Source organism: Labrus mixtus, chromosome 5 (genome assembly GCF_963584025.1).
Source record: "Labrus mixtus chromosome 5, fLabMix1.1, whole genome shotgun sequence".
Taxonomy (NCBI): domain Eukaryota; kingdom Metazoa; phylum Chordata; class Actinopteri; order Labriformes; family Labridae; genus Labrus; species Labrus mixtus.
The window spans coordinates 19,587,921-19,710,499 of NC_083616.1; the positions used below are offsets into that span (position 1 = coordinate 19,587,921).

Genomic DNA, 122,579 nt, shown 5'->3' on the forward strand with positions numbered 1-122,579 from the left:
TGTCAACAGTTTTGCAAAAGCAGCTCGACAGAAGCAGATCTGAGGACACAGCTAGCTACAGCGTTAGCAAACAACCCTCAGTATTGCTACATAACAAGCCTGGAATCAGCTGCAACCTCCTGAGAAGTCAGAAAACCCCATGCTAAAGCTGACAACAACCATTAGAACAAGGGCCAGCTCTTGAACAGTGATTTGTTTAGAAGTAGGTCGTTAACGTTTTTGTTGATTTTTTTTTTTTTTTTTTTTTACAAACACCTAATCAGTGTAAAAAGTGAAGGCCGCAGAAGTACAGGATACAAGCATCATCAATCTGTCACTGTCTCTGAACTCCTGCTCTCCTGGCACAGATTCAGGCACTGAATTAATCAAAGGACGCGTTATTGCCAAATTACTGACATGGGTTCAAAGATAAATGTCTTCTGGCTGACTCCGACTGACAGCCTCAAGAGTGATTAGTTTCACTCCTCTAGCGTGATTGGCAAGAGACTTGAACTGAGGCTGGAGCATCATCATCATCATCGTGCCATGTATCACCATCATGGGTTTTTTTTTTTTTATATCAAAATCTGGATTAAATCACAGATTCTAATACTTTGCATGCTGGGGGGGGGGGGGGGGGTGTAGAAGACATACTCTTGAGTGTTTTTGTAGCTGAAGAGCCACCGAGTGAAGCCCAAGGGTCAGTGGCACAGCCTCAATTTGAGCCGGTGACAGGATTGAGTTATGTGGGCCCTGTCCTGTCAAATGCAATAAGGAGAGCGGGGCGGAGAAAAGCCCAATGTTTTCTTCTCTACAACCGGAGCCTCATATTACACGCAAACCCGGCTGCAGGCAATAATGGAGATTTGTTTTCATGACAGAGAAAGACAGGTCTGCATCTTTTTTTTGTTGTTGTCGAAAGACATCACCTGGATGAAACAGGCCTGCAAAAGCTCCATGTAAAATGCTCACTGAATGCAGTATGGCAACTTCAAAAAATTCAGTGAGATTTCTAATACTGCTAGGAAATATTCAACTGCTGCAAATTTGTAAGACGAGCAAAAATACATTATCACCTTTTGATCTTTGCCTGTTAGCCTAAACACCTCTTTCAGTATTGATTTGAGTCCCGTGGACAGAGAGGCGAGATCAATCAAATCCATTTTCTGGCTTTTGTGTGTATTGCGCTTTAAAGTTGCAGCAAGGGGCTTGCGTTGTCATAGAAACAGCCACGGTGGAAAAAGGTTAGATTTGTTGTTGAACTTGGTAGGATGCATGGAGTAATGAGAGTCATCATTATGGGAGATATCAGCAGCACAAGCGGAGAGGGGACTGCTACTTCTTCTTTTGTGTGCTTAAAAAGAAAAGCCTCGCAAATTAATGTGCGCTGGTGACTGCAAATTATTGTCTCCCCTGAATGAAAATGCAGGAGGACATGACAAGACTCATAGACAAGATTGAGTCAAGGCAATATATGGCCACAGGTGCAGGGATTTGGCTGAATTCCTGCATAGTGATAAAACTCAATGATAGAATTTTGTTTTCAGAGCCCAAAAATTGGTCTGTACTTTCACTGCAGTGCAATCTTCTTGTCTCAGATTTTTGTTAGAAATGAATCCTGTCTGGCCCACCTGCAGTAAAGCTGAGGCACGATTTGATATCTCTTTACCTGAGGATTGCATATTAGCATTCACACCACCCGGTGAGCTTGCTGAGCACTCCCAATACTGCTTGCAATCTGTAAGACGTTAGGCTGTTTGTAACAAGTATTTGTGCTTCAATTCAATCTTACAAAGACGTTACAGTGAGTGATATCTGCGATGTGTGGAGCCATTTTCACACATGAAACCACATTATTGCCTGGTGCAACAGGGAGGATGGTTTGTATTTGATGCAGAATAAAAAATAAGCACCAGGTCGTGTCTCTACATGAGTTTCAGTTTGAGTTTTTGATTTACAGCCTCCAATTTCACTGTTCCAATTCAGTTCCACAGCTCATCACTGTCATTTTCATCCAAAGCAGGCAGCTGATCTCACGCGAACAGCTCTAAAAAAAAAAAAACAATGTACACCATCTATCAGAGCAAACAGCAGTTAGAGAAAGTAAGAGACGAGCTTAAAAGTGGAACATTTCCCTGCTGCTGGGTTTGTACTTTCACATGAGTTGGTAGAGACCAAAGCAGGGCTAAAAGCAGAGCTGGTTACACGTCTGTTAAATGTTAATTATCAGCGTTATTTCTTTTGGGCCGTGGACATCAATTTGAAAAATGATGAAGGACTTCAGCTAAATTTGGTTTTCATTAAAGTCGCTAACTAGAATTCACTTTCACCAACTCAGAATTAGAATCAGAATCAGCTTTATTGGCCATGTATGCTTACACACACAAGGGATTTTACTTTGTTGAACTGTGCTCTCTTTGTACGAGAAAGTGTAAGAGACTGACAACCCTGCTGTTATCTCTTTTCTTCAACTAACACATCTGCCATGGAGGGGAGATAAAGACTGTCCCGTTTCTACTTAGGCTCTAATTGGCTATATAGTAGCCTAGGAACAGTGAATGGAAGGTCCTGATTGGATAGATGAGGTGTCAATGGAAAAGTCAGACTGCATGAATTAGTACAGAAAATACAGTTGAAAAACCAAACATAGAAAGTTGTATTGAACGCTTCACTATTATGACCACTCCATCAGAGTTGGTGTGATTTGTCTATGGTGTATTGTGGTGTAATATGTAAACAGAGCTTAGTTGACATGTACTACACTATATATCTGTATAGAAGACATTACTTCATTTATGAGTACATTTAAAAGAAACATGTTTACTATGATACAGTTTACTATTTACATACTGTATATGATTTAACACACTTATAATGCACATAGTTTAAATATTCAAAACTATGACTATAATCTGCTGAATTTGCCTCTGAGGTTTTCCACACCTTTACTTAAACCAGAGTTTCTATCAGTGCGTTCACATATAAGGTGCGTTTGTTGGCAGCACATGACTAATTAAACACATGAACAAGTCTGCGGTCAGCAGATATTCATGTTTCACACACTCTCAGCAAATTATGATATAAAAAAATATATGAAGAACTTGAAAAATACTCGAGAATACTGAGCTCCACTATCAAACAGGTTGAGCTCTAACCCCGAACATAACCTGCTCCAAGGCATAAGTAACCATGGTGATCTACCTCGGTAAGAAGTGAACCACCTTCGCAGTTCTGAAAAGCCAGAGTTAACCCTGACGTTAACCAAAAAACCTGCTTTGTAGTGCAGTCCTCTGGTCTCTGATTGGTTAACAAAGTCACATTTGATAACAAAAAAAGGATAATTAAGGAATAGAAAGATTCTGCTTATGACAGTTAACTCTCTATCCCTGCTTTTATTCTCAGCAAATGTGATCCAACCAACACATATCGAACCCTTAAATCAAATCAGTGGTGGTTCGAGACCACTTTTACTGAGGGGGCCAAACTGGGGCCAGTTGTTTTGTCAGAGGGGAACATTAAACCCGGTTGAAAAATAGACAAAGATGGTCGCTTTAAAATATAAAGCGATAAAATGTATAAAATATAAAATAATAGCACACATCATTAAATACTACAACATAAAATACCATGATTTATATTTGTTTCAGTAACAGTATTTAATACTAGATTGTGAGTCCGGTTGTTGAGTCAAATACTGTGTATGTGTTATTAGGGGGGGCTCTTCCTTTTGGAGGGGTGGCCACAGGGGCCCATGAATCACATGATCATGAAACATTTGAATATAGTAGTTTGCACTCTGTGTTAATGGCTGGAGTACAACTCAGACTGAAAGATGCTCCAAGAAGTGTAGTGAATACTTAAGTTAGTTGGGTTCTTGCCCTAAGCCATTTGAGAGCCAACAACTGATTGGAATCTAAGAAGAAGAACCCTGTGTTTCAACACTGTGCACGGTATTCAGATAAGATGAGCCACAAACAGGTCACATCTGAACCGTTGTCAGAGTGATTGCTTTGAGATAGGCAGCGGGGAATATCTGCAGCATAGCAGAGGAGATAAGGTGAGGAGAGCAATCTCACCAGAGGCGAGTGGTGTGCACTCATCTCAGCTGAAAGTGAATGGCTGATCCATGTTTCCACATGCATACACCTTGTTTAAAAGCCCGGTTCTTCCCCATCAAAGCCTTTCTAAACTCAAGAACCACAAAGGAGCCTTTTGAAGCCATATCTCCTGGTGTTCAACAGGACAGCCGAGCACCCAGAAAAAAAAAGGGAAGAGGAAAAACTTAAAACTTTCAGATCCACCTGCGGTCTGCTGCTTCACAGATTTTTAATTAAACGGGACGCCTTTTTCTATGGGGATTACATTCTTTAGAAGTAGGGAAATGTTGAAAACATTACACCAAAATGATATATTTGTCTTAATTGGACAGTATGACTTCATATATGCAAACACCATATCATTTGTTCTTCCCTTGATGTGCAATTTCTCCAAGCTGTGCCACCTTGTAGAATTCAACGTACCAAACATTAAAGTCATTTTCTTTATTTATATAAACACTCACACACATGCAGGCACTTTAGGCTTTTGCACAGCCATAACAGCTTCATCTCTAAAAAAAAAATGTAACAAAGAAAAGTAATGATTCAAAATGGCATACTTCAAATATCCATTATCTGCAAATCCTGAATATTTCTTTCACACGACCCGAGCTGCATGATTGGTAGACGACAGCAAATGCTCTTCATTGGCGTGGTAAACCAGATAAATCCAATAACATTTGGAGGGATACATGGGAAAAGAAGTTCTAGGAAATTCAATTGGCAATGGGATTATTTGACAACTGCTTTTTGGTGGGCCGATTACCCATCCTCATAAGATAAAGGGATTTAAAGATGTAGCAGCTCTTGATTTTTTGCCTGAACAAACACATACAAGCATGTGTCGAAAAAAACACAAGCATGCACAGTCCTCCTCATATTGCTGCGGAGAGCAAAGATTCTCCCTCAAATCTCTCAGCATGGCCAATATCAAGAGCTTAGAGGAGCGGCTCGCCTGCTGCAGCAGCTAGACTCACACCTCTGGGAATCATAAACATGTAGCTGAAAGGAAAAGGGGTTATTGTTAGTGTGTTCTGATTTAACTCATAATAACATTCCATTAGGAGGAAACAAAGCAATCTGGAGAGCTTTTGAGATTTAGTTTCAATGAAACGATCCCCCTTTAAAGATAAGATGTCACCTGTAAGCGGAAACTGGAGACAACCTTTGAGAAAATGGATGAAAATGTACCCGCATGCTTAAAAAGCAAAAAGAACAGTACTATTTTTATCATCTTGTGCCGCCAGCATCTGCTTTCTGAAATGTTCATTGTGTAATATCACATTTGCAGAGACATTTCTTCTTGATCTCTTTTGAAGACTGTCAAATTCCTGTGAAGAAGACAGTCTACACAGTGTCACCAAGTTGCACGAATGAGTTCAGACTGGAGACCATGTCAAAATATAAGAAAAAAAAAAGGCAGGAGTCAAAGATTCAGAGTTGTAAAGCTACATTATTCCATGAATAGTTTAGGAGCTTTAAGATGAGGCACAAACACACAGCTTGGCCAAGAGATGAGGAAAACAACATAAACACACGGATTAAGAGTGGGATGGGAGCCTAATAGTTGTAGATTATAATGGCATTAGTACCTGATGAGACACGAGAACAAGCAGCAGGCGTGAGGTGCCTGTGGGATGATAGGACTTACACTCACAGCTGAGTCACAAAGAAGCTGAGCGGAGGGGCAAGGATCATAAAAGCTGCTGCTCGGCTGTGAGGAGGAGAGTTCAGCTTCAGTGAGTCATCCTCCACTGGTATAGACCTTTGTCAATCAGACCTTTCATTGGTTATTGTTGGCATATTCAAAGTGTATAATGAGGTCTATAATGAAGGATTTCTTCATTAGGATTCTGTCAAGAGAATTGTGATTGTGTTAAAGTGGCTCACCAACATTTCAGACTTAATGTGATTAAGGATATTATGATTAAGAAATGGGTCACAGGAACACATTAATCTTATTCTGATATTTAAGTTAAGACCATATGAAGATGATTAATACAGCAATTACAGCGTGCATTATTAGTAACGTTGTTGGAGGCTTATTCAGACCTTAATCCGGAGATGTTCTCTCGTGAAGCCAGGGAAACATGTTTTCCAGTGAAGTTCAACATTTGCCCAATACGCCTACAGTAGTTTAATTTTTCAAAGCACTGCACATGGGGCTATTCAGTCTTCAAGAATAAGTTAGGTTGCAAGGAAAAAAGACATCTGAATCACACAGGCAGGACTCTTGACAGAATGAAAACCTACACACAAGCTAAGCCTGTTTCCTGATCAAAATCCATCATAACGTGTATCGCCACACCACCACTCCCATGCAGACCCTGATCAAAACGATACAACTGAATACCTATAGTATATACGTGGATAATGCAGCTACAGCCAGCAACAGGTTAGATCAGATGAGCACAATGGCTGAAGACAAAGGGAAAAAGCCAGCTTTGTTTTCTTCTAAAATAGAAATTTTCAGCACAATCAGAGAACTGTTTTAGAATTGTTTCTAAAACATTTTTTAAATAGATAAAACTGTTTAATATATGTTCACCAAATACAGCGCTACAGCTACAGCTACATACAGCTACAGCCACAGCTAGCAGTTTGTTAGCAGGAATCAACATAATGGCTGAAAACAAGAGGACTCACATCTGTTGTGTCAAAACTCTCTTTATAATGGAAAAATTCCAGCACAAAATCAACAATAAAACTTTACAATGTTCATTTTCAACTTACATTTCTTAGCGGGTGAAACAAATGAGATGATAATCTTTTGACACAGCCAGGTTATCCAGTCTTTAGTCTTCTAAACTAAGCAAACACGCAGCTAGCTGTCACTTTATATTGAGTAAACAAATTCAGATAAAGTATTTATCTTCTTATCCTACTCTTAGCAACAAATAAAAGATTATTATTTACCGAAATATTTAACTATTGCAATTACCTAGACGTTTATATTCACTATGTGATGTAGACGTGGGGAACATTTGAGTAAGTGTTATTTTAAGTTGGAAGCAGACAATTACAAGTTAAACAAGATGACACATTCCCCTCTCAAATCTGTCTACTAAATGTAAAGATAAAGCTAGCAGCTATTAAACTTAGATTAGCATTAAGGCTAAAAACAGTAGCTGCACTCAAGTCCAGGACATAACCTGCTGTAATAATTGTTGCTTTTGTACTGTGTTTGTTTGAGCATTTTGTGTTGCCTTTGAAGTAAGCAGGTTTACAGTATATCCTGCTGCTTTAGCCTTTATGCTAAGCTAATCAAAGAGCTGCTGACTTTTAACCAAGCAGGGAAATGTAAAGAATTATCAATCCTTCATTTAACTCAAGAGCTTTTCAAAAAGATAAAATATCATTTAAAGATACTTTTAAAAAACGACTTAACTAATAAGTATACCTGGAAATTGATTTAATGGGTTATGAAGACTTGAGGGAAATATTCAAATAACTACAATAGACCATAGAATAAACTTTTACGTAGAGAAAAATTGTGTGCACACATCCAAGCAAAATGCGTACAGGTGAAGAACAAAAAAAGTATTAACTGTAGAAAAAACAAGATCAAAAACTTTTAAGTAAACACCAACAGCAGCAGAAAAATGCATTTAATGCCCCTGATGCTGACCAAAGTCATTCCAGAGGCTGAATGGTCCCATATAGGATACCTAGTTCATTTTGCCAAGGTCTCCCATCCAAGTCAATTTCACAGCCGGCTGTGGCGAGATTTTTTCCCCCCTTCGTGTCTTTCAAACTCAATTTCAAAGAGTTCTGGGAGGCAGCTGCAGTGGCCTCAGTGTTGGTCGATCACATTTTCTCATTAATTTAAAGGCCCCGTAGATGCCTTCCGATTACCACATGAATAATAAATAGGCCTGTTAGTGTCCATGTGGGGGGAGAGGCCCCGTTTAATTCACTGTCTATCCATGTGTATTAAGGAAGCTGCTTCTCCATGATAAAAAAAAAAAACCCAACACAAACAGGCTCAGACACATGACATTGTTATTCCAGACTTAATAAACAACCAGTCAGGATGTGTTAAAGTGGGATATATTCCAGTGTGGTACAGAATAACCGCAGCGAAGATAATCCCCTAATACACACAAAATGTATTAGGTTATGATGCTAGTGTTTCTCATGTGACATCTTTCATATGACATGTGATCTCATTTGTCATTTTCTGCTATCACATTATGTGATATCTCCATATTTAATGGGATAAGAAGTATATCAGTTTCTCTGATCAAACCAAATGCCTTCATGTGAGCAGAGTGTTTAATTTACTTACAGATTATAAACATTTTTTAGTGTTTAAAAATTAAATGAGGCAAATGGATGTATTTACAGTCTGGTGCCCCTATCAGTGTGCTGCAGGCATAGACATACTGGGTCAGTGTGCATCAATGTAGGAGCTAGAAATGACACAGATCACAGATCTTTGGCTCATCAAGCAATCATCATTCAGTGGGGCCTTCCTCATTTTCATAGCATAAAAGCTACATACGAAGACCACCATACATTATTCAATAGGCTGTCTAGCTCAATAAAGGATTTCCTACTGGTCTCCGATTCCAGTTTGTACAGCATGTGCCGCTCCTCTGCACCATGACTGTCAAGGTGTTATGTCTCCACCTAAAGGTAACCTGCGGAACTGAACGAGTCCCACATGACAAATGCTGAGCTGATAGGCAGGATAATCATATAAACACTCTGAGCAGCCTTTTAATCAGAGCCTATTAAAGGTCTTTGTCATATTAAATGATAAATTAGGTACAGGTGGATATGATTAGGGATGTGAGATTGGTTGAATTCAAGGGGGATAGTGTGTGCATCTAATTACAGCCTAATTAATAAACAATTTTTAATCAGAAAATACCAGATTGAGAACAAATCACTATTAATTCAGTTGTGTTTAATACATTACAAGGAAATTTTTATTGTTTCACTTGAACAATACATTAATATAATTACAAATCAAAAGTAAAATATTTTATTCTGTTGTGCAAAACATTTTAAAAGTGAATAAGTTATGAAATATTGTGACACAATAAGGACACCTATTACATGAATCCAGAAAGCTTTTCCTTTACTTTCTCTTCGATGTTTGCATAGTATTTCATTTGGGCAAGCAGTGCTTTGGCAGTTTGAAGCTCTCCTGATAAAAAAATAAAAAAATAAATCAACACAAAACAGAAAGAGAGTACAGAAAGAATTTCTATGTGGGAGGGACAGGGGATGTTTAAATGCAGTGTCTGAATAGAATACCTTTAAGGAGGACGGCATCTATCTCCCCTGTCAACTTGGCCAGCTTTCCTGCAAGTGAAGGAGAAGAGGTGAGTTCAAGTTTTGCACATGTTAACAAGACATGGCAAATATATCATATATAGAGCCTCAAATAAAGTGAAACAAACAAAGTTAAAAAAATGAAAGATACACCTTGTGTGAACATCATCCTACACTTGAATACAAAGATTTATCAGCCCTTTATATTCTAATGTGTCATGTATACATTATTCAATGGCCTGAGGTTATCAACCTTGTTCAATAGTTGGAAATGAAACCCATCTGCAAGTCAGCAGCTTTACCCCTTTATGAATTCATTAAATCATACCGCACCTGTCTTTGAAACATTATTGGCCACCAATATTGTATGCAGGGTTGAATTTGAGTCTCTTTAGTGGCCAGAAGTCATAAAAGGTTTCAAATCTGTACAGTCTTTTTTTCGCCATTTTTTAGAGTGTGTTAGATGCTGTGGTTTGCTTCTTCTTGCAAATCTGACAAAGCTGTTCAATGAGGGCTGGATTTATTAACATACTGTACATCCTGTTACCATGGTTACCACAGGTGTAACTGCACTACCCAGACTCTTAAGGAACTGTAATCCTTTAGATAAAGCATGCCTCCACCAAAGAGCATCTCAGCCATAAATGTGTGTTCTTGTTGTTGTTTTTTGTTTAACACATATTCTGGATCTGGAAAAAAAGAACTAAGCCATTGAACTTGTCATAAATCTAAAATGGCAATATATCTGATGTGTCATGATACATCAGAGTACATGTACCTGTCCTTGTGAGATTCTTTCTGACTAACGGTCAGTTTGAATCTTTAAAGGAGCCTTTATTGCGCCATTCTTCAATGACTTATATAGATATCTCTGTTTACCTTTTGTGTCTTTGCCAATCTTGTTGGCTTCTTCTGGAGTCCTCGCTTCATCAAGGGCTTCATTGATCTCCATCAGCTCCATGAGAAACTCTGAATCCGCCTCAGAGTCAGTGCCCTCCTCTATACGCATCCCCTGCAGCTCCAGCTGAAACAGAAGATGGAGTTCATCAAATGCACTGCTCCTTAAAATGCATGTCACATCTCTCGACTGTCAGAAGAGAGGATGTTTCTCTCGAACAAGCGATCAGACAGATAAGGCTTGCAGTTATAAAAAGATAAACTGTTTATCGGAAGTTAAGTCAGGGATTTCAAACTCACCATATAAAGACCACGACTCAAAGGCTTAAGCAGAGTGTTGTATGCTTTGTTCACAAGAGCTGACTGGATTTCTGAATACTCCTGTTCTTTCTGCAAAAGAGGGTCTGTTAAGTCGGATTCTATTTATGGAACATTCAGTACATATTCCCTCATTTAAAAAGGGACTGAGAACAAGCATTATTTTGATTTCAGCTTGCATGCTGTGTATTTGGAGTGACAAATATTCGCCTCACACTGTAAACTGTCACGAAGGGAAACGAGATCTGAGGTATTTTACACCGTGCCATCCTAATCTACTGTCATTTTAAAACAACAAATCCTCTGTGATACTGACAATTAGGTGCATGACATACAGCAACTGCTTTGTAGTCGAGCAGTTTGGGATCCTTCAAGGGCTCCAGGTGCAAGTTTGACACGACAGATGTGTGGAAACAAGCTGGGGAGGAAAATATCTTGGAAATGGTTGGCAGATCTGAGTACATTTTGCAGCTATCGGGTCTGTCAACTCTGGTGAAAATCAATAGTTTGAGCTCAGGCCCATAGGCCCCTCATGTGGAGCGGTTTCTGTAATAACAACCGTAGCTCTAGGTGGCTGCCTTGTAGCTTTGTATAAGTAATGGGTTTTCTATACATGGTGAAGACCCCTGAGGAGGGAAGGATGTCTAATTAAGGACAAATAGCTAGAGGTGCTGATAAATAAAACAGCGTCAGTACAATATTGTATTGGTTGTAGGTGAGGAAGTCATTTTGGCTTCCTCTCTTCTCTCATTTGCTGCTGAATGAGTTTAGCTTCATTGTTGTCACATCATGAAAACATTCTGCATTGCACTTTTCCACCTGAGTGTACAGAGTAAATTAAATTCATACCAACACACCTCCACTCCTATTTGTACTCATAATGCTGCCATTCCATTTTTTTTTTAATGATCTACGAGGGGGAACCGGGATAATGTGAACATTTTGTCAACTGCTTACCAGTTTGTAAAATAAACCATAAACACATTCCATTCATAACTGCTCAGATGCATCGGGACAGGTCTTCATTCTCCGTGTGACTTCTTTAAAGATTCACTAGCCAAGACTTGAGTGTAAAACATAGGCTGACGTACCGTAGGTCTCCTCTGTTCAAGTTTTATAAAGTCAAATCCTCGGTCTTGAATAGGAGAAAAGTCAGAAGGGAAGAGAAGACCACATATATTTCCTAGACAACGATAAGTGAATGCTGCATTCAAAGCCAAGTGGACAAACTAAAACCAAACCTCTTTCTGTCTTTTTTCATTTTGAGTCTTCAAGTTTTAACCATCACTAAAGCTTTGATAAGTGCAATATTTAGCACTCTATATTTGTTGTTAAAATCATACTTGAAACAGGAAAGGTTTATTATAGTGAAAAGCAGTGGGACGTACATCTTTCTTCTTTTTTTGAATGCACCTTGAAACCACCTTAATGTAGGCACCCTCCTTCAAGAAAACATGCATGTCTCTGTAATTCCAGTGGAAGTCTTAGAGTGTTATTATTAAGTGTTATTTTAAGGGGCATGATGCATTCATGTAAAAGAGAAGAGCAGACAAAGTGAAGAAGAGTCGAGTGTACTGATTGAATGTATATTTCTCATTGTGAGCTGAACTTGTTGGTCATTTGATTGATAAGTCAATCAACTGATAATCACTTGATAGTTGTATCAACTGTTTTTGAGTTATTTGCTGATATCAGCTTCAAGAGTATTTCATATTTTTCACCTGCTTTCACCTTTTACATGTCCTATTGCAATTTTGAACAAGTATTTGAATATGTCACTTTGAATGCTTGGAATTGCAGTGGCATTTGTTAATTATTTACAAATCCAACCGTAGATCAACAAACCTCAGCTCATAATCAGTTGGTTGATGAGGCAGAGAAATTGCCTGGTTCTGCCCTTTATTTAATCTCCTGGCAGTTTAAATGTAGAATTCCGAATATTCGCTGACTTACTCCTCCAAAAAATGCTTTTAAAGGCATTTCACTGTAACGTCAGAAAAGCGATCACCCTCCCACCAAAAGTTACCATTATTCTACTTTGCTTAATTCATTTTGCACACAAAAAGAAAAGGTTATTTAATATTGCTTCATTTTCTTTCTTTGAGATTGTTTAATTACAATACCCTATCATTTGAAACAGATGTACCACGGCAGGAAAAGATGGGGTTATTAATATGTTATCATTATGAAAGCCAGCTTTCTGGAATCCCCACCTGGGATTACTTAATGGAGCTGAGCTGTCGCTGAGCTTCTTTTCTCCAAATATTGCACTATTTTCTCTTGTCATCTTCCCCATCTTTCTTAGACATGCATCTTTTGAGTTATATAGGCTAACTTCTGATTTCTAGAAATTCCCTTGACCTTGTTGCTTGGCTAGGGAAATGTAGGTAAATGTTTTTGTTTTTTTTAAACCACATCTCTTAGCTTTGCCTTGAGTAATTCCCTTGACCAAATCACACGAGATCAAAGTCAGAAATCAAAGTCAAATGGTGTTGTGGGGACAGGGCTTAAACCTAGGCCCTTTCCGAATAGCCACAGTTCAGTGGGCAGTACGTACTTTTCAGTATGGAGTTTCAGTATACTGAACTTTCGTGGTCATTCAGTATGCATTTTTTGGGTCCACCTCAGTATACTGAACATTTCAGTATGGATACTAACTTCCGGGTTTTATGCAGTATGGATGGGATGCGTGCTTTCAGGAAATGAATTGTATTTTACCACCCACAATGCTGTGCGAAATTAAACGTAAATCGGCACGTCCGCCTCCAAATCAAAACAAACGAGCGTGGATTAATTGAATCAATTTTTAATCTAGAGTTGAAGTCCCGACTGAAATCGCTACTTTTAATTAACAACAGAAAATATAACAAATATCTGCATTATTATAAAACCTTTCTGCCTCTATTTAAATAATGATTTCACTATTTAAATGCGTCTTTATTGGTTTATTTTATATTCTGTATATTACTGTCTTTCATTTTTACTTTTCTTTATGAAGGCTACTGTATGTTATTTAGTTATTTAATCTGTCTTTTACTTGATTTACATTGTGATATTGTTTTGTTTACCTGACTGTATATGTGCATTACTCTTCTTGAATAAAGCTAAACAAAAAAACAAACAAAAACAACGGGTGGATGTGGCCGGTTCGGGAAACGCAAATGACGTCACTTCCATACTGAATGAATCAGAAGAAGCAGGAACATATATCTGCCTACTGTGTGTGCATACTGAATAGTAGGTTCTAACAATATACAGCACAGATAGTACTGCCTACTGCCTACTGAAAGATTGAGTATGTACTTGGCAATTCGGATACAGCCCTAATTTCGTTTGTGTTATAACATTCACAGCTGACTCATGAACCCTACGACTTAACTGATCTCCTGTCAGATCCCCCTTTCATACCCCTTCCTACCACAGATTTTTGGCCGAAGTTGTCTGGATGGAGAGACCGCTGGAGCTGCAAGTATCTTCTCTGCAGCTTTTGTATGTCCACTGTGAATGCGTAGTTACTGAAAAGGAGGTACCCCATGGTTACATGAGATGCTTGCTCACAGAATGACTTGATAAAAAAAAAAAAAAAAAAGGTTGATGAGTAAGACAGATAATGAGGTAACATACTCACCAATCCATGATTTTGAAGTATGATATCCCTTCTTCGGGGGGTTGGACTATTTTGCATGACATGCAGAAGAATGCAGGTGATTTATCCAGAGGTTGTTCGCAATGCCAGCAGTTCAGTTTGTCTTGAGCTGTACAGAAACTCCTGAGGGAACTAACAGGGTTAGTGTAGCAACTTAGGTGACTATCCTTTCCCCGTGCAACAAAGTTTGTGTTACTTCGCCATGTGTACTTCCTGTTGCAGCTGGTAGGCATACAATGCACTGAACATGTCATTGCATCATAAACAATCTGTCTTCTCGTCCTTAGCAAGTTCTGCTTAAGTAAAGCCCGAGATGAGCACGAAAACCTCAAAGACTTAAACGCCAACATTTCTGAACTTAAAACACACAATATGATGCTCAATCAGTTAATCTTCTAATGAGTCAAAAACAAAAAACATCTCACTTGTGGAAAGGGAAGAGGAAGAACGTTATTTTTCTTCTTCTACGTTTCCCATAAGAACCCACACGTTTTTCTTCTTCTACGTTTCCCATAAGAACCCACACTGCCTCCCGCCGGTCTGGCGGTATGAACGCACAGCTGTCCGGTGTTTTTTGGGAAACATAGTAAGCTAGCTAAGCTAATAGCGACAGTCAACGCGATGTGTTTTCAACTATTTATTTATTAAAGTGGCGTTTGGATTTGACCGAATAATACCGGACACAGTAAGTTGAATATAATAATGCATATCAGCAATGTGTCACTGTCATATTAACCTCAGCGTTTGCTGCGATGTAAACTTCCGATGACTCTGGCTAGGTTAGCTCCAAAAAGCTAGGAGTAGCCTAGCTTAGTTCGCTAACGTGTTTTTGTTTTTTACAGGGAAATAAATTGTTTTCTTATTTGGTCGGTGCTGATAAAATACCTTCCAGTCCGACTTCATTGTACTCTCTCAAATACAGCGTGTGGTATTACTCAATGGTTAACACAAATGTAAGAAACACGCTGCTTTAACTTTGTGTTGAGAAGTGTTTGTTCGGCTACATGATGACAAAGACGTCCCCATGCTAACTCTCTGAGCTTTGGCTCGATTATGTAAATAAACATTTATATCCGACGACCCCGGTGTCATATATGCGCAAAGGTAGACTGCACACACTTTTACTTTAATGTACAACCCGTTTAGACACACGTGGTTTATTAGTTTTTACAGTTTTTTCCCCACAACTAAGTAACACCTAGTTTATTATATGCAGGTAACTTTCTTGACATTGAGGTTGGTATTAACTGAGAATCCATGAACATCTTTAATGTCTCTTTTAGGTTTTCTATTCAACCCCGTGATGATGAGGGAGGCAATGGTCCATGAAGACTTTTGGATACACACAGAGTGGCGTGTCCACAGAGGACATCATCAAACACTGGAGCACAGATAACCCCTCCAAACAAGTCAGTATCTTATTTACTGTATTTACTGGTTGCTACCCAATCCAGGCATCTGCTTTGGAATAGTCGTGTTTACAAAAAGTTCCTCTGAACTACAGCCAGACTAAATATGCTTATTTGGCTGAGGATCAGACTGGGCGTCTCGTCTGCTTGCTTTTATAGTTTCCTAACAAAGTACGAGCCGTTGTGAATGCCAACTCCCGACTCTTTTTGTTGTGTATGTGAAGGTGTGTGTGTTTTTGGGAGCGGTGGGGTTGCGAAAGGTGACAGCCGAGTATTCCAGAGAGACGTTGGTCGGAGACAGCAGCCTCTGTAAGGTAAACAGGATCTCCTCCTGAAGGTCACGCGAGGTCCTTGTCAAGGACCCCACAGACAATACTCTGGGTATTATTAAAGGAAGCAGCTAAGAATAGAGAGGACACAAGCGAGGTGGGGGGGCTCTTGTGTTGTTTGGGTTAAACCAGCCAAAACGGAACATCATCCTTCAGAAGAGTGACTCCTCAAGCTTACAAGCTGGGTGTGTCACACTCACTGAAGGCGAGAGGTTGACGTTGGTGGAGGGTTTTATCAGGCTCTGATGTACAATCGAGGCGAAGGAGTAATTGTGCAACGCTATTGGTGGTTTTATGTATGGAGTTACTGAGTTTTACAGTAAGACACATTTAAATACTTTTTGATTTTTTGTTAAACTAAACTTACACTTGGAATTATGTCTGTGATTGTTATTTGCTTTTGTATTCTACTAACAAATTTGATGAATAAGGCAACTTGGACTTGATGCTGGTGGCCAAGAGTGCATGTGAGGTTTACAAAAAAAGATTTATTCCTAATTATGGTCGGTCAATACACATAAAACTCTTTATCAAAGTGTAATTTATTTCACAATCTTAATTTCACAGTCTTGCTCATTGGTTTGTAACATTATTCATCATTTTGCCTAAAGCACTAAGCAACATTGAAGGGATTGATGCTGTGGAATTGCAAAGTCTCAGTTGGTTGTCAGGTTAGTGATGTGTCTAAGTTTGCAGAAAAACCAACCTCAGTACCTGCAATTCCAATGCATCTCTGCAATATGCTGAATCAGCACCAGCATGATTTCTGCCTCTAGTGATGCATATTTTAAATAATGTCCATATTCAAGTATTGCCTTTAACTATTAAAGAGTACTCTGGTATTTATAAAAAGAGGTCCTGGATTGCCACCAAATTTATAATATTGGTGTAATCTTACACTTCTCTACTCGATGTTCCTGCCATCAAAACTGCTTGTCTGTTTCCCAGGGGTCTTAAACTCACTTTCTCTATGAAACTGCAGGTGAAAGTTACATACAACTCAAAATAAATGTCCAAAAGTCTGTATAAATTGCACTATGGTTACTTTTAACATCTTCTTTTACAATCGTAGTTTATTTCCCTCCATGATGGCTTGTACTCTGCCTCAACCAACACCAGCTCACACAAGTTCTCTCCTTCCAGTAATCCTAACAGGAGCATATGTCTAGACCCCATTTTTGCATGGAGCTATCTATACTCCTCTCCCCAACATCACTTATGTTCCTGCTAGCTGTCATTCTGCCTGTTGAGATTAAAAAGACAAACGTTTGATGGAAAACATCTAGCATTATATGTAGCTCCTTAAACTCGTCATTCTTCTCCATGAAACTGTTCACATGTTGATAGAAGTTGTTTCCCTTGGTCTGTCCAGAAGTTAAACTTTTGTTAAAAAACAGATCAATTTGTATTTAATTTTCATTAAATGTGTTTGATTTCTACAGAAAAAAAGTATTAATATTGATGTGGATTGTTCATGTGTATACATTAGGGCTGCTCAATAATGTTAAAAATCATAATCATGATTATTTTTAATTGATACTGTGATCACAATTATTCGACACGATTACTCATTGATTGAACAACATCTGGATCACATGCATTTATCAAACTTAAACACTTTTAACACATTATTAAATAACACTTAACACATTCTGAATCCGAACACTTTGAAAAACAAGCAATCAATGAAAATAACAAGTAAAACACATCAACATGTAAATAATTACAATATATTATAATACATAAGATAATAACTATTTAATTGAGGTTATAGCGATGTATTCTTGTGGCCATAATATAACAACATTCACTTTGAAACATTTACCACACATGACAAAACGAAGAAGACACGGCATGCGGCTCAGTAGTTTGTAGGAAGCCCAAATTGAATATTGAAACATGATTAATTGCAGAGTACTTCATTGTGTATTTGTTACATCAGTTTTACATACTTAAGCATCAGAAGAGAAAATGTGAAATCAGTACATGCCTGCTTATTAGGGAGCCCTCCCTCCCAATGAAAATCTGCTCATAGATTTTTCTTGATTAAGCCAATTGAAAATGATTGTTCCATTAATGTTTCCATTTATTATGTTTATAGCTTGCATAAACTTTCAAGCAGCATTAATCCTTCATGGGGACACACCATTAATCCTTCTCTACAATTTTAAAGGGACTAAATTAAAATGGCAAACAAATAATGTAGTTAATATTTTATTAGCTAGTTTGTTAATTTGCCAAAACCTTAGAAATGCTATTTCCAACATGACACCTCTCTCTGAAAGCAAGATTAATTGTGTCTGTTAAACAGCTGTTAAATCAATAACATGCTAGACCACTCACTTAAGTCAATCAGGTAGTTCTTTGTTACAACAAGCAGCGATCACTATTTCATTACTCCTGGCGGCCATCAAATTAACCATCTACAATGTTCTGATGGATGACCTTGTTAGTTAGCAATGTAGTATTGATTTGTGGTTGTGTTGTGGTTCAGGTAAAGGCGATTGAGGCCCAAAGGAGAGTGAGCTTTTCATTTTGTAGGGCTTTATAATTCAGTGTATTACTATAATCAGTTATAATTCTGTCATTATCTGTTTTTTTCCTTTTTTACTACAGATAAATCATGATCCCCATCACTGAGCTGCGGTACTTTGTGGACACACAACCAGCCTACCGCATCCTAAAACCATGGTGGGATGTGTTCACCGACTACATCTCCATTGTTATGCTTATGATTTCTGTGTTTGGAGGGACACTGCAGGTAACCCAGGACAAGATGATCTGTCTGCCCTGCAAATGGGTAGTCAATCAGACCTGCAAGAAGAACTTCAATTCTACCATCGCCACTTCATTATTCTTGGAGCCCAAAGGGATCCAGTATGACCTGGATCGCCACCAGTATAACTACGTTGATGCTGTATGTTATGAGAATAGATTGCACTGGTTTGCAAAGTACTTTCCTTACCTAGTATTACTTCACACCCTTATTTTCCTAGCTTGCAGCAACTTTTGGTTTAAGTTCCCACGGACTAGTTCCAAACTAGAGCACTTTGTATCCATCCTGCTAAAATGCTTTGACTCCCCATGGACAACTAGGGCACTGTCTGAGACAGTGGTTGAGGAGAGCGATCCCAAGCCAATGAAAATGAATGGCTCAATGGACCACAAAGAGTCAGTGATCAGTGAGGACGTTGAAGCAAGTGTCCCTATGCTCCAAAGGACAAAAACACGCTTTGAGCAGGGCATTGTAGACAGAACAGAAACAGGGGTTTTGGATAAAAAAGAGGGCGAACAGGCAAAAGCCCTATTTGAAAGAGTGAAGAAGTTCCGTATACATGTTGAAGAAGGAGACATTGTGTATAGACTCTACATCCGCCAGACTATTATCAAAGTAATCAAGTTTATTTTGATCATCTGCTATACAGGGTATTACGTGCATGACATAAAATTTAGCGTTGACTGTTCGGTAAATATAGAGAGCCTTACAGGTTACAGCGTGTATCGTTGTGCTCACCCTTTGGCTACACTTTTTAAAATATTAGCCTGTTTCTATATTAGCTTAGTAGTGGTGTATGGTTTGATCTGCATGTACACCCTTTGCTGGATGCTCCGGCGCTCTCTAAAGAAGTATTCCTTTGAGTCTATACGGGAAGAGAGCAGCTACAGCGACATTCCCGATGTGAAGAATGACTTTGCGTTCATGATGCACATGATAGATCAGTACGATCCTCTGTACTCAAAACGCTTCGCTGTGTTCCTCTCTGAAGTAAGCGAGAATAAATTGAGGCAGCTCAACCTCAACAACGAATGGACACTGGACAAGCTGAGGCAGAGGATTACCAAGAACTCTCAGGAGAAGTTGGAGTTGCACCTTTTCATGCTAAGTGGCATTCCAGACACAGTATTTGACCTTATGGAGCTAGAGGTCCTCAAACTGGAGCTAATTCCGGATGTCACCATCCCCCCGATCATTGCCCAGCTGGTCAACCTACGAGAGATGTGGCTCTACCACACACCGGCCAAAATTGAAGCTCCTGCATTGGCTTTCTTGCGTGAGAACTTGAAGTCTCTACACATAAAGTTCACAGACATTAAAGAGATTCCTTTGTGGATCTATAGTTTGAAGAATCTTAGTGAGCTTCATCTGACAGGGAACCTCAGTGCAGAGAACAACCGTTACATCGTCATAGATGGACTACGGGAGCTCAAGAGGCTCAAAGTTCTTCGTCTGAAGAGCAACCTCACCAAGCTACCTCAGGTGGTGACTGATGTGGGCATGCACCTCCAGAAGCTTTCCATCAACAATGAAGGCACCAAGCTGATGGTTCTCAACAGCCTGAAAAAGATGGTGAATCTGACCGAACTGGAGCTCATTCGCTGTGATCTAGAACGCATACCGCACTCCATCTTCAGCTTGCACAACTTGCAGGAGATTGATCTGAAGGACAACAACTTGAAGACCATCGAAGAGATCATCAGCTTCCAGCACCTTCATCGGCTTGTCTGCCTTAAGCTCTGGTATAACCAGATTGCCTATATTCCCATACAAATTGGCACACTGACCAACCTGGAGAAACTATACCTGAACAGGAACAAGATTGAAAAGATGCCCAGCCAGTTATTTTATTGCCGCAAGCTGCGCTTCCTGGACCTGAGCCATAACAACCTCACCTATATTCCTTCAGACATTGGCTTCCTGCAGAATCTTCAGTACCTGGCAGTGACAGCCAACAGGGTAAGGACTTAACTGTTTCCAGCTTTTTTTATCCATGTTAGTTGTTGTAAAATCATTTATAGTTTTTCAGCTGCTCAAATATTGATTTGTCTGTCTTATCCCAACACCTTCCCCACTTTGTAATATAGATTGAGAGTCTACCCAATGAGCTGTTCCAGTGTAAGAAGCTTCGCACTTTGAACTTGGGCAACAATTGCCTTCAGTCTCTGCCATCGCGGTTTGGAGAACTGACTGCGCTGACACAGCTGGAACTGAGAGGAAACCGCCTGGAGTGTCTGCCTGTGGAGCTGGGCGAGTGCCGACAGCTTAAGAGAACTGGTATTGTGGTGGAAGAGGACCTTTTCAACACCCTGCCCACAGAGGTCAAGGAACAGTTGTGGAAAATTGACAAAGAGCAGGCTTGAACAGGTCTGTGTCTCTGAGTGAGAACAGATACTGACAAGTCGAGTCCTGACACTGGAAAAACGCCTAAAACGTCCCAGAGGGATAGATGAAACAGCCTGTTGGCCTGCTGTAGTGTACTGCTAGTAAGGTTGGGTATCAAGATCCAAGGGCAGTTTGGCACAACCAAAATACTGATAGCTTCTTATTGTTCCAATATTCTTAACTGTGCTGTTGATTCTCTGGCCATGCCATTATGACCTTGTATTGATGCTTTTTTAGCAATAATGTAGCCATGACATTTTGATCAAGGGCATGTTTACATTGAACGCCTCTTTCTTGCGGTTGAGAAGTTTAATTATGCAAAATTTTGGGCAAACTGTGTTCTGAGAAAAAAAAAAAAAAAACCTTGAAAAAAGGTCCACTGTTCCAAAAAGCTATAACATCATGTTCTTGTTTCATGAAAATGAAATATGTCAAGTACCTTTGTGTTACATATGAGATAGAAAGGTCTTCTCTTAGACCTCTCTCTCTTATTTTATGAGCATGGATTGTCAAATTCAGCCATCATTTGCTCCCCTTATATCAAGAAGTAACAAACTTCTTATTCTATCAAAAATAATTATGACTCATGACTGTCAAATATTTACTTATATTATTTAATATACCCTCTTCTGATTGTAATCTATTACGTTTTATTCATGGGATGGCGATACCAATCACTACACATTCACGTTAGTAATCCTCTAAGTTGGATATAGATGAAATGCATATTCCTAGTTTTTTTAACTCTCCAACTGTAGTCCAGGAGCGTCCCTACATGAAAGATAACTCAGGGTAGTCATAGTTTTTCTACTGTAGACGGAGGGCATGTATGGGTTTTTAGTTCTGGGTGGAAGTGAGAGGGTCACTAAGGAGACTGTTATTAGTGCGAGTACTGTGGAGGCTGGTGATTTGTCTTTGGTTGGCTTGAGTCTTGGTAGATTACAACATGTGGAATTAGATGAGACTGCACAGTCCTTGTATGGAACACTTTTGGCAAAGTGAAGAGGTTGATGGCCTCTTTCTGGGGAAATACTTTTAGAGTGTTTGACTTGAGGAAAAGCAATTACTCTACAAAATGCTACCCAGTGGAAAAGTTAACAAAACATCACTGCACCGTGGATATATTAGGGGTCTTTCTTATTGGAACATAGATACCCAATCCTTACTGCCAGTATGCTAATCAGAGGAAACTGAGCATAATCTTTAATGGCCATGCTGCGTCTACATTGTTTGTTTGTACTAACTTGCACAAAAAAAATGAACAAGACAAGGAAATGTTTTTGAATGAGATAAGCCATGTCTGTCATATGAACTAAACTCTTTTGTTTTTCTTCCTTTTATTTTAACACAGGATCATACTTTATTCAAATTGAAAAGAAGACTCTTAACTATTGGTTTTATGTCTGAAACTGATATAACACTAGATATGTTTTCTACCCTTCTTTTGAATTTGAAGTACTGGTCTACTTATTTGCCCTGATATATGACTTTGACATGCCTTTTATGTCAAAAATGTTTCCTGGCCGAGAATTAATTTCAGTTTTATGTTTGTACTTGGATAGGTGAGTGTGAGATTACAGCCATTTTAATCTAATAATATTTAGATTATAACCTACTATATCCTTAGTTAATGGTGGAATTATTTATGTTTCTTTATGTCAAAGAACATTGCAATACGGTCCGAAATGGCTATATTCGAACTTCGAGAAACTAAAATTTTAGCTTTTAATTTGAAAGGCTAAAAATATTTGCAAAACAGGCTGCTATCCACATATAAACAAAATATTGTAATTCTTAAAAAAAAAAAAAAAAAAAAAAAAAAAATATCAATGGAAGAAGCATAAAGAAATATTTTTGAGAAGAGCCATGGCTTTCAGGTCGGTTGCCTTAACTTTGATTCACACCTGTTATGTCTGTCATTTTTATTCAGTTCAGTACGATATATTTGTGTTTTGTTGCAGATAACTGTCTTTAAAGCTGCACTACACTCCTACAGTATGTGGACTTTTCACAAGTGGCCATACATAACACTGGTAATACATTTAGGAAATGCATATGATGTGTTCAAGGTGATAAATGAGTCCATCTTTTCTGTTGTAAGCACACCTTGTGACACTGATTGTGCTAACTACACTTTTTATAAACATCCACCCTGGTGCAGTTTTAACCTTTTTAACCAGTGTTGCAAAGAACTGCTGAAACTACTGAAGAGTGTGGAAGTCAAATGGGCCATAAAAAAATAATAGTTTCATTTATCCAGTACATTTGTGAAACTGAAATTGAGCAGTTCTGTTTACTGACCGAAGCTTGTTTTGTCAAAGGAAGAGTTTTTGTTATTAAGGTTGTTGTTTTTTTTTTTCCATAGGGCTCTTTGTGCCAGATCCACTCACCTCCTAATTAAACAGGTCTTCTGATTCTTCTCCGTTATACTTTATAACTACTTAAACCAATTCTTTCAAACTTGTGGGAGCTATAAGGATCATGTGTGTTTTTGTCTTTATTACATTTTTCTTGATTTTTATTTCCTGTCCCTTAGGGGCATCCATACCTTTCTGATCAGGTCATCTAATTACTGATGTTTTTTTTCTTTGGTTCTTTTTGTTTAATACCTTTGCCTGGGAGTGATTTTTCTACACTGGTGTTTTGCCACAGTAAGCAGCACGATGCTGAAAATGTGATAGTGAAAATCAATGCACAGCTCTGATTTAGCACAACAGACAGTGGGTGTCCTTGTGTTTGTCCCATAAAGAGAAAATAAATGAATGTTTGAATAAACATAACTAGAAAACTTTGACAGTAGCAATATAAACTCCATTTCCTGGCTTGGAAAAGCACGGAGGTCATTTAAGCTATGTCCATTCATTTTAGGAACATGTTTAACTATGCCCTATTGTGCAATATTGCCTTTTATTTAAACTACGTAAAGGTTCATAGTTCTGTTTTCTAACTTGCATGGGCATTCTTTTGTCACACTGATTTGACTTAGATGATGGGGAAGTGTTAAGTCAGATAGTCTAAAGGAAGGTTTTGGTCCTATAGAATGCTTTTTGCACTTTAGCACCTCTCCAACAAGATGCATTTAAGTCAATGGAAATAATCATGTATTCAACAAGTGTTTTGTATGTTTCTGGTATGAGAAGGTTCTGCCTAATGACTGCCAGTCATGAGATTAAAATGTGTTGTTTTCTTTGGAGCTTCCCATTAAAAGATTAATTCACCTTTATGTGTTAGCTAGAATTTTAAAACAACACCCAGAACACCTCAGCAATACAGCACCGATTAAGACAATCAACTCTTCTAATTAAGAGAAAACTTGTGTCAAATGTAAAGGGTTGCAGTGAACACTGCATTGAAATGGTCAGTACATTAAAAATAGTTTGTGTAGGTTGCTAGAAAATTGGTATGAATAAGTAGATCAGCTATTTGTGTCACAGTTATTGTTTATCCTGTTTTTTTCCGTATTTACCCTGATTTTTATCATCTGACAGCTATAAGTATCAAGTCAAACTAAATTTCTCAGGAAAACCAGCTAGTAGTCATTTCTTTTATGAGTTGATTACCTATTTTTCTTATATCTGGTATTTTTTTAAAATTAATTTAAACAGTTGTTTTATACAGTTACAGTTTTATATGCATTTCTATACATTCTTTTCTAGTTTGGTGTATTTAATATTGGCTGCTGGTTTCAAACTAAATGTGTTTGTGTTTTTAAAGAAACCACTTGGTTTTTACCTTGATTTGCCATTTTTGTCAATAACCATATGTAAATGACACTGCATTTCTTCCCAAGATTCCTGTCATCGCTGTAATTGGCACAGAAGAAGTGTTTGAGTGTTAACCATGTGTATGTATGTTGGGTGGAACACTGGCTTACCCCCCCTTTTTTTCCTTCTTTTCTGAAAGTAATTTTTTAGGGTAAATATTATTTTTCAGTGTTAAACTCAGATCCGATCATGAACTATTTTGACTTCACAAAATGTTTAGTTCCCAAAAGTTTTCCACTCATAAGGAACTCGTCTGTATTGAAATAAACCATGTGACAGTATTATGTTTGAACATATGTCCTATGCTCTCCTGCACAGCATCCACTAGAAATAATAAAATTTGACTTGGTCCAGTAAAGTTGTCTTGGTCTCTGTTGTATGTTTTATTAACCCAGTTGTGTAGGATGTTGCTGGGTTGATAATGTATTTCTGCTAGGGTAGCATACATATTAGATGGCCTATTAGTTGCTGTTATGTTAAAATGTATAGATATGTATATATATATATATATATGTATATATGTTCAGAAGTGAACATATAAATAAAAATAAATAAAAGAATATCACAAGTAGAGGACGTGTAATTTGAAGAACACTTGATGAAGTAGGTGAACCCGGAGCTGACTGAATAAAAGAGTATTAATTAACACTACTAAACTAGAGATGAAAGTCTTTGGAAAGCTAGTAAGGTAAATTCAGCCATGTCTTGAAAACAAAACACTATTAATTGTCTGCATATGCTGTTATGTTCATGTTAATTTTTTTACAAAGATTTTCAAAAATGCCGAAGTCGGTCAAAAATGAGCGTGAATTCATTTTGCGGAACCTTTTCTTCTCGGCGACGGCTTTGCTGCAGCCACACGGACATGTTTCGCCGACGCACCTATTCGTAGAGGCAACGTTTGAAATGGTGACTGTATTATAAAACATTTCCACTAAGATTATTATTATTAAGAAAGAAAAAAATAGGTCTAAATGTGTGTCAACTCTTAAGTTGGTTTGATAAATATATAAATAGCCCTAAAACTTTTCTTGTGAGAACTTGTTACATATTTCAGCCGGGGCAGCATGATGCTAAGCTAACTGTGAAACAGTAATGAATGGCGCTTATCACAACAATAATATTCTCTTACTGATGATATTTCAACAGGCGGTTACTCTTCAAACAGACCTGGGAGATATAAAAATTGAATTGTTCTGTGAGAGGGCTCCGAGATCATGTGAGGTGAGTGCACTTCACAAACATTTACATCCCCTTAATATGTTATTTTAACACCTGTGACTATAACATGTGTTGTTATAACATGTGTTGTTATAACATGCTTTAATACATACTGCTTGCCTCTAAATGTCAATGTTTTTTTGCCTTTTTACAGAATTTCCTCGCCCTGTGTGCCAGTGGCTTCTACAATGGCAGCGTCTTCCATCGAAACATAAAGGGTTTTATGGTTCAAACTGGAGATCCTACAGGTACATGTGTTGTTGCACTCACGCTCATGAGATGTCAGAGTATCTCGTCTTCACACTCCTGTTTTTTGTCACCTGTAAATTGATTACACCCTTCAGGCACAGGAAAAGGAGGAACGAGTATATGGGGCCGCAAATTTGAAGACGAGTACAGTGAACACCTGAAAGTAAGCGGGCTCTCGTTTGACGACCTCCATGAAGAAGTTCAATCTCATATTTCAAATGGGTTCATTGTCACGTCGTCTTCGATTAATTCATGTTCTTTCTTTTTTTTTTTTTAACAGCATAATGTCAGAGGAGTGGTCTCGATGGCAAACAACGGCCCCAACACAAATGGCTCCCAGTTTTTCTTCACATATGCCAAACAGCCCCATCTGGACATGAAGTACACAGTGTTTGGAAAGTATGCAACATTTTTATGGTTAAAGGGTATTTTTATTAAGTAGGAATATTTTTAGTTACATAACAAAGGGATATTTTTTATACACAACCAGCTACATTTGACTGAAAGAGCCCATATTATGCCCTTTTTGGGGTTTGTATATATAATCTATGTACCTACTTTTGTACGTTCACAATAGATAAAGTTTGAAAAAAGTGTCTGTTTTCATGTACTGCTCCTCCTTGCTCCCTCTACGCTCTGAGTCCGTCAGCTACGCTCTGCTGTGCCCACACTGTTAGACCCCACGTGGGCCAAGTCTGCTCTGATTGGTCTGCCGATCCGCTCTGTCGTTATTGGTCAGTTTCTCAGCACGCTTCTCGGAAATTTCAACATGAGCTGCAGGGCTTGCCACAACGAGCCAATGGGCTTAGATCAGTGATCTCACACTGACTATGACGTCAGACTGACACATTTTTATCGAGGGGGGCTAGAACAGAGCGTTACATGCAGCTAATGCTGCAGCTAACAGGAGGACATAGGAGAAGCTGCGTTTCTGCGGACTTTGAATTTTTGCACATAGATGTGCCTAAACATGCACAGGACACTTGGAAAACACACTAAAGGGCATATAAAACCAGAAAAAGCAGAATATGGGACCTTTAACAGTTATCAATGGAATTTAATGTTAAATATATAAGTAACTGCAGCTGTGGTTGTTGCTTTTCTTTTCAATATGTAGGATTATCGATGGCCTGGAAACTTTGGATGAACTGGAGAAACTGCCGGTCAATGAAAAGACATTCCGACCACTCACTGAAACCCGGATAAAAGATGTGACGATACATGCCAACCCTTTTGCTGGATAGACAGCTTCCTGTCAGATATGCAGATGGGCCTTTGACCAATGTAACACGTATTCTCCGTACACTTCAAAGAATATAAAATGCAGCATTTTTAGAAAAGGATAACCTTATTTTTAAATATCATGTTGCCAAGTCGCTGGTGCTGATGGACCAGTGTCAGGAAGAACCATGCAGCAAAAGTTGGGGTTGTAATATTTACAGTCTATGGTTGTACTTCAGTTTCTAGCTAAATCATCTGATGATTGATTTTAGTAAATGGTTTGCATCCCCATTGACTTAAAGTTTCAACAAAGCCTTTTTTCAGGAAGAAGTAGAGTTTAGCCTTTCCTTTACACTTGATTAAAGAAAACAGGTCTGGTATTATTCTGCTGTTTGGGATAATGCTTTTCAGATTCTGATATGTAAATAAGCTGTCAGTGTTTTGTACCGAATAAAACTTTTACAATAAATATATTCCTTTTGCTTTTTGTATGCCTAATTGAAAGTGTCTCACAAATTCATAGTGACATTTTCTGGAGGTGTGTTTAAAGGTCTGGGACAGGGTTGGACAACTGGCGGCCCCCATCAACCCTCAACGTGGCCCTCAGGTCAATTTTGACATATCAATAAATTGGAAACATGAAGAGAAGATGACAAAATCTGCCATGAAATAGTGAAAACCAGAAATATGTCCATAATAATATTTGATCACTGGTATATGTTGAGATACATTTGAGACATAATCGACTGTAATCGTTTTTTGTATTCTACAATTTGGCCCCTCTGGCGGTGAGAATTAAATGAATGTGGCCCCTTTCTGTGACCAAAGTTGCCCCATCCCTGGTCTGGGACATGAGTGGTGTAGTCAAATAAACTACAAATCGTTATGTACCGCATGCGTCATATTGCGTCATCACTGGTGGACGAAACACGCCGCACTAAACTGAATCATGGCTGCAGAAGATGCATTTAAAGTACGTTGACTTACTTGCATATGTTATACCGGTGTTTAATTGTCGTTCTAAAATTGCTTAAATAATTGGCAAGTATGTTTATGGCCTATTCACATTCTGTTCATGGATATATTGGTAACTCTAGCTCGTGTGTGTATGTGTTTAGGTGTCTTCCCTAAAGGGGAAAGTGACCCTGATAACTGGAGCCAGCTCTGGTATCGGTGCAGGTACGAGCGTCCTGTTCGCTAAACTGGGAGCTCTGTTGGCTCTGAACGGCCGCGACGTGGAAAATCTCCAAAAGATAGCCAAACAGTGCACCGACAGTGGAGCAGAGGAGGTAACTCACACTCAACATCACTATAATGTGACCAAGTTCAGGAAACATGTAACAGTGCAGACATGTTGACACTGGACCAAAGTTCCTATGTAGTTCTGTGTGGACAAATAGACACCTGAAAATGAGGACAACGTCTTTTCACCTCTATAAGTCAAAATGTAAATAAATTGGTTAATTTTTTTTACATACTTTTGCAGCATGGGTTGTTAACAAATGTTATTACATGTAGATGATATAGAGTATCCATTTTTTAAACCAGCATACATGAACTACTTCATTTGAACACATGCAAACAATCTTATTTTATCATGTAAATACTATAAAGTGATTTGTTTAGTATAAAGTTTCACATGCCTGTGCAAAAATGCATGTTAAGTCAGAGCATAATAAAAGCACCTCTGTGTTTAGCCCCTGCTCGTTCCTGGAGACCTTACAGATGAGGAGACTGTGAAGAAAACAGTGGAGCAAACTGTTGCTCACTTTGGACGGCTTGACGTCCTGGTCAACAGCGCCGGTATCCTGGCCATGGGCAGCATCGAGACGACAGACCTGACTCAGTATGACAGAGTCATGAACATCAATGTAAGGTAGGATTTCAAAAAAACAATCAAGAAATAATTGTGCCAAATCTACTAAGGTACGTAGTGTTCTCAAGCCGGGATATGCCCAATGGGACAGCTGTTAAATATAGTGTTGCATTTTAAGTTAGCTGAAGTCATTCATAGATGAGTTATGTACTAACAAGGACTTAAGATGGAAAGTGTCATTTTATATTTTTTAGGTACAGCACCTATAAAAACTAGAATAATTTGTCTGCTTTTTTTCAATTGATGTTCAAAGTTAAATAACAAATGTTCAGAGTGGCAATAATTGATTGTGAAGAGGTATTTCTCTGTTAATTGTTAAGGGTTTTTTTTATCGCACAGCAATCCTTTCAGGGGGATCAAGACCCCTCGACTTATATCCAAGTCCTGTTCACCCTGCTGGGGTTCCATTCTGCGATCAACAGCCCGCTCACTGTACATTATCCCGCTTATAATACGGCTAATTACCTAGGAAATGCATAATTAAAAACAAAATATTGATTGGGAAATTATTTTATTGATTTAAAAATGATTTTATCATCAGCAACATTAGATCCATACTATAGCACTATTGAACTAGCTAACCCATATGAGTAAGTGGCTGTTGGACTGATTCTGCTATTATCATGCTGAGCATGTATCTAATGTACTAAACAGACTGAAGACTACAAGTACTTCCTCAAAAGATTGCCATTTAAGTGCATGTTCAGTCATCTTGGTTATCACCATTTGTTTCATATTTCAGATCGGTGTACCACCTCACTCAGCTTTGTGTGCCTCACCTGATCAAGACCAAAGGCTCCATTGTCAATGTATCCAGTGTCAATGGACAGAGAGCAGTGAGTGTTAGCCAGCTGTACACTAAACAACACCCGTTTACACCTTGCATTAACATCCCTCCTGGTGTTCAGATCACAGGGGACAGCTTCAAAACTAGACACCCCAATGCGTTCCTGATGACACGTTGAGATCCGATCCCTCACGCTGCACACACAGGTGGTTTGTTCACATTGGTTTGGTAGTGTAAATGCTCATTTGTCCTGGGCCACATTAAGGACCACCCGATCAAGGGACATCATTTGCAGTAGTATTCAAAGTGTGAATGCTCTTAATCAAGTGCTGCCCCTTGTGATCAGATCACTGAAACCACATGTTGATACCAGGTGTAAACAGGGCCACAGATGTTCCCCTACATTTGTTCCTCACTATTGTCTGATCCTCTGTTTCCTCTGTTGTTTGCTCTTTGTAGTTCCCTGGTGTGCTGGCATATTGCATGTCCAAGTCTGCCATTGATCAGTTCACACGTTGTATAGCACTTGGTAAGTGAGACTTTTTTTTTCTTCACACACAGTTTGCACAGAGCCTTAAATGTCCCAGTATAAATAACAGGACTCATTTGTTTTATATACAGAACTTGCATGTAAGCAGGTCAGAGTGAACTCTGTCTGGTAAGTGTGTTTACTGTAAACCGTATGGAGTCTTCTGTGTTCAGTCATTGACCTTAATACAAACTTATTAATCAAATCAATCATATGAGATGTTTCTGATGTTAATTACCATTTGTGACGGCCTAATGTTGTAATGTTGTTCATGCTGCATCTCTTCAGCCCTGGTGTGATCATCACAGACGTCCACAGGAGAGCAGGACTAGATGACGACCAGTATGCACAGGTAACACATCAAGTCACTAAAACTGACCTGTCCCTTTAGAGATTCTGTACATGAGTGTTGGACTCCATGTTAACATCCTAACATGCGATTATACAAATAAAAGTGTTAATGACATTGGGCAAATACCCATTTTCTATAGCAGAATTCTACAAATTATTTTGGGGAAAACATATTCTCATTCGGCTCATCTTTACTAACAGTTTCTTGCAAAGTGTAAGCAGACCCACGCCCTCGGTCGACCGGGAGAGGTGGATGAAGTGGCTCACAGCATTGCCTTCCTTGCATCTGACGCTGCCAGCTTCATCACAGGAGTAAACCTTCCGATTGACGGGGGCCGCCATGCCATGTGCCCGAGATAAGACCATGTATGGTGTGATTCAGCAGTCTGCTAATATAGTGCTTCAAAACTCCCAAGTCTGCCTGTGGTTTTGTATCAAATAGTGTTGCAGTTGAAAGAGTCTCCTTGATGTCAGTAAAACTGCTCGGAGGGGAACTTTTGTTCGGAAAAAACAAGGTCTTACTTCAAAGAGACAGTTTTACTAAGTGTTGTTTTAACAGTGGTAAAAAAAAAAAATGGTGTCTTAATTTATGTGAAGGGAGCTCAAACGCACTGCCGTTGTTTAAATGCAATTATGTTTCCTCACTTTGCTGTGAAGTTGTGATGGAAAAATATGACAGCTGAAGATCAACGAAAGGTTTCAGACTTTTATTATTGAATTACCTGGAGAGTCATCCGACTTCATTCACACAGCATTGAATGTCTGTATGGAAAGAAGGACTTTGAGTACATGTAGAATGGTAGTTTTTTGTTGTGTATTCTAAGAAATCCTCTGAGTTTATTGATTGGTGAAACCAACCATTGCTGCACTTTTGAATAACAATTGATAGACAGTAAAAAAAAAAAAAAACGGATGATATTGTCCTGAAATACAGCTCATTATCTAAACAGTTGAGTTAAAACACACAGGCCGGAGAATCCTTAAAGCTCAAAAAAGTGTTACAACTGACGTTTATACCTGGTTTTCAACTGGAAAGCTTATAAGAATTTAAATAAAATTTAAATAGAATCAATCGTAAATAATAAAGGTTGTATAGTTATAGACATTTACATTAAGAGAGATCTGCAGATGGTACTAAATATATTGAAAAAGTTACAATTCTTTCTTAAAAATGTAATTTAAAAAAAGTAATTTAATGGATGTAGCCTTTGTGTTTATTACTTGTTTTACAGTCTTCCCTTTTTTTGGTAAGATTTAGCTTTTGTTGAGAGCTGACAAGAGTTTATCACACGAGTTCCACTGTTGCAGCACCTTCTGTCACCTCTGCTTCACCCATGACTAAAGGACATCAAGTCTTCTTGTTTTGTTGTGAGATGAGAGGCGCAGGACGAGGTAGCATCTGGTCACACTTCCACTACAGACACGCTTCGACTTACTTTAACATGGAAAGCACCACACTGCAGATGTTTGTGTGAAGAAATAAAATGTATGAACACAGCTTCTTTCAGCACTGTATAGTTATCAGAGTCTCAAGAAGACATAGCTGGGCAGTGCTCCTGTGTGTGTGAGGCACACTGTATACCTGAATGAGTGATGTGTTGTGAAACTGTATATGCCTACAGGCTGTGGAACAATAACAATCAAACTTTATATTACAATATACAGCACATATACATGTATAAATAATACTTCAACATTAGAATAGGAATCATTGCATCTGCAGAGGGAACAGTTCCATGTTTCTGTACAGATCTCTTTAAAAAAAAAAAAAAAGTTTTGACAAAATCGCCCATCAGGCCGTGAAGAAATTATGGTACAACATGGCCCGAGAGATGACAGAATTACAGCTCCATATGACTTCTTTCCACACAGGGCCTTCAGGTCTTGTGTCACTTAAACAAGTCTCTGAGAAAGAAGCTTATTATATCTTATTGTTTTCCATAGGCTGATTAGTGCTTGAAGTCTTATCTCTGTTTGTTCTACTGGGACTTCTCTCTGGCGCCCCCCTCCCCCCCTCCTGTTTCTGCAGTCCAAGCATATTTTGTGGAGAGAAAATGGGGGTAAGTTTACTCTGGAATCCACTGAAGCATGAGTCTCCCTCATGCGTCTGCCCACCTTCACTCAGTCACTCCACTGAGTAGTATTTTCACACCACGCCTGCACAGGGCTTTATAAGAAGCACACAGGTCCAACCTCCAGGTGAAAGCTCGCTCCAGGCTCTGTGTTGGGAAGGTCGTACACATCCACTATGGGGAGTAAGTTTGGGTCCTGGGTCTGGAAGACGAAGTGGGTCTGATGCCAGCGGCCATCTTTGATCTGAAAATCAAGGTTGTATGATGTCACATGGTGTGATTTTGAACTAACTAGCCATGAAGATTGTTTTGATTTTGTATGCACTTTAAAAGGATTTGAATGAAAGCAGGATTTGATTTGTTGTAATAGCAAAAAAATGCAGCTAAACATTTTGAAAATTCAATACCGACTTGCCTTTTCACAAACAATCCCCCAGTTAGTTTGAATAATCCACAGACGTCTTTGCCTGACTTCACTTGCTTTTGAAACTACTTTCTGTCTATGGATTAGTCAGAAGAACGGGGACACTGCCATGTGCATGTCAAACTAGATTCTATTAACTGACAGTGTATTGGGTTGTGGGCGAGTTTATATCACAAACAGATGTCTTAAAAAGCTTGGTCAAATAAAACCAAAACTATCTGCTGAGCCAGATACCACAGGAGGTAACTAAGAACAAATGTTGTAAATGTTGTGGGGTAACTTTAGAGCTAGGACAGGACAAGGCACAGAGCACAGAAAAAAGTTACAGTTCAAAGTTTACTTTCATGTTGTATCAAGTTTTGCAATCAGTCCACTAATAGAATTATAAAAGATTTAAAGGTGTTTTGGATAGAGTTATGTGGAGACTCAATGAAGTCTCTACGCCTGGTTATGAAAGAGTTACAGCACAAAACACACAGCCAAACCACAATGTGTTGCTTTCATTATTAAAACACTGATAATTAGTGAGTTACAGAAGTGATTTTCTTCTTTTTTTGGTTGTTGCTGTGGACAGAGCCAGACTAGCTTTTCCCTCTATGTTCCAGGCTTTATGTTAAGCTAACTCTTCATTGGCTTCCTCTCAATACTTGGAGATTCCCCGTGTAGTTGGGTGACTAAATCTGAATGTTAAATTAACATTGATTTTAATTTAAAACAGCTGTTCTTAAACCAACAAACATATATATTTCCAGTATTTCCCAAATATTAAAGTATTAATTTAACTGTGATTTCATTTAGAACCTAAAGGGTTTACATTAAAGCACTAATCAGAATCCATGCAACGTGATAATGCATACCCAGCAGTCATCCTTTGGAATGTGCGGCTCCAGGAGGTCTCCTGCCTGGATCTTCTCCCCGGTCCAAGCCTTGAAGCTCACAGCTCTAGATGAAGGTTGCAGGGAGGGTCCTGCTGCCCACACAGGGGTGTTGAGGCAGTGAATGGTGACATGCTGCACAGCCTCGGTGCTCAAAAGATGGATGAAGTTCATCTGGATACGTCCCACTCCTATTTCCAACTATGAAGAAAGAATACAAGTTTCTCAAATAATCACAATCAGGAAAATGAGCTTGTGTTAATGATCATGTTGTTCACCGACATTTAACGTAAATGATAATAACTGAACTCAGATGTTGTCATCTTGAAATTGATTATTAAATATTAGAGTTGGTAACAGACTAATCAGTTGTTCATTATTTCATTTAACTAAAGAGAGTTTCGAGAGCTTTACTTGAAAACTGAGTGGGCTTTAAAACGTGACTTACCCAATAGAGCTAAATGGGACACCTCAAGATTAATTACAATCTCTATCCATAAAAACACCTAACGTTGGAAGAATAGCTCTGCACTGTACTTGCTATAATTGATCACACAAACATCATTCAAACCAAAGGTTTTATGTTTATTGAGACATTCTTTCCTAAAAGACAACATGAGAATATTATCCCACTTACACAATCAATCATGAATTTAATTAACAACCACTGTCTGTAAAGTCAGCTCCTGAAGTGATCTTAAGTATACATTTGACTGATAGTTCTGTCTCGATGAGGTACAGGGCTAAATGTAAAAACCATACCTTGGATACTGTGATGGGTTTCAGGCATGTCTGTCCTCCTCCAGTGAAGTTGCATGTAACCTCCATGGTGTCAGCAGCACAGCCGAGGTTCGGGTCGATCCAGTAAGTTCCTGTCGGGGAAAAAAAGGGCTCCTGATGAATGTACACAGTGAATATTTGCACAGTAATCACTAAAGGGTTGGACTTTCTCCTCACCATCATGCATCCTCTGTTCACAGTTGTAGAGATCTCGGCAGATTCTTGCAGGATTGTCTCGGGTTCCCAGCGGGTTTTTCAGACTTCGGATCAGAGTGCTGAGGTGCTGCAAGGTCTTGAGGACCTCTGTGCCCTGGTCTAACATGGGCATGTCCATGATCTGACACAAGATGTAAAAAAGATGTTAAAAAAACCAAAAAAAAACATTTTGACAGACTTAATTTTTTTTCTAGCTTGTTCTTGTGTGTTCAGACTCTCCGACATAAATGAAAACCAACATAATCATAACAACGAACTTTGCTCTTGATCCAAACTAACCTGTGGCCTCAGTGCAGCATTGGAATCAATAATGACTTTGAAGGCGACACCGAGAGCCTCGTTTTGCTATCAAAAAAGAAAGCAAGACAAGAAGTGAACAACAGCTATCGTCATGTTTTACTTTTAACTGACATGTTATCTAAAAGGTACTTACAAGTGAAAGAATGCTGGAAAGACCCTGAAAACAAAAAAAGAAACCTGTATTATACTGTGTGTAGTTTTTTTTTCTTCACTTCCCTTTCAGTGCAACAGCCACTCAGTGTTTGTGTTCAGGAAGAGTTCTGTAAATCCTAATCACACTGTTGGTTTGTGTTTTCCTCAAGTGTCACTCAATATGCAGATATGCACATAAACAATAATGAATGCACAGGAAATGAGGCATGAACGCACAGGAAATTAGGCAGAAAAGAAGAGCCGCCGGCTAACTGATTTTTGAATGAGATCACAGTGGAAAACAAGCTTCTCGCTCAAAAGTTAGATAAATCACTTAATAATTCATGTAATATGCTGACATTTTAGCGAGGGTGGAGATGCATATTTTCCATGCTCATTACACTATACCCACAGCAGAGTCTAGTTCTTGGTGCAAGTACTAGATCTGAACACCTCGTGTGTCATCAGATCCACCAAGAGTCTGGACTGTTTTAAGGATAAACAGCAAATGAGAGGTAAAAAAAAAAAAAACACTGCTAATGATGGTGGGGACACAATCTAACTTTTGTTTAACCTTGTTAGGTCATTCTAATAAGATAACAAATGTATATACAAATCAAATGATCAAACTCATAAACATGGCCAACTGCTGTTCATGGCTTCATAAAACCATAGAGAATTTTTTGGCATTCTTTTTGCATTGGAAGACTGATTCTTATGATAGACAACATTTGGAGCTCCACCTGCTGGCTGCAGTATTGGTCATAAGCTCCGCCTCCTCCATGTTAACAGCTGGGACAAGGGCTAAACTAGAAATTTAAAAAACAATAATTTTTTCAAACATGATCTCTGTTGTTATAGTTAGTTCTTATCGTTAGTTCTTATCATGCTTATTTATGTCAAAGTGTTGATTTTTTGTACAATGTAATTTAAATTTATCTGACGATGAAAGAGTTTAAAGCCTTGATTGACAGCTCTTTTAAACAAAAGCGGCTCTAGTTGTGCTGTGATTAAGTGTCTGATTCAAACCGACATAAGGATTTGTTTGATAAATGTGTGTTTTGGTCAGCGAAAGGGGCAGGACGTCAATAGTGGGGCTCCATCAACTGATCCATACAACTCCTGTCCCTCAGATGACATCACCAGCGCAATGTGTCGGCCCTCATCACGTAAGGTAGTTTGGCCTCATAACTGCTGTAGGTTGAGACACGTCGCCAATATTTATATAGAGTCAATAATATTATAAAGAGACAGTTGTGTGCAATTAGCCTCTAATTCAGCTCTATATCTTTTACCAGGTATACTTCTCACTTCATTGTTTTCAATGGTCAAGATACTGAAATCAATAGTGGATTGAATGGAAAGAAAATCTGTCATTCTTTCCATGTGTACAAAATAAATAATGGAGTACTCACTGGGGGTCCAGGTGGTCCACTGGGGCCTGAAGAGCCCTGAAAAATTGAATTGCCACATTAGGCTTCACATTATATAGAGCTTGGCCTTTATAGAAGATGATAAAGTAGTTAATTCATCCCTTCTAGTACTGAGCAGACCATAGGCCTGCACAAAGAAAAATGATTAAGCTACACAAGTGAGTAATTACTTACTCTTGGTCCTTGCGACCCCTGTTGGAGATGAAAGAAAAATAAATCAATATTCATAAGTGAACAATGCCACAATGAGACAATAGGTTTGAGGGAAGACCAGATAGTATTCCATCATGTGAAGAGCACTATTGCCTTTCTGCTGTATGTGAATTGTAGTCCTTCCTTTCAAGCATGCATACCTACACAGCCGATTCTATTTCCATGCAGCAACCCTAAACATGAATTTTGGCATTTTAGGAGTGAATAGCGCATTATGTCTTTGAATGAGGGCTCAACAAACCTCTTAAAAAGCTTGAGACGAGCATGCAGCCAACATTTATCACCCTGACAGGAATTCCACAGCAGCTAAGTGTCACTGTGAGTGTAACAACAAACAGCAAAGCACAATAGGAAATGAAAAGCGCTGTGGGCAAAGAGGCTGAGTGGTGTGCTGTCTCCATACTAAGTACCCTATTCTGTGCTCACAGTACAGACAGAAAAAGGATTCATCAAAAACACCGTGCCACGCACCGTCTCTCCTGGACTTCCTTTGTCACCCTGGGGTCCCTGATGGAGAGAAAGGAGACAGAGGATCACTCCATCACTGCCAGAAAGCACAGAGACATAAAGCTCAGCAGTTAGGATGAGATATGAGATACATACTGGGTGACCGCTGGGGCCGATGATGCCGACGGGGCCCAGAGCTCCCTTCATTCCCTGGGAAGAGGAGGTATGTTAGTTACTGAGGACACATGTGATGGAGTATCTGATCAAGAAGTTCATATTTGTCATGTGAAGTTTGGATTTAGGGCACTTCAATTATCTGGAGTATCGCACTTAGTTGCCAACACACATTAATCTTCATCTTACCATCAAACCACGGGGTCCTCTCGGTCCCTGTATCCCTGCCGGGCCAATGTCTCCCAGGGGCCCCTGGAAAACCCAAAACATTTTTTTAGGGTGGTAGGGGTAGATTTAACCTATATGAAATCATCAATGACCTCTGTGACTTCTGTTGTCCTTGGGTAAGACATTTTATGTTCAAAAATGAGGTCAGCTGCCATGGTAAATGCTTAACAGCCATTCAACATAATATATCTTACTCAATGACAACAGAAGTCAACAAAGGTAATAGTATTTGTTGGGTGTAAATTCTCTGTGACATTGATATTTGACCACCAAAATGGAATCAGGTTATCCTGAGGCCCAAGTTGACGATGGTGCCAAATTTGAAAGTAGTCCCTCCAGGTATTCCTGGAATACCACATTCACAAATTTTATCGCATACATCTGCATAGTAAAATTGAAAACTGGATAACTCCAGCCACACCTGTCTCTGTTGTAGGATTAAAACACAACAGAACAGAAAGGACATACATTTTTATTAGGGCTAGGGGTTAGTTATACCAGTATCCACAATTGTCAGTGTATGGTAATTGATTGTTGTTGTGACTCCAGGTGTGTTGAAAAGAAACACACTCAAAGATAAAGTTTACTTAGAAGACTACTATAAAAGTTTGTCACTTTGTCATTTCTTTTTTAACAGAGAGCATTACCACATTTTGCTTTGAAGTACATGTACCATGGATTTTTGATAAAGATTAAGATTTCATATAAATTGTCTTACTTTGTTGAAGCTGTGTCCATTCTCAACACTCGTGTGTTGGTTTGAACTCATTCTACTCTTCAATTCATGGTTTTCAACTATGATGTTTTTCTGAATTCCCTTTTATATTTCCATAAAGAATTAACGCTCATTAAGATCGCTTGGTTCTGAGGCAGAAACTAGGAGGGAAAGCTTAATACAACTAACATGACTACCATATTGTAAATACGTGAAAGTATCATCTTATATACAGTATGCTTAATAATGATGCTTTTACCCATCTATGCATTCATAATAACGTCATGACTTCTATATTCACACAGTTTATTTTAGGTCTTAATTCTAATTAATCTCACTTATTGTTAATTATGTAAAGCATGACTAAAACCAAACACAAAGATCATCTGCTTCACACTCTTGTTCACCCTCTTCTGTAGTGACATATCCAACATCCCTCTCAGGGCTTCAAATTAAAGAGTGAGCTTCTGTTTCTTCAGCTGTCAATAATCTACCAGACAGCAGGGCTGGAAGTAAAGCAGGCTTATGTTGTAGCAGATGTCATCCTGAGGCACGTTACAGTAATAACTTCAAACTTCCATTTTTACTGAACACCATATTATATAATGTACCACCAGACAATTTCAGACAATCAAACAGGTACTGAAAAGTACCTGAGCAAAAAGACGAGTTGAATCCAGAAACTACTTTTGGCGTAATGTTACTCTCTCACAGCCGTTTCACAAGGCTAACTTTATAAGACCAGTGTGGTAGAGTTAGTGGGATCTATTTGATGAATAAGTGTCATAGTCATAAATATATATTCATTAGTACATAATAACCTGAAAATAGGAATTGTGTTTTTAACTTAGAAAAAGTGCTTTACAAACACAGACTGAGTGTGACATCTTGCATGGAGTCTGCCACAACAGCCCAGCGTAGACAGACCAAACACTGGCTCTACAGGGACTTGCTTTAAGACCTGCAACCTCCCCTTTAGATGCCACCAAACTCTACATACAGGTCAAACACTCTATCTTGACTGGAAAAGTCTATAGGTCTGAGTGATTTGATGTCAAACATCTCTCTACTGACTGAAGCATGATGTGAGATCTTACCTTTGGTCCAAACATACCAAACACCCCTGGGAATCCTTGCTCACCAGTGTCCCCCTGATACACAAATTAAGGATAAGTATAGTTACCGTCACCAAAAGTTGTAATATCATGGAATTCAAATGTAATATTTCTTTGACAGGTCGTGCTCACTGGTTGTCCTTTAGGTCCAGAGTCTCCTTGTTTTCCTGGCAATCCCATCCCACCAACAGATCCCCTTTTTCCTGATGCACCAGTTTGTCCTGATAGACCCCTCTCACCCTGAAAAATACAAAAACACACATCTATTACATGTATATCTTCCTTTTTTCCACTTCCTTTTGTAACCTCTGAACACTCACCCAGATAAACCAGTAAAAGTCTGAAGTGCGGAGAGCAGCTTGTGATCCCTCACTGGCTTCCCACTAATGCACACAGGCACTTTTATTTAATGGAGCACAAGCACCACTACCAGGTACTGAAGTGGGATCTGGACAGTGATGGGCTGGTGCTTTTTTATCTATTAAATAGTTTTAAGATTCTAATTACAAAATACTGTAGAGCCATTGTTTGCATGTTAAACAGCGATACATTCCAAAGAAGATCAGAACATGGTCTCCTAACCATAGGCATGAAGTGACAATTACATGAAGCCAACAATAAAGTCTCTCAGTATTTCAGAAAATCATGCTCGTGGAAAATTCATGTATCACTGGCAAGGTAATGCAAATCAAAGTGTTGCCAACTCTTTTATATTGTTGGCTTCCCAGGATGCTTGCATTGATTAGGAGGTCTTTGGAGAAATGCAGAGTTTGGCCTTTCAGATTAGATACAACCTCAGAATATAAAGGCCACATTACGCTGCTTAGAGAGGCAGATTGAAGCTTAATTGGCAATTCTCTTTTGATATTGGTCCAAAAAAAACGACATATTGTGATAAACTGCATGTTTAAAGAGTGTCATGAATAAAGGTCAATACTTTTTAGTCCGAATCCAATCAACTAAAATGAAGAAAAATGACACCCATTGTGCACCCATCATTTTCACCTTTGGCCCAAAGGAGCCTTGACTTCCAGGAAGTCCTATCACACCAGGTGTACCCCGCAGTCCAGGTTTGCCAGGAGAGCCCACGTCTCCGTCTTCTCCTTGCTCCCCCTAAACACAGAACAGAGTTCTCATAATCAATCAGACCTGGTTTTATTCGTACTCACTTGAGAGACACACTAAAGAAACTGTCCTCACCTTTACTCCTTTACTTCCATCTTTACCAGGCAGTCCATCCATGCCAAGCGGGCCCTCAAGTCCCTCCCTGCCCACAACTCCCCGTGGACCAGGAGGACCCTCTGGACCCTAAGAAAAGACAATCGCAAATGTTTATTTAAAAGCTAACGTTGGTTTTAAATAGTAATATGAACATGCTTGACTAGAAATTATTCCTGATTATATGTTTAAATAAAAAAGCGTGTCCAACTCACTGGTAGTCCTTTGGGCCCAGATTCTCCTCTCGCCCCTGATTTTCCTTTCCGACCCTGTAGCATCAAGAGTTCATGTTCAACAATTCTGACATGGCTACATGCACACACATATCAAGTTTTGTCAATACCAATCACGTAGCTGTTATTTATGTCCTTACTTGGTCACCTTTGGATCCTTTCCAACCTGTTTGTCCCTTTAGCCCCGGATGTCCCTAAAATAATCATCACTGTTACATTTGGATTACACAGCTTGGCTTTGAACCATTTGAAACAGTCTTTGTATATCTTAGAGACATTCAACAATTCACTTAGCAGACACTTTTGTCCAAAGCGGCGTACATCAGAGAGTAATTAAAAAACAAGCAGAGATCTAGAAAGGAGGAAACAGTAAGCGCAAACGAGCAGCTTTAAGTCTGATCTGACACAGGTGCTGATATAAATGAGACACTTACAGGAATTCCTTGGGCACCAGCTTCACCTCTCTTTCCATCAACTCCTATTTGACCCTGAAAAACAATGATTTTTTTAGTATACGAAATCCAGTTTACCTTAAAACAAAAGCAGACAATAAGTCAGCTCACTCACAGTGTGCCCGGGGTCACCAGCCTCTCCTCTCTCTCCTCGGTCACCAGGAGGACCCTTAGTTTAATTGGCAACACATTAATTAAACAAACTAGAGGACCGCTAATAAACAACAGGACAAATCCGGTACATGTGAGAAACTCACTCTGTCACCTTGGGGGCCTGCAGGACCTTCTGCCTTGCTGTCGTCTCCTTGTTCGCCCTGAACAAGCAATACAGAAACCGACAAACAAAGGTAATCAATGGAATTTCACTTAGACCCAAAAGTCTGTGCAAAATCAATGCATGCTTTGTTTAAAAGAGTGTAACAATGGAAACATATCCTGCAGTCTTCATACGAAGGGCAAATCATTACATGCGCTATTAACCTCAATGAACCCACACAAATGGAGCCAATGTCTGTTTCAGGGTCTTCATGGGATTCATTAAACAATAACTACAGATGTGTGTATGATTCTAACAGTCATGTGCTCAGCATGTGTCAAATGAAATAAATAAAATAGGTGCCCAACAGGCATTTGAAAGTATGAGAATGATTAGTCATGGTCAAGGGCCAAACAAACAGGGACTTACATGGATATTGAAGCATTAGGCTTTAATATAACAGTGACATAGAGCTGTATTTATCTGCAGCATAGGCTAATGCCAGTTACCTGACTCTCCCAATTGACGATAATACAATTTTCAACAACCCATGTGATTGTATAATGCTGATTTAATTAGAGAGCAAACGCAGCGTTTCAGTTTATTGGCAAAGAGAAAATAGAAAATATCAACATCCAGATGGCTCCTGCCTAGGGACAAAAACATGCAAATTAAGGTCTCGCTAAACTCTGTTGTGGTGTGTTTCACTGTGTGCTGCTACTGTCAAATAAACACAAATTAAAGTGCTAATGCCCCCAAAATCATGAGCAGAAAAGTCCAGGTGTTTGGGTAATTATATACATTTCACAGCGCTGAGTTAATTAGACCAGTCTGGGTTCAAATCAGTGATGACTTAAAGATTACTGTGACGACAATAAGACAGGCAGGCGAAGCACTAATTAGAGACACAACTTAAAAGTCCAATGCATCAGAAAAACTGGCTGAGCAGTCAAAGACAATGGCCTTTGTGAGTGTTTGTTGAATACTGCAGCCATTACATGTTACCAGAGCTCGTTAGACACAATCTAAAGTGCAGACAGCTCTAAGGGACATGATTTAATTGTTAGATTATACCTTTTCACCTTTTGGACCCGTTGGTCCCAGAGGTCCCTGCAGTCCCATGTGACCCTTTGACGAAGAGAAAGAGTTTAATTTCAAAACTGTTACCTCCCTTCCTTTACTCTAATTACATGTGTGATATATGATGTTCATTTTGTAAAGAGTAAGACTGATTCACATGTGGCAGTAGAGGATAACACTGAAAATACAACAACGTCATCGCTATGTCTTCCCTGCCATGCAGTTTTGTGATTCATCATTCAAGTCTAGATATATGTGACGGCAAATTGATTATACTGTTTTCTCATGATCAATGTCTCACCTCAAACGTTACCTTGATTCTGATATGTGCATACACATTCACCAACTAATAATAACATTTTATTTCCAAAATAAATGAGCAAAAGTGTGTTGTTTAATCTTACACAGAAACACTGACAAACAGTAAGTGTCATTTTCATTGTCATGGTTAGTTAGCTAGCTGGGAGCAGAAATAACTCACAGGAAACCAAAACGTATTTTTCCTTGTATGACCTCCCTATCCTAAAACGTTATTTGGTGACAACATTCTGCCATCTACAGGTCGACACTAAATAGAAACATAAATTAAAGTTGTACTTTTTCCTCTAACCACAACAGCAATTATAAAGATAAGATGTTACATATTACCCTGGGAAACACAACTACAGAAAGTTAAGTTATTCGCTAAAACAAAAGTGATTTTCATCCAACTGCTGCTTGAAACAATAATCTTACTCGAGGATACAGCCAACAGTGGAAGAAGATATTGTCTTCCAATAATGTTGTATATGGAAAATAGATCCATATTAAATACCTTCCAAACGTATTCTTTTTGTCATCCAGAGTCAGTATGAGGGTAAGAAGATGATTTAATTATGGATGGAGTTATGGATGGATTTATTGAATCGCTTCCATTTTTCCTCTTCACACTTTCATCTTTCATATCACCAAGACAGCCTACTTGTATTTACCTAAACCACAAAAGTTTTTGATTTTCATACAATATATTACAGTTCAAAAGACAGAGAGGAAGGGCTTCCTAAAACTCTTTATTCTCCAGACCTAAAGATGTTCGTAGTCACTACTTGAAATTAAAGACCTCAAATTGCTGTATGTCCCTCACTTGTAAAAACTACAACTAAATGTTTTTTTTTCATCACTGCGTACCTCATAACCTGATATGCCTGGTTCACCTTGTTGGCCCATTCTGCCTGGAGCACCCTGGGGAAATATAAATACAGTGTTCAGCACACACCCACAAGCAACAAAACATGTCCATCTAAACATTTTTGGATGTCTCACCACTGGCCCGATAGTTCCTCTTGCTCCCTTCTGCCCGACAAACCCGATCTCCCCCTGCTCACCCACTGGGCCAATCTCACCAAGGTGTCCTTGGTGACCCTTGCTCCCCTGGAGAGAGGCAGTAAATGAACAAGTACTCACTGAGTACACAAACTTTCATGAAGAATTGTAAGCACATTTTTACATTTTAAACATTCAATACTGAAAGTCTATTTGACTGCACTCTGACCGTCATCCTTTAGGAGGTTATTGGCCATACAGCTTGTTTACTGACACGCCAGAGAACGATTCTACCATTTGCACAACGAATAGACACACTCCTAAATCAAAAGTGTTTTTTTAGCTGCAAGCAAGTAAGTGAACTGACAAACCTTTTCTCCGAGTTTTCCTCTCTCACCAATTCTACCAGGTTTCCCCTCCTGACCCTGGTGAAAGAAAATCGAACAGGGATGTAAGCGAGTAAAAAGAGCTGTGCTTTTTGGGAACTGAATGAAAACTGGGGTTAGCTTTTAAGACACTCACCCTTACACCGAGCAGACCAGGAGGACCAACAGGTCCTTCCTTTCCTTTCAGACCAATTTCCCCCCTGTCTCCTATAGCACCCTCTGGACCAGGTTCCCCCTTTTCTCCCTGAGAAGAAGAAATACAAAATAAGAAAATATTTTCAGAAATTACAAAAAAATCTAAGTTATGTCCACGCTATTTATCCTCTACATGACATTGCACTTTATCAAATTATCAAATGTCTTCAAAAATGTAATAACAAGGCCTTAAGAAGCTGTACAATAAAACCTTAGACACCCTTATTCTTGATGCTTGGTAGTCAAACAGTCAGAAAGAACTGATAAATGCAGTCTCCCAAAACTGAGTCAGATTCTGATTCTTGGAGTGTTGCAGGTTATGAATAAAATCTTAAAACATCATATAACACTGCAGAGACATAAAATCTAGACAGGGTACATCTAAGCTCCCCAGCCTGTTCTACATTAAAGTCTGCACACATCATTCTGAAGTAAGGCTACTTAAAACAGTGACAGTAATTTGGAAATATTTGTTCGATGGAAAATAGGATGTCACAGAGACCTGACAGGTTGTTCAAGAGCATCACTTAATGCCTGATAGTGGTCTGAGGCTCAGCAGTACATTTGATGACACAAATGGGCCTCAGTATTGAAGCAATTTTGCTGAACAAAACTGTTGTTAAACCAAACATTTAGAGCAGGCAAGCAGTTCTGTGAGCAGCTAACATGTCAAACTGACCTGGATAAATTCAAAAGAACAGCACTGTCTCTACCGCTTTCACAGCACTGTTTGACTCATTTTCCCAGCATGCCCCAAACTGTCCAGCAAAGCTTTGAACTCATTACATTTTCAGTAGCTTCTCCTGTGTTCCAAGTCCTGTGTCCAAAAACAGTTTGTTTCCCATTTTGTTCTGGTCTCCACGCTCTTACAAGCCTGACTAATTCAATCTAATGAATGTTTATTACAATGACTCTTCACTGAAGCATCTCATTTTACAGATACAGAACAACAAGCTTTTGTTATATAATAGATCTCACGTGATACTCCTACCATATCAGAATTAATGTTCATGTTGTTCCAGACTACTGGTAGGAGGCAGCTGATATAATTTACAGAATCCTCTGATTATTTGCTCAATTTTACTTCTAAATTTCACCAATCAGTCAAGACAATGAGCCATGACAACCCACTGCCTTAAATTCTCTAAGCAGTTAACATTGCAAGATCCCTGTTGAGCTGCTGCTTCCCATCCAGGAGCTTCACAGTGGCCAAGAGGCACTCTGAGCGTTTTACTCTCCTGACTAACAGAAAACGTCCTGTACAGCACAGAGCTCCACACACTCCCAGGTTGACTCTATTCTAGTCGTCTGTGAGTTCACATTTTACCTCCTCCACTGAGCCAGAAGCTGTTTGTGGGTCTGTCATCCATACTTTGAGCAGTGTAGCGCTGCTGAATAGGCAGCCTTTTTGTGTTTTGAATCATTTTTTCTCCCTGTCACTGTGCTTGCCAGACTTACGAGCTCTTAAAATAACCCCTGTGTCTGTTTTCACTAAATGTCAAAACAATACCGCTTCAATTGTACAACAGCCAATATCTGACGTACGATACTCCGCATGCTCTAATAACATGAAGCTGCTACAGTGAATAGGAGCGTTCACAGACACTAAGCTTCAGGAAAAAAAATCCATAGTGTTTATTGAGTTAAGTTACTGACAATCATGTCAATCAAAATGTGTCCTTTCTGTCTTTTTTACTTGCCTTGGCTCCATCAGGTCCACTTGTTCCAGCCTCTCCATCAATGCCTGGCTCCCCCTGATCGATGAAACGCACAAAGATTATAGATTGAATAGATTTTGGTTTTGCAATGACTAAAATCAACAGAAACAAAAACAGATGTGTAGAAGGCCAAACATTGATACCTTCTGAAACTGATTTAGAGTATTTTTTTAGTAGTTTGCCAAATAAATCATCATATTTTAAATGACTCAAGTCATAAAAGAAGGAAAACATGGGATGCTCACTCTCTGGCCAATCAAACCCTGCTCTCCGATATTCCCAGGTAGACCAACAGGACCCTGTCATGAGACGAAACATTGTAGCGGTTTAAGTCTTTCATTCAGATATGTTGTATCTTTGTGTAAACTAGCCTTTTCAGCATTTATCCGTGGTATGCAAATTAACATTCTAAGTACAGAAAACATATCTTCAAGCACATAAACAACATGGAAAAAAAGATCAATTTAATTTGATTATTTTCATCGGTGAACAGAACCAATCTTACTCAGTTTTCTTTGCTCAATCGGAAAATACGACACAATTATTTCTAATTGGCTGTTTCTAGTTATGTAGAAGTACTGTGGCAGTCTAAATATGTAAAAGTTAAAACAGTTTGTAAGAGAACTAGCTTTATCTACCATAATGACATTTCACTTTTAGCCTCTGCCTAGCTATCTTAGCAGTACTTACTGGTCACTCTCTGGGCTATTTCCCTTCATCTTAGTAATGCTTCATCCTACATGCAATCTCACAGGAAAAAAGCCAGACGATTTAAAATGATCTTCTCCAGTCTTCTAGTTGGCTGAAGTTGTTGCTCTAATGCTAAGCTCTGCAGGAAAACCTCAATGTTAACAGAACGGAGTGCAAGTGAGACACACTGTGATAGTGTCCAAGAGTTCAACAGGTCACATGACAGTATTTAACTGACATTAGATTTTTGTTTGATGGAATTAAATTCAACTTTGCATGATAATGATGTCTCCCAAAAAGATAATTTGTGTTCTTAAAAAAGGCTCAAATTGACCACCTGTCACCATTAAGAGCATCGGTGTAAACATTAGCATCCATCTAACTGTCCAATATCTCAGGAACCAATGAAAATCTCAATAGCCCATTGTCAACTTTACCTTCTCTCCACGTTCACCAGGCAGTCCCCTCTCTCCAGCCTTCCCTGTCGGCCCCTGTGAAAAACAATAATAGACTTAAGTATCCAGTGCTAATACAAAAATCTGTTGGGGTTCTAACCCCCGCTGTGTGATCAAACTCACCATTGGTCCCATCTCCCCTAGTGGTCCAATGGTTCCTGGTGGCCCTGCTGGTCCCTGCGGGGGGAGGCAGAGGCATCAATAAAAAAGGGTAAATGCACTCTCAAATCTTGGACAAACACTTCTAAAAGTGACAGTCAAGGAGGAAAAATGTGAAAAGAAATAAGAACCAGGCAGAAAATGTGGATTTGTGGAGATAAGTTAATCTGCAGGGCTAAGAGCCTTCAAAACCCTGAGCCAAAGCTTCTGCAAGTGATGGAACCAGGCCTGCTGTTTTCAGGCTACAATAAAGCTGCCTTTCTAGGAAAGAGGTGGTGTAAATCAAATTGTCTCAGGCTCACTTCTTCTCTGTTTGTGTCTGTGGGACGAGGGCAGACATGAGAAAGAGGATTTGGTTGTTCAGGGCTTTTTGACCATGGTATGGGTTTCTGGGAGGCACTGAATAAAAGGTGTCAAAGTGGAAATTTAGAGTTTATATGCAAGGGCAAGAAGGAGGGTGCCCAGTGGGTGCTGGAGAGCCACAAGTTATTTTAGATAATGAGACACTAGAGGTTTCCGACTTAACTCTTTCAAAGATATTTTTCAACTTCCAAAATTTCACATAATTGAACAGGTTGGAGTAAAAATCTAACAAAAAAATTATCATTACAGAGTGTCTTTTATAGTGGGGTTTATTCTCAAGTGTGCATCCAAAATTCATGTAAATCAAAAAACTTACAGGCTCTCCTGCTATTCCTTTGGCCCCTGGAGGCCCTGATGGTCCTTGGATACCCTAGACAATAACAAAGCACAGATGTAACACATACACTATAGGCATTCAGGCCCAAACATGTGCTCCTATCCAACACTTCTCCCCGAAATGAATCCATCCCAAAAAATGAAGACTGACCCTAAAAGATGCCTCTGTTAGGCACAATCACTTACTGGAAATCCCTTAGGCCCAGCTTCACCTGGCTCGCCAAGCTTTCCCTGCAGTAAAATAACACAAATGGAAAAGTAAGTTTTATGCTAAAAGACGGAAATTGTTTTTGGAATATTGTTGTTGGTGTATTTGGTGGTGAATGCCTATTTTGATTCCTTGACAGACTAGACAGAAAGTCTAAATAACTATACACATCAGTTGACTGTTAAATACATTTAGGATTGAAAGTTAAAGGGGCTATATGTAACTTTCAAAAATACTGCGTTTGTAGCGACACCGCATGGCCGTTAGGCGAACTGCACCAGTTACCTGTTGCTCGCTCTCCCTCGCGAGGTAAGTGGACATACTGTACATATGTGAAAGTCTGTGAAGGAGTCTGTGTGTCTGTATTCATTCTCCATCCTACAAACGACAGTCTTGGTAGAAACTGGCTGAGAGCAGGAGTGTGTGATGAGTTTGTACTGTTGATCTCTGTAAGCGGAGCGGAGTGAGGAGGACGGTGAGAACGTGCATAAAATGTCACTTCCTGGAGCTTTCGTGGAAAATAAGACTTGGGGAAAAAATGTATACAGGCATGACAGATAGACAGTGAACATCTACTTTTTCACATCAGTTAACCGTTCGCTTATTAATGTGCGATAAAAAACTATTTATACATGTGAAAAGTTACATATAGCCCCTTTAAGGTTATTCTAATCATCTATCTGTTCCTTAAACTCTTTGGTCTTAACATTTCATAAAATTGTGAAAAATGCCAATCACAGGTTGTGTGAAAGAGTGTCTTTATTGTCACCAAGATTTTTCATTTAAATGATATAAAGTAGAGAGGAACTGCTAATTACATTTAAAGGATTGGAAATGGAAACTTTTTGTCTTTGAGAGTAAGAATTTCAGTGTGTTCCTTGATAAATTGCTTAGAAGTTTTAAAATACATATATATTCCTACAGTGTTTCCATTTTTTAAACTTCAGAATTCTACACCACAACATTTCAAATGGGAAAAGGTTCTTGTTTTTGTTGTTGTTGTTGTTGATTATAATAGTTGCTTGTTATCTTAAAGAATATTATTTAACACTGAAAATGTATTATAATTATTGCGATGTAAAATGTTATTTTCGGTCCAACAGAAACAGAATGATGATACGAACACTTGTATGTAGCAGGACATAATCAATATTTTTGGTTCATTACAATTTTGAATGCCCACAAAGCAAATTAACTCCAAAACAAGAATTGTTGTACTTTTAGTCCATTCTGCTTTTTAAACAGCAAAATGTTGGATGTTTAACTTGTTCTGGCCTTTTTTCCTTTTTGTGGTAGTTTATTTATGTACTTTTTCTGCAAATAGGGGACATTAAAGAACAAGTTTGTCCTTACCATCTCCCCAAAGAGGCCCAATTTTCCTGGAGGACCATCGAGGCCCTGAAAAGAAAACATCCAACTCAGTTCACTTAGCATTCTGAAATCCTCAGGAGTTAAAATGTTCCTGCCTGCCAAGCACCACCAGCACCATCAATATTTAAGTAGTCTGTGATTTAACGTTCTGCTGTTAGATTTGTAGTTAACAAAGAATGTCCTCTACAAAATCTTTAGAAGTTAAAAATGTCTTATAATTACAGCCTGACGAACAAAGCAGCTTATAAATGTTCTCTTGATTTTCTTTTTCCTCTGCCACAGAAACTTGGTCCATTTGGTTCATCCTTACTTTGCATGAGACAGGTTTAGAATTAAGAAGCTGAAGGCCAGACAGTACTCATAGCCATTTTAGGTAAGTACTATCGATAAGAAACCAAATACTTTGAATGAGAAACTCTGAAAATGTTTATTAATCTTTACTGGCTTACCTTTACTCCAGCGGATCCTTTCTCCCCAACTGGGCCATCAGGACCCCACGGACCCTATTCAAACAAAAGTTGTTACTGATGAATATCTGTGGAAAAATTGGCCTCAAACAGGCCTGAGACGCATGATGTTTGACATATTAAGTCAATAAATTAGGCCAATTTATCTCCATTTTTGTCCTCCCTATTACACTCAGCCTGGGAGGCAGTTCTCTGGGTTTGATTGGAATATGTGGCTTGGCCTCCATTGGAGGGACATCATCATCATCATCACCAAAGATGGTGGCTATTTTGCAAATACTTGGCATCCACAAATTAGCTTTGAAGGATGCCCAATCCACACTGGGTAGACTTTGTCCCCATGTTTCTGCGATCGCACACAGCGGTGCCGCCTGCACACTGGGGTTATTGTAAAGAAGCTTTGAGAAAAGGTCACAAATCCTGTAGATGATTCATTCTTACCATTAAAAATGGAACCAAACTTTTCACTGTCATTAAATATTAAAGGGTTGACTGTACTAGTTTTCCATGAAAGAATATTGTACAAAGGAGACCCAAATAGAGTAAAAAATAATACAGAGACAAACGCTTCAATAAAAACCTCCTATGCATTAAAGTAAGCTATTGTCTCTTTTAGGAAATGTGTATGTAAGTTAAAAATGACTGCTGAAAATGTATGGAGAATTCTGAAGCTTTCTCAGTTCATTGGTTTTCATCCATTTGTTCATGAAATATCAGTTGTATGAGTCTGACATGACTTGACATGTTTTGCAGTAAAGTAATTATCAGTAACCACCATCCCACCCTTCATTGATAATCATTATTCAGATCCATTCAATCCAAACAGGTACATTAGCTTGAGGCTCACCCACTCCTCTGGCTTCCTTTTAACTGCACCTCTTTGAGGGCTTTTTACTTAGGAAAGCTTTGAAAAACTCGACAATGAAATGATGGCAATGTCTTGCTCCCAAATGGAAGAAATGCTTAATTTTTAAGATTGAAATGTGGCTTTGATTACGTGGATTCGCTTTTGGATGGGGGCAAAGAAGCTTTTAAACTAAATGAATGTCAGGGTGGGATAATGCTGAAATATGACTGGAACATGACTACAGCCTCAATAAGTACATTTTAAAATATATAACAAGACAGTAGAGCACAGAGGAAACCAACCATTTGTCTCTAATTTCTATAATTAAGTGTGCTACACACACATATTCATTTAAGGAATATACCCAGAAAACATTGTGAAAATCTTTGTTATTAATAAAATAGCTATTGACATCCTTTTTTGGTAATTTAAGATTTTTAAATAAAAAATATTGGGCATAGGGAAAAGGATGTTACTGTTTTTCAATACTTATTGACTGGGAATAACATCAGACGTTAGAATAGGGGAGAGTGGTGTTTAATCATTCTGGACTTAATTCTATTTTCAAACCCTTGATGCAATTTTCTGCTATTATAGTTATTCAAAATTTTCGTCTGTGACTGCTCGCGATATCAAGGGAGCCATGTTAAACAGATCCACAGAATTAAAAGCCTTAATTATACCATTTATTCATGTTAGATCAATTATTCATGCAGTCCAATGATCCTGCTGTGCAACCAAAGGCTATTTTCCCAAAGTAGAAACCCATTTAAGGAAAAGAAAAAGCAAATTATTCAGACTTCACATCAGACAAAGCAGCAGACACACATTACCATGTTTAACATCATGTAGAAAGATGTGTCGCATATCTTATTAGCATGTTAGAATTCATATACTTTACTATTATAGATACAGATTCAACCTGTTGCGTTTGAGTGGAGCATACAGTACCAGTGTTTCCCCTAGGTTTACAGCGTTGGGGGGGGGTGGGGACAAGCCGACATGCCGACACGGCGGCACAACGACACGACGACACAACGACACGACGACAATGGGGGGGCAATATAATGGTAGGGGAAACACTGAGTACTATATGTTTCAAAGGATAAACCATTGTGTTTTTGTGCTGCACTTCTTAAAGGTTTTTTTTTTTTTTTAATCTGTGGATGGTAGGATGTGTTCTGAGAGATGTGTGTTTCTCTGGTCTCTTTCATGGTCTGCTAAGTGAAGGTGACCATCACTGCTCGGGTTAACTACTCATGTTTACTCCATCAGATTAGCGTAACAGTATACAGCCCCACATGCTAGCAGCCCAGTGAGGCTTCAGCTTAATGGTAAAATTATATTTAAAAAAATCACAATAAAATGTTGTCATGCTCATGGTCGGTATATGTTTAGGATGTTAATTAGTTTAGAACACTAGCAGGCTAACATTTGTTAAAGTAGTAAAGTAGTAAACACAAAGAACTGCGGAGGCTGAAAGTCTTACGTTCTGGTTGTTTTTGGCAAAATATTAGACACATTGAAATGCTCTGCGGAGCATTAATGTCTTGATATTTAAGTTTCAACAAGAATAATAGACCAAACTCTTAATTGAACTGGTGTGTCATTTCCATTGGTAACAATGGTTACATGTTCTTTAATGGATGACGCAGATCTCAGTTACTCACCCTTATACCTTTGGGGCCTCTGATGCCGATGGATCCCCGTGAACCAGGAGGCCCCTGAATATGTATGAAAAAAAATCTTTGAGAATGACTGAACAAACAAGAAGACTATGTCACAGTTGCCTCAACTTGATTTGAGTACATGCATAAAAATAGACAAGACTGCCTTGACTTAAGTTTACTTTCAAACCAACCATTTAAAAAAAACTCAGGAGATCAAGTTTTTTTGGCATTATATTTTCATCATCACATGCTAAATTATTTTAGTGCCTTTACATATATTGGGCTGACATATTAAGTTAATAAAATATTTTTGTTTCAGTACAAATTCAAACAAGTTAAAAAGGTTGTTTCGGCTGTACTTCAGACGATTCATTTCTCACTTAGCTACAATGACAAACGGTTCTGATTGTTATGGATAGAAAGGCAACAAACATGTGGCCTTTAACAGACGGATGAAGCTCTTCAGCATAGTATTTGAGTCTCACATGGGGTCCAGTTAAGTAGACATCAGGTCAATTTTGTCCCCTGTTCACATTTAGTGCACATAAAGCTTTGTTAATGATTCAAGTACTCACTGGGATCCCTTGTGGTCCAGGTGGCCCCGACTCTCCAGGTATTCCAGTGTGACCCTGATTGATACAACATAACTCATATGATTTCAATGTGATTTATCCAAAGAAAACATTCATTAGTCTTCAGATTTCTGACAAAACTTAATGGGCTTATATTCTCAAATCACTCTCTCTATACATATCACATACCCTTCCTTTATGCATACAGAATTGAGCCCCCCTGGTACGAGAGACAGGGTCCAGACTTACTCCTTACCATCGGCCCCGGTTCACCTGGCGGCCCAGGAATGCCAGTTTTCCCTCGATCCCCCTAAAGAAACACAAGCTTTTATTAGGAGAAACATAACAGGTAAAGCTGCACCTAAATCTTTTTTTTAAATTAATTTCCAAAATTGATTATCAAGCATTGATTTAGAAAATTAAAAAATGGTTCTGTCTCGCCAGTAGTCCAAAACTCAAAGATATTTTCTTAACATTAACACAACACAGAGAAATGCAGGCAAACTAAACTAGTGAGTGGCTGGTACAAGCAAAGGTTTGACACTTTTGTTTGGTAATTGACTTAAACACTAGTATGTTATCAAATCATCTGTATTTGACACATGGATTCAGCTTCTATCCCACGCTACATCAACAAAGAGCTATTTCTAAAATTGGACACTGAACAACAACAATACACTGTGATACTTATAAAGTTTGACAAATTGAGACCTTACTAACCTTTTCTCCGGCGATGCCCGATTCTCCGACAGGCCCGACAAAACCAGGCATCCCCTGAAGAAGAGAAAACAAGCTGTCTTAACTGTCTCTTTTTTCTTTTAACTCAATTGAAGTTTGCTTTCTCATACTAGGCTGCACAGCTTTTGGGACTCCAACAAAATAGACACACACAGAGACACATACTGAGCATCAAACAGCAGAGAGAGGGAGAAAAGTCTTTACCCTCTCGCCAAGCTTTCCGACCTCGCCAGTTATCCCGGTCTCGCCCTACAGCAATGCAGACAATTAGCATATCACAAACTTATTCATGCCTTTCATTTTTAGTTTGATTCAGCTGAAATGTGCTCGGAGACAGGTTCCCCTGTGGTAAGGGAGAATTAACATCTAATTTACACTTATTCAGATGATACATTATCATAAAAAAAAGCCAGAGAGAGAATGTTCATTTAAGGATGACAGTGTTTCTGTGTTAAATATGTGACTATTAGGTCTGACCTTGAGTCCATCTGGGCCTGTCAGTCCAGGGAATCCCTGCCTCCCAGGCCTGCCCTGAACAGAAAGCGAAAATGACACAGAGAAGAGCACCGCCGCTGTACACAACAAACAAAAAACTCCTGTGAAAGGTACAGTCTGTGAGTCTGTCGTCCCACGAGAAAGCGGAGGAACAAAACAAAACAGCCACTGATGCCAAAACAAAAACATCCCTTTAAGAAACTTAATGATCCATAAAACAGAGAGCTGTTTGCAGCATCAAAGGCTTCTTATTACTCTCACAAGTCATTGGGTCATTTATGTTTGTTTTTCAGCTATCACTTGTGAGTTGCACTTTTGGGAGATGGCAGACTTGAGTCAACTATAGCAAAAATAGAGTTTCAGTGGAGTTCTTCTGTATTGTTTAGCTTTGGATGACTCCAAACAAACAATTGTTCTTGTTTGTTTTTGCTCTGTTGACTTTAATTTACGGCGTTGAAAAGTTCAAAGTCATCCTGTTTGTATCTTATTAAGTAACTAATTTGTCTTGCAAAGTCTCTTTATCCTCTATGTTCTATGTTTAGAGTATAAATCTGCGTAGAGTGGAGAGGTTAAAAAAACAAAAACAAAAGGGACTGTGAACTATTTCAGTGTTCCTCGATCCCAACTTAACTGCACTAACTGACCTCCGGGAGAGATATTGCCTGGATTCTGATTTAAATGATTATTTTCCTGTACATTTATCTCAAAACTTACCAATCAGCTGATACAAGTAAGCATTTTTGCTTGACATTTAAAGACAGATACTTTTGTTTGTGTTTGGGAGTGTTTTTTTTTATTGTTAGAAGAGAATAGCAATTTGCTGACCATTCTGGTAAAGCAGGGTAAATAGGAAGTCTCTGAAAACAGCTTTAAAACAATAGAGACATAAGACGGCCAAGGAGCAAGGAGTAATGATTGATCCAAGCCGTCATTTAGGCAGAGACACGTGGCTAGCGATGGAGTGTAGTAAGTATTGTGGTGTGTGTGTGTGTGTGTGTGTGTGTGTGTGTGTGTGTGTGTGTGTGTGTGTGTGTGTGTGTGTAAAAGATAACAGTGTTGTTGTATTTTCTAACTGCTCTTGAGTTGAAGGGCTCATCCAATCAGCACTCACCTCGAGTCCAGAGAGTCCAGCTGGCCCAACTGGTCCCTCATCACCCTGACAAAGAAATGTTCACATAAGGTCAGGTAAAGACAGGCTGCTTTCTTTTTTTTTTTATTGTTATTCAAAATGCATTTCACTCCACCTGAAGTCCAAGCGTTCCTCTTGGACCTGGCAGACCTCTTGTCCCTTGCTTTCCCTGTGGATGAAAAACTAAATGTGAACTTTGAATTCATTTTGATTCACTTTCGATGTATTTCTAAGCTTTTAGTCACTCTATTAACCTTTGGTCCTTCAGGGCCATTTTGTCCTGGTGGGCCAATGTCTCCTGGGAAGCCCTGTGAGAAAAGGAACCACATCAGCACACTGTAGCATACTTCATGCACACAGTATAGTAATAATATTTCGCTGTGTAACAACATCCCTGTCCAGGCTTTAAAAAAATGTTTTTTATGAAGTAAACTGATTCTGTCTTACCTCTAGGCCAGGAGGGCCAGGTATACCATCAGGACCCTTTTCACCTGGTTTGCCCTAAGAAATGTCACAAATGATATCAATGTCATCACACAGTCTTAAAACATCAGGTTATAACATTTACTTGATTCAATCTACTTTGTGCATCTTCTCTCGGCTAGCAGGGCACTGTCATTTTTTTAAAAGTTGCAGCCTCCACTTTACCAAATCAACCAACTGCGGTGGATGTAAGATTCTGAATGTGACAGGAGTAAGGGCAGGAAAAGAATCTGTCAAAACAAGCAGCAGCTCAAGCAACAAAATGAGAGTAGGCATTTCCAGTACCAATCTTAAATCAGATCAAAGGGCATGGGAATTATTTAGGACAACTCAGGCGGCACTTGTGCCAACTTTGGTGGATCAGTTTCAAAGCTAAAGCAGCATCTGCACTGTGAGGTTTCCGGGGTCTTACTCTTTAAAGGGGATTGTTTATGTCAGAGCTTGATTAGCATACATTGCATTGACCAGCATTTCCCTTCATGTATGTGTTTCCCTGATGCTTACTGATGTATACATTTGAAAATTTGCATCCATTTTCCTTTGGAGTACAAGCGTTTTATACATTTCCAGCAGAACGCACACAAAACAGCTTTCAACCTAATTTTAATTAAGCTCCACTCTTCACCCCTATTGGTTAGACAACACTTAATATATCAATCATGGATCACAACACTTAATATATCGATCATGGATCACTCAGAAAGAATCTCTGTATAATATTTCACATACTCAGAATATACAAGAAGTGAGGCGGGGGGGGGGGGGGGGGGGGGTGTGTGTGTGTGTGTGTGTGTGTGTGTGTGTGTGTGTGTGTGAGTATAATGAGGGAACACTCTGCATCTCAGAGATAAAATGTGACCTCATTAATCACTGCTTAGTGAGCAAACAGATCAAAGAAGATTCCAAATGTGCAATAGCCATATCACACAAATCAACATGTTCCTGCTGGGTATTACCTACAGCACATTCAGAGTCTGTCATGTTGCATTAAATGGGAAAGATAAACCTGCATGCTTGAGTGGACTATCCATGACAGAACCTGTCATCTACATACTTTCTATTAGTTTTTTTAAATCTTGTTTTTTTTTAGTTGGTTCAAAGTGTTTGAATGGGGGATTGGAAATACCTGTGGTCCAGGTGTTCCAAGAGGACCTTGCAACCCAGGTGGGCCACGGATACCCTGAAACAAAGATGTCAGCTCAGTGAAAAAGTCAACAACAAAATGTAAACATACAGGGACAAGTAGAATAATTATAACAAATGGTAAATGGGTGACACTTATGAGGAGCAGAACAAGGTGCGTTCTTTTAAACACAATGTAAACACACAGATGTTCACAGAGATGCAGTGGGAGAGACTTGGCTTATCACCAGAAGCAATCAGTGTCTTTCTAGATAACACTTTAACATGCAGACATGAGAATCCAGGCTTAGAACTACCAATTTTATTATTCATGGATGACTTACAGACAAACACATTCCTACCTTATCACCTTGGAACCCACAAGGCCCTGGCTCTCCTGGTAAGCCAACATCCCCCTGCGAAAACACACAAAAATAATAGGAAAAATTATCAAAATGTTGGTAATTATTATCTAATCAATACGAGTTACAGCGGAGCAGGGTGACACAAGGCATGTGTTTTGTTTGCCTTCTCTCGAGTAACAGTTTGTCGCCTTTAACAGTCTTGTATTTGTGTAAAGGCAAGGGTAGTAGTCTGATAAAGACATATGCAGATCACCTTATCACCTTTCAGTCCTGGCTCCCCTTGGTTACCAGATACTCCCTTGGAACAAGATGATTAAAAAAACAAAACAGAAAAAAAGATCATTTAAATTGATTAATGAGCAGTCCTATTGTAAGACGCGGTGGAATAACTGAATACTTATATCAACCACATAATGGACTCATAATGGGCAGAAAACCACTTGAAGTCATTTAAATGCAGCCTGTTTGTATTGTAATCATATGAAACCTAGACAGAGACTTAACGCATCATTTACCTTGAGCCCTGGTGGTCCTGGTAAGCCAATAACGCCAGCAGGGCCCATGTCTCCCTGCAAACAACGACACACACATACTTCTGAGAAAGCTAAATGTCCAGACAAATCTTCAAAAAGCTGGAATGATAATCACACTTTTAAATGTATTCTGGTTTGCCTATGGCTGTATTTTGTCTCACAGCTGCTGTTATTACCCGTAATTAGAGCAGAGTGTTATTTAACATATTTGCATAACTGTATCAAGATAATTCTATATCGCTTTATTTATTTACATCTATGCATATTTTTACACTGTATAAAACAGTTAACTACGTCTGAAAAATGTTAAATTGCTATTACCAAACATAAACTTTAAAAACCAATAAGATTAAGATGCTAATGAAGAACTTACAGAACATGAAATTACTAAGACATTACATCTAATGCAAGCTCCAGGCACTGATACTCAGTGCTTCTGACAGCATGACAAAATATTGAAGTGTCTAGTCCAGGACAGGAGCTCACAACACTCAACAAACTTTTTGAGCTGAAAGAGGAGCCCAGTAAAGATTCAGACTTTCTTTTATAAAGCACTTTTTGAAACATTGGTCTCGAGCTGATTTCCAGGAGGACGAGAAGACAAAAGAGGGATTTAAAGGGGTAAAGAGAGCGATACATAAAAACAAAAGGAACCAAAATGAGAAAGATTCAACACTCACAATAAGACCTGGGACTCCACATGGGCCAGGAGCTCCCAGTTCACCCTAAGAGGACAAATAAATAAGTCATAAACAAAATGTGTAGCAGCAGCACAATCAGACAGAGGTGTGGAGTTGCATCAAAGCAAACATTTGTCTCAGAATTTTACAAGTGTTTTGTTCAACTAATCGCTAATCGTGTTTTGCTCCACTAATCGCCTAAGCAATATGTGTCTCCATTCAATTGAGCGGAGTGACTGAGCACTTGGCAGTAGATACAGAGAAAAGCTTGTTTTCTGAATGATCCACCCTGCAAGCACATGCCATGGCTTCATCGTCTCCAAGCTACGAGTCCGATGGAGGGATGGATGAAACACAGATCGCTGTGTGGCCTCCCTGTTGCTTCCTCCTTTAGTCTATGAATAAAAGTGGATTCAATTTAGATGGAACATCCTCCCTCTTCTCCCTAGAGGCAGAGGAAGTGAGGCAATGAGGCCTGAAGGAGGCTCTCAGAGGTCAGCCAATCATAATCTCAAACTGACCTTGTCAATCAGGAGCAGCGAGGGTCAGTGTAAAGAAAGAGGAGAGGCGAGGGAAACTGCTGCTGATGGCCTCACTAGTTTTATGATGGCTGAGGAATATACTGAATGACTGCATGGATTTGTCTTATGGTCAGTTTGTAGTTCCAACATAGTATTAGCAGTAAGGTCAGAGAGTGAAATTTTTCATAAATGATTTACTTTTCTAACTTGGTGGAAAAAACAATGACGTGAGCATCAATATTTGTAATTGTCTTGACCGCTTGTATCCCTAATACTACTTTTGTGTTACAAACTGTATTTCAGTTTAGTATCACCTTTTATATGTCTTCTGGTTGTGGTGTCCATATTATTACAGGTTTCTGACACATCCACACCCATGCTTTTATATTTTTTTGTATGGCCTTGTATGACCCTTTTCACATTCTTGTGTGAAATACAACGTAAATTATTCTGCAAAGGATTTCTCACATTTTAGGGAATTTTAGTGAATGCACATCTGCCTTCATAAGTCAATTTGTAAGTTCTTCTAACACAATCCTTAAGGCCTGTTTGTAAGAAACCAAAGAGTAAAACAGGACTAAAGGGAGTAAATATAACTGTTGGAGTAAATAGTGCGTTTTTAAGTATGCCATTTCACTTACTGGGTTTCCATCAGGGCCAGGAGGTCCCCTCTCTCCAAAACCACCAGGAAACCCCTGAGCACACAAAGAAACAGGATTGTCAGATAACCAGAAAGTAAAGTGAGACACTGCCAACATGGCCATTTTCATTTTAGATGTATTGATTCATTTGGTGGTTATTAGTAGGGGTTTTTTAATGCCAAATGAAGAGGGTCAATGAAGTTTAAATAATGAAATCATAAAGCCCATCACACAAATGTTCCTCATGAGCCCTTAACATCTCTCAAGTGTACAACTCCCCCCTTATCCTCCGACCCCCAAAGTGTTTCCCAAAACAGAAGTTTGCTGAGTAAAGCCAAGCAAATCCCATCAAATGTGCTCCCAGTGCTCCGTTCCTGGGAGAGCAGCAGGAAATTCCACGGTTGAGTGTTTCTGAGCGACTGAGTGTCTGTGTGTGCGCATGCTGGCGGGGAGCGTTCGGCAGCCCGCGAACCAAAACCCCAGGACTCGCCTAAATGGCAGAATAAAGCTGCTTGGCTCAGGAACTGCTGACTAAGTCTTTTTTTTTTTCTTTTGCTTGGTGCTCGTAATTCCATTATGGAGGCAGAACAAGAGGCGTGATGCAGCCGCGAGGCCACACGCTCAACGTGTGCTTGTCAAAGTGCCAAGGTCAACATTCAACCCAGCATACAAAGGCTCAGCGCAGAAGAGGAGCGCTACGGTTAGTTAAATAATAAAGGGAAGAATACCAGAGAGATATCTTATTCTCTGATATAAATCAAGAGAAAAAGATTAAATCAAAGTATTAAGACACTGAGAGACATAAAAAATCTGAATGTTTGTGTGGCAGGCTGCTGAATTAGAACATTGGGCATTTATTTGTGGATGAAGAAATGAGCAGTAATTGGTGCAACATGAAGCTCAAAGAAAATGTGGAAAAATGTGCCCGTTTCCAAAAACATCAATAACTGGCTTGGTTCTATCAGAAACACATGTACGTCCTTTTAACTCATATTGACATCAACTTTTTGCAAGGCTAGCAAGACTCCTTCCTTCTGTGATTGGTCCAATGAAACTGCTACCAAGTCTGCTGTGTGAAACAATTTTAGATTAAATATACACTGAATAAATCCATAAGGAAGGTTACTTTTCTGTTAGATCTGCAAGGAAAACACAGAAGAAAGGGAGCTGTTGAACACTACAAATTCACATGGCATTAGAATTTGTTATATAATGGATGAAGCTGTGTTAGGCTCACAGGGACATGCGTTTCACTTGAATCTCTGTGGGATCAAACATGTGAAGTTCTTCTCTCGTGTGTTTTTCCGAAATATGTCCAACTTCACTTCTGCTGACTCAGGAAAAAAAAACAAACTTGTTGCATAAAGTGACTGACCTCACTTTCCACCACAGAGGGAAATAAATGGCATGTCATCATCATGACTTGGCTTTCATAAGCTGTGTCACTGACCAATACTGCATAATAATAATATATATTTTTTAAAAATCATGTTCAGCCACACAGCAGGCCTGGGAAAATATCTGATTTACACAAGTGGTAACGTGCAGTTTCAGTATTTTTCATGTAAGCCACAGAGGATGGGAAATTTACTTCCAGGCGCCAATGACAGTGGACTTCGCTGATCTGTGGGTAGAGACTGCAGAGAGCCAAAGCCACAACTGACACATCCGATTATCATATCAGCCTAATGCAGAACAAGCCCTGTAACCATGTAACCATGTACATCGTCTAACATACGGATCACTCAATCGAATCAAAAAATGTGTTTCCTAATCACCTCCAGTCAGAGAAAATTAATCAAGTAAAATATAAGGATGAGGAGTCACTGACTGCAACATGAGTTCAATAATTACTGACTTTAACAGAGGCAACCAATTGAGAAAATAGATGTAATCTGCTGACTTTTGAACGCTGGTGTTCCTAACACATTCAGTAACCCTCCCCCTATAGTAATCTAAGCATTACTGTGCCAGAGAGGGTGTTACTACAATTTCTATACACAGATTTATAACTGAAGCCAGGACTCTGTCAGAGTAATGGTATTATAATACTCTCTAAAGTAGCTCTGCACTACAGTAAGAGTCCATAAATCAAGTAAACAACACCCTCACTTTCATGGGGCGGCATAAAAAATGTTTCTCGGAGAAGTATGTTGAGAGAAAACTTTACCGGCCTACCCATCTTGCCCTTCTTCCCATGAACGCCAGGAATTCCCTGGAAACAAAAAGGAAACAGAGATGAGAGACAGAAGATTAAAAAACAGAGATAAAAGTACAAATTACAAATAAGAACAATTAAAAAAAATAAAAATATTATGAGACTTAAAAGTCTGTAGCCAGACTTGCAGTATTGTGAGATTACAATCATCCCTGAACATCAGGAAACAAGAGTGTTGGATAGAATAAAACAAAGAAAGTTATATTAGCATTAGAGAATGATTAAAGTAGCCATTTCAGTTTGCAAACCAATTAAAATGTTGTTTAGAAGCCTGTTCGGTGGCTTTCTTTGAAATTATCAAAATAGAATATTTGGTCTAATGCTTCAAACAGCCACTAAATGGACTTAAGGTGTGATGATTTTGCTGTACCACTTGGCTATCATGGCTAAAAACTATGTCAAAATACTTTATGAAACGTCTACATTTTGTGGCACTGTTTTGCTCAGGAGGCTAATGGGAGTAAGAGTTCTAGCTGGCTTTAATTAAATCTAAATCTGCCGCCTACATTTTAACCTCATCCATTACAGTAGAGAGGTTGGAGGGTGAAAGTTTGATCCATCACATCATGGGAGCTTGTGCTACTTCAGTCTCATAATAGTGATTTGGTGAAGTGTGCCTGCAGTACTTCCAGAAAGAAATCCTTTTTCTATTTCATAGCCCATCATGGACAGATATATTATACAACCCAGTGGGCATTTACACTCACAGCCACCAATACTCACTCTCTCGCCATCAGGACCAGGACGGCCAAAAAGCCCAGGGAGGCCAATGTGACCCTGGAGAGATGAATAAAAGATGGAGTGGATGCAGAGGTAAGGCAAAGATAGATGGAGCAGCAAAAAGAAGGTAGACATGGGAGAACACAAGACTGAGCAGAGATGATTGACACTGTGAAGAACCTTTGGATGTCAAAAAAACACTGAGAAATGTCTAAAAACCTCTACAAATACTTCAGCTGTTATACTTTGATCTGTTACAGCACTGCAGGCTTTTCGTTACAGTAGTAGTGGCCTGAAGAGTTAAGCCTTGAGGCAAGTGTATATGCCCATGGACTGCATGGTGCTGGCTTCCACGATGTAGTCCAAGGGCACATACCCTCACATCAGGGATCTCTGGAGAACTTGCTGCCAAGCCTGCTCTGTGGAAGAGGAAAGATGAGTGGCCAAACCGCAGAATCATAAATTACACTGACATTTAATGAGAAGCTTACGTCTGAATGCATTATAATGCTCTGAGCAGAGCAACATAGTTTTATGATATTTGGCTAACATGAGCAAGAAAAGCAAGCACAAAGAGAGTTGTAAAGTGAGTTCATTGCCCCTTCATTACTTACAATACACTTGTGAAATCGCCTATCATAATCATCATGGAGTTAACAACAGTTTACACGTGGTGTTTATGATGCTGGCTTTCTTATGTACCTCCACTTGTAAAATTATTAATTTAGCAGGGATTATACAGTTCAGTTCAGAAAGATAAAGGGCCCTATGTAGGTGGCGTAAAGCCCTGTGTCTAAAGTTCAAATCACTTTGCGGAGCGTCTAACTAGATTTTGTTAGTTGCAGCACACAATCTGAGGTGCAGAGCGATCAGATGTTGGATTAAGTCGCTTGATAATACATATATGTGTTTTGGCATGACATGAATCAAACTGATCAGAGTGTCAGCTCTCATTCCCTTTAGGATCCATGTGCCCTGCAAGCTGGCGTGTTGCTATTTAAGCGGCAGATTTCAGTCTTCATTGTTAAAAAGATCGAACTCTGGGGTGCCAGTGGCCAAGTGGTAAGTTTGCATGCTCTATGTACAGAGGCTGAAGCTCTCCAAGCGGGTGGCCCGGGTTACCTTCCTGTGGTCCCTTTCCTGTATATCATTCCCCACTAAAACTCTCCCCAGTTTCCGACTCTATCCATCGTCCTTTTTCCAATAAAGGCATAAAAAAGCCCCAAAATGTATCTAAAAATAAGAAAATAATTATCTCGAGCTGAATCATTTAACGTATCTCCTTTCACTGTTCCCCTGAACTCACATAACACACACAGGAAACTGAATGAAAAATGTTGAAGGCAGACTGAAGTTACATTTCGCTGAATTATTGCCACAACATCAGACAGGACCAGACAGGATGTATGTAAACTAATGTTCAGTGAGCTCAACATCAAATAAAGGTAGGCTGTAAACATTTATTAGCTTATTTCTCTGCTGGAATCCTTGGCTATATTCTCTAATGCACGTAATGTACACTGAACAGTCCTTATTAATATCTGTAGGCTCTATGATCGGTGGTACTTGGAAGAGTGTGTGTGTTTCTGTGTGTCTTAGACAGTTGTTTTAACAGATTGGAATAAGTGAACCCGGAGGAGAGCTTTGAAACAAAGAAATAGAAACAAGAGCTCTCCGTCTCTCATCCCTCTGTCCCCTTAAATACTGAAATCTGAATGTATCAGCATAAGCACTGATATTCAAGTTTGGAGTAGGTGCACTGTTGTGCATCCTGTGTAGGGCTGGGAATCTTTGGGTGTCTCACAGTTCGATTCATGGGGTCACGATTCGATTCAGAGTCTATTTTCGAATTAGGACATACTTCAGGATCTACACCAGTCATCTGTGACTGATGAGCCAAAAAAAATTTGTTTTGGGAGTTATGAATCGATTTTAAAATTCTGGATCCATTGATTCAAAGTCTATTTTTTTAATTAGGACATACTTCAGGATCTACACCAGTCATCTGTGACTGATGAGCCAAAAAAAATTGTTTTGGGAGTTATAAATCGATTTAAAATCTCAGAAGATAAGAATCTCGTTTTTTTTTACATAAATCAATTTTTTTCCCTCCCCTCATCCTGTGTGTGTGGAAAAAGTTCAGGGGAGCGCGTTGTGAACTCGCCAATGTATGCCCATCTTTCTAATATGCCATCTCAATATCAGGAGGTGGTCAAAGGCACAGTCTGCGTCCTCAAGAAAGGAACCAGGAGGAAAATAAAAAAGACACAAGCGCTGCGTTTGAGCTGGGCGTACGATAGGGCCCAAAGAGAGAAATGACAAAAATAGCTTTTAGCCTGTAAGCTTCAGTGGATGTGTGAAGTTTGGATTCATCAAAAGAACATGAAAAACAAGTAAACATAAAAAGTCATTGCAACAAGTTTTTTTTTATTTTACAGCCTTACAGTGAAGAAAAAAACAGATTTATTTCCAAAACAGAGCTTTATGAATAGAGATCAGAAATACTTCCTCAAAGAGTCGACATTTAATTCTAAGGTTTAACTAAGATCCACTTACCCTGACTCCTTTTGGCCCCATTTTCCCTACAGGCCCGGGTAAACCCTAAATGTAAGAGATCACAGACAATATTTCTGAGGTTACAAACAGTAGCAAACATTAATTTGTGTCACTGTGAAAGTCCTGTCATGACAAAAAGGAAAATGTTATGATAAAAAATACATGAAACCAGGTTTTAAAAAACCCTCCCTACTTGATGATAAGAATCAACTTTAATTTCAAATGGAATCTGAAACTTCTATATAAAGTGAATTGGCCTCTCTGCTGCCTTTTTTTTCTTAAATACTTCACATCAATTTCTCGGAGACATCGCAGACAAATCCACCAGTGTGGAAACTCTCTCCCTGCAAGTATAAAGATCAACCCTCAGCTCAGGAGACATCAGCAAAGTGCAACGCATTGACATAAACCTGCAGCCCTCAGTGATTCACAGCCTACAGATGGTAGGGGGAGCTAAAACCTAATCCATCACACACCACTGAGTGTCTAAAGGGATCAGAGTTCAGACACAGTAAGTGCGCTTAATCGCAGACGCAAACAGTGAGACCTGTGCCTGAACTCTAAGTTATCATAAAGATTCAGAAGGCATAAGCCAGTGAGCAGTCGTCCAGCTGTTTATGGAGTTTAAATGTTCTTAAAGCTAAAGAGAAACAGATTTGAATGCAGAGAAAGCTCCACAGCTTTGACTCCTCAAGTGAAATGTTATTCCCAGAAGAGAGGTAGGGACTAACAATCACAGTTTGGACAGACAGATGCAGCTTGGCACTGGGGAGCTGTGGCATTAGTCACAGTATTATTAACCTCAACTTTATTCTTATCCTGAAGAAAGGACATTTCATTTTTTATTATTTCTTATTTTATTAGCATTATTAACTTTTCTGTCTTCAGAGTGGTGCTTACAGCGGAAACCCTCTGACATTTTATTTCCTCTCTAGACCGGGCATCTGTTGCTGAAATCCACAAAAAGCTGCTTCACAACACCTTGGAGCTGTTTGTCCCTCTTTCTGATGCCTTTTCCTTTCATTCAGCTGCTATAAACCTTTGATTTGGATTTGCCAAATTCGATTTTGAAATGCCGATGGCTGAGATTTTTTCCAAACACCCAATATCCTTACATTCATTTTTTTCTAGCTACAAAAAAGATTCAATTCATTCACATATATTCTATATTTTTTGTCTTATTCATTGTTGTGACAGTCAGAAAAAAAAACTAGCTGAACTTTGATTTAGAGGCAGGTCAGAATCACAATTTTAAATCTAAAACAGCTGCATTGGCAATAAAGATGATATCCTAACCTCCATTTATGGCTTCATCTTTCTTTATGTGTGAGTATGTGTCTCCATGTCTGTGTATTTGTGTATGTATGTATGTATGTGTGTGTGTGTGTGTGTGTGTGTGTGTGTGTGTGTGTGTGTGTGTGTGTGTGTGTGTGTGTGTGTGTGTGTGTGTGTGTGTGTGTGTGTGTGGCCCTGCTCAACCAGCACCGCAACACTAGATTTACTGCACCTGCCTGCCAGGATAGCCTTTGGCCCCAGTGCTTCCATCATCTCCCTGTTCACCCTGTGGAGTGAGAGACAGAAGACAAATCAGCACTTGAGGAGGACGTGAGACTAAAAGGGAGGAAAGGAAGGAGAAAGGGACTGAAGGATAGAGTGAGGGAGGCAAGGAGTAACCTTCAGGAAAAAGGTTTCCTCTATGCACATATGGTTTCTGTTGGAGTGGCAGTGATTGCAATAAGAGCCTCACAGACAGTAATAAATACTGAAAACAAGCACTTTATGTCTAAAGTCATAAACAACAGTTAATTGCTCCTATGGAAGAATTTTAATCTCTCAGCGTTAAATAAAGACCTTTTGTTTGGTCCCGTCAGTGTTGCTTAAGGAAAGAGGCCACCGCAGACGTTGCCCCTCTAACCATTCAATTAATCCGACAGTAAGTAGTAAGAGGTATTATTATAAGGTCAAGCTACATGCTGTTTAGACAACTGTTAGCACAGTTCTGCCTTTTTATGTTTACCTTAATTAATGCGCTATATAATAATACATCCCTGCACAAATACATCCCTCTGAAGGGAATGTTTAACTCTGCATGAATTGCAAAAAAAGTGAGTTCTGTTTCTTTATTTTCTGCTTCCTTTGCTAAACCGGATGGTGAATGTGTCAGCAGACATCAAGTTATAAATATCAAATCAAGTTAAAGGAGAAATCTTGTAAATATCCACAGGGAAACAGTAGTCAAAGTAGTCAGTAAAGGAGGAACTGTTGCAACAGAGGACATATCACAATGCAGGACGGTAATTATTGATACAATTATGCATTGTTGCAGAAAGACTATTATGAACCATCACATCTTTCTATTTCAATGTCAATGGCAGAAAGTAAATGTATAGTGCAATATAATGTAAGTCCTATAAAGTCATGAGAGTTATCGCAGACACGTATTCAATTCTGCTTCAGAATAACGAAAAATTTTACTTGCAAAGAAACACTGAGAGTGAGCTGTCTTCAGTACCAGAGAAAAAATATCTTTCTGGCACGAGGTGTCGCCAATTATTGTCACTGAATAAGAAAACAATGAAAAAAAGTTCATTAACAAAAAGGCCAATCCTTGCAGACTCCTCTTGATGTAACAAATTTTCTATTTGAGTCATCAAAAAGACTGCCTCATCTCAAGAAAGGCATTTTTTAATCGTTGTGACACAGCACATTTTTCTGCAAGATAGTACACCGGATTTGAGCTCAGGAAGGAGGGAGAAAAGGAGGAGGAGAAGGAGGAGGAATGACCTAGGGGTGTCCAAACTATTTAGCCCACTTGTTCCTCGGCCAAAAAACTCTTCTTCTCTATTCCGGCCAAGATTCCAGCACGACTTAAGTCCAATGTCTCTTCTATCTTAACTAACTCTTTTTCCACACACTTTTTTTGTGTGACGGTTAAAATGTTCTTTCTCTCCATTCCTCCTGTTTTGTATTATTAAATGGGAACACATGCTTTACTCGGATGGGAACTTTGTCTCTAAGTTATTGGCTCTTTTTATGAGTAAACAAACACAGAAGAGCAGCTAACACACATTGCAGCCATCAGACAGGCAAACAGCAGGCAGTGGATTTAGAGAGCATGATAACACCTCAGAGAGAAGGAGGGGGTGGGGGGGGGGGTGTTCACCTTAGAAATCACATTCTTGTTGTTTATAAGAGACACTCTTGCTTCATCAGAAAATGTTTTTGATGCCTCATGATTGTTTTTAACCCCTCACCTCAGATATTGTTGATCACATGGAAGTGACATCAGAGTTATCTGTAGGTATTTTCAATATCACACATCTTTTTATCCAACCCTTAACCAGTTTACTAACTGAGCTCAAATTAGTCCTTAAGTTACATTCAAATCAATCACTCATGTTTAATGAATGGTCCGAACAAAAGCATTATTGTAATTTGATGGTAAACAGGACTGATATTTGATAGATAAATGCTCCATAGATAATGCACATGAGAGAAAATGCATCATACACAGCACACTGGGGCAATGATTTAAAAAAAAAAAAGGAAGTACTCACAGGTTCACCAGGCAGACCAGAGGGACCAGGATGACCTTTTTGTCCCTGTAGATAAAGAAACATCTAGTTAGAGCCCTGAAAATCTAGTGAAAGTGTATGTTGGTCTATTAAACAAATATTAAGTCATTGGTCAAATTACAAAAAAAAACCTATTGTTGGCATAAAGTTTATCACTTAGAGTTCAGGAACATTTCAACATTTCATTTCAACACTGCAGGGGTTAAAATTCTGTTGAATGTCTTTCAAATTGCCTCAGAGGACTTGACTTGTTTTCTTTTTTTTTTTTTTCATTGACAACCTAATAAAGACCTGGACGGTTTCGGTTTAAATGGTCAACAGCAAGGACAAATGTAATAGCTGTGAAACTAATGACCACTTATCAGCAGCAATGGCTCGTTAACCCTGAATAAAACACTTCAATTTAACACAAGAACAATGGCTTTTTATTTGTTGTTGCAGCACAGCTGCTTGACCATGAATTTGTCTAATCGTTGCTATGAATGCACTCTGACAAAACAATACACAGCAATCTTGCATGAATTAAACTGTAAGCTAATTAGACAGGAACAAATGAACCCAAAAGAGTTTAATGGTCACCTTCATTCCCTGTGGTCTAAAATGAGCATGCCAGCTGCTCATGAAACGTATTCATCTTTTTACAATCAAGGTCTACAGATAAGAGCCATGTGAAGTCATGTCTGAGGGAAGAACACGTCTATCCCTTGAAGTGTGAGGTCATTAGCCACCAGCTGCCCTGTCCTGTCTGCAGCATTACAAGTAAACCATAGGCTGATGTACAAAATTCTGAGAAGTGTTATTAACATGTCACCATAAAGAGTCCCATACCAAGCAGTATAATGTCTTGCAGCAGGTGTGTATACATGAGGCTTGAATCTCCCTCTGCAAATATCCTGCAATATCTGGTAGCACGATGTCAAGCAGAAAACCATTTTGAAGGTTAGGAGATTATCAGGATGATTGTGAAGAAGAAGAAAATGTATCAAAAGTTGAAGGACTTTTGAGGGGTTCAGTAAACAACAATTCTTATGTGCCCCTTTTTTGGAGAGGTAGAAACGCTCAGCCGTCATTCAGAAGACAATATGATTCTATTACATGTTTATAAAATATTTTAATGTGGTGTGCAGCATCATAAATAAAGATTTTCTATTCCAAAAATTTGAGGAATTAAAATTGGGGCACTGGTGGTCTAGTGGTTAGCTTGCGCCTCATGTGCAGTAGCTGTTGTCCTCCAGGTGGGCGGCCGGGGTCCCCAATTTCCTACTATATCCACTGTCCTCTGAAATAAATAAAATAATACTTTATACCATACTTTGTACTTGGTCAAATCATTCGAAGAAAGCTAAAGTTGTGCATTCACTGACTCATGTAACAGACGTTTAGTAATTCTCAAAGATTTGTTGAGTCCAACAAAGCCCTTAAAAATGGAAGAAAATCCATTTCTAAGGATTATTTTGAGTGATATCTCCTGCAGTCCTAGACGAATGAAGCTAGATGCTGGTCCATTGTCCACAGTTATTCAATCAGACTGTGTCACACTGCAGCCTTGTAGACTTCCTTGTTGATGTTGATTGTCTATTTTTTTGCAAACTCAATGTGCTTTGAGTTGGAAAAATCTGACAGGCTTTTTGGAGTAGATGAGTTTCATGTTTAAGCCAAAGAACTGCAGCCTCAGGAGGACAGAAGAATGTGCCTGGGCCTTCCAACAAGGCCAATACAGCTGAGTACAGTAAAAGTGGAGAAAGGATATCTGTCTATTCAGTGTGTAGGTGTGTATTGTAAATGGACTCAACAAAACTGGACAGCTATCACAGTTCTGTTCATCTTTTGTTTGGCTGTCTGTTCTCCATTAGGTCACACTTTCTATGAAGCGAAAACAACTTTAATTTGTGTAACACACACCAGATCAACCCTGTAGCCAGCAGGGAAAGTTCAGCTAAAGCAGCAGAGTAACCCCTGCTTACAGACCTAACACACTTTCCTCAGCAGTGTCAAAGACATTTATATTTAATTCACACAAAAACAATAATATTTTTTCCTTCCCAATAGCAATACTTAGACCTATAGCTGGAAACCGAGTCCCACTACAATAACTATACAGTTAAAAAAAATCATATAGTATTGGTGGGCCAAAAAAAACGATTGCTGACATATTGGTAGTGTGGACTTACATTACACTCTCTGCTCGCATTACACTGTTGTTTGTAACTATCACTTTTTTATTTTTGGCTTTATTGGTTATTGCATTGCATTAGTGCAATGACTGGCAAACTTGTTGTATTAGCAAGTAAAGGTAGAGATTGTTACACAACATTGGAGCGCAGAAAGAAAAAACTTGATGCTTGCATAACAAAAAATAAGTTAAAGGCCTTGATCAGAGCTGACAGACGAAAGGCCAAACTGGTCCAGGGCTGTAATGTTCCAATGTGTTCGACAAAGTTTGACATGTGCACACACACGCGAGGCTCTTCTTACTTTACAGTGCAGACCGTTGCCTGACTCCCATGCAACCTCCTCATTACATCTTTACACATTTCCCACAGTGAGGAAGGCTTTTTCTGGAAGTGGGCCAAGGAAATGAGCATGAAACTCTTTAAAAAGGGTCCAAAAAGTACGCAACAGTTCATAGTTTTAAGATCAGGTTGGACAAGAGCAGACCAGAGAGCCAATGCCCGGCTTCGTCATTGGCTGATGATGGAATTACTGTGTAATTTGAATTCAAAAGTGCCTTGTAAGGAGTTTTCGCTTTCGTGATCAAAAAACTGAATGAGCTAGGAACAGCTGCAAGCAATGAGGTGCCTGGTGGCTTTCAGCAGAACCGGGCTTTCCTTTATTTGCTGGATGCAAACTACAGTTTAATACTTTGTATGTCTGTCAGCAGTTACTTGAAGGACCGATGTGTCATTGAGGTCGGCACAGATTTGATCAGATGGACCAGAATCCAACTTGAGTTTATCAGAGGAGGAGGAGAAAGGGGATCTGTTACAACCATTCTTAATATCTGCCAGGATGTCTGAACACACCCAGAAAATATTCTTAATCAACATAACCACAAGAAGGAATATCAGCTTTTCCCATGACTCCCCATCGCATGACTCACAATGCTAGCAGAGGTCTTCCTCCATTCAGTGAAGTCTCAGGGAAGGTTCCAGTTCAAAAAAGGAACCTTAAGCAGACCAGATGGTTTTTCATAGTCAGCGCTGTCCGATTGCATAACAGACTGTGGAGCTCCGGCCAAAGCATTATTGCACACATGCTTTTGTGTCCCAAATGAGGACAGGGGTGTGTGTATGTCCAATTGAGAGAGAAAGTTTCTTACAAAGGAATTTCATATTGTATGAAAATAGTTTTATTTAATTTTTTTTATTCAAAACTGCCAGATTATAATTCTGACAGAGGACCACAAATGGAGCAGTGTGATGGCGAAGTGGTTAGTGTAATGAAGGAAATGAGGATTTTTTGACACGCTTTTATAGCTTTGTTTATCCAAACTGATTCTTCCAAAACAAAGAGAGTGTCAGCCAACTCAGCAGTGATTTCCTGCTTTTCTTTGGTCTCGTTTCATACACAACAAAACAATCACTCACTCACTCTAAAAACTAATTAAATTAAATTTATAAATGAGCTTGGGGATTCAGTGCCTATCTGTAAATAGGCTGGGTGTACACATTTCATAGATTTGGGGGTTCTGTGGGAGTTTTGTTTTTGTCCCACATTGGTCTGAGTGACGTGTCTGCAGCAATTCCTTTTGCTAACAAGATGAATCCGGGGAAACTGCTGAATTTGTGATTTTTTTTGGAAAATCCACTGCACATTGTTGCCATCTCCAGTGTCTGGAGGCAGCTAGAAAAAAGGATGGCAGAGTATGCGAGGAATCAGCCATTGCTGCAGACAGCTCGAAACATTTTACTACTCCCTTCTATAAACATGGTGAGAAAGATGCCGTATGTCTTCCAGTCTGCTGGCTCTCTTTTAAATACAAGTTACTGCTATTCTAAATCAGCCTGACAAGATAAATCAACATTTCTCATTAACACAGTAAAGATATGTTTAAGGAAAGGAAATCTTTGTAGATCTTTTCCTCACTGTTTTCTTTTAAATGAAAAGGCTAAAACCAACAATGACATGTATTGACCGTGCAGGGAAAGCCTGACAAGTTGTTCCACTGAGTCTCAGAGGTTCATTGTTGCTCAAGAAATGTCTTCATTCAGTCTTACCTTGGTCTCTAAGAAAGGGTAAAACACCTGAAGTCTACTGATTCTATTGCAGTGAGCAGTAAGGTCAACAGATCAACCAAATGTCACATGTAATGTAGGAAAGGTATCAGAGAGGTAGGTAGAATTTGGACCAGGATCACTTAGCCATATGTTAAACTGTGCAGTGTCTTCCTTCCTTTAAATGATCATGGGAGCTTTAATTTTCAGTCAATCTGACCAACATCCTGTTGCTATGAATAATCACTACAGCAACACATTTGCATCAATCAGCAGCCAAAAATAGTTTCATACAAGTGAACTATTTTCTCCTGCCTGAAAAGACTTGCTAAAAAATCAAACTAACTTCTGTTTATATGGATATGTGGATGGTTTGAGATCTTTTGTACCATTAGATTATACAACAATCTGAGCTGTTTCAATTTTTTCTTATTAATGGCTTAAAGCCGAGTGCCACAGAGAGGGTAGGGATAGTTGGAGGTATTAGGGAAATAGATTGTTGTATTAATGCTGGTCATGGGATGAGTTTACATCAAGATTATACAAAAGCTATTTATTTATAATAAATTAAAAAAAAAAGCAATGCAAAAACATTGTCTTAGAACAAACTATGTGGAAAAACAAAGTGGGTTACAGAGTACTATGTAATTTGCTCACTCTGCATGGAAGGAAATCCAGCCAGCTCTGGTCCACTTGAGATGTGTAATTACTGTGAGGGGGATAACAGGCTTTGGGAAAAGGCCAAGGATAAAATGCAAAAGGCCTTGGAAAAACATGCTGCTTACCATCACTCTCTGTCAGGATAACCCAGCTCAGTGGCATGTGAAGAAGTCAAATAATGTAGACAAACAATTCAGGGCAGGAACAGATCACAGAGCTAAACCACATTCAGAACTTGTCCTACTTTTACAGGAATTGTTCTCCTGAGACTAAGTGACATAACACGCATTTGAAGAAAGCAAAAAGTTTCACTCTGTAAACTTCAGCTCACCTCGACTTCCTTCATCACTTCGAAGGCCTGTGATGCAGATGATGTAACAGCTGAGATATTCAAACCTTCAGTATTTCAACCCACATGGGAGCTTGAACACAGGTGTGTTCCCTGACGCCTGCATTAAGTGCGGCAGCTTTCCAAACAAGAGCTCAAACATCCATGTTTGGCTGGAGCTTCTGAACGCTGCAATATCACAGATTTTTCCACCTCAAAGGCAGTGAAGAGTGGGCCGGGGGGGTTGAGAGTGCACGTTTGATTTAGTGAGCCTCCACATACAGAACTCCACTCATTCAATAAAATGCATTCATTCAAGGTGTACAGTTTATGCCTGAAAACACTTTGAGAACAGAAAAAGAGCCAACACAGGAGCACAACATGAACCTTCACACATATGGGACAGGGCCAGTGATATTTAGCAGATATCAGTGACTTCCTTGTAGACTTAAACACACAAACAGAAATTCAGCTTGAGTTAATGAGATTAAATCAGATTTTCTACCTTTCGTCCAGCTTGGCCAGGCAGTCCAGGTGGGCCAAATACACCAGGTTCTCCCTAAAACAGACAAATTGTGTCACAGGTTATAAGCTGACACAATTTACCTTATTGTGTCTGCAAATAATGGAGTAATTTAATTAAATGAAAGATGGCAATGTGCATACTTTAAGTCCTTTGGAGGCAAGACCTGGGGACAATCCATGATCTCCTTTTTGTCCCTGGAAGATAAAAACAGAGAACAGTTTATTTTAAGATTCCAGATTCACTTTTCCCCCAGTGGGCTTGAGATATATCCTTTTCTGCACCAACGTTTACTGAATATTTGCTGCATTGCCAAAGCATTCCACTTCACAGGGCGCAGAGGAGTTTGCTGTTGGCATTTACACCATCAGAGTAATGAGTGCATCCTTCTTATTGGTGAGTCTAGCAGTTGTATTTACACTAAAGTACAGTCCGTTTATGCCCTCCGGTGACTCGGTTTACACCAAGACAGCGAGAAGTGATGGGGAGTGACCGTGTACATTCTTCTCCCTTTTCGGGTAGTGGGAATCCTGTGAGTGCATACTGGGTCAACATTCAACATCCAATCACACTAGTGGAAGAGAGGCCTAGGAAATTGATAAGTTCCTTAATGATAACTTCCTTAAAGGAAGAAAAAGAGGTGACAACACTGACTGTTGGACTATTAAAAAGTAATCCGATTATTCAACATTTCAATGAACATGAGACATGAGACATGGAGAGAAATCCTGCACTGTGACACATTGTGTTGCAGTGCTAAAGGAAACAATTTTTCCATATGGGGTCCAATCTTTCCATATCGTCGATGTCAAGTCCAAAAGGCTCCATGCTACGCAAAGCAGGAAAGACATGCACTTCTTCAAATGAAAAGGTTTTATCTCAAAAGTTCCATTACGCAGTATAGCAGACCATTTAAACCTACATGTTCCTTTCAGCAACTTGCCATTAAAAAAACTTATTGGGAATTTTCTGCAGACAGATTTCTTTACAGCGCCAAGAGTTTAACTCCAGCCAAGAGCACATGCATGATCACTGTGTCTTGTCTAAAAGTTTATACCTCAACTACATCATATGAAGAGTGTTCAATTAAAATGAGGCTAAATGAGGCAATTTCTTCTAAAAACTCAAGACCTAAACAAGTACTTGTGCTTTTTAAACACATGTTTCAGGCTGTCATTAATTTCATTTAATGCTTAATGGGAAGCCACAGGAGATAGATTGATCATCATCATGTCTCAGTTAATCATCCTTACGTCCTGATGAAGCGTCATAAACAAAACAAATCGCAGCTCAAACACAGCATGTTTCCATCCAACATGTTAATTTTTTCTGCTGACAGGGACCTGTGCCAGACCAGGCCCTTTGCTGTTTGAGGTTTGTGTGCAAATGGGTCAAACTGAGCTGGGCCAGGCTTGGTTAGGCTCCAGTAACACATATGTATGATATGAAATTTGTTTTTTTTTCCCCCCTTTGGTTGAATCGAGCCAAAACCATGGCATTGATTATGTTTTTTAATGTTTAAAAGCACTGTGGAAAATGCCGAAAATCCAATGCGTTCAAATGGATTAGTTATGGCCTGGAAATATGAGGAATTTTCCGTTTTATTCTAGCAGAGTCTAACATACATTGCCCTTTGTGATATCAGATTGGCATATTGTGGAGCAAAACAACCCTCTGTGTTGACAATTTAAATCAGCTGGAACGCAGACTGATGTCAAGTACTTGCAAATTAGTGAACCAGAAAGATTAAAAACTGCTGTTCTCTCCTCAAGGGAAACAAATGGCTTTCTAAGAGGCTGAAGAGTTGTGCTGTAACGCCAAGAGGATTTGACCTCAGACATGCAAACTCAGTGAAATCACAAACACTGGATCAAGAAAGAAACCAAAGATGTACTGCCTCGTCAGACTGACATGGTTGTGTTTTATTTATTCATTGTTCTTATAATGCCCTTGTTACATATTGGTAGATATGAGTTATGAAAGCACAGGCATATATTTTATTCTATTTAATTAACACATTTTTTTTGTAATCCTTCAAACTACTAGCATCCCCAAGAGGTTCCCCTTACCTAAAACTCCACTTCAGAGATTGGCTGCATCAACTTTTTAAAGAATAGAAAGTAACTTAAATGCCCTGTCAACTTTTAACCTAAATAACAAAAAGGAGATTAGATTATTTCTATTTTTGAGCTCAAAGTAAACATAAAAATACATTTTCATGATTGTTGGCTCTTCATAACATAACATTAGATATTTTTTCCCCTGCTGTGTTCTCGATGTAAACAAACCACCAACAGCATGTTATGTTTCAGTATTTTCCTCTCACATCAAATCCCATGAAAAGACCCAAACAAACACAGTGTGGGTCCATCTCTCAACACTTTCAGACTCCCTGACTCTGTATTTGGCTCTCAGCCCCCAAGCCCATTAGTTCCCACTGAAGACATAAATTCTTAAATAGAAGTCAAAATATATAGATGTCAACGTTATTTCCCGAAACAGTTGCATGCTGTGTTTTTTTAGAAGACAAAATGTAACCTATTTGGGATGCTGTCACGTCCAACCAGCTCCATACTGTGTTTTTGTTGAGACATCGATTAGTTTTTCCCCTTTCCATTTTCCCCTGAGATGGGAAATCTGAAGGAAATCTGAAGGAAGTCTGAAAAGGAGCTTCTGATGACGCAAAAATCGTCATTTTGCATCATCAGAATTTCCCCTCGCGGGATCAATAAAGTATAAATTCTTCTTCTTCTTGCCTATAATGCTGGCCGCCGCCGGCCACTTCCAGCTCAGCAGCCGAGCCATAATGCCTGCCTGTCAGCGGCGGTGAGAACGAGGATCCCGGGCCGGCTCAAGCTGGGGCGGACTGGTAGTGTCGGTGCTCTCACTGTTTGCCTATGGACACAGACATAGAGTCTGTATGCCAATTCCTTCTGGAAGAAATTTCGGAATCAGTTGAGGAAACGGCCTCATGTGTTGAAGTAAATATGTCTGTAAATGTTTTTATTACTATATTTCTACTGCTATATTGTATACTTTGGAGAAACTGTAACGATCGAATTTCCCTCTGGGTATTTCTCATTCTGATTCTGAACTAGAGGACCTTAGTGGGAGTGGCCTGCGGTGCTGTGCATTCTGGGATTTGGTGTCTTTCATCCACCTGAGCCAAAAAGACACTTTCTGCCTTTTCTCAGCCAAGAAGGCACCAACTTTAAAATGTATTTCACATTTCTACTACATATATGACCCAATGTCAATACAGATTCATGTTTCAACGGGTGAAGTATCCCTTTAAATGGCTTGAGTCATTTTCTATGAAAAAAATTCCAATCTCTTAAATGTGAATATTTGCTAATGAATGAATATATCTAAGATGTGAACATATGGACATTTGAGGCAGTTATCTTGGGCACTAGGAAACACTGATTGACAGTTTAAAACTTTTGAATCATTATAGAGCTAACAATTTATCAATTAAAAGTAAAGATAAAAACGATTTTCAACAAATGTAATTGTCAATGAAAAGTTTAGTCAGTTGCAGCCCTATTGGCAACCATTTCAAATTAATGCTGACCCAAATTTCTTTTAGGGCAGCTTTATACAATTGAACCATTTAATAGATTTAAAAATGATAGCAGACTGAAGTGTTTAAATTGTAGTAAATTGTGGCACTACTGACATTTTTTCCCTGAAATCTTTTGTTTCTAACATATTTAAAGGTTGCAGCTTGTTTCCTTTTCTTCAGATACATATTACAAAATGGACCGTATGTATTTTATCCGCCCAGATAGAGAAAGGGAGCAATTGACGTGAAATTGTTTTTCCTTGATACCGTACCTTCACTCCTGGAGGTCCAGAGCGACCAGGGTTTCCATGTGGGCCAGGTGGACCCTGAAAACAAAAACACACATGATTAGTACTATGTGTATTCACACATGTATGCACATATTGTTCCCTTTCCACTGTCTGTTTGTATTATGGGACAGGTCAGCGGTGTATAGGTGCTCTGTGAGACTTACTGCGCCTCATGCCTGCCTCGCCTGCCTGTCCAAGTTATGACATATGGATGTGATTTTCCTCATCCCCACACTTTTCCCCTGGTTTCTTGGGTCCCACAAAGTGAAGGCCACTCATCCATCACCCATATCCCCCAATCGCTCTGTGCCATAGGTGTCTGTGATATACAACCTGCTTCAAAGCTTTATTCATTGAGCGATATGTGTCAAAAGTTTGATCAGAAAGGACAATCTTTTGCAAGTCCGGCCTTGGGCAGACATAGAGGAGCAGAGAGTGAGGAGACTACTATTTTCTCTTTTTGAAGGGACTATAAATTCAAGCGAGCGGCATAGAGGGATTGTTTGGAAAAATAAAGCCACAACTTCCTGAAGAATCCTTTTGAGGAGTTCAGCTGCACACACGGTCGAATTGCTGAGCATAGACAACCTTCTCCAGAAAAACTGAAACATGTTCAGAAGGCCTGAACAGGAAGCTACTAGGATCGTCAGTCTGAGTTTTTCAAACTTTCCATGCATTGAGAGTAGAAACCTCATTCCCCTGAGCTAGAGGTGAAAGTAAGGGATTGTATAACTCTGAGTGAAACAGACGCTGGAGGCCAAGAGGTGTAAGAGTATGGTTGGGCGATCCAGCCAGTCTCTGTCTCTGTTATTTATCTGTGCTCAATTATCAGACTGTGGAGAGGAGGCGAACAGCTCCTCACACAAACTCTCTCCCCCCTCACAGGCGCTCACTGCTGGGCATATGGAGCCACTTAACAGAAGCTCATCTACAGATTTCCTCCTCCTCCTCCTCCTCTATTCAGAGCATACCCCTTTCCACTCGCTCGATATTAAAACGTATGGAAGTCATTATCTTCAGATAGGAAGCAAAGAGAGGAGGAGAGGTAGAGGAGAAATGAAAAGATGGGAAAGTATGTTTCCATTTGCATTCTTGCTGTACACAAGGTGAAGAGGCACCAGGTGGGTGGTTGTTATCCTGATGGAGACAGATACTTGATGGGGAGAGTGAGTCACTTTGTCTATCTATCATCACGCGGCTGAGAAGAGGAATAAAGTGCCTCTTTGCTTGATTATTAAAAAGAACTCTTCACAAGAAACCATTTAGAGACCACCAGCAAATATAAACACAAACATACATACAAGTGTTAATGTAAACACAGGTCAACACACACACACACACACACACACACACAGTCACACCTGAGGCCTCCAGATGAAGGGCACCTGTATGCCAGGGCTGTGGCCAGGTTTACGATGTGGGCCACAGACTTTTACAGGAGTGAGACGGGGAGTGCTACTGTTTTTATAGATCATTAACTCTGAACAGACCCGCTGACACCTTGACTGGACAACAAGTGAGAAGAAGGAAACACTCACCCCCAATTCACACATACTCCGTGCGCGCCGCGGTCCGTCAGCGCCACGGTTTTGCTCCGTCGGACGGCTCGCGCCCGTGAATTGGGGGTCAGTCTTTAACCCGGTGAATTTTAAACACAATGTGTATTAAGAAGATGTTATGGCTTTTCATTTAATCTTTATTTGTAGTTTATCCTACATTATGTACCTAGTATGTCACGCTTAATGTTAGTGTCTATTTAACAATAAATCTATTGCTTGATAAATCTATTGCTTGATAGCATGAAGGTATATAAAGCTGTTTTCACATATGCACTCCGGATAGTATCTAGATAATTACAGGAGGAACGCTCTGGAGATTCTCCCGACCTAGCCGTTCACATATGCTCCTCACAGCGGGGGACTATCCCTGTCAGAGGGGAGGGGGGGCGGGGGATTTCCCGAGGTAAGACGTGACGTAAATGAACAACGCGGAAGTAGCGGCCGAAGCAACAGAGTCCGCTACACAACGTTATAATGAGAATATTTGCCTTCATATCAATGCTATGTGTAATCCAATGGAATGACAACATCCACAGAAGAGTGGAGAACAACATACTGACGAACAGAAAACATCATGCAGCAGTTTAATTACGTGCACGGAGATTGTAGTGGTCCCGTGCAGACACTTTAGCCGGTCACTGTATATAAACGTCATTCTCTTTCTATTGGCTCGAGTTGAAATCTTTGGAGTATATGCTGCCGCGTTCAGACATCAGCTCACTCGGACATTCTACGGAAAAAATCCTAGGGGTCTGGCCGGAGAAAATCTGGGTAAAGTCTGCGTGAAAAATGCAGCTGTTTGCGTTCACACATAGCCTAAAGCCCCTTGGGGTAGCCAAATCTCTGGAGTTTTTCAGGAGATTTCTGTAAATTGTGTCTTTAAAACTTATTAAAAAGTCATGACCTAGAAATGCTTTGCTTCGTGTTGTGTTCGTGCAATCTTATAATTTCCACACTGGGCAAAGCGTAGGATCATTATTCATGGACAACAACTCTTCTATTTACTGTGAAAAGCAGCAGTAAGAGTATTATACATGCTTTAAAGGGGTCATATTATGCTTTTTCTGGTTTTATATGCTCTTTAGTGTGTTTTCCAAGTGTCCTGTGCATGTTTAGGCACATCTATTTGCAAAAATTCAAAGTCCGCGGAAACGAGGCTTCTCCTACGTCCTCCTGTTAGCTGTAGCATTAGCTGCATGTAACGCTCGGTTCTAGCCCCCCTTGAAAAAATTGCCAGTCCGACGTCATTGTCAGTGTGAGATCACTGATCTAAGCCCATTGGCTTGTTGTGGCAAGCCCAGCAGGTCATGTTTCACGCCCATTAAACTTCTGTGGCACGCCCACGATATGCCGCAGCCTGTGGTAGCACAGTAGTGCTAAGGTGCTACCACAGGTATCATTATTAAGGTAATAAATATCTACAACACTGAAACGTCGTGCTCATGCCTTCGTGGCAAAGGTTGTTGTGTTTGTTCCTCCTCTCCGTTGTCAGATTGGTGAAGTTGAAAACCGGCCATTGCTGTTTGTATACTGATGTTTTTGCTCCCCTCGGAGCCAAAGTAGCTGCATTCCCAATATGGTAAAAGGGGCGTGACGTTTCCGAGAACCGTGCTGAGCGACTGACCAATTACGACAGAGCCAACCGGCCGACCAATCAGATCAGACTTGGCACACGTGGGGACCCTGGAACGTGGGAACTTCAGAGCGTTACAGAGAGAGTCAGAAGCGAGCCGGTGCATGGAGCGGCAGTACATGAAAACAGACACTTTTTTCGAACTTTATCTATTGTGAACATACTTTAGTAGGTACATAGATTAAATATATGAACCCCATAAAGGGCATAATATGACCTCTTTAAAGCAACAAGATAAGGTGGAATAAGTGCTCCTAAATTTAAGGGGTTGCCATTTCTTCTCCGGATTCTTTTCGAGGGTTAAAATTAAGCAGCAACCTTGGGGCGCTGGTGGCACAGTGGTTAGTGCACGCACCCCAAGTATGGAGGCGATGGTCCTTCAAACGGGCGGCCCAGTTTCAAATCCCACCTGTGGCTCCTTTCCTGCATGTCATTCCCTACTCTCTCTCTCTCTCTCCCTGATTTCCGACTCTATCCACTGTCCTATCTCTCTATTAAAGGCACAAAAAGCCCAAAAAGAAATCTTAAAAAAAAATATAATAATAATAATAATTAAGCAGCAACTTCAAGGGTTTAAAAATGAAGCCAATAAAAAAAAAACTGCAGTACAGACCCCATTAAAATGCTTGTTTTTACAGAGGAAATTTAAATATTTACAACATGGTACAAAAAATGATATTTGTCTGATTACAAACTGTCTTCGTGGGAAATTTGTCTTGGACAACAGTGCCACATACTACAAACCTGCTTTTATTTTGAAAGAAAATAATGAACTTGTGGAAGGCCGAAGGTTACAACAATAACTTAACCACTAATATAGGAACCTCTTACGGATCAAAAAGTAAATGAAAACAGCTAAAGGTAATGGTTAAAAAGGGAAATGGTGGATTTCATAATGGATATTAATTCTGACTGATCAACTGAGCTGTCAGGTAGCTGTAAGTAAAGCAAGTAAAATGAGCCATTTAAAGGCACAGCGGTGTCGCCCTTTTCCATCACTTTGCCTAAATAGACAAATAGTAGGTGATCAATGCAACCTACTTGGCACCATAGCAGCTGTGTGGTAGGTTGAGCTGCTACAAACTGTTAGAGCGGAGAATGTAAATATTTTCATCAACTAGGTAATGGTTAGACGACCGCTGTGTGACAGTACATAAAAACAGAATTACAACGTGGATATTTTTTGACTAAAAGGTCCACATATTTAAATATGCTCACACTTTAATTGGACAAGGACAATTCAACACTGATGACCGCATACTCACTTAAAGGCTTTATATGCGATTTTTCACACTTAAATATAATAGAGATCAAGTATATCCTCTGAAAATAACTCCCACTGTCCCACTGTCTGTGATGTTTTCCGGCTTTTCCGAGTCATATTTTCAGTTTGTTGACATTGTCGGGACGGCGGCTGACTCCTCCCCTCGCAAATAAAAGTTGTTTAATTGAGGGACAAGAGAAAAGAAGAATAACATACTGTACGCACTGCTTAACTGCGTTTCTAGATCACGCTCATTTCTGGTAAATTTACATGCAGTGTGAAGATACGATCATAATAAAGATCGCTAGCATTAGCATGCTAACACAAAAATGCACCATGAGTTTGGTTTCATGCTGGTGCTCAAGGGCGACATCTGCTGGATCAAAAAATCGCATATAAAGCCTTTAAGTACAAGTAACACTAGATAAATGTCGGTGTAGCAATTATTACAGAGAAACCCATTCAAGTCTCTGACAGATGTCTTATCAATGAAATTAATTTTAAAATAACCAGAATTTTTCTACAAACATAAATAAAACCATTTTCTGCACCAATCAATCAATGACAGAAACAGTGCTTCCATTGCTTGAGTGTCCAAAGACTCCTCATTTCATGTCATAATAGTGTCAACCATTCTTTAGGCAATTATGCAAATAGTTTGAATTTCACAGTAACCCCAGCGTCACATTCTGACTGCACACTGGCAGGTCGGTTTCTCTGCACAAAGCCCTCTTTGATCCGCTCTCAAGCATCCCCTTCAGGGCCGGGTGAACTCAAGCACTCTGCCAGGCTCATGGCTGTGTTGGGGAACGTGGCTGCTCTCACGTGTAAGAGATGCTGCTCGTTGTTAGCAGCAGTGAGACTGTCTGCTCAGTCAGACATGACACCTTACTGTCAGAAAGGTAAAGCCCCACTGCTGCGCTGTGTCCTCCTGACTGCTGTGAAGTCTTTGTGATGAGTAAAAAGTGCCCACACAGGTCACATTACCCCTTTTGTGGAAAGGCAGATTCTGTCTATATCATATCTTTCACACATCTACACACATCTCTCTCTGTGCAACTGTCACTTGAAGTGAATTAGATAAGGCCTCTCAAAGAAGAGAGCAGCTCAATGCAATCACGTTAACTCTGAGAAGAATAAATGCATTGCACTTATCCTCAATGTCTCGAGGCTTTTGGCTCCCCTGAATCCCCTCCAAAATTAGAGGATCAGAAAATGTGTACTGTTTCATGAGCCTCTTGAGTAAATGTGTCTTCCAACAATCAGTAAAAACCTAAACTGCACCCTTGGGTCTTATCCTTTGAGTTGCTGTGGCCTACAGCTAGGTCTCAAGAGCGTGATGATAAATGAACTTCATAGAAGTTGGTATACTTCTGCATAGAGCTGCTGAGCTCCAGACGGGGTCTTAAATGCCTTTAATAAGATGGAGACAAAGCCCTCTTTCTTCCTTCTTTAAAGAGATTGAGTTCCCACAGCCCACCCCTCTTTGGCCTGACCGCAGGGCAGAGTCTCAAGGGGCTGCGGCAGGTAGCTCAAACTCATATTCCGGCAGGAGAATGTCAACAGGAGATCTGACACAGAGAAATTAAAGAGGGGATCTACCTCTTTACTGACTCAATTTCCAGCATATGTATTTATTTCAGTGTAGGCCTCATTTAAATGCCAAGTTTAACTTTTGCTTCAATCATTTTTTAGTTAAGGGAGGGGAAAGGGACATTTTTAAGGTCAGCATGTACACATATAAACATCAGCTAAAGGTCTCAGAAATAACAGACTGCCCTAGAGACAAATCATATCCAAGTGTTTTCTTGGTTCTATTTATTCTCAAAACGAGAGCTTAAAATAACATCTGGAGTCACTCTATGAGAATCCAGCAGGAGCTCACAGCACTGACTGACACTGAGCCCCAGAATGAGAGACATGGCACTGTACGATAGTGCTGATACACAAGAAGCATTCACCCATGTTGACATAGGACCTATGCCCAATTTAAGTAGCTGTTCTGTTTATGTATAGGATAGAAAGTGCTTGTTCAAGAAAATCTAGTTCTTTTTATACTGTTGCACAAGTTACCTAATTTCTTCATGTTTTCAAATGCCTTCCGTGTGTGTTCAATTAATTTGACATCAGCAACCCACAGGTTTTTTAGCTTATAGTTGTTTGCTCTCCAGCTTTATAAATGGATCTTGGCAGCAGACATGCTCAGCTTGATCAAACCCTGAGCCAAAGCAAACCAACGTCTGGCTGAGTAATGCTCCGTAATCCAAAGAGGTCACAGAGTGCTTGATGAAAATGCTCAAAGGTCGTTCAAATCAATGCACTGCTAATGGTCTTATCGCAATATACTGCAGCTCAGACATTATCAAGGCATAATTGAGATTCAATGTAATTCTTAGAAAAGATTTTAGAGGGGACTTTGAAAAAGATAATGGAAATAGGAGAAATTGTGTGAATTTAAATGGAGAACTTGTCACTCCTATAGAGATACTCACCCTTGGGCCCCTCTTCCCTGGTTTTCCTGACAACCCTGGAAGTCCTTCAAGTCCCTGAAAAAAAGAATACAAAAGACATATCTGAATACAGAGAGGGAAATAACAGTTTCTGCCTTTTTTCCAGGAAGTCTTGAACTGTCTTGAATGGTAAAAAGAGCCAATATCATTTGGCTGATTAGGGACCTATTACAAATATATTGGTCATATGGTAATAGGAAATGGCAGAGACGTGTGATGTACCTGTATCTGTTTAGATATTCAGTGATTTAAAAGGTTTTAACACTACATATACAATAAACGATGCAGGCTGATTAGGAAATAGATTCATCACCTTTTTGCCCAGCAGTATATGCTACTTTTCCAGACTTAAGAGTTGGAAATACTCTCAGCATTGTCTGCACAAAGGCCAAAATGTGGTCCTTAATACAATTTCTTGGGAACGTAAATATAATATGTTAATCTTTTTTCAATAAAATTATCTGTTTAAAGCGAAGGAATTTACATTTGTGTGGATCTTGTCAACCCCAGTAGACAAAGAAATATGTCTTATCTCTTTGCTGTCATTTTGTATATATCGCTCACAGGGATACCAAGGCCAGGCATTGAAATAGCTATACAGTAATAGTCAATCTTGTTGCTGATGTCTTTGTTTGCTTTTATAGACTTTAGACATCAGTATTGAATTCACTTTGATTCATGACCAGCAAAAAACTCCTCACAGGAGCTTGAAGAAAGCAGATGTCTCAATACCTTAAGGGTCCATTCACATTTAAGCTAAAAGGCACTTGATCAGCTAAAATATTGCTAAACTGTTGATTTTTCGCAAATATTACATATTGGTCGACCTTAATTTTCAAGTGTTCTGAGTAAAATCTGTAAAATTCACCCAAGCTTAAAATTAAATCAGTAAACACATCTTTATTTTTTTTCTGATTTGACATTAGTGAAGTTAGAGGAAAGTTGCAGAGCATAAGTGAGATGATGGCATGCATAAGTTTGTATTGTTAGAAGCAAGAGCAGCTCTTGCTCTCTGCAGCCAAAATGATTTCAGCCCAAAACCGCTACACTACACAGAACCGGAGTCTGACTCATTATACTGGCAGGGAGGTCAGCACTGGTTCCAGCCGCAGCCAATCACATTAATTATGGGCATCAGCTAGCTTTAAAACAATTTCATACATGGATTAGCAAAGCTCTGAAAGGTCAAATCTAATGAAGGGTCAAGCTGGGGAACCTTTATAAGCTTGAGATATTGGGATTGTTACTTATTTTCCCATGGCTTCAGAAGTTTAAAGAACGAGGAAAGGAAACAGCACTTTAAAACAGCTCCAGGCAGTCCAGATGGAAAATGGACTATTGTAATAATGTCAGACGTATGGAGCACTTTTGTCAGACTCCTGAACCAATAGCCATAATTGAGCTGTTTCAGCTGTCATTCACTTTGGAAATCAGATCGCCTTCAGGAACAGTCAGGCTGTTCACAAATAAGCCGTTTGAGCTGCAGTCACTGCTGGCTGCTTAGCAAGGCAATGCTAGAGCTGACATCTTTATCAAACACATACAATTTATAGACAATCATTATTCTTGAAACTCTAAAGTTGGTGTCATTATTTCACCTAAGATTATTTTTGCATTTAAGGGTTTTCAACTCAAGTGGAAGAAAATCAAATGTAATGTTTAATTTTATATTTGATCATTGGAAGGTCAGAGGTTTTCTCCATGTTTTTCTTGGTCAACAACAAACGAGATTATAGCCAAATGTATTTTTAACTCAAACCCAGAGGCAACTTGTTAAATCCCACTTGAAGCAGTTCTGTGAGGTTCAGATCATTGCTGTCAAAGTTAAATCTTTTAAATACTGCATGAGACACTAGAAAGGTCTATTTTGCAAAGTAAGGGCTGGCATGCTATTACACTGAAAAGCTGTTTTAAATGCTTGTTATGTGTTGGCAGCTTAAATGAATCCCAAAAGGTCTTTTAAAAACCCATTAAGCTATATTTTATGAGGACATTCTCATTTAGAAGTATATGTGATGCAATATAATAGCCATACTATACTTAAACTCTAAGCTGAAAATATTATCTAGTCATCCACTAAAGACCTCACTTGCTTATCAAGTCAATATTTGTGATCCTCCCATCTTGAGTGCTAAAAGTACATCCAATAATTCATGAGCACTCATGTTATCTATTAGAGCTGACATGCTGTCTTTAAAAAAAGGCTGTAGACGTTATCATATTTGCTTTCAAAGACATTCCTTCTATTGTTAGCAGTTCAAATTGAAGTCCATGGCCCACAAAGATCAACCCTAATCCCACGGAAGGGGATCAAACTTCAACAATGTGCTTCTAGTCAACAGTATAATAATTCAGGAAACCATATTCTTAAATTGTCTGAAAATAGATTTTATAACTGACTAAGCAATCTCTTTAAAGTTTATAGACTCTTCTGAAACATCAGCAAGCAACACAATGGTTGAAAGTCCTCAGCATCGATTACTTTTCTGTCATAAAATGGTCTGAGAGACTTCAGTGGCATGCAGAGCTGTGGTTTCTCTCATTGCCAAAACAGGAAAGCTTTACTTACAACATTCTTTTTGGTTGAACATGGCGTAATACAAGACAGAGAAGTCTTTTTAACATCGGAAAATGTGGGTAACAATTGTGTATTTAACAGAGGAACAGTACAGGATAGGATGGCCAAAGTGAAGCACAAAGTCTACAGTCACAACTGGCTGATGAAGGCAAGTAGAGCCCAGCCAGTAATGGCTGGCTGAGGACAATGTTAGATGGGAACACATTAACGCTAACACATATAGTGGCCAATTCTACAATTCACTTAGCAGACGCTTTTATCCAAAGCGACGTACATCAGAGAGTAAGAACAACACAAGCAAGGATCTAGAAAAAAGGGAACAATGTCAGTAAGTGCAAACGATCAGCTTTGACATGTGCTGGCAGGCATTGCACAGAGGTAAAGCACAACATTGACGGCAGTTCTTGAGAGCTCTAATCAGTATAGAAACCATCTTAAAAGTCGCCGCCATCAAACAAAACAATCATCATTATTACCATCATCACCATCAATAATATACCAATAAAGTGAGTTTTTGAGTCTGCGCTTTCTCCAGATTCAATGGAGCAGATGGAGCAGGACACGACAAGGTGCAAATGGGTTTTCGATTTGGTGTGACGAGTCGATGGACTCCAGCGATACCGCACAGTTAGCTGTGGTTGTTCGTTTGTTGTTTGATTATTTTTCCCACCAAAGAGGAGTTTTTGACATCGCTTCCTCTGAAAACCACAACCTTTCGTGAAATCAAGAGAGAAGGACACAGCCCTCTTGTCTGATGCTGAGTGGCTGCTTGATCTTGCTTTCCTGACAGATATGATTGAGATATTTAACCACCTGAAGTCAATGTTACAAGGCAAGGACAAAAACATCTGTAACATGATCAGTGCTGTGAAGTCTTAACACAATACCTTCATTTCACCTCCAGCAACAACAAAAAAACAAAAGACAACACTTCAGTAGTCGTAAACATGTAGGAAAGCCATGCAGGGGGTGATGATGTTTTAGGTATGTACATGTATGCACATAAGAGTATTGTGACCTATTGTCCAGGCTAGTGTAGGAGTTTGAGGATAGGTTCAATGATTTTGATAAGCGGGAGCCCTGTGTAGCATTCATTACCAACCTCTTTATGGAGAAAGACATAGCAGAGATTTAAGAGAAACGGGCTGAACTGTGTCAATCCTGCAGAGATGGAGTTTATAAATCTCCAAAATCTTGTCCTGACAAAATCCGAGCGACACTCAGAGCATTTTTGGAGCCTTGTAGACCAAAAAAACTAGACGATCATTTGCCAAGCAGCACTGACATTTTCTAATTTTTTTGGCTCTACATACCTTTGAGAAGAAGCTTTTTCAGACACAAATGTCCTGAATTTTAATTCAGAGCAAGACTGGCAGATGAACATTTGAATGATGCCATTAGAGTTAACTTAAGTGGGTACACTTCAGCATACACATCTTAACTCATCTACTTGGTTTGTTTTAATACGGTATGTGAATTTTGAAAAAGCAATGTGATGCTTTTGTTCCTCATTGCATTGATGACTGCTTTAAATGTCAAGTGAAAAAATGTTATATAAGCAAATATCTGTTTAAGATGCAAGCCATATCAAGACATGTTATAAGTCGATATCGGCCTGTTTGTATGAGCTGACTGATAAATCTGTCCGACTCAAATGACTCAAATGAATAAACGTGTCAACTGTATTATCACTAACAGTTTGCTCTTAACTAAAGAGGTCAGTCCATGGATTGTTTTAATTTCTTAATTTTGCAATTCCAGCACCTTGCACCTGCATCTTGTCACATTAGTTGGAATTTTATTTTTATTTTTTTACAAAATGGGAACCCTAAACCTGTGATAATCAGTTTTATATTACTATTTAAATTTCAATGTTTTAAAACTTTTTTTACAGAACTTTCTTTGGTTAAAAGAAAAAACTAGTGCATGCTTTGCCAAAACTTAAACTGAAAAGTAAAAATGGGACAAACTACCACATCTCTCTGCCAGGGATAGAGCACTGCATTTATTTTCCAAAGCTCTTTATATTTTTACTCTAAACAGTTAATTATGCACAAGTGCTTGATCCCTATTTACCTTTGACCCCACTTCTCTGAGCAGTCACATTCCCTCTCAGAGGAATCTAACACCCCACTATCAGCCCCCCACCCCCACCGAGACAAACACTAACTGGCAAAGACCGGCTATGAACCTGACTATTTCTACCACCGCTGCTAAACAGGAAATCACATAAATCAGTAACAATCTGACCGGGCTCCGGTGCAACTATTTCTTTCAAGACAGCAAAAAATATATATTCAGTATATATATTAAACTAAGAACAGGGAAAGTAGCTTTGTGACTCATTCACAAACCAACACACTATTGTAAAATAAGCAAACACTTCAGAGATGCTGTGCTTGGTACCGGATTCAGAAAACCACACAACCAGGAGACACGTCAGCAACAACGTCAGACTTTGTCCTGGACATCAAAGAAAGGCCAAACAAAACGTAAACAAAGATCTGGAATACTCGTAAATCATTGTTACCCAAAGGTGTACTGTACGAGTCCAAAAGAGTAGAAATGTTGCAGATAAATGTTCAAACATCTGTTGCAGGGAAAATACCCTAATTCATAACATTCATTCATAAATAATCAAATAAATACAGTGTGGTAAACAAGCCATACAATAAACAAATATCCCTCCCTGCAGTGTGTGACACAAAGAACACTTCCTGTGGTTTAAATGTGTTAAAAATGCATGTACTCCTGCACTGATTTCAGGACAGGTGTTTGTTGTGTTATCTTTACAGCTCAAACACTCACCGGTGGTCCTGGTTCTCCCTTTATTCCAGGTGGTCCAGCCAGCAGTGAAAACTGGGTCGGTTCCACGTCAAAAGTCTGAAAGCCATCTGTTGCAGCTTGAGTGACTGGAATAAGCGAGGTGGGTTTGACATCCTGCATACTGGTCACTTTTGGCTCAGGTTTCTTTGAAGCTACTGTGCTCAACTGGTTTTTATGGGGAAGGTAGGCGTTTGGAGGAGACCCCTGTGTGAAAGCAGCTGTGGTCTTGAGGTTTGGCTTCAGCTCGGACGGTATCGTGGAAGCAGGTAAATCCATAATTTGGTCAAAAGGTTTCTGAGGATTAGTATCTCCTTGCTCTGTGTTCTCCCCAGCAATACCATAAGAAGTTGGTTTTAGGTTTTGCGGTGTCCTGCTGATCTTAAGAGATGCAGTAGCAGTTTGAGTTGGAAATTTGAGCGGGCTCTCGAAGCCAGGTTGAACCGGGAGAGAAACAGACACAACACCAGGTTTCAGAGTGCTCAAAGACGGATACACAGATGTTTCGTTCTGCATTAGCGAGCAGGCAGTTGGATCAACATTAGTAGTCCTTGTCCTTCCCTCTGTAAAGGCCAAAGTTGGTCTCTCTGTGTTTTTGGATATCTCTTTCAGTGGAGTTCTATGAGTAACAGTAATGTTTACATCTGTTGAAATTAGAGGTAGCAGTGGTGGAAGCATGGGCCGATACGTGTCAGCTTCTCTGCAATGTTTCTTTATGTAATCACAATAATTATGAGCTGCCTTAGCAGAGGGATAAATGTCAAACTGACACACAGCGCCTTCAAACGGCACTGCGTTGTGGTTCATTTTTCCTAGCAAGAAAGAGCCCTCTGCGTCAAGAGCTTCGACTTTTTTTAAATGCAAATCTGCATGAACACTTTTCGCTCCACAAGAGGTGTGTAAGAACACCTGATGACCTTGGATATCCAAGGCTAGACTATGCCACCGGCCATCGTGGACATCATAGTCAAAGCTCACAGAGCTCCTCTGCCCAGTGTGTACCAGGACTTTCCCCGGTACGAACTGCACCCCGAGCTGAACTTTTCTTCTCTTAGACAGGACTGAGAAAAGGAAAGCGCTGTTGATGCGATGAACGGACAGACTAAGGATCAGGGAGAGATTGATGGAGGTGTAGTTTGCAGGGATGACAGTGCGCAGTGGCACCTGGATACGTGCCCTCGGGGTGAGGATAACTCCTGACTTGAAGGGGATAATGCCATTGGGGATGGATTGAGCGCCCGAAGATGACGACTCGCCGGTCCGTCTCCCAAAGAGCCCAAGCTGCTGCAAAACATCCACATCTTCAAACAAGAAAAAAGAGAGAAAGTCAGTGACTCTTAGCTTTGTAGAAATCCAAAGGAATCTGGAAGGGGAACATCTTACAATACAACTATATATATTAGTTTCTAAGCTTATTAAACATGCGCTTCTCTTTTGTATGAATTGTTTTTAGTGAATTTTACCCTAAAAATGTCTTCCAGGGTTAAGTTAGAGGCAGAGATTACAGAGAACTTTACAGAAGGGCATACAATGAGCTATTTCAAAAGATGTATGAATGCCGAAACTTAAAGAGAGGAAAACATAGATAGAGAGATAGATACTTTATTGATCCCAAGGGAAATTCAAATTGAAATTCAAATCAATTGACATAGCTATTGCACATCAGATCTTACTTTATAGGCGCACTTAAAAAGCTATTTAAAAAAAACGAAAGTTTGTGTAAGGCACACATTATCAACCTCCCACTGTAGTGCACTGATCTCCATCAAAGTACATTCTGGAAAAACGAAAGTGTAGTAATAAAAGTGATAATTATGTTGTGGGGCTAGGCGGAGAGTTCACAAGTTTAACGTTAGACTAATGGAAATCCTGCTGCAAAAGCAATTGAAAAAGGATGTATACAATTTCCAATAGGGCAACGCATCAAAATCCAGTTTGGGGGATTGCCACAAATTATGCAATCGTTACATCAGCCTTAATTAGAGCAATCTCAGGGAATGGAGACTAAACGAGTCCCTGAAGATTACAGCAGTGGGGTTTTAAGAGCAAGATTTCCAAAAGACTAAAAAGCCATCTCACTATGTCTGGCAATGTCTGTCGAGTAAAGATGATTGCTCTGACAGGGGCCTTAGCTCATGAAAACATTCTGCAGTGTTTTCTGCAGGTTTTAAATGCTACTTGCATCTCACAGGAGTAAATGTGTGTGATTTTCACACATAACAGTGCTGCCTGTACTGTATATATTGCTCCTAATTGGATCCATAGCTTTGTTGAAGACTATTTTTATCCACATTTTACTTTATCAAGAACCAACCTTTATTTTGAGGGTATGCTTACCAATGCATTTGTGACAACCCATTACACTAAACATAGAAAAAAGGTTAACACAAACATTTCTCCCTGATAATGAATTGACGCTATTTAACATTCTACAAGATGTAAGGATAAAGTTATATTTTTAAAAAAACATGTAATTTTAACTTATATCATTTGTACTCCAAAAAAATAATGTTCTTTAAAACCCTTAACCCAAAAAATGGTGGTGCCTGACACACACTTTTTTTTAAAGGACAAAGTTTATGTTTGGGATAATTTATAGAAATATAAATTGGGACAACTTATCCAAACATAACATCCAGCTCTCTCAGAAAGTGAAATCTGTTTTTGGTTAAAACATTGAAAAAGACTGGAAATGTTCCTCTTATAATACTATTGTCTATAGTTACGCATCAGTGTAAGTCTGCGGTTGTGTCAAACAAAAGCTTCTTGTTTAGTTTAGCAAGGATGAAAAAAAAAAGATCATCCTTGGCAATTCAGCATCCTGCATAAAGTACGATAATCTTCCCAATTCATGCGATGTCAAAGCACAAATCGTACACACACGTCTCAAATATCCATCCTTCGACTAATACCAAACAAATGTGGGCAAGACTAAAATAAACTGCTGAATGATAAATTACAGCTCTGCAGAGAAGAAACAAGTATAGACACTAGACATGCAGGGGGGGAAACCCTGTTTAGTGTGCGCAGGCAGTGGGAGGTCAGCACGATTGAAAAACCCACACAAGGAAAAGAAACATCAAACAGAAACTGAAACAAGAACAAAGACTGTCTGCAGCTGAATTTCCAATATAGCACTCATTTGAATTGTTAATATGGTTCGAGAAAAGCAAAATTGTTCTTTCATTTTATGATTCATGATCTACTTTTCATTGCTTTCTCTCTCATATCTATATCTCTGTGGGAAGACAGACTGCCTCTGGCTTTTTGTGACCTCCTGATGAGCTGGGGGAAAACTGAGAACTAAGTATAACACATCCAAGACGAAGCACCGCTTCAAAAAAACTCTGTTTTCTGAGAGCAGGCACGTGCACAGACAGAACATTTTCCACAGATGCTTCACAGTAAATATCTTCAAGTGGAGAAAAGAATAGAAGAAATAAAGACTTTCAAACTTAATATGTTCGTCCAGGGAAATGCTTGGACACAGTAACAGAACTGCTTTCTTACATTTATTTTAACTACATAAATCCCATGTGGTGTTTTTCTTTTATAAAATAAGGTATTTTGGAGTTTAAGGTCACACTGTGTTTCTTAAGTAAAAGGGAGTGAATTCCTTGCCTCTGACTCAGTTTAATGAATCTACTGGCTAATGGAAGGTCGAATACTTGGCCAAAGTTGTACATGTACACTGACAAATAAAGATATTCTATTATATTCTCAGTCAAACATTTCCCATGCCACATGAAAATGTAATTTTGGAATGGGACATACTAATTGCATTTGGTCAATAAGTGGACTATCAACATGATTGTCTTCTCATCTATATTTATGCATATGATTGTCATCATTACTATGCAAACGATTTACTTTGTAAATAGTTAGTTGTTAGTTGGGGTAGTTGTTCAGGGTGAGAGGGTGAACCCCTGGAGCCACCCAGGGTTGCTTGTTTATTTCTAAGCACTAATAGTAAAGCCATTATTCGGAACAAGGCTGGTATAATATCGACATAATATCCACTATGGACCCACACTTTCCAGCCCTATAGAGCAAAGTCTGCCTAAAGTTAGGGAAGTGAATACTGCATGCTATAGTCTGGAACATTTACAGCAAGCAAGCGAGCGGGTTTGTCGTTGTATAAGTTCAGCTGAGTTTCTCTGGTTTATACTCTTTACTGAATAACTCAGTTGCCAGAGTCGAGCTTTCAACTATAGTATTTGTATCGTAGAGATTGTCTGTGCTGGTCTCCTGCTTTATGGGACATGGCTGTAAAAGTCCAGGTCCTGAAAGCGTCAGGACCTAAGGTTGTCAAATCAAAGAATATTGATCCCTCTTTTGATACCAAAGCAACAAAAATAAAACTCCTTGGCACCCAATATATCTACATTGCCAACATCTTTGTGCAATTTAGACAATGCTTTCTCTCTTTTGCTCATGATAGCCTTTGAAAATATTTAGAATTTAAAGTATAACTGAAGATGAGAAGTTTTTTTTTTAAAGCTTTGGTTTCCATACCATCAATCATTAAAATAAGCGTATCGCATTATTGAAAACTTTGAAAATCTTTTTAAGAGCTAGATGTCTAGAAATTGACAGAGAATATTATGAAGTTTACATGTGAGAAGGGCTAAGCAGGACATCTAATATGTGCCAAAAATGCTACAATCTGGCTGAAATTCATCAGGCTTTGAGCCTCATTCTGAGGGTACGTATATGCAAACAATTAATGTATAGAGATAATGGTAACTGCAAAAAAAGACTTGATTAAAGGCCTCTATGCAGGCAGTTAATTTTAGCTCTTGAGCTCTCTAATCTGATCTCAAAAAGAAGAAGCAGCGGCTCATGAGGTAGAAGTCAATGAATGCAAAGGAAAGGATGCAGTCCTACAATGCTAGACTGGACATTTAATAGATTAGAGTATATAAGGAACACAAAAATTACAACAGCTTGATATTGCACAGTCCTTTCCATATGCTTGACTATCACTGCAAGTTTTTTTTTTATATAAACAAGAGTATGTATCTTTAAAAAAAAGTTAAGGAAAGCCAGCTGCTTTGTATTCTAGCAGAACTGCTTTCACAGTAAATCTTGCTTTATCAAGGGAGAGCTTATAGCCTCATTAGAGTGTGAGATTTTGCAGAAACATCCCCATATATATGAAAAATATATATATGCCTCTAGACAGCCAGCAGTTATTACTAGCGGGAAATACCAAGTGATAAATGCAGAGTTACCTGGTAATTGCCAGAAATTGTTTTCATTGAGTGCAGTGGCTCATACTATCAAAAGGCATCAAGAAACCCTGTAAAGCTATCACTGAATAAGATTCCGCTGATTTTGATTGACAGCAAAGTCAGACAACATCCATACAAGAGTCTTTAAGTAAGGGAAAGCTGACTGCATCAGATATCAAGGCACAGCAGAATGTGACTCATCCTGAGAGTGAGTGCACATGTTGTAGAGAAGACTCTGGGAATCATGAGTGACAGGTCATGTATTATCTTAATACCTTTACCAAGACTTCAGAGAGTCGTAGGAAGGCTGGTTAGGGGAGAAATTTGAACTTATAACAGCTACAGAATTGTAAAAGATTTGTTAGCTTGTGTAATGTTACAAAACAAATCCAATAAAACAAATGTCCAAAACTCTCTAAATGCCACTTCAGATTATAAAAATATCGATTTATTATTATTATTTTTTTTTAAATAGGATTTGTACTTGATCCCTTGCTTTTAGTGTAATTGCAAATATTACTAGTTCAATTTCTATGTTGCTACTGAGAGTACGGGATACAGAGTGAAGTACATGATGTTCAATTTGTACAGAAGTCCATGTAAAGTAAGCAATATTCTCAGCAGAGTCTACAGTTTCTCGCTAATCCAGTTCAAGCGTACAGCACCTAATATCCACTGCCTGGAAAAAGGCTGCAAATAGTGGTCCATCTCGTACAAAGGCTTAATATGCTTTCCAGGAGAAAGTAAACATGTTGAGTGAAAGACTTGATAGATCAAACAGTAATGCTGACGGAAGAATAGCTGACCATATCTGTCAATGGAAAGAAATAGATGCTGATTCATTCATTTGTGAACAACTGGAAAACTTGAATAACATACACAGCAGTGGGGCCATTCTGGGATGTTATTTGTTATATTAATTCCCTTTGTTCATGCTTTGTTCTAGCTATGCATGCAACATACTAAAATCATAAAATGACCTAGTTTAAGAGAGGACATACCTGAAATGTAACTGTCTTTGACTCTACCAGTACCTGCTCAAATATGTGAATGTGCTCCACATGAATCCATCCTTGTGCTCAAGTGTCTTACCTTGTGCTTGTGCTAGCCTCAGAGAGCAGATGCAACAGAGTAAAGTCCAAAGAATCAGAACTCTCCTGAGGACAAAGACAAAAAGTCAGAGAAAGTAGAAGATAGTCAGTGTACAGGTAATCTATAGGGAGATGATTCTGGGGCTGCACATAAAATTCTTAACATGATCAACGATTAATCAATTGAGTAATGCCATCAAATTGTAAATAGTGATAAGTTCAGTAAATTTCAGCAAACAATATTTGTTTATTATCTAATTACTGAATTTGTTAACAGTGCATTCTTCTTTCAAGTTTGTTTTGACAGAGTTTGCATCAAAGGTAACCAGATCCCAAAAAGTCGTATCTTTAATTCTCATTCTAAGACCGACCAGAAGCCAAACAAAAGTAGCCTACCTGTTTTTACATTTATACAGTCATGCTTTTCAGTCAGTACAGTCATCATTCTTACATGAAAGACCGACAACATGAGGAGGCAAGATAACAATGGCAGTTTTAAAGTTGTAACCAGTCACTTGAGCTGATTATCTTGAATCGGCTTATGTTTAAACACTCATTTGTCAAAGACTCCTGTGGATCTAGCAGACGAGCGGCAGCAGCAGCTCTACTTTGTTCAAAGACTCTTAGTATCTGTTTCAAGACAACAATCTTTGTATTATATCACTGCCTGACCAGATAAGCTCAAGCTTTCAGATCAGTGGAGCAAGAACCACCTCTGACTGAGGTACAAAAATACTGCATCAATTTCCAAGTAAGTGATGAAGATAAATGTAGCATATTACATCTATCAATGCTGTAATGTGAACTTTTGTTTACAGTCAACTACAGATGAGCAACGCACTTTCAGACAGCAGTCTTAAGTGGGCTTGGTTTCTCTCAGACGGTGAAAGACTATGGGAAGGGAAATGTAAGACATTGAATGGAGTATACATTTCCGTAAGATGTATTCCTCAAGTCAAGTTACAAAAAAAGTGTTAATTACTCAGACATAAGGATGGTATGACTCTAAAAGTTATAGTTTATCTCTGATGACTGCACGTGACAGTAATGTTACCTGAATAATGCTTAGTTGTTGCACTCTCAGCACAGTGCTGTGGCAGCCTGCAGTTGCTGAAACTGGACTGAACTGTTGAGCCAGTGCTGTTTTAAGTGAACCAGGCTCAGTGACAAGTGCCATAATGAAAGCGTTTGGAGGAAATCTTCTACATTTGTGGTTTTCCAGAGAGCCACAGAAAGCCGCTGGTCAACCACTGACACACTGACTGCTAGTTAAAGCTCTTAAAAACCTTTCCTCCCTCAACTTTATGTCCCATTCACTGCTCTCTCGCATTGACATTCGCAGAAAAAGCAGGGTGTGCAGTTTCACTCAAGTTCAGGGCAATCATATGATGCAACATTTTTGACTTTTATATCCCCTCCTTTTGGGACAGCCGGCCAACCAGCTGAGTGAGTCGCACAGCAGGGAGGAGAGAAAAGAGGGAGGAGGAGAAAGAGGACTGTCTCCTCCTCTCATACATCTCCCTCAAATCAGTACCAGATCATTTGGCAGCTCATGCTAAAACAAAGACACAGTAAAGAAACCCACATTAGCTTCCACTGAACTGTCTAAAGCGCAGAGACAACTGCTTCCATAAGCTAAACATACAAGCCATGAACATACACCACCTGTTCACGTATAGGCCTAGTATTTTTGCCATAAGCTATATGAACTAAATCTATTTTTATTCTGAAATTATTCGAATTCTTCATCAGTCCACTTGTATTTGTTAAAACTTTTCCTTTATTAGTTCTAGCTATTAGTAATTTTATTTTAATATCACTGAAAATAAAGACATGACGCATTAATTTAGACACAGATGCACACAAGCACGCTCGCTCTTAAACATAAAAAAAACTAGGTTGGAATTGCAATTCTGATGAGAATTAAAAGTTGAATGACTTACCCCCCGACTCCAGTGGTTTTCACTTTGGAGCACGGGGCATTTTCCGGCTCCATAGCGGTTACTTCATTCTTTCTTGGGAGTTTTTACAACAGTCCAGACGACGCAGATAAAGTTTTTCCATTCCAGGTATTCCTTTTTAAGTGTCGCGCGAGGAGTAAAGGAAGTAAAAAACAAAACAACAGCTCAGCAAGCAATGACTACGCTGATTTCTGTCATTGTCCCGTCCCTTATCTCATCCCTGCAGTCTCCTTCTAGGAGATGATACCAAATTTCAAAAAAAAAAAAAAAAAAAAAAAAAAAGAATGCTCCGGTGAGCTCCACCTGTGTGCTGACTATGTGCTTTTTCCTTCTTCCTCACGCGCGTTTTCTGAAGTACAATGAACGTCAAGTCACGTCTGGTCCAGCTTTCCCGGGGAACCGTTGCAGGACAAGATGACGACCGCCGTTACGTGTGTTCACGTGTGTGTGTGTGTGTGTGTGTGTGTGTGTGTGTGTGTTGCCGACTTTCCAAAATGAAAGTTTATTGTGGACTGAGGAAAATCTTGAGAACCGGGAAAAGGGGGGAACACCTCCCTCTGTCGCCCTCAGCTGACATCGAGGGAAACACATAAGAAGCAGAGACGTTGCAGAGCGCAGCTCCTTTAGCTGAAGGTGTGTCTAAAGGCACGTGTATAAAGGCAACATGCAGACTAAGCTCTGTGTTAGTGTTCATAGTCAGTCAAAGGAAGAAGGTAGTCCTGTTTGGTAATAAATTAATGAACACATGAATGAGTTGTGCAGTTGTCAGCCACACAGTAGGCTACTTTAGGCTGCAGCAAGAAGACCCCCCCCCCCCCCAAAAAAAAAAAAACACCTGCAGGAAACTTTCACCACACAAAAAAACTTAGGAACTTTACAAATTTGCACCTTAAGCATTGTTACAAAAATAAACTAGGCAGTTCGTTTCTAATGGCACATTGACAGCATGCACAGAATTGAAAGGGAATTGTTATTCCTTATTACTCTAATTGAAGTCTGTAAATGGAGGAGCCAGCACGACTGGACAGGGCTGAGATGTTTTGAGTGTGTTTTGTGGATGTGAACCAAAAGCAGTTAGCAGCTAAATGACGAGGAATAAGAAGTGAGAAAGTAAAATAAGGACACAGAAATGTCAGCATAATTGGGGAAACAATGAGGTCTGTGCAGCCACTCAACGTCGCTGCCAGTGACAAGATGGAAACGCCAACAGGGGACAAAAAAGGTCCATGATTATTTCATAAAAATGTCTTTGTCCAACACTAAGCACAGGTTGTTATGTTTTACGTCATGCCTTTTTGCATCCAAAACATCCAGCACACTATCTGAAACCGGGGACACTCTAAAATTGGGGCACAATTACGCCTGAGTGGTTGGTTCAGTGTAAGAAAAGTAAGCATTGCTGCAGGCCCTCCATTGGTTTCACAGCAGGATCTCTGTTTAGCGCTCGTATTGACATTTGGCCTTAAAAGAAATACACAATATTTTATTCACTAAAGTTAAGTGTTTTGCAAAGAATTTCGTATAAAGACTTGTTTTGATGCTTATGCAACTCACTACTTTTGTGTTCTGAAAGTTACAAATAGTTTTTAGCTGTAGTTAATCCAAATTGACTAGACTGAATCTTTTTCAATCTAAATATTTCATGTGATTGATTGTACTGGACATTTATAGGCTAATATTGATATTTCAGAGTTCGAAATCTGAGTATGATGTTGCGTCCAACATTAATTTTTACATAATACATTGCTTTTCATGAATGCACAATGTTTTTTAGACACATGCATTACATTTTTGTAACCGAGGGATTTTAGTAAAGACCCAAAATTTTAGTCAGAGTTCCAGAAAAACAGTCCATTATGAAAACCTGTCCCTTACTGTATGTGACCAGTGCTAATGTATCTGTGGAAAACAATAGTATCAGCGGGTTGATATATAACAATCAGGTTCAATGACAAGAACATTTTATGTCACAGAAACCAGAAACTTGACAAACCAAAAAATAAATACCCTTCATGTTATGATCTCAGCAATATACTCAAATTAATTTAATTTTGTAAAACAGATACAAAAAGGTTTCCAGCCCTGATACACAGATAAAACATTCTGCCGTTGTTTCTTAACCACTGCTCTGTCTCATTCGAGTTCCAACAAACAAACAGTATAACATGATGGACGCTTTTTTTTTTTTGCTGCAACAAACCACCAAATCAATGCATCAAGTGGAACCAACAGGCCATCTTTTTGGATAGCCTTCCTTCACCTCCTGCTTCTCCGGCATCTACTTCCGTTCTTACCAGAGTAGCACAGATTTGGGTTGCAGGGCTGCACCAATGTGTGTGTCTGTGTGTGTGTGTGTGTGTGTGTGTGTGTGTGTGTGTGTGTGTGTGTGTGTGTGTGTGTGTGTGTGTGTGTGTGCAGGCTGTCGTGTGCTGTGAAATTCCTCTGCCAAAGAAAGTCCTCATTGACCCGCCTTTAGCAAACACGCAATGACAGTGTCCAGGGGAGACCCAACAGAGCACCAATTCAACTGCCTGCAACTGGATCCCTCCTCCTCACACAGAGCCCCCTCACAGCTCGTCCTCTCAGGAAGGGAGCTCACCACCTGAAAGAGCACTTCCCATGTACCTTTCTGAGCTGCGTCGGATGTGAGCTTTTGTTACCACCAGTTCTAGTTCACAGACAAGAAGGGCAATGTCCTCTCAGCCTGTGGAAGAGCGCAGAGGAAGATCCCCAATCTGGAGTGTAAGGTTTCACAGAGTTTGTAATGATTATTGCAGCTGCCTATGGAAGTAGTTTTCAAACTGTGGACCAGGGACTTCCAGGTGTTCCTGAAGGCCTGCCTGTTCATTTTCTTGCTGGGAGTTATATAAGAAGATTGAAACCACTCTCTGATCTGTTCTGTAATAATGAAAAAACTAAGGCCAGCAGCTGGTTAGCTTAGCTTTGCTGAAAACTTCAACAAAAGGAAACAGCTGGTCCGACTCAGTCCAAAGGAAACAAAATCTGACTACCAGCATCTCTAGAGCTCGTTTAATAAAGTCCCTATTCTGGCCTTAATTAAACCCTTAAAAATGCATTTTTGTCCATTAAAAGTCCCCCAGAAAATGTAATAATGCCAATTGGTGCAATAAAATTCCTTACATTTAAAATAGAACTTAGTATGGACACGGAAATAATCCTTGCCTCTCACTGTCTGCTCATGGTTTAAAATTCTTGTTAACCATGGACATATAATACATTTTATGTAGCAGACTCTTGAAAGTTAAAAATATGACATAGTGGATAACATGAGGCTTCAGCTACATTAACAAGCTGTTATCAATAATGACAAACTTTGATTCTGATTGCCATCGACAACTCAAAGTGAAGTTGAAACTGGACTTGCAATAATTGACTTGTTGCAATAGATGGGGTTTCCTTCCTTATGCATGTGATATGAAAACCATGCCTGTCTGAATCTCCATTATTGAAACTGTCAATGGTATACTGACGTTTCAAAGAGGAAAACCTCAGCTATAACTTATATTACCTCTGTTTTGTCTTGTAGCATATTAAAAACACAATATGTGAACTAGGTTCAAAACTTTATTTTTAGCAAAAACACATGTTAAGGGTTTCAAGATAAGTTTGGAAGGCACTGAGTCCAGCCAAGTAAAAGGAGTCAAACAATACTTCCTACTAAAACCACAACTTATACTCTTTTAACCATAATCTCTGCTTGTATTAAACAAAGGGGACATTACATGTAAATATATTAGCTTTAAAAGGACCGGTTGATGGCTAATTGTTTTTGACCACAGACGTGATCTCAGGGACATCACATGTTTTTTTTCTGCAGAGGCATTATGAAGCCACACAATGGCTATCGCCGTACTGGAAATGCTGTCTCAAATGAAGTTTCGATTGATCTAACAACAGGCAAATAGGTGGATTTGATACCGAACCTTTCTGACACAAGACTCTGCTTCACTCTCGATTGAGCCCAACATCTTCTTTAATGGAAACCATGAATGAGCTTGTGTGGAAAAAGAAATTAACAAAGTGGATTCTTTCTGTTATTTTAAGAGATCCTGAGGCAAATTTTTCTATTAGTGTTTTATGAGCTGATTTTCTTCCACTCATCACATATGACAGCCATCGTGGACCCGGTCTTTAACCATTGACAGGTGTGGATAGGCGCTGTGACTGTTATTACTCTGAAACCAGTGGTGGGTAATAGAAGTCAGCTGCCGGGAATAAGATGCATATTAGGAGTTAAGTATCTGCAGGAAGTTAGAGGGTTTTCCTGCAGACAGACGGTGGCTATATAACAAACGTCCTTACACCAAATCCATATGAATTAGCAGCCTCATCATTTATGAGCTTTTGGCTGCGAGCAGTCCGAGTACTTTGGTGATTTATTCCACTGTTCAGATTTGTTAAAACATTGAAAGACCTGAGGAGACAGTTGTCATTTTAGGTTGTTTTTTTTCTCTCTCTATTTTTGTAACAGGCCTAAGCATATGAACATTGGAAGTAGCACGTGTCCTTTAATGTCAAACTCCAGTGTGGAAACTTTTATCTGATAAACATAGTGTCTTTTGTTTCACTCCTGTGTCTCAGGGAATTGAGACCAGCTGAGAGCAGAGTCCTGTGTCTAGACACAGCTGGATCCAATAAGTTCCTGCCCTGGTGCTGTGTTTACCCATTCCATGCGTTACAGGAGGACATTTAGAGAAAAGTAATATTCATTTTGTTAGATATAGGTCCAAATCAGGATGTCATGATAGTATAAATTGTTGGGAGTGTTTTGAATAATTTCAATGGTTGCATAACAGTTACTGATCTTAACCAGCAATCTGATAACGATATGGATAGAAAAAGTGTTTTTTAAGCTCTGGTTTTCCGTTGTTTCTTTGATATAAAATCATACATATACAGTATAGCATTCTGACTGTTGATCTGTATAAAATTAGTGTCATTATGACAACTTTGGGATTTTGCAATTTAGAGAAATGTCACTATTATCATTACTATTTTCTGACATTTGGAATAAATAATAAATTATTTGAAAATCTACCAATATGACTAACAGATAATGTGATCATCATAATGAAAACGTTTAAAGCTCCTGCCCATTGTCTTCCCAACATTATTTTTTCCGGACATGAATGAAAATAAGATCAGACTGTAAATCAACACTATCCACAATGATGCGTACAGCAACAAAGTCCTTATAGTCGCTGATTGATTTTATATGAGCTTTTCTAGTCTCTAACTATTCAAAGCACTTTTGCACCGCATGTCACATTCATCTGTTCACACCACATTCACACACTGATGGCAGAGGCTGCTTTATGAAGTGACAATCAGTATTAATTAATCCCATTAATTCACATACACACGCCGCTGACGTGGCAGCAGGAACAACTTGGGGTTCAGTGTCTTGCCAAGAACATGTAGCTGGATCAAACCCCTGACCTTCTGGTTGAGAGGCGCCCCTAGTGGTTAAGAGACAGGACAAGATTTAAGTTCAGTCACATCATTCTCGCCTTGTTGTCACTGCAGCAGGAGCAGGATGTTAGTGAAAAAACAAACTCAGACTCACTTTACACAAGTACAACACAGAAGGGAAAACTATCAACAAGTCTGAAGATGAAAATGGATTAAAAAGACTGTGAGATCTAGACAAACCTCCCAATCACACAGAAACATAATTACACATTAATGAGTATGTAACTCTCTTTACTCAAAGTGTGAACAGGTCACATCCTTCATTTTAACTAAACAATATTACAGTTGCAGGTTGAAAAAGTGAAATATTTTGTATTGCTACTATGTGCTTCTTCATCAGATTCTGTCTTCGAAGCACAAAGCAGAAAAAACAGAAAAACACAGCTGATTTTCAGTTCAAATAAAAATAAGTTTTAAGATTAAAAGCGGAGTGTAATGACTGTCTTTTCCACATATCAGAGGCATTCAGGTTTTTTTATGAGTGGCAGATGATTACTTTGGTGTTTTTGGGTCAGAATGACTGTTAAGTAAACCTGTTTAATATTTTCTTTTGACCACAGGTCTCTTAGCCCTATCATTCATCTGAGGCACCATGTAATGCTGCAACAGTCCATGCTTGTTCTGATTCTGGCATCTTTTCATGTTATTTAAGGACACATCAAAAGTCCAAGTATACTTCAAAATTGCAGTTCCTTTCATTACCTCTCAATGAACAGCAATAATAATCACTTGAAAAGCAAAAGTCTAAATCTTTGTGAAGGCCACATTAGATGTGGTAATTATTGCCAATTCCTGCACCCGCAGAGCAGCAGAAAGACAGACACGGCTGCCAAGTCAGAGGCATTGTTGTGGTGACATTTGAGTGGAGGATCAAGCTGCTGACGGACAATCCATATTGAAAAGCTGCTCTTTCTGCTAAATGTCAAACAGTGGCAGGAGATATTGTTCATGGAACAGACAACAGAAAACTTTTCATTCATGATCATCAACATGCTGAGTCAAGCACTGTGGTGGCTTTGGCTAGCCAGGGTGCACAGTTGATTTAATCTGAAGAGTTGAAGTAGTTTGGCATTCGACTCCCCTACTGCTGGTGATTTAGTCATCTGCCATTTTTATGAACTTTTGTCCCAGACTATGCTTGCTATTGTCACATTATGAAAATTGCTTTCCATAATACGAGAGGCATCGATGCAAATGTACAGATGTGCAGTTGGAATATTTAATTCAGCTGTTCAGCAGCTTTATGTTTATCATTTTTGATTGAAGTCATATTATCAAGGATCTGATTTGTCTGGAGTAATGCTCACTTCAGAGATTTTCTGACCTAACAATGGCTCTGAACTGTCGGAGTCTAATGGATTTCCAGTAATTCACGTGAATGTTTGTTTGTGGATATTTCCGACAAACCTGCTCATTTTCAAAGGACAGCAGTGAATTATCTTGGCTTCTGGTGTTTATTTGCTTTGCTGTGTACAAGTGGTGATGTGTTTTTAGCCACCAACATAGTTCTCATTCTAGGGGAAATGTATGAGCTGGTTTTGTTGGGCAACCTTTTTTTTATGTTAGCATTATGAATGCCTATGATATGAGGTTTGCACATAGCATAGGCACACAATGATTGACTTGTTAGCTTTGGGCTCCTTGTCATCCTTGTTCCCTTATAAGTTGCTCTCCATTTCCAGATAGTTCAACTTTGATCATTTTTAGATGGATGAAGAGAGGAAAATATTTACCTTTTCTGTAATGTGAAACCTATCTGCTATCGTCGACCTACAACAACAGCTACAACTTACTTTTCAGAGCTTCTGGTGTAGCCAGTTGTTATTAGTTAGTAATTGACTGTGCCTAAAATTGTATCCCCTGGTGTTCCCATTGTTTTAAGCCTGTAGCAACTTCTAATGCAAGAATGGAGTTGGTATTAAGAAATTACATCCATGTGCATATTTTTAACTACATTTGCACGTATGTTTAAAGACAAAGTTAAAGCTAAATCTTGAAATGGCATACAGACCAAAGCCTGATAAAGCACTGGTGGACGAGGTTACTCAGACTACGGACCAATTGTGTTTAAGATGTTGGCAAACCTACCAGCATAAGAATAAAATACTACTCTACCTGTTCTCCTCACATCATTATTCAGTCTATAAAATGTTCTCCTATTCTGAATGATAGAAGGGGATCTGTTATAGAGAGGCCCTATCTAAAGATCTTACTGCTGTGCTACATCTCAAGAACATAAACCCTTCACTGTCATCCTCAGCCAGGCCTCTCTGCATTCATCCTCTGCTACACTGTGTGCACAAAGTAGGAGCCAACATCAACGTCCTGTTCGACGCTCACTGTTTACTCGAATAGAAGAGAAAATGAACAAAGATCCTCATACTGCTGTTAATTAAAATCAAATCAATGTCCTTTTTTAGCCCTATAATTTACCGGATTAGCTGCCTTCTACGTTAAATATAAGTGTGATTCAGATCCACGCTATGCATGTGAACACATTTGCACAATTACATAGACATCAAAAGTAGATGGCTCTCCAAAGAGACATTGATGCATAATATGGTAGTGGAATATAAGTGGAATTAATGCATCCCTATGCCAAAGAACCTTAAAGAAAGTCAGAATCGCTGAACTTCTAATGATAAGTAACCGTTTTCACCTCGTTTGATATCTGTATTGTCCCTACAGCACAGCGCCAGCTGTCTGAGACTTAAACCCTGTATAGTATACATATAGTATCAGATGTATCTATGCTACTACTTTTCCGCTCTAAAAAATTTCTTTTATTATCTTACAAAACTGTGTTGAATGTCTTTACCCCAAAATGTTGGATCTTGCATTGTCAGCAAGTTGTTGTCTTTTTTTTTTATAACATTTTTGGGGCTTTTTGCCTTTATTAGATAGTCGTGGATAGAGTAGGAAATCGGGAGAGATTGGGGATTGACATGCAGGAAAGGAGCCACAGGTTGACCTTGAACCTGGGCTGGCCGCTTGGAGGACTATAGCCTCCGTACATGGGGCGCGACCTAACCGCTAGGCCATCTGCGCCCCAGCAAGTCCTTTCCTGTACTGCTAAAGCAGATACTGTAGAGGTCGAATACCTAAAAGGCCAACAAGGGGAAACTGTTCCCTGTGTTAACTTGTGAATTCCTCACAGATTTTGTTCATATGATTTAAGGTCTTGTTTTGGGAAGAGTGGTTGAAAGAAGCTTGCAACACTGCAGGATTTGTTTCAGGCCAAATACAGATAACATTTGCAGAGGGACAATGGGGTCACTGATCTGAGTTTTACTTGTAACAGAGAAGCATGGAGGCCTCACCGTACTTGACAACGAATTACAGTACGGCTCTTGTTGCCAGCTTATGCTCAGCCAGGCATGATTGTGTACCACTTAGGTTTGTGTTCAATCTACTACAAATGTGGTTGTTGAGATCTTATAGAAGATCAGCAGCCAAAGAGAAAAGAAATGTCGGCTCTCTTTAGTGCTGATAACAAAATCTTGTCTGTGTCATTTGCAGAAGTTTCGCTACAAAGAATTGACCTTACATAATAGGACAACCTAGACTAGACATCTTTTTACTTGAAATCTGTGCTGCCACAACACCACAAATAGAAGCTTATTCAGTCTGATACGGCAGCGCAGGATGACTTCTGCAGATGTAATCTTCAGGTGCGCCAGTCTCATTTATCTGTCATCCTCATGGGGCTTTCGGAAAACGTCTTTATCGGTGTTCCACAGAAAGGAATTCGTGAAGACTTCAGATGAAATATGGAGGGATTGGTTTCAGCAGAATCACTGCTGGCAGCCCTGAGAGGAGGAGATAATTACCACTTTGACAAGCTTTGATCACAGGTACAGTTATTCTCAGAATGTCTGCGTTGATAGAACAATGAGATGACGGCTTCAGAATTCACAAACGATTTTGCCCTAGTTTTTCTCCCTCCTCCCGTCGTGCTTAGATTCTGAATAGAAGCTCTGTCTGGAGACAAAATGAGAGTAGTTTACGTGTCGTGGCTTAGCTGTCAATTACTGTTGTTTTTTCGTCGAGGTGCAGAGAAGGGATCTGATGATGGCTACTGAAATGTTTTGGATGGATAAAAGTCAAGGGTAAGTCATTCGTGACCTGTGAATACTGTGGGTGGAATGAATCACTGCGGTTTCTTTTTGTCAGGAGGCAGCAAATTAGTCAATAAAAAAACGACAGCGGGTTCAGAGAGCCTTGTGCTGAAGTCGGTTTTAGCAAAGCAGGAGGTGTGGGTTCACGAGGGGTAACGCTGGTGGGAAGAAGAAGAAAAAAACTCAAGGTGAAGATGTAACCTCACCACAAAGAAGAAAGGTTCACTTTATTGAGAGCTCTTTGAAAACGCATCCAGACCACAGTGCTGCCCTAAAGCAAACATGCCTCCTACACTGCCTACCTGGGCTAAACTAAGATGCAGCATTTGTGAGCATGGCCACCCAGTTACAGGAAGGAAAATCTTTATGTGTGTGTTTGAAGGTCAAGCAAGTCAAATGAGTCAGGTTTTCTCCCATTCTGACCTCAAAATGTAAACAGAGAATGCTCTGAGCCCTCAAGTCAGTGCTTTGTTTATTATTTTGCATTATGTTCTCATGGTTTGGGAGTGTATTCTCCCACTCATGAATTATTTTACCTCTTCCTGTATCCTACTTATGAGTCCCGCACTGATGCTGTTCTCCTGAAGGCTCAGATGCCTCAGCGGGAACTGCATTCTACAAAGCAACGCCCCCATGATGTCGTTTCCTCCAACATCACTGATCCCATTCCTGTCCAGATCCACCTGCTGCAGACTTGTGTTCTCTTTCAGCATGTCAGCCAACAGCCGGACCCCTGGGTCACCTAAGTTGTTCTCGTCGAGGTTGATCTGAGTCAGTGATGTGTTTCCTTTGAGGCTGTCGAAAAGCTCCTTCCACGCCGCCAGATCTGCGCCGCTGGTCTGTGCCAGCCCTAAGTACTGAAGGTACGAGTGGTGCCTTATGTATGACGCTAACACCCTTACCCCCTCGCTGCTCAAGCCATTTCCCCCGATATCGAGTTCTAAAAGTGCAAAAGCCCTGAATGAGCGCCATCCAGTGGGGAGCTGCGCCATATTCTGCTCTGATGGAAAAAGCAGTGCCTGCTGGATGGCAGCAAAAGCTGAAGCTGTTTGTTGCTGCAGCTCGGCTATTCCACTCAACAGGGTCAGCACTCCATGGTCTCGCAGTTTGTTTCCAAACAGGCTGTAGAGAGATTAAAAGCAGTGGTTACCATGGAGATTGATTTTGATTCCTGCATAAAAAGCTGACTTTGGAGGGTACACATTTGAACCCTGCCTTTAAGATGTCTCTTTTATGATATATGAAATGCAAATTGTTTACATCTGGTTGCATGTAGTAGTACAATTCTGCATGTCTTGTCATGGATCATTTACATTTATTTACTATTTTATTGAGTCAAAAAGATTTAAGGATTTACAATTTGAATAATCATGTTTTAATGATGTATTTGTTAGGATTGCTGAACTGTATATGCACTTTCATCAACATTTAGTGAACACTTTCAACTCTTAAAGGACTTGCTTGATCTGCTGTAGCACACATTTAAGGGATAGTTTGTTTCATCCATACTAAAAAGAGTTTTGTCCCAAGCTATTTCTTGGCTCAGACCAGTAACTTCCTTAAGTCTCTGATGGTTGGCTGGCTACTGCATAGAGGAATCCGCTAATGGCCGTAGAGTTGTTTGTAACAGACAGATAAGAAGTGGTTTAAATCTTCTCATGGAACACGCTACAAGCAATTAAACGAAAAAACACAGAACTTCTTTCTTAAAGACTCACACTATTCACTGTATCGTGTAGGGTGGAATAAAAAAAGCAGAGATGATTTCCAAAATGCAGACTGCAGTGTTTAACTTGCAGTGTTTGAAAAACATTTACGTAAATTAAAAAAAAAATGCCACCAAAAGATACAGAGGTTTCTCTCATGATATTAAGTGATTTTATTTTGTTCTACTTGAAAAATCTGCACATTGTATTTTTTATTTAGACTACTTGATCATTTGTCACATTTCCATGGCGGTGAGAAGAGTTTGTTACCAAGCTTTCCACTGAATCTAATCTCTGCATGTTAAAAAATTGAGCTTCATTCAGCTGTGTGACTTCAAAGGGTGACTTCACTCGTGACAGACTTGGGAAGGGTCTGGTTTGAGAGAGGCCCTTAAACTTATGAGAGGGATGAAACACTGTAGAATAACCGAAACCAGAAAGAAATAACAGAAAGAGAAGAAATGATAACTCAGCTCTAAATTTAACTAAATACTTCACCAACCAACAGTGAGGACATATAACACTTTGTCTCGTCTATGATATGCAGCTGTGTGTTGCACTGTATCTCAAATTTAACATACACTGTAATTCTTCTCATATTTCAATGTGTCTATAAAGAAAGACAATCTCTTGCACATTTATTGTGTTTTTAGTGGGGAAATAGATCATAACTCAGAGAAGTTAAGCACTGGAGGCCTGTCTTGTTCCCATAAAAGAGATGTATTATGTAATTCAGCAGTGTGAGGCTAAAATGTTACACTGCAATGACGAGACTGTCCTTGGTTTAACTGCATGTTTTTACTGTCCGCTCAGTTTTATGACTTGCTTCTCTAAATTTATATTTGACCAATTTTGAAGTTTAACGTATCTGGATCTGTTTCTGCTTTGCATGTTTTCTTTTTCTGGTTTTGATGTAAAGGGGCCATTCAAGCTTGGGGACTTACTGTAAGCCTCTGACTTGAGGCTTCACTCGCAGAACGTCCAGCAGGATGTGAGCACCGTATGGACCAATGAGGTTGAGGTTGAGGTTGAGTAGCGTGACCTCGGACAGGCTGCGCTTCAGGGACCCCGCCAGGCTCAGCAGATGGTCGTCAGTCAGGTCTGTGTTTCTCAGAACCAGCTGCTCCACCTGATCGGATGTGCTCAGCACGGTCATCATGGCGTCGAGCTACAGTAACAAATGCTTTTTAATTTGATGGCCTACTGGAAATACTTCAGTTGAAGCTTTATTACCAAAAATCTGAACCAATCTGAGACAAAGACACATTTATCGCCACATGCTATAAGGACAGTGGGACCTCAGCAAACACACATATCTAAAAACCAAAATCAACACAAGACACACATACAAAAAACTAAAGCAAATTACGGTTGAAAAAAAACGGATACACACCGAACACAACTTTAACATAAATACTGTGACTTTGACACTTTGGCAATATTGTCCTTTATCACGCATGCCAATAAAGCATCTTCAATTTAACATTAAACTGAATCACCCAAAGGATTTCTTATCTTTAAAAAAAAGTATATGCATTTTAATTTGCATGAGGCCAAGGAGTGTTTATTTAATCATCCTTTTGCTTTTCCTCAATACTAGGGTGAAATGGTCTGCCAAGCCCCACAAAGAAATGATCCAAATAGAAATATCTCATCTAACTTTATATTCACCTCAATCACAGAGAGCAGGTTTTCCTAAAAGTACAGATTGTATCACTGCCTTGGGAACAGACTATATTGAATGTTTTGTGTTTTTTTGTCCGGGTGTGAGAGCAGTGAAGCTCCAAACTGTTTTGCGGGCGGGGACAGAGATGTGCTGGGCAGGTGCTGGAGGTTTCTTTTTTTAAAAAACGCAGAGACGGGACCAGAGTCCAGAGAGACATATGGTGTAGTCGTCGGCCATAACCGCTGTGTCACTTTGCAAGACCTTGAGGAATTTTTCAGGCAGTGTGTGAAGCTCTTTCATCGTGACGAATAGAACCGAGACCAAAAGGCCTGCATGTCCCAGATAAAACTCACTGGCCATTTGTTGCAGCCATTTGGTTATTAACCTCCACGTGATGAAATAGACTTTTATATTAGGACATTTCATTGAGAATAAATCAACTAATCAGACAATAAATGTGACCTAGAATGGGAAACTCTCTTTTTGATGGCAATTGTAGTACCTAATTATTTTTGAGAAAAGCTCCTGTACTTGTTGTTGTAGTGGATTTTTTATGGTTATATGGATATCTCACACAAGTATTAGACGGTATAATAATACATCTCCTTTAAACTATTTTGTACTGTTTAAAGTTTAATACACGAAAGTTGCAACTTTGGCCCCTTGAATTCAGATTTTGTTTTTTTATGTGTTATAGTTGCATTATTGAAATTAGGAAATAATAATGAAGTATCCCTTTAGTATCCCTTTAATCTCTCTTTTGCCCTTATGGCAGTAGTTCTAACTAAAATTAATGCACACTGCTGCATAATACAGCAATGCGGTTATTTCAAGGGCTTTCTGCCTAATATTAACTGCCAAGAGCGTTGCTGGCAGACACACTGATTCACCTCAGTAGTTTGTGTCGTACACACACCTGCACCTGCAAGTCTTGTTCTCTAACAGCCTCCTGTTTGCCAGCACTCTGGCTGGCCGTGTCCTCCTCGTCCTCCTCTGGCTCTCCATCAGGCTGTAGGACGGCGTCACTTTCAGCACTGAGCTCCACATCTGAGCCCGCAGCTTTGGGGCCCGATGACAGCCTCTTCTGCAGCCGGCACCTCTCCAGGACTTGGCATGCAAAGAGAAAGACAACCACTCAGTAATTAATAAAAAACTGTCGCTATGAAAGCCAAGTGCATATAGTGATATTGATAGCCAGCTTTGATGTGAGAATGCAAGAAATCTAAAATGTAGTTTTGTTACAAAAAAAACAAACACATATTGCAGTGAAATTCATGAATGCAGGTGTATGGGTATCAGTGTGAATATTGTCCGATGAACATCTCCCAAACATCCTGCATCCTCTTCTAAGCATGCACCACTTTCTTACAGAGTCACAATTTCTGCTTAAGTGTTAGATGAATCAATAACAGCCCTCCAGGGGGATTCCAGCTCGTTCCTTCTGTGCTGCGGTTTCTTCACTCACTGTTTGCCTTGAACCAGTTGTGTTTGTTTTGGCCCTGCTCCAACACGGTGCTCATTTCCACACATTCTTCGTAGAAGTCCTTCGGTCCTTCCCCGTCTCTGTTTTTCCCATTTGATCCCGGGTGCTTCTGCTTCTCTGCGTTCTGCTTAGTCAGTGCTTTTTCATCCTGCAATGAATCTTTACAAAGAAACACTCTTGATCTTACTCATTTTTTTCAAAACACAATGTAAAAAAGCTATGAAGGTCACCTGGTATCCATATAAAAAAAACTGTTTTTCCCACCCTCGTTTACAGTAATCAAAGAAGCCAAATTGAATGAAACTTACTCAGAACTGTAACCTTGCTGCTTGCTTTCTTCGGTCTTACTTCTTGTTCAGATGATGCTCGGTCTTCAAATTCTTCCACCACTGCCGGCCTCAACGAAACCTCTGAGCCCTCTCTGTCTCTCTTTTCATCACTCTTTTTGTCGCCCGTCTTGCCTGTGCTCTGTTTCTGATTACTTTGACCCTTGCGTCGTTTACTCTTGCCCGTCTCTTTAATCCCTGCAACAGCCAGGTCTTCGCTGTCTGTAGATCCTCCGCCGCCTTCCTTTATGTCTTTTTTTGTCCTCCTCCCGGACTTCTTCTCCAGTTTGGCTGGGATGAACAAAGGGGATGATGGGCATGACTCCACAGTGCCTGCTTTTGGAGACAATATGAAAGAGGAGAAAAGTGCTTTGTTCGACAGTTTCTCTTTAAATTAGTCCATCGAAATCAAGGACTGGGCCTGATGTCAAAAGAATGTTGATGAATAAGCTTTAGGAAGTAATGGAAAATGGAGCTAGTCATTGCGAGGCTTTGTACCGTTGCCAGGGCTGTGCTCTAGAGAGAGAATTAAGTTCTGCTTTGTGCCGTTGTTCAGCTGTTGGCAGGAGCTGTATTTGTTACGGAGACTTGTACATCTGAAAAAGAAGGAAAAATACACTTTTATCCTGACTCGAATTCCCTCTCTGTACCACCATGAAACATCATTCCCCCCATGTCATGTAATATGCAGGCTTTCACCCACACTCATTCATTCCACTGACAAATAGTTGAACTTGATGTGTTTATTCTGCTACTAATTGCAAACAGTTTCTGCCACTGCTGTGTGCCGTTGTTCCTGAAATCTGACTTGTAGCACGGCATCCCACCAGCGAGCCACGTCAGTCTGAAGCAGCTCCTCCTGCCCTGCTGGAAGCCCGGCGCATAGCGGTACTCGCAGCAGGAGCTGATCCTGGCCACCATGATGCCATTGACGTACAAGGTAGTGCTAAAGGGGAAACCTCTGTGCCGTTGAGAGACAAACTGGAACTGCTCTGAAAGACACAAGAACTTCATGCTGTGAAGGACATTTGAATAAAGATTTCAGAGGCCAGCGGTCCTGAAATTTTCTGGAGTGCATGTGTGAAAACAACTATGGACTCTACCTGGCCTGCTAATTCAGGTATTTCAAACGCTGTCCACGTATAGTAGGTGACCCATTTTAGCATTTGACCTCTGTGGGATCGTAAGACCAATCAAGCACACCTGGCTCGCTGCCAGAGCTCACTCTCTCTCTTCTTCACACCAGCTCCCTACCCGAGGCTCACACTGTTACACCCATCCATACACACATGATCTTACAGATTGACATCTTTCTCTGACTTTTCTGATGAAGTCAGTGGCCCAAATAAAACATTTTGTTTTAGCTTCCTTGTATATTATAAATAGGAGCCAATTTGTCCGACTTTCTTTTAAGGCTAAGGAGGATTTTCAGATCAAAACAATGCTCCCTTCTGACTCACCTCCTTCATCCCTAAGCTCGACCCTCCCTTCCTGTCTCCAGCCCTCCCATTCTGTTTCACTCTCAGGTTTCTGTGAGGCAGTGAGAGCAGCAGAAGACTGCAGATAATCAAAACAAGATTCTGTGATCAATTTAACATCTACTAAATGCATCTCAGAATTGCTTCGGTTTTATCCGTTTGGCCTTTTAGACCGGAGAAAATATTTTCTTCCGTTTGGAAATCTGTTGGTTCTCCTTCGGTTGTGCTCCTGCAACACTGTTATCATGCCTCTAGACAAAGCAACCTGCGGTCTGTCTCTCTTCCTCCACATGGTGGCAGGGCTGGACCATCCACGGACCTCCACAATGGTGGCATGGCTAACGGTTGGACAGGGAGGGATTCACTCGGAAAAAAACAAACAAGTTTGAGCCTTTAAGGGAAACATAAACAACCTGAAGGAAGCGCTGTCCACTCCATGTGAATACTGAGCTGATAACATATAATCCAGAGACAGTTGATAACTCTCTTTTTTAAGGAATTAATATTAATACAATTTAAATAAAATTCCATAAAGAAAGTGTCTTATTCTGGTTTATTCAAAAAGCAAATTTCCAAATCTATTGTTTATTTAAAAACTTATTTTAATGGAAAAAGTACCAAAGTCAGCATAGTGAACAATACTGACTATATAGAGTAAAAGTGATTGAATATCATGGCAAAATAAATAATTTGTAGCCCGCTAGACATGTGTCTGTATGTGTCAGCTATAAAAGATGTAAACAGATCAAACACACACACACTGTTTGGAGCAGAAATCCATAACTTTGTTCTTCCATCAGGCTGACTCTTTTGATTCCCTCCCTGCAGTGACAGCTGTTCGGTTTGTACCGATATGAACCTGCTGCAAAGATGAAACAGCTTGTCTTGTCTACCGACTTTTGTATATGACGGTAGTCAGTCAGGTCACACATCAGCCTCCTACTCACTCTCAACTCAAACGGAGCCTCGGGCCGACGTCCTTGTAGTCCTTTTGGAAGTGTTATTTAAGGGGAGAATAGTGATAAAATGTTTTTAAACTTTTCACGTCCCTAATCGTGGAACAAGTTTCAGATGGTTTAAATAGGCACTTTAAAAGTTAAATGTTCTGATACATTTTCTTGGCTGTTATATAAACACAGTTTTACATTTCTAAGCTCCTACCTCCTGCAGCCACCAGCCCTTTGAAGACACAGATATTCTCCCCTCCATTGACCTGCTGGAGAACCTTCAGTTCATCCCGAGTTGACCCTGACCGGGACCCCTGATGACCTTGTCCCAGGTAGGTCATTGTCACGGCGACGTTTGATTTCTTTGCCTCTTTTTGTGCTTTAAGGTTACTCTGACGTGAAGACAGAGCAAACAGGTTTTACTTTGAAGGCAAGCTTCATTACATTTTCACAGGAAGTTGAACAGATGTCATAATACCTGTTTTTTAGGGTGACTCGTTGTTCTCTGAGAGGTGACAGAGGAGAACGATCCTCGTCTTTTGTCGTACAGGTAAGGGCAGGACTGACTCAGAGTCCCTCTGATCGAGGTGAGACTTGATGCTTTTGTTGTAATGGCTGGGAGGTAAACATCGTCTTTACCATTTCTACTGGATCGGGCTGTTGAATCATCCAACTATAATGGGTAAGACACAATATACAGTATATATATTTTTAATTACGATTCATTTTAAGGCTGTTTATGCCTTTATTTAAGAGTCAGGACAGTGGATCAGGAGGAGAGAGTGAGGAATGACATGCAACAAAATAGACGAGGTTCAGAGTTTAACCTTGGCCACCCGCTTTGAGGACTAAAGCCTCACATGGGACGCTCGCCCTGACCGTTAGGCCAAAAACAAGAAGATGTGAGAAATCAATACACAGAAATGGGTGTTGGCTTAGCACAGTCGGTGGAGTAAGCTAGCTGTACTGTATACAGAGACAAAGTCTTTAACACTCTGGTCTCCTTTGACCATTTGGTGCATGCCATCCCTACTCTCTCTCGCCCTAGATTTCCTGTTTCTCCTCAGCTGTCCTATCAATAAAAGCGAAACACATTAAACTAGAAATTAAACTGGCAGTAAGCAACATGAAAAATTCCAATGGAACAATCCTTCCACCTCTCACTCAGATACCTCATCGCTCAGCTAAGCCCTGTCCACCGAATGACGCAGCAAACATGAATGCCAAGCGTCCTTCCCTACAAACTGTCTGTTCCACTCAGCTGTTTGCACTCAAAGGAGAGAGACAGTGAAAACCAATCGATAAACATCCCCAAAAGGTTCAGAAATTAGAGATAGTGTGTGCCACACAGCTGTTGTGCTCTCAGCAGCTCCACCAAGAGGAAAGAGAGAGAGAGAGAGAGAGCTGCTGACACAAGTCATGCTAAAGTCAGATGAGGCTAGTTCTGAGTCACTGTGGTTGGCTATTTACTTCCAAGCTAACCCTGACTTGTTTTTTGATACAGACCTAAAAAAAACTTCCAAAAAACAAAACACAAAGGGGTTCGGGGCTCACAGACACAAAGAGACAAATGTTTAAGGGAACATATACTGTACGTTTAAAATGGTTAGTGACATGCAAAGATTAACATTTGTTATTTCAACCCAAATTCTCATGAAAGAGAGTTGCCTACTGTAGTTTTAACTTAAATAAAGATATCAGGAAAAAGTTAACCAAGACAAAACAAATACCAGCGTTACTGTCATGATTTATTTTTTTTATTTTCAGAGTTTGGGTTTTCTTGTTGTTTTTAGTTCTCATTCTTGTCTGATGGTGTTGTTTCCCTTGTGTGTTTTCTAGGTTGGTGTTTCTTTATGTTCTACTGTGTTTTGTTTCATTCTTGAGTTCTGTGTGTCTTCAGTGTTTCATGTCTTTTATTTTGTAGTCGTCCTCAGTGTTGTGTCCATTCCTTCCTCTCTGTGTTTCCCTCCAGTGTGATTGCCCTCATTGTCTTCACCTGTGTCATTAGTCTCACCTGTGTTTGATTACCCCTGTGTCTATTTAGTCTCTGTGTTTCGTGCCTTCTGCGTCAGTTCGTTGTATGTAGTTTGTATGTCGTTCGTTGGTATGTCAGTTTTTGCTCGTGCTCCTCTGTGGCGCCCTGTTTTTGATCCCTGTGTTTTTTGTTGAACTTTTGAAGTAAGTTTTTGTTTCCTTTGGCCTTTTTGTTTGATTAAATATTTTTTGGTTTCTGCACTTGGGTCCACCTCCCTTGTTTTCCAACCATCCGTAACAGTTACAGCTATTGGAAAAATAGAGGGAAAAATAGCTTTGACTAAAGCTTCACATTTCTCCATAGTGAAATCTAGTATATAAATCACGTTTAAAACGCATGTTCTGTTTAATATCACAAAAAGCACATTATCTACCAAGCATATAATCTAATACAATAGATCTTCATCAGCTCTCTAACTGTATGTGGTGTTAATATTAGGCTACTTGTTAGGCCTTCCAAATAGAAAATGAAATCATTATTAAATGCTGTATACATTGTTTTTTGGTTTGTGAATATATTTACAGAAAAGAAAGGAATATATTTTTGTAATGTGTCTCTTTACAAATCTGCTCCGTCACTCGTTCAGAAATTCTTCTTGGTTTTAGATTCACACAGAGCTCTCAATCTGTGACAATGTTAAAGCACCACTCACTGTTATAATAATGATAATAATAATACACTGTTGAAAAAGAAGAGATCTGACCTTGTAGATCTCCACAGTGTCGGGGTTCTCGAGGAGGAGGAGTTTGCTCTTTGCTCTGATCAGACTGGCGATGGAGTGGATCATTTTCTCATCCCTGGCAGGCTGAGCTGGGATCTGATCGCATTCAAAAACAAATCAAAAAAGCTCTCATAAGTTAAATAACCAATTATATTAATGTTATGCAGCGTGGAGGTTCTACAGTCAGTTAGACACTTACAGGAGTGTCTCGGCCTCCTCCATGGACTCCTCTGTAAAAGAGATCCTGAAGGAGGGTCTTGCTGTTCCTTCTGATTCTTCTCATTGATTCCCTCTGATACGAGGCAGGATTCATACTGACCATCAGTCTGAATCCACAGAGTCGCCTGACTGGTAAATCATTCCTTGAATTCACAGATAACAAAATTGTGAGAAGGTGTGAAACTAGGATTGGTATTTTTGTGGACATTGCATAAGTAACAACAAGGTAAGATTCAATTTATGTCATGGGAAGTGCAATGAACACAGCTAAGGAATTATGTCTGGGCATTATAGAGCTAGAACCAGGGTTAGCCTAGCTTAGCATGAAGACTGGCAGCACTGAACACAATTAGCATGGATCTAACTAATGTTTTAAAACATTCATACCAACACTTCTAAAGCTCTGTGATTTATACTGAACATGTTATTCTATGTTGTAATACATACAAAGGTGTAATAACAACAGTTTTAGGGATAATACATGTGCTGTAGCTCAGGCTCAGTTTGCTTTTTCCCAGCCTCCCACTTGGCTGTACTCTGCATGCTAAGCTAGGTTTGTTATTTCCAGCCTCCAACTTGGATCCTAATTTACAGACATGAGAGTGTTGACGATATTTTCATCCAACTCTTGACGAGAAAACAAGAAAACAATACAACAATGTCACCAAATGTATTTAAATATTTAGTATTTAGGAGCATGTTGTTTTTAGGTTCTTAAAAAGTATCGATATGAGCTACGCAATCTTGTTTGCATATTGATTTAGAACAACTAAAGAGCAGACGAGACAGTTCTAACTTAGAAAAGCTGTTCATGTCGTATGTTGCAGAAAAATAGCTTGGCCATAGCGTGGTAATATTTTGGCATAACAGCCTGATATATTGTAAATCATGTATGTGAAGAAAGACCTTTACATTTTCTTGTTTTTTAAATACAATCCCCTGCTTTAATAATGAGGTGAAACTAAAGGTGTAGACTGCCATTTAAAAGGTTTGAATGAAATGAAATCTAGTCTAAAGAACGAGGTTTTCTTTGATCTTAGAATCTAAAGGATGTGTGTTATTAATCAGTCTGAGGATGATAAACACTCATTCGATGGGACTTTACAGGTGGAAATGGATTTAGTCTTCACTGTGGTCACTGTGCTCCATAAAACCGACTCAGGCAACACAATCTTTCAACCTGGGCTTTGTTTCTTCACAACAAAGTAAATCCTATACTTTTGGAAACCTTATAAAGATAACGCTGATCTTTCATTGGAAGCTAATAAGCCTCCAATGTTTCCTTCACTGCCTGTCGGTAAACTACAGCGTCTGTAACCTAATCGCTTCATCCGTGTCATCTGCTGGGCGAGTGCGTCAGGGACAGGAGGCAGCAGGCAAACAGCCATGTCCTGAGATTAGAAGCCTGATGTATGCATGAGTGCACCTCAGCTTTAGATGGAAATAAAGAATAAATATATGAAGTTTGAGTTAAATAGGGTACTGTTCTGTTTTGTCATTTCAGCTTATTGTCTTAGAGGCTGTTGTAACTCCCTATAACTTTTGTTTTTGAGTATTTTACTGAAGTTACAACACTCTTTGTTGAACCATTTAGTTAATAAACACTTTAGTTAAGTACCTCCAGAAAGATGTTCTGAAAGAATCTCGAGTAAAAGTCATGAAGTATTGATATGCTGACTTGTAATGCTGCATCAGCTACGTTAACTTCCTTTTTTACCTTGTTAGATTGATTTGAACTATTGATACATAGATTCTTTATTTTTCAATCACAATCCTAAGTAACATTTAGTTGAATAGTAATAAAAAGTACAACAAAATAAAATGCACAAGTACCTCAACATTGCACTTTCTTACTTGTATAAATCATTCAAAAATACACCATTGGTCACCACCATTCTAAAGCTCTATCAATGGACGTTAAAAGGCTTTACTCATTTTGTTGCTTTCCTGGTAAATAGTAACACTGCTGAGTGATGCTTTCTTAAGACTATCCATATAAAGGTGTTTGATTCAATTCTTTTTCTCCTTGAACTGTCAGAGAACAGAGCTCTTACCTGTCGTCTTGTCCAGGTACAGAGCCGAATGTGTGTTTCCACCAAGTGATCTGATCCGTCCACAGCTGCTGATCTCTTGTTCTCTGCTCTCTCTTCACACAGTGA

The 122,579-nt window shown here is 39.4% G+C and overlaps 6 protein-coding genes across 7 annotated transcripts; 3 read left to right on the top strand and 3 right to left on the bottom strand.

The window, feature by feature from the left end:
- Positions 1 to 8,967: 8,967 nt before the first annotated feature.
- On the bottom strand, positions 8,968 to 14,680 carry hscb (HscB mitochondrial iron-sulfur cluster cochaperone). The gene is made up of 6 exons (XM_061038411.1): positions 14,203 to 14,680; positions 13,993 to 14,089; positions 10,557 to 10,646; positions 10,239 to 10,383; positions 9,342 to 9,389; positions 8,968 to 9,231 (listed from the first exon to the last, which is right to left on the bottom strand). Exons 1-6 carry the CDS (start codon positions 14,568 to 14,570, stop codon positions 9,137 to 9,139), a joined length of 843 nt encoding a protein of 280 aa, XP_060894394.1. The 5' UTR covers positions 14,571 to 14,680; the 3' UTR covers positions 8,968 to 9,136.
- Positions 14,681 to 14,756: 76 nt separating this feature from the next.
- lrrc8ab (leucine rich repeat containing 8 VRAC subunit Ab) lies at positions 14,757 to 25,241 on the top strand. The gene is made up of 4 exons (XM_061038412.1): positions 14,757 to 14,905; positions 15,504 to 15,629; positions 18,575 to 20,693; positions 20,822 to 25,241. The coding sequence occupies exons 3-4, from the start codon at positions 18,582 to 18,584 to the stop codon at positions 21,095 to 21,097; spliced, it is 2,388 nt and encodes a 795-aa protein (XP_060894395.1). The 5' UTR covers positions 14,757 to 14,905; positions 15,504 to 15,629; positions 18,575 to 18,581; the 3' UTR covers positions 21,098 to 25,241.
- A 422-nt stretch (positions 25,242 to 25,663) lies between these two features.
- ppil3 (peptidylprolyl isomerase (cyclophilin)-like 3) lies at positions 25,664 to 28,047 on the top strand. The gene is made up of 6 exons (XM_061039057.1): positions 25,664 to 25,792; positions 26,033 to 26,107; positions 26,259 to 26,352; positions 26,449 to 26,516; positions 26,634 to 26,752; positions 27,471 to 28,047. Exons 1-6 carry the CDS (start codon positions 25,664 to 25,666, stop codon positions 27,595 to 27,597), a joined length of 612 nt encoding a protein of 203 aa, XP_060895040.1. The 3' UTR covers positions 27,598 to 28,047.
- A 391-nt stretch (positions 28,048 to 28,438) lies between these two features.
- Positions 28,439 to 31,528, top strand: zgc:101858 (uncharacterized protein LOC449555 homolog). The gene is made up of 8 exons (XM_061038416.1): positions 28,439 to 28,547; positions 28,693 to 28,863; positions 29,272 to 29,450; positions 30,193 to 30,286; positions 30,697 to 30,766; positions 30,859 to 30,895; positions 31,055 to 31,118; positions 31,319 to 31,528. Exons 1-8 carry the CDS (start codon positions 28,524 to 28,526, stop codon positions 31,475 to 31,477), a joined length of 798 nt encoding a protein of 265 aa, XP_060894399.1. The 5' UTR covers positions 28,439 to 28,523; the 3' UTR covers positions 31,478 to 31,528.
- A 281-nt stretch (positions 31,529 to 31,809) lies between these two features.
- col27a1b (collagen, type XXVII, alpha 1b) lies at positions 31,810 to 100,720 on the bottom strand. Of its 2 annotated transcripts, none has more exons than XM_061038413.1 (61): positions 100,211 to 100,720; positions 98,269 to 98,333; positions 91,928 to 93,243; positions 86,524 to 86,577; positions 79,558 to 79,611; positions 75,864 to 75,917; positions 75,703 to 75,756; positions 69,978 to 70,022; positions 67,928 to 67,981; positions 66,421 to 66,465; positions 63,868 to 63,921; positions 63,097 to 63,141; positions 60,927 to 60,980; positions 59,765 to 59,809; positions 59,067 to 59,120; positions 58,805 to 58,849; positions 58,549 to 58,602; positions 58,191 to 58,244; positions 57,029 to 57,082; positions 56,836 to 56,889; positions 56,697 to 56,750; positions 56,564 to 56,608; positions 55,435 to 55,488; positions 55,162 to 55,206; positions 54,940 to 54,993; positions 54,476 to 54,529; positions 54,223 to 54,276; positions 53,648 to 53,701; positions 51,113 to 51,166; positions 50,646 to 50,690; positions 49,271 to 49,315; positions 49,065 to 49,118; positions 48,350 to 48,403; positions 48,209 to 48,262; positions 47,327 to 47,380; positions 47,064 to 47,117; positions 45,305 to 45,412; positions 45,154 to 45,207; positions 44,783 to 44,890; positions 44,648 to 44,701; positions 43,475 to 43,528; positions 42,402 to 42,458; positions 42,260 to 42,313; positions 42,127 to 42,180; positions 41,833 to 41,886; positions 41,675 to 41,728; positions 41,442 to 41,549; positions 41,247 to 41,354; positions 40,374 to 40,481; positions 40,224 to 40,277; positions 38,373 to 38,435; positions 38,166 to 38,219; positions 38,034 to 38,069; positions 37,524 to 37,541; positions 37,332 to 37,367; positions 35,918 to 35,941; positions 35,764 to 35,829; positions 35,446 to 35,605; positions 35,251 to 35,360; positions 34,471 to 34,689; positions 31,810 to 33,433 (listed from the first exon to the last, which is right to left on the bottom strand). In XM_061038413.1, the coding sequence occupies exons 1-61, from the start codon at positions 100,261 to 100,263 to the stop codon at positions 33,287 to 33,289; spliced, it is 5,097 nt and encodes a 1,698-aa protein (XP_060894396.1). In that variant the 5' UTR covers positions 100,264 to 100,720; the 3' UTR covers positions 31,810 to 33,286. The 2 variants fall into 2 exon arrangements, with proteins under 2 accessions (XP_060894396.1, XP_060894398.1); XM_061038415.1 differs by having other exon boundaries at positions 45,305 to 45,408; positions 47,060 to 47,117.
- A 7,908-nt stretch (positions 100,721 to 108,628) lies between these two features.
- LOC132974384 (uncharacterized) lies at positions 108,629 to 120,559 on the bottom strand. The gene is made up of 11 exons (XM_061038417.1): positions 120,401 to 120,559; positions 120,184 to 120,297; positions 117,924 to 118,118; positions 117,660 to 117,837; positions 115,829 to 116,012; positions 115,519 to 115,616; positions 115,003 to 115,356; positions 114,677 to 114,853; positions 114,128 to 114,318; positions 112,490 to 112,713; positions 108,629 to 110,961 (listed from the first exon to the last, which is right to left on the bottom strand). Exons 1-11 carry the CDS (start codon positions 120,521 to 120,523, stop codon positions 110,367 to 110,369), a joined length of 2,433 nt encoding a protein of 810 aa, XP_060894400.1. The 5' UTR covers positions 120,524 to 120,559; the 3' UTR covers positions 108,629 to 110,366.
- Positions 120,560 to 122,579: the final 2,020 nt, after the last annotated feature.

Excerpts from the sequence above, each read along its gene's own strand:
- zgc:101858 (XM_061038416.1), top strand. The coding sequence starts at position 28,524 with ATGGCTGCAGAAGATGCATTTAAA. Across the intron at positions 29,451-30,192 it reads GTCATGAACATCAATGTAAG|ATCGGTGTACCACCTCACTC; the intron begins GTAGGATTTCAA and ends TTCATATTTCAG. Across the intron at positions 30,896-31,054 it reads GTCAGAGTGAACTCTGTCTG|CCCTGGTGTGATCATCACAG; the intron begins GTAAGTGTGTTT and ends GCATCTCTTCAG.
- LOC132974384 (XM_061038417.1), bottom strand. The coding sequence starts at position 120,523 with ATGGTCAGTATGAATCCTGCCTCGTATCAGAGGGAATCAATGAGAAGA. Across the intron at positions 118,119-120,183 it reads ACACTGTGGAGATCTACAAG|TTGGATGATTCAACAGCCCG; the intron begins GTCAGATCTCTT and ends TACCCATTATAG. Across the intron at positions 110,962-112,489 it reads CCTCAAGTCAGAGGCTTACA|CCTGTTTGGAAACAAACTGC; the intron begins GTAAGTCCCCAA and ends ATCTCTCTACAG.
- hscb (XM_061038411.1), bottom strand. The coding sequence starts at position 14,570 with ATGTTGGCGTTTAAGTCTTTGAGGTTTTCGTGCTCATCTCGGGCTTTA. Across the intron at positions 14,090-14,202 it reads TACTTCAAAATCATGGATTG|TAACTACGCATTCACAGTGG; the intron begins GTGAGTATGTTA and ends CCTCCTTTTCAG. Across the intron at positions 10,647-13,992 it reads ACTTCGGCCAAAAATCTGTG|AAAGAACAGGAGTATTCAGA; the intron begins GTAGGAAGGGGT and ends CCTCTTTTGCAG.
- ppil3 (XM_061039057.1), top strand. The coding sequence starts at position 25,664 with ATGCCGAAGTCGGTCAAAAATGAGCGTGAATTCATTTTGCGGAACCTT. Across the intron at positions 26,108-26,258 it reads GGGCTCCGAGATCATGTGAG|AATTTCCTCGCCCTGTGTGC; the intron begins GTGAGTGCACTT and ends GCCTTTTTACAG. Across the intron at positions 26,353-26,448 it reads TCAAACTGGAGATCCTACAG|GCACAGGAAAAGGAGGAACG; the intron begins GTACATGTGTTG and ends TACACCCTTCAG.
- lrrc8ab (XM_061038412.1), top strand. The coding sequence starts at position 18,582 with ATGATCCCCATCACTGAGCTGCGGTACTTTGTGGACACACAACCAGCC. Across the intron at positions 20,694-20,821 it reads TGGCAGTGACAGCCAACAGG|ATTGAGAGTCTACCCAATGA; the intron begins GTAAGGACTTAA and ends TTTGTAATATAG.
- col27a1b (XM_061038413.1), bottom strand. The coding sequence starts at position 100,263 with ATGGAGCCGGAAAATGCCCCGTGCTCCAAAGTGAAAACCACTGGAGTC. Across the intron at positions 66,466-67,927 it reads AAGGCTATCCTGGCAGGCAG|GGTTTACCCGGGCCTGTAGG; the intron begins GTGCAGTAAATC and ends TCTTACATTTAG. Across the intron at positions 59,121-59,764 it reads GTGGAGTCCCAGGTCTTATT|GGAGACATGGGCCCTGCTGG; the intron begins GTGAGTGTTGAA and ends CGTTGTTTGCAG.